The following is a 141970-nucleotide window of genomic DNA, read 5'->3' as shown; positions in this document are numbered from 1 at the left end:
GCATGGCTGACAACATCCTAGGAGGTTGGAGGAGAATGTCATTCTCAGAAAGTCTGGAAGGTTCCATATGATTCTACAAAGGCCCAGAACATTCTAGGACGTTAGTGGAAAACGACTCCACATAAAGAATACCTGAAAGATTTTACTTCAAACCTTCTATTTTCTCGTTTGTCCCGAACAACAAAAACAGCCCCCCGAGCCAGCGCCCCCAAGCCTAGCATGCCAGGCGGTTGCCTGAGGGGCCTGCCCCTAAATCCGGCCCTGCTTGGTGTCCTAGTTCTGTGTGGGGATCCAGAGCAGTCCAGTTTGTTCTTCTGGGTGACTTGCTGAGGGGTGTCTCGGGCATTGTTTGAGTTTCACTGGAAAAAAATCCCAGCTCCAAACAAATGTCTTTTGATAAGAATATTTCTGTGTTTCAGCTGGCTCTGGTTTGGGGCGAGATCGCTCGCTTGTCCCTCTCATCAGGCTGGTACTGTTGCAGCCTGGGAGTGATGTTACCTGGGAGCAGGTGGCCCTTTCATTAGAGTGGCATCCTGGATCCTTTACTGCTGTGCAGGAGAAGGAGGGTTTGCTGTATTGGCTGATGGGGCACCGGAAGCCATATGTATCCTCTGTTCTGCTCTCCCAGCCACTGTTGCTGGAGTTCCTGTGACCACGGGAATAGCTGCTGAAGGCCTGCAGATGTGGCGTGTCATCCCAACTAGTGAAGATGGCTGTTAAGGTTTGCCCCCGGATTTCCTTCCCATGTGGTAGAAAGGATTGAATTATACTGCTTTAGCAGCTGTTTTATCAGAGGCTCTCAGTCGAGTAGTTTCTTTAATGCTTAGAAAGCCTGCAGTTAAGTTCATGCAGTTAAGCTGTAGCCCCAGTCAAGCTCCCTGAGCATTTATTATGAGAGCCTGGTATATATATAACTTAGTTCCCTTGTCCCTGTAACCAGATGCTATAGAGATGCTGGTGCTTTCAAGTTACTGATGCTTCTCTTTTCTGTTGTCTTTGCTTACATCCTCTTGATGCCGTTGGTTTCAGAGGTCACAGAGTTTAAGGCCAGAAGGGACCATCAGACCATCTAGTCTGACTTCCTGTATATAACAGGCCACCAGCATCACCCAACACCCGCACACTAACCCTAGCAACTGAAATGAGACCACCTGCCCCCGCAGGAGACTGGACTGTTCTGTGCCACAGGCAGAGAATTGGAGGGACCAAGGCACGCCAGGCCCAAGGCCCTGCCACGACAGTTAAATGGTTACATGAGAGAGACCCAGTTAATCCTGGCAGCTCTAGGCTCTTGCTAGCTCTGTTTTCACAGATTCTCAGCTTGCCGGGAAGGGGAACATCCTCCATTATGTCATGCAGATAGCCAGGATTGTACAGGTTTGGAACAAAACAACTGAATAACTCTGCTCTGCTTTTGTGAAAAGATCACTGGTATTTCCTAGCCTTGTTCCTCTAGCTTGATAACTTTAGACAGACCAAGCTGGGTGGTAGGAGGAGAGTGAATGTTATTGAAGAGGAACTGAAGGTTGCGAGAGGCTTTTCCACATGACCCTGGTCATGTTTTTTTTTTTTTTTTTCTTTTTCTGGGCATAACCTGTAGACAGGAGCAACACCTAGGAAATAAACTGGTCAGCAAGAGACTCAGGCTGAACAGAACTTGCTGCTGATATATTTGGCATGTAAACAGAACTGCACCACAGCTGACAATAAGCAGCAATCTGGCATCTCCCACTAATATTACAAGCTTAATACAGCTCACTATAAGGAAAGGGTTTTTTTTTTTTTGCAGATATTCAAAGGATTCCCACATTTTCTCCCTTCTTAATTTCATCCCATTAGTTATAATTGCACCCTCACTCCCCAACTCTTTCACACACACCTTTCAAATGCTCATATGTATTTATCATATATTCCCTTCTACTAGTGGCTGAGATGCATCACATTAAAATTCATGCTTAACTTGCCAAGCTCTGTCACCCTGGGTCTCTCGTAACCTCCCTACTTTCTAGGATTTCCCCTAGTATAGTATTACAACAGCTGTGCTTGTTTGCATTTGTCCAGGGTGATTCTGTTTCTTCCCATCCCATATAACTAACCACTCTAGGTCCCTTTGTGTTATTTCTGCCTTCAATGGTGTTTGCAACACCTTCTAATCTGATACAAACTGTGACTTTCATTAAGAGAATTTAGGCCCCATCCACATTCAAATGAGGTTTAAACCAAGGTAAATTGGATCAGATTCAACCACCAGACAGTTTCTCAGCTGGTGTCAAACCATTAAGCTATACCTGCCGGGATGCTGGCCCCATAAGCTCTTTGGGCAGGGACCATGTTCTTGTTCTTTGTATAAATGCATAATGGGGTGTGGTCCAGTGCTTGTGCTCCTAGGTGCTATCACAATACAAATAATAAATTAGTTAATCAATGCTGGCTTGTGCATCGGTAAGGATAGGGTCTAATTACACTTTGTTTTTAACATGAGCGGCTATAGGAATTTGTTTTGACCAGTTACTATATTAGGAATATTTGATCAATTAATTGGAGCTGGAGACTATTTGGAGCTGTAATATCATAGGAATTTCCAGACCAGATCAGATCAATGGGCCATCTGTGGAACTCATTGCCACAGGAAGTCATTCAGGCCAAGAATTTAGCAAGATTCAAAAAGAGATTGGACATTTAGGTGGGTTACCAAGAATATGTAAAGTATCATCATTAATTATGATACAGTTGTGGAAGGGCTTTTAAACCTCCTGCTTCAGGGCTTAAGCCTATTAGAGACCAGGAGAAGGTGCCACTCATGTGTTCCTGGAATACTGGACATTCCATCACATCTGGGAATGGCATGACCCCGCTGCCCTAGCTGGTGTGATGGTACAGTACGGAGGGGACACATTTTCAGGAGTGCCCCACCCTGCCCCGCCAGCTTGACCTTGCATGCACAGCATGGGCAATGTCATGCCACGTGGGGGAATGCCATTTTCAGGAGTGCCCCAGTGAGGTCACGCCAGCAGGGGCGGAGCAGCATGCTCTTCAAAATGGTGTTCCCTGTCCCATACAGGACAATGCCATGTCAGGTTTTGTCCCAGTACTGGATGGGGGACAAACCAGCCAAAAATAGGACCGCCTGGTATGAAACCAGATGGGTGGCCTCCCTAGACCAGCATGATCCCTAATGTAGGGGAAGATTGCCCTGCCTCTGGGAAAGGAGGTAAACAGTGAGGTGGCAAAATTTGCAGATGATACAAAAGTACTCAAAATAGTTAAGTACAAAGCTGACTGTGAAGAGCTACAAAGAGATCTCACAAAGCTGGGTGAATGGGCAACAAATGGCAGATGAAATTCAGTGTTGATAACTGCAAAGTAACGGACACTGGAAAACAATCCCAACTATACATCCAGAGTGATGGGGTCTAAATTATCTGTTACCACTCAAGAAAGAGATCTGGGAGTCATTGTGGAGAGTTCTCTGAAAACATCCACTCAGTGTGCAGCAGCCATCAAAAAAGTGAACGGAATGCTGGGCATCATTAAGAAAGGGATCGATAATAAAACAGAAAATATCATATTGCCTCTATATAAATCCCCGGTACGCCCACATCTTGAATACTGTGTGCAGATGTGGTTGCTCCATCTCAAAAAAGATATTTTGGAATTGGAAAAGGTTCAGAGAAGGGCAACAAAAATGATTAGGGGTATGAAATGGCTGCCATATGAGGAGAGATTAATAAGACTGGGACTTTTCAGCTTGGAAAAGAGACGACTAAGGAGGGATATGAGCAAGGTCTATAAAATCATGACTGAAGTGGAGAAAGTGAATAAGGAAGTGTTTACTTCTTCTCATAACGCAAGAACTAGGGGTCACCCAATTAAATTAATAGGCAGCAGGTTTAAAACAAATAGAAGGAAGTATTTCTTCACACAATGAAAGTCAACCTGTGGAACTTTTTGTCAGAGGATGTTGTGAAGGCCAAGACTATAACAGGGTTTAAAAAAGAACTAGATAAATTCATGGAGGACAGGTCCATCAATGGCTATTAGCCAGGATGGGCAGGGATGGTGTCCCTAGCCTTTTTTTGCCAGAAGCTGGGAATGAGCAACAGGGGATGGATCACTTGACAATTCCCTGTTCTGTTCATTCCCTCTGGGGCACCTGGCATTGGTCACTGTGGGAAGACAGGACACTGGGCTAGATGGACCTTTGATCTGACCCAGTATGGCAGTTCTTATGTCTGCTTACTGCTTCCTTTGTAGCAGCTGGTACTTAGGAGACAGAGCTAGATGGGCCATGGGTCTGATCCAGTCTGGCATTCCCTGTGTTCCTAGTCCAATATCCTGTCTCTGATGGTGGCCAGCCAAATGGTTCAGGTGAAAGTGCAAGGAACCCCCTAATGGGCACTGATAGTTTAACCTTCCCCTACAAGAAGTTCCTTCCTAACCCAGGCAGTTAGTGTTTGGCTATGCCCTGGAACATGAGGGGTTTACCCAGTACAGGTTTTGTCCCCTATCTGATGTAGCCACCTGAACACTGTTTATTGTCGCCAACAACAATAGGTACTGTAGTGAGATTTGTTTAACTCAAAGTTTATTTTTATAATGCCACTTTTTAGCACCTTTTCACTTTGTATTTATAACTTCTTTGGGGCGGGGCTGTCCGTTACTGTGTATTTGTGCAGCACCTAGCACGGTGGGGGCTGACCTGGTTTAAACCACAAGAGAAACATTAAATAATAGAAGGTGAGACGCTCAGCACAGGCATTTGGGTCCGATTCACTGTAATCGGGACAGCAGCAGCACTGCAGTGCAGTTATTTCCTCCCCTCTCCCTCGCCACCTTTTAAAATATTCCGGCAGTTCTTTCTTCCTCCCCGAAACCAAAGAATTTTTCCACACATCTCTGGCAAAACAAAACAATCAAGTGTAATGAACCTATTGCTAATTGCAGTTTGAAGAGACGGTGGGCTGACATTAGTCAAACTGTAATTAACTTAGCACAACTCAACACCTTATGGAAGATTCAGAAAACAATTGTTCATTTCTGTTTGGTTTCCTGTTTTTCAGTTGCAATGTGGTAATCTTGGCCCCAATTCTAATCTCAGTGCCAGTGTAAAGCTGAAGTAACTCTGCCGATTTCAGTATAGTCATGCCAGGTCTCTGTTAGTATAACTGGGCTCAGAATCAGGCGAATGGCTGTCTGCTGGAGCCAGCCTGCAATGCCAGCCCGGCGATGAGAGAGTGAGCTGGGGCAGGTCTAGGACTGGGGCACTTCAGGAACATCAGCTGGTTGTCTACTCCAGCAGTTCTCAAACTTCATTGCACTGCAACCCTCTTCTGACAACAAAAATTACTACACAACCATAGGCGCTGACTTCCCCTCTTTCCCCTGGGTGCTCAACCCCCCTCTGCCCCTGGTGCCGCTCCCACTTCACCCCTTCCATGAGGCCCTGGCCCTGCCTCTTCCCCGCCTCCTCCCCTGAGCGCGCCACATTCCCACTCCTCCCCCTCCCTCCTGGAGCATGCTAATGCCGCCAAACAGCTGTTTGGCGGCAGCCGGGCAGGAAACGCTTGGGAGGTAGGCAGAGGAGCGGGGACGCAGCGTGCTCAGGGGAGGTGGAGGAGGAGGAGGAGATGGGCTGGGGGGATGAGGGGAGCTTGGCTGCCAGTGGGTGCAGAGCACCCACTAATTTTTCCCTATGGGTGCTCCAGCCCCAGAGCACCCATGGAGTCAGCGCCTAAGTACACAACCGCAGGAGGGGGGACCGAAGGCTAAACCCGCACCAGTCCTGCTGCCCTGGGCTGGGCGGGGCAGGGGCGGGGGAAAGCTGAAGCCCTTGCCTGACCCTCACTGCCCCAGGTGGTGGGGCTCGGGCGTCAGCCTCAGCCCCGGGCCCCAGCAAGTCTAATGCCCGCCTGGGCAACTTCATTAAATCAGGGTCGCGACCTCACAGTTTGAGAATCACCGGTCTGCTCCATTCCAGTTCATCACATGTGTGCAGGCCCGCTGAAGGCAATGGGACTGTACCGGTCCCGTGGGCCCTACAGACATAGGAAGGCAAGAGGAGTTGCACAGCTGTCTTGAAGGGAAGAGCCTCGCCTGCAAACCCTGTAGCGCTCATGATGTGCGAGGAGGAGTGAGGCTGAGATCCCAGGGGAATTTGCAGGGCAGGCACTTACAAGGTTACAAGCTGCTTTGTGTAAACTGAGAGATGATAAAGGTGGAAGCCAGTGACGCCATGCTTCCCGAGTCACTGTTCATCACAGAGCTGCCTTTCAAGGGGATGCATTGCGAACGTGTCTAGCATTGGCTGGAGCCCATGTCGCAAGCCATAGCAAGCAAGGAGCCTGTACAGAGTCCAGCCCAGGTGCTCCAGGGAGCTCCCCGGCTGGACAGAGGGAGTCCTCAGGCCTCCGTGCAGATGTGGGACCGGGTGGTATACTACAGGGCAGGGGTCTCCTGTTTTGCTCATGGGTGTGAGAACCCTCGCCCTAACCCAGGCCTCCCCACACTGTGACCCCCTCTGTCTCTTCTCTGTGATCTAGCCCCCTTCCCCCGCTATCAGGACCTTCCTATTCCCTCCCCTGTGGTAGAACAGCCTGGTGGCGTACAGCCCCTGTGTGTGTTGTGTTGACTCTGGCTCTGCCTCTGTTCCAGGAAGGGGCCTGCACCAAGCTGGACGAAGACATCTTGGATATCCCGCTAGACGATCCTGACGCCAATGCAGCAGCAGCCAAAATCCAGGCCAGTTTCCGTGGTCACATGACTAGGAAGAAGATAAAAGGGGGAGAAATAGACCGCAAAAGCAAGGACCCTGAGTGTGCGAGCAGCACCCGTGTAGGGGACCTACGCAACGGAGACTAGACAGCCAGGTGAGCTCCCAACCACGCTGGCCTGCTGTCCCAGGGGCTGGAGCGGCTTGGCCTGCCATCCTCCCCGAAATGGGTACATCAGGAACGCTGACCTACACATGTGTGCTGTGGGGCAGTGACCTTCAGGGCACAGAGCCACCTTGACTCCCAATGGGCCAAATCCTGACATCCTTGTTTGAGCTGATTCCTGGACTTAACAGCCCATTGACTTGACTGGGACTGAAGGGTGCCCAGCACCGAACCCCAGGCAAGCTGCTGTAACCCAGCGGAAAACGTATACAGCTTCCCCGCCCACCACCAGCCTGTTCTCTTTGGGAGCAGCGGCATGGGGGTGATCTCCAAGACAAAATGAAAAATGGGGGTTTCCTGAGCCCTCATACAGCACTTTCCCTCCAGGACCCCAAAGGAGAGGCAGGATCATTATCCCTGTTTCACAGAAGGGGAAACTGAGGCACACAGGGGCAGTGACTTGCCCAAGGTCACCAACCGGGGCTGTTGCAGAGCTGGGAATAGGGCCTAGATGCTCTCCAGACTAGGGATGGAGAAGTCTGTTTGGGTAAGGTCAGCTGGCTGAAGCCTTCACCCCACCCTGAACGTGTATCAAACCTTCCAAAGTTTGAGAAAGTTCAGCAAACTTTCTCTGTACGAGGTTCTGGCTTTGCGCTGCTGCCAGAGCATTGACTGGTCCCGCCCTGGGCACAGAAGGGGTCAGAGAGAGACAGTTTCTATGGAATTTCTGACCTGACTGAAAACAGCAAGTACCAGAAAGTCATGGGTTCTGGGAAATTTCTAGTTCAGGCTTGTAGAGCAGAGAATCCTCTGGTTCGGGACATGTCGGGGGGCTGATCTGAACGGTACCTCCAGACCTGAGACTGTCCCATGCTGATCTCAATATAACAGACGCTAGTGTCTAGCCAATGGGGTCACTGATAGTCGGGCTTGCTGGGGATGACTGCAGCTGGGAGCCTGCCTTGCAGCCTGGGTAGACAGACGAGCGCTTGCTCGGCTTGAGCTAGTGCGCTAAAAATAGCAATGTGGACGTGGCGGCACGGGCTAGCCACCTGCGTCCATGCCTGCCCCACCTCCTGGGTCCACGTGTGGGCGGCTAGACTGTGCCGCCAAGCTGACAGTGTTATTTTTAGCACACAAGGCTGAACGGAGCTAGCTCATGTCTATCTACCCGGGCTGGGAGGGACACTTGTTGTGGCCCCCCACGGGAAGGAATAAGGGGTCTCTAGCGGAGGCTATGGAGCCTGGGTCTCTCTCTCTTGGATAGATTGGAGCCCCTCCTGCTCCAGTCAGATCAGCAGAGCGGGGGCCCTGGTTGAATCCGTGGAGCCTCTGCTGCCCCGTCCCTGGCTGCAGGTGCCCCTGCTTGGCTGGCCTGGCAGAACGTGAACATGGGACAGGAGGTGGGGAACCTGGGGTGGTGGAGGGGGGGAGGGGGAGCCTAGGCAGTATAGGGTTGAGGCTGACAATCCCCATCCCTGACCCACGCAGACAGATTGACACTCCTGGCAGGGCGGAAAAGTTTGACCCTCTCTCTTTTCTGTTGTGCTAGACATCACATCAAAAGCAAGATTTTCTATTTCCCAGGGCCCCCCACTGCTCCCCCACCCCCATTATCTCCCTTTGCCAGGGCTCCTCTTCCCCACATCAGCTTTCCACGCGGAGGGGTTTGGGGGAGCAGCGGGGGATCGAGAGGCAGCACTGGCTGGTGAAGTGAGAACCAGCCAGGCAGCTTGAATAGAAGCATTCTCGCCTCCCCTGGTGCCCCTCTCTCCAAGCAGGATTTGCACAGGCCAGGCTCTGGCTTCCTTCCCACCAGCCGCAAAATGGACCCAGTGACTGGGTGGCTGTGGAGCAGGGAGGTGATCACAGGCCAAGGCCAATGTTCAGGCCATGTTCTCCAAGGCCTCCCGCCCACTGGGGTGTCACCTTGTCCCCCCACGCTCGCGTACCCCTCCCCTCATTGAAAGAGCGAGGGGTGTTTCCTGTGTCTCTGGGAGGGGCCCAAGGTGCTTCTCTGCAGGCTGCCAGGTATTGCTGTGGGCTCCCCAGGCTGCAGGCTGCAGTAGCCGCCTGTCTTCCCTCTGCAGGAGCGTGTGCTGTTTGCTGGCACCATTGCACGGCCAGACCCGGGCGGCACGGCCCCCTCCTCACCAATGGGAAGAAAAGAACAGTTGCTGGGAGAAGGGGTGCAGAATGAGGCAGAGCCAGAGCGACGCCACCAGGCCAAGAGGGGTCGTTAGCTCAGCCCGACCACCACGAGGGGGACACTGAGCGACATCGGGCCAGCCGTGCGCCCCGTTAACAAAATGGCCGGATGGCTGCAGCGCGTGGCCACCCAGATGCCCCCGCCCCGGGCTGTGCAGCCCAATGCCGATGGGACGGGGCTGTGTGTGCAGGGACGTGCCATGTGCAGTGTGCCAGACCAGGCTCTGGGGAGCTCGCTGTCTGCCAGAGGGGCACAGAGACAGCAGGGGGCGTGGGGAAGCCCAGCGGCTGGGGTTCACTCAGTGCTGTTTTCGCCTTTTCCCCTGGCCTGCTGCTTCCCTCTTCTCCTCTATGCTAGGTGGAGAAGGGACTTGAGTGAGGCAGGCTGGACTTTGCAGGCTCCCAGGGCCAGTAGGGTGTCAGGAGGGTTTGAATGAGGAGGGGGGTTCCCTGGCAGAGGGCAGTCATGCCCTGCATGTGGGGGCCCAGAGGAGAGAGTGGGAGATGGACATGAGTGGGGTGCTGAGGCTGCTGTCGCTGGGGCGAGAGTGGGCAGAATGAGAAATGAGATCCCAGCTATGGGCTGTGATGGAGGGGGATGCAGTGGGGGGTTTGGCGGAGGCCTTCCAAGAGGGAGGGAAGTGATGTGGTCTGATTGACTGTCACCTCCTGCGAGCTGCCTTTCATACTACCCCTCCCTTGGCACTCTCGGCGTGCATGGCCTGTGTGTGTCACACGCCTACCAACGGCCAATATAATGGAAAACAACCTACCGTGCTCCCTGTTCCCTAGGCAGTCTGTATCTTACGCCACCAATGCACTTGGCCCGAGGTGACCGTGGAGCTCGCCGAACCCAGCAGACTTACAGCAGGGATGTCTGTGGCTCACTGTATGTCTCCCGTAGGTGTGTTCCTGGCTCTGGTCCCAGACCATCCCCTTGCTGTCCCCTTCTGGCCTGGTTTGTCCTTGCCTGGGCACTTGCCCCAGTTGTGTTATGTCACTCAGACTCGCTGTGGGGACCACAGTGCTTTTGCTGTTTCTAATGTAAAACACTTGCCTGCAGTGGGTGCTGAGGGGAGGCTGCGTTTCAGAGGGGTGGAGGGATCCCTGTACTGTAGCACGTGGTTTTTAAGCATGTGGGGTCTGAAGAGCGATCTAAATGCAAGCTGGGATTGTTGTTGATTCTGCATATGGACTAGGCAAGTTATCCACTTCATGCCCGGCCCTGCAGGGAGACCATGCATCTGCCCCTGGGACCAACCTTGATGGGTATCAGAATTAGGGCAATGAGCCATCCACCTGTTTGGCAGCTGGCTCCCTCTGCCCACTTCCTTCCTCTGCAGAGCACCTGCCACCCCCTCCAGCTCCTCATATGGAGCCTTCCCGCAGCTCTGCCTGCTTGCCTCCTGCCAGTTCTACCCGCCTACACAGCACCGCAGGGGCCAGCTGCTTCTGCCTCAATTCCCAGTCTCCCCCCTGACCTGAGCACTTCTGCTCCCATGTGCATGTGTCTTCTGCTCCCATGTGTCTCCAGCAAATCAGGCTCACCAAACATCATGAAATTGGCTTTAAAATCATAAGATTATGTAAAAATAACAGATTTGGGGTTATTTTTAGTTACCTTCTGCTTTTTGAGCCTTTAGGGTGCACCGGGGTCACCTTTTGAAGCTTTCTCCACAACCATGAGGACGAGAAGCTTCAATTTTCTTTAAGAATGAAGGCTGAAATCATCACGTATCCACCTAACTCCAGGAGCTGGGGCTTTAAGGAAAACAATTATCATGAGACTCGTGACAAAATCATGAGAGTTGGCAACACTGCATTTTACTTCTGTTTAAAGGCTAGTTACTTTCCAGAAGGCTCTTAAACACAACACTCCAGTGACTGAACTGTGGTTCTCGCAGAAGAATATTTAAAACCAAACACCAAGAAAATACTATATTGTAAAGTTGAGAAAAAAACAGAGACTTCTGAGGTATATGAGGGCCACGGCAGGCAGGAAAGGAAAATAAACAGGCAGAGGTGCTCCGGACAGCTCTTCCTTTAGAAAGAAAGTTGGAGGGTCAAATCTTCTAGTCCTTAATCAACTAAAACTTTGATTGTCATCAGTGCCTCCACTCAGAGATATAAACATCACAGTGACTGTGTGATAATATGTGCGGTCAATAACGATACGTCATACTTAAATATCTGAGCCATAGACTATCAGGGTGGGAAGGGACCTCAGGAGGTCATCTAGTCCAACCCCCTGCTCAAAGCAGGACCAATCCCTCATTTTTGCCCCAGATCCCTAAGTGGCCCCCCTCAAGGATTGAGCTCACAACCCTGGGTTTAGCAGGCCAATGCTCAAACCACTGAGCTATCCTGCCCCCTGATATCTTTGAGGACCTGGGCCTTAGAATCCTATTGGGTATAGCATGGGGTAGCATAGCTTCAAAGAGTTTGTGAGCCCACTCTTGGTGCTCTCTGGGTTTGTTCAGCAGGAAGCCCGCCGGGACAGCATTGTGTGTGTAACTAGACCAGGCCAGCTGTGTGTCGTTAGGGTAGCTGGAGCCCATGGTGGCCGTATGATTCCGGCATGTTACACTCGTGTAAAGAGCGAGAAACACAAGCTGGCCTGTTGGCAATGGGATGGCTGAGCAGCTGAGGCTGGCTTGCACGAGCGGGCGTGGAAAGCAGCTTTTCAGCTGACTCACTAGTGTATTTGCACCAGCAACGGTGCAGCGTGCACGGTTACTGACGCTGCCCCCCTCCCGCCCACCGCTGCTGCAGCGAGGCCATTAGCAGAGCCCGCGGAGGCCCTGGCTGTGCCTTTGGGAGCTAGGATCCCTTCAGTGTACGAATGTGTTGAGACAAATTAACTTCACTCTGCACCTGCCAATACATTTTACAGCAGCTTCATTTTGCTGGGACTGGTGCCTTGGGCAAGGCCTGCGTACCCCACCCCCCACACACCCACACACCCACAAAGAAAGTTTCAAAATTTCTAAAACTAGCTGATTGGCTTCCCCTCCCTGAACGGCTCCTCCTGGAGGGATTCAACCCTTAGTGGCTTCCGCTGCCCCCCAAGAGAAACAGTCTAATCAAGGGGGGAGGGATAGCTCAGTGGTTTGAGCATTGGCCTGCTAAACCCAGGGTTGTGAGTTCAATCCTTGAGGGGGCCATTTAGGGATCGGGGGCAAAAATTGGGGATTGGTCCTGTTTGAGCAGGGGGTGGGACTAGATGACCTCCTGAGGTCCCTTCCAACCCTGATATTCTATGAAGGGGTAGGAGCAGTAGCCGGTGACTGATGTGACCAGATCAGGCTACTGGTCACTTAATTCTCCCTTGGGTTTAGAAACTGGGATTATTCATCCCACACTGACTGCAGGGCACTCCGTGCCTACCCAGGCAGGGCCTGATCTTCAGGACCAGCTGCGTCTGGATCTGTTATTCTGGGAACATAACCTCTGCTTGTGCGCGTGGGAATTGGCATCTGGAATAGATGACCACACTCCTGCGAGTGTTGTACGCCGATATGGAGTCTGCAAACAAAATGACTTCTGCGCAGAGCTCTGGCTGGGGTGGTGGGGGCAGGGCTGGCTCCAGGCACCAGCTTTCCAAGCAGGTGCTTGGGGCGGCAATCAGAATGGGGCGGTTGGCCGTGTGCCGCGGCGGCCATTCGGCGGCCGCTCCGCCGCTCTTCCGGGGGTGGCGGCAATTCAGCGGCAACCGCTTGGGGCGCCAAAATTGGTAGAGCCGCCCCTAGGTGGCGACCCCTTTTTTCTGGCTTCTGACAAATGTAAATAATATTTCCCGTAAAAGCACTTTTTTGGTCTCTGGCCCCTGGGCCAAATCTCCTTATTCTGAACTGGGAACACACTCCAGCCCTGAGAGAGAGACAATAAACTTAGCGGCTGTAGGGGGACATAAAATATGAGTCACTTACTAAAATGGCTTTGTCCCTCTTTATTACTTGTGTTACCTGGGAGCCCCAGTCATGGAGCGGGACCCGTTGTGGCAGGTGCCGTACAACCACAGAACAAAAACACAGTCCCTGCCCCAAAGAGCTCGCAGTTCACGTTACGGTGTGTGAGGCAGGAGAAGTTAAACAACGCTATTCAGACCAGCCTCCTGCCGCGTCATGGGATGTGGGACTGTTGCCTTGCAGCAGCTGGGGCTTGCAAAGCAGGGGGGTACACAGCAGGCTTCAGGACTGAGGCCTTGGCATGGACTTTAGAGATGTTAAATGCATCCCGCTTCCAACACACTTTCAGCTGGGGTTCACGCAGTCTCCCAGGGAGCAGAGCCGCGGGGTTTGTGAATTGGTTAGGTGCGCTAGACCAGCCTCCATGTGACACACAGCACAAGCAGATTTCCGTGCCCTGCTAGCAGGTTGGGCTGCAGGTTTCTCTTGGGGTGTCTCACTTTTATTCTCCCCACCTGGCTGTGTTTCTCAGCAGCACCCACGGGGGGCTGGCTGCTCAGTCACAAAGCCAAAGGTTTGCCTAGAGGGGGTTTCCTCATACACTTCCCTGTGGGGCCCTAGTGCAGCCAAGTTACCAAAGCTGTTCGCACCTTCGCAGCCGTACCCCAGGTCACAGCCGGGTTCCTGGCAGCTGGCTGTAGATTCTATCCATGGTACTTACCTGGCCTCTAGTACCCCTGCATCTGGGCACTTCACAATCTTCAGTGCACTGTGCACCAGGGCAGGGCAGTTACCCCATTGCACAGGTGGGAAACCAAGGCACTGAGTGACTGGCCCAGGCCACGCAAGGGCAGAGGGGCTCTGTAGCAGAGCAGAGAATTGATCCCAGCTCTCCCATGGCCTAGGGTAACTAGGCCCTCCTACCCTCAGTGCTGCCCTTTGCAAAGGCCACTCTCCTCTCTGGCTTGCAGGACGCTGGCTTCCTGTCTCATCCTCCCCAGTGTGTCCGATCTGTGTCCCTTGCTTGTGAGAGACAGGCTCATGGTCTGCTGGGGTCCTGCACCCGCTTCATGCTCTGATGCTGGAGGAGGTTTCCTGGCCGGATTCTCCTCTCACGCCAGTGTAAATCGGCAGTAACGTCAGTGCAGCCAGCAGCAAGCTTTGTATGCCCAGGGAGGCCCCCGTACAACCTGGTGCTTGTACACTAGGGCCTGAATCCTGTTGTCACCACTGTAACTCCTGCCGTACTCCAGTGATCAGAGCAGAATCGGGCCCAGCGGGTCTGGTCCGAATGCGAGAAAGGCCGGAGCCGCATTCCCTGCTCTTCCCGGGCTGAGTTAGCGGGGGCAGGGGGTGGAAAGGCAGCGGGTGCTAGTGGGTGTGGGAGGGTTTCTGTCCTGCAGGCTCTTGCCCGCTGCACCTGAAGTCAAACCAAGGAGGAGGCGCAGCTCTACGCCCTAGTTTTGCATTGCAGCAGAGTAGCAGTTCGCATGGAAACCAGTCGTAACTCCCGAGAGGTGGCAGAGGCCCTCGATTGGAATTTAATTTCTCCCTTAGCAACGCCGTCCTAACTGCCTCACATCAGCCCATGCTATTTTTAAAAGCCGGGTTACAGTCTCCTGGCAGGAAAGGTAAATATAATGGAGACAATTAGAGCCGGCTGCAGTGGGCTCAATCTTGCCCTGATTTCCCGGGCTGCAGCCTGCCGCCTTCAGTGAGATCCCGTGAGGGGCGCTGACTCAGACCCGGTGCCGCCTTGGTTTCAGGGTTAGTTTTAGTTTGTAAATGGGGCGGGCCAAATTCTGAGCTGTTCACTGCTGTAACTCCCCGGCTGTCCACGGCCTTGTTGTGGATTTACACCACTGCCCCTGAGATCAGACTCTGGCCCTTGGCGGTGGAGCCGTGTGCCATGGGAGTCCACAAGTGAGCACTGACTCTGGCTACCCCTATACAGATGGGTGGGGGGTGGGAAGTGGGGAGTTCATGGCACACCTAGACAGTGGCAACCAGACTCTGGTACTGATTGTAGGGCATATCACCTTCATAGGCAGGGGTAGTCACTGACTGCCCCTGGATTGCTACACTCTGCTTCACTTTGTTATTATGCCGCTTAGGGAAGCAGGGGCTAATTTTAGGCAAGTGCACCCTGGCTGATAATGTAGAGTTTGCCTCTTCTTGGGTGTGTTTTTTTGCTTCACAACTGAATTAAGCAATGCTAGCTGGTGACTTTGCCATGGTAACGGCCGAGATGGGGAAAGAGCGCAGGGTTGCGAGAGAGAGAGAGTGTGTCTGTGTGTGTGTGTTTGTGTGCAGGGTGATGCGAATGCAGGGCCTTGGGTTGTGTGATAATGAATAAAAGATGAACAACGAAAGGCGAAGCTGCAGCTGGGTATCCTGCTGAACGAGGCAGGTTGTTTCGAAACTGGAGTTGAGCAGCTAAGTCAATGCCCTTCCCCTGCGGCAGGCGGGAGCGTTGTGGAGGGCCTGCCCTGGTGGGCCTGGGCTATGGGAAGTTTGTAGGGTGACAAGGAAGGGGAATTGCTATGCTCATGAGCCAGTCGGTGCGTCAGGATCATGAGTACAGTGCTGGAGTTGCATGTGTGGGGCGCTGGTAATTGCTTATTAAGAACAGTTTTGATCCCTTCACTCCCGGGGGAGCCGGGGATGGCGGCGGAGTTTCTCTTGATTTGTGCTGGTGAGAGAGCAGGCTCATGCCCAGGGCCACAGCGAAGGAGCAGAGAGTGGAGTGGGCAATGCGGAGCTGTGCGGCCCTTGACACTGGGCAGAGGAGTTGTCTGCGGCTTTGGCCAGTGGCAGGAGTAAAAGCTGGCCCCTAAAGAGCCCCCATTCTATAAGTGGGGGAGGCAGGAGCTGAAGGAGGGAACAAATCCTTACCCAGGCCAGCTGCAGCAGGGCAGAGCCAGGCTGGTAGCCCCTTTCAGACTGCACAGAGCCAGGGGACTCACCCGGGAAATCTTTACACTGTTGTCACTCAGCCCAGCCCTGTTCGGAACGTCTGTCCCCACTAACTGCCCTGGTGGGATTTCTGCTCTGTGGGCATGCTCACACCTGCCCCGAGTGCTGCAATAGGCCCTGCATCCCTGCCAGGGGTGTGTAGTACCTGGGACACCGAGAGGATGCTCCAGTCTGAAAGGAATGTGGCAGGGTGGCTCGGCCCCAGAGCATCTCTCCAAGGGCCAGGAAACAAGCATTCCAGGTCATGCAAAGCGTCACGGTTCTGCGAGCTGTTTTTCTTTCGCTGAGGAATGAAGTAGAGAGTGAGTGCGAGCTGGTGAGGACTCCCCCGCCTCGAACATTGGCTGATTAGGGCCCTCACGTGGGCTGTGGCAGACTCGAGGTCAAGTCCCCTTCTGCCCCAATAAACAGGTTATAGACACAACCTCCCTCTCCTGTTGGAGCTGGTCCACTTTGTATAAATCATTAATAGTCATTGCACCAGAGATGGAGCCTGACCAGGCTACAGCATCTCTCTGGGATTCGATGAATAGTTAATTATTTATACAAAGTGGACCAGCTCCGACAGGAGACACTGACTGACTCAAGCGCACGGTGGCTCACCTGGGACGTAGGAGGTTCAAGTCCTTGCACGGCCTACGCATCACCGGCTCTTAGCTATTCTGGGGTGGGCCCCTCTCATCTTGGCCAGAAATGCCATCCTTGGCTTGAGCATCCTCCCCAGGGAAAGTTCTGTCATAACCGCAGGGCCGGCTCCAGGCACCAGCGAACCCAGCAGGTGCCCGGGGCAGCAAATGTAAAAGGGCGGCAGGTCGTTGGACTCTGGGGTGGCAATCCGCCCGCGGCGGAGACGGGGACGCAACTCTTCGTCAGTCGCCAGCAGCAATTCGGTGGCCGCACCATCACTCCGCCTCCGTGTTCGGCGGGCAGGATTCTGCCTCCCCGTTCGGCGGCAAGTTAGGGGTTTTTTTTTTGCCACTTGGGGCGGCAAAAACGCTGGAGCCAGCCCTGCAAAACCACTATGTTTCTGGGAAGGTTTAGCGTTGATGAATCGGCATTTTGCAAACACCCCCCCCCCAAAAAAAAACCAAAACACTTTGGCAATTGGGCTCCCTAACCAATCTAAGTGCCTGACAGCTTGGTGCTCGTTTCTCCAGCTCGTCACAGCAGTGAGGTGCCCGGAGCTGAATGCAGGGTAGCGATCCGGCCACTTCAGAGCACTGTAGATCAGAGGCCTGAGGCCTGAGTCCATAGGCTGGAGCTTCATTCAGCACCTCAGCTGCTGTAAATCAGCACAGCTCCACAGACATTGATGGAGCTGATTTACACCAGCTGAGGATCTGGCCCTGTTCCTGGAAAGCGTCCCATGTCCGTCCCTGCAGCACTGCCAGCAGGTGGTTGTCTGAAAGCTAACAGCACCATGCCACCGAGCAGCTGCCAGCAGCCATCTGGAGCCAGAGTCCCTCTCTGCCCACACAGCCTCAGTGGGAACGACACCCAGTCCACCCTGTGACTCCAGCTCGTGATGGAAAAACAGCGTCACTCAGCCCCTAGAGCACACCTGCTTCCGCCGGCTCAGCCCCTTGGCGCTTGCAGCCCGACCCAGTCTCTCCTCCCAGCGCTGAGGAACACAGGCCTGCCTCTCCCCAACCTCAGCCCCAAACCACAGGGCTCAGCCTGTGGCCCCAACACCTCCCTGGTGCAGCTCCAATCTCTGCTCTCCAGGGATGGTGCTCACCAGGTGCGATAGCTCCACCCAGAACCTCAAAGGGGCTGGGACCTCTTCTAAGACCCAGCGTTAACAGCCGGTCACGTTTGGGTGGCTGTCCCTGGCCACTGTCCCTGGCTGGCGAGCTGGCAGAGGCGGGCTGCCTAGCCACTGCTACTGCAGCCCCTCTGGCTGCTGCCTGCCCTGGCATATGCCCCCACTCAGGACCCGTGTCTCTCGGGCTTATGCTCATGCTGGGTCCCTTGCTGCCTGGCTGGCTGCAGGTCACACGTTGGTCCTGCATTTTCCTGGAGTGACATTCCTACAATGAAAAAAGAACAGGCGGACTTGTGGCACCTTGGAGACGAACAAATGTATTAGAGCATCAGCTTTCGTGAGCTACAGCTCACTTCATGCCTACAATGGTTGCTTCTTGGCCGCCCCATCCCATATAACACCTGCCGGAACAGTATTGCAGGCCTTTTCCTAGGGGCAAGGAATCCAAAGCCTGGTGGGGTTTTTGTTTGGGGTTCTGTCCCTTTTAACTGCGTGTATGTGGGGGGCAGGGAGGGGTAAAGCAACAGAAGGGCAACGGAGGGGGACACCACCGCGCAACCAGCGGGAAACGCAAGGAGAAGCCAGCCCACTCAGTGACTTTATGCAAAACCAAACCCGGGCCCAGCCAGTCTCTAGGGCAAACACTCCCCCCCTCCCCTCAGCGTGTGTTCAAAACCTGTTGCTAGTCTGCTGGGTCCCCGGGGACTTCATTATTCTCTGCCGAATGTCAGCTTTTTAATTTCAGAACAGCTTCGTTGGCGTCGGTGAAGAGACGGCAAACAGGCTGGATGTGCAGCAATTGCCTATAGCAACGGCTCCAGGGGCCGCTGGGTGGCGGTGCTGGGGGTGTGTGTGTGTGTGTTTGCACGCGCTTGTGTGCCTGAGTGTGCAAATGTCACCTGCACGCTGGCCTAGCAAGGTGCAGTTTCTCCCCCCCCCCCCCCCCCGGCCATGACTTCTTTAATAAGGGGCGATTAGCTCCAGCTGTGAGCGGTCACTTAGCAGTGCCATTAAGTAAACTCCTGTAAGGGCCCTGCTGCTGCCCCGGCTGTGGAGGATTTGGGCAGCTTATGCTGTAATAGCCACCTTGGGGGCCTGGCGCTTGTTGCTAACTAATCCAGCTTTTCCTAACCCAGCGAGGAGCTGTTGCCTCACGTGCAGGGTAGAGTTGAGCAGGAGTTGAGCCAGGAGCAGGCCAGCAGTGGAACAGGGGAGCGGGGGAAGTCGCAGAAGCCTTTGGGGAAGGGAAGCGACACAGCCAGGTCCTCGAGAAGGGGGCTAGAACAGCCTCCCCTCCCCTGGTCTGGCAGGCCGGGGGGGGGCGTTAGTGCTGGGAGCCGTCGGACCCATGTGGAGCCCTGGAAATCCCGTGGCTGGGGAAGCCACCTGGCGAGAGGCTGATGGGGGGTAAAGCCTTGCCCTTGAGGCTCACAGGCAGCGTTCCCGCTAATTCGTCCCACCCATGTGTGCAATGAATTTTGTTATGTGTGACACATCACCTTCATCTTGGGGCACATAAAATCCATGGGGTGGGGGTGAGGCTGAGGGGTTTGGAGTGTGGGAGGGGGCTCAGGGCTGGGGCAGAGGGTTGGGGTGTATGGGGGGGTGAGGGCTCCGGGGCAGGGGCGGGGATGAGGGGTGCGGGAGGGGTTCAGGGCTGGCGCAGAAGGTTGGGGTGTATGGGGGGGGTGAGGGCTCCGGCTGGGGGTGCGGGCTCTGGGGTGGGGCTGGGGATGAGGGGTTTAGGGTGCAGGCTGCCCCAGGGCTGTGGCAGGAAGGGAGGACTCCCCCCAGCTCTCTCCCCCGGCAGCAGCACCTGGGCTGGTAGGGAGAGGTGCCTGTGCCCACTGCAGAAGCTCCGGGGCTGGGCCAGGGGAGGGCTCCTCTCCCCCGGCCGTGGCAGGTCTGGGGCCGGGGCTGGGTTGGGGCCAGGGGAGGGTGCCTCTCCCCCGGCCGTGGCAGGTCTGGGGCCGGGGCTGGGCCAGGGGAGGGCTCCTCTCCCCCGGCCGTGGCAGGTCTGGGGCCGGGGCTGGGTTGGGGCCAGGGGAGGGTGCCTCTCCCCCGGCCGTGGCAGGTCTGGGGCCGGGGCTGGGCCAGGGGAGGGCTCCTCTCCCCCGGCCGTGGCAGGTCTGGGGCCGGGGCTGGGTTGGGGCCAGGGGAGGGTGCCTCTCCTTCGGCCACGGCAGGTCCGGGGCTGGGCTGGGGCCAGCAGGGAGAGGCCCCTCTCCCCACAGTGGCAGGTCTCCCCGCCACAGCCCTGAGCGCCTGCGTGGCACTTAATAGGCTGCTGCACGGCCACGCAGCTTAGGGGGAATTTAACTCCCAGGACAGCAGCTGCTGCAGTGGAAGCTCTACCAGCCTTTGCCAGGGTACAGCCCCCATGCCAGGCCAGCTTTGCCCTCCTCTAACCCCTGGCATTCCAGCACAGCCTGGCTGGGCCTCACGGACAGATGGCTCCTTGGGCTGACTACACGCTCGCCCTAAACTCCTTTTGTTGCAAGCAACCACCTCCCTGCCTTGGCCAGGCTCTGCAGAAGGAGTGGAGGCTGGCTGGGGTTTCCTTCCCCCACGGGGGAGGCTGCAGCGCAGTGCCCAGGGCTCACAGTCTGTTTCTACTTGCAGTGGCTGAGACGGGATGGATGGAGCATCCCCTTTGCAGAGAAGACACCGCCCAGCCCCGTTCCTGATTCCCCCCGACTGACACCCATCACCATTCAGAAGAAACATTGTCCCATGGAGCCTGGGCTTGGAGACATGCAACTCTCCGTCCTCCCCAGGAAACCCCTTTGATTTCAGTGTCCCCCTTCACTTCCGCTTAGCCTGGCAATGTGACATCCTGCCTCCTCCCAGAGTATAGACCCCCGCCCCCCCTGCATCTCCCACTCCTCCTTCCCCTACAGCTCCATCACCCCCCAGAGGGTGCACATCCCCACCCTCACCCCCATTCTGCTCTGGCAGAGTCCAGGCTCTCTCAGGGTATGTCTACACAGCAAAGAAAAACCTGGGGCAGCCAACTCGGGCTCATGGGGCTCGGGCTGCGGGGCTGGTTCATTGCTGTGTGGACTTCCGGGCTCGGCCTGCAGCCCAGGCTCTAGGACCCTGTGGGGTGGGAGGGTCCCAGAGCTCGGGCTCTGGAAGTCTACACAGCAATGAAAGAGCCCTGCAGCCCCACGAGCCCGAGTCGGCTGGCCCTGTCGACATAGCCTTAGGGGCAGCCTGTATTTCTGACAGCCCCCCTTGGCGGGCTCCTCCTGCCAGCCCCAATTGGTCACAGAGGTGGACTGCCCAGCCTGTCAGCTGCAGCCTGGCGTCCGCAGAGCACCCTTGCATGCTGCATGACACTTCGTTCTTTGCACTCGCCTTCCTAGGCCAGGTAACGAGCCTGAATTTCCCTCAGCCACCCAGCCCCACTCTTCGCCCCACCGCCAGTCAGGGCTGGGACTCTGGCTTTGAAAAGTCTCAGCTGCTTTTCTAGCATAGAGTTTGGTTTGGTTCGGTTTTTTTAGCCCCCTTTTTAATAGTAACCAGGGCTTCACTTGAATTCCTATTGCCCATATATTCCAGACTGTGTGTGCTATTCCCACCCGGCCCCCCACCAATCATCAGCCCTCTTAGCTCCTCCAAGCTGATCTTGTTTACTACAGAATCCCCTGGAAGCCTGACTGCATGCTGCATACAAAATAGCTTTCTGGTGAAGGGCCACGAAAGAGAGCGATTGCAAAGCAGCATCATATGAAAATAGCCCTCCATGCCCGTTTGCCATGTTCTGGCCGTGCACCCCTCCTGCCCCCAGCTTGCGCGTGCCTCACTCCCTCCCCCTATGCACGCCTCACCAGCCTCAACACGGCTGGAAGGAGCTTGTACCGACGCCCAGTGGTTTTTCTATAGTTCTTTTCGGTTTTGCATGTGATTTCTCCAGCAAAGTTGGAATGTCAATAAAGGAATGTTGCTATGAAGCCTGAGTGCAGAGTAGTCCTTTGCCCGGATGGTGTTTCCATTCTCAGGGAGCTAAAGCATCTCTGCACCCACACCACACTCTGGAGAGCCCAGTTTCATTGCTGAATCTTCTCTCCCCCTGCCTGCAAGCAAGGACCCCTCATCCCATAGCCCCCTACCCGTAGCTGGCTCGTTCTCACTCCCTCTGCAGAGAGAACACCCCCAGTGCCCATAGGGCACCCTTCATCGAGCTGCTGTGGCCTGGCCAGGGGAGTCAGGGCGCAGCCTGAGCAGATGCTCCTGGGGCTTACAGCACACCCTCCCCTTGGCGGGGCACTGCCGGGCAGTCTGTCCCCTGGAAAGGGGCTGGGCCCCTGCTGTTGAGAGGCAGTACACTGTGGGTACTGACCACAGTACTGCGAAGAGAGGATGGTCCGCCTCCCCTCCAGACACAGCCCGGGGGCGCTGGGCACCGCTACCGGCCCTTTGCTCCAAAGCTCTCAAAGCATTTTTCAACTCAGGGCACAGGGGGTGGCTGCGACTCGGGCTTTCCCTGTGGTTCTAGGCCCGTTATTGGGAGCAACTCGGGAGAGTTTCAGGGACGAGCTGTGCCCTTGTGGGGTTAACGGCAGCAGGCCTGGGCCAGGCCTGCGAGCGACTGGCAGGAGGCCCCACCGGGTCGTCCTCGCTGCCCCAGAACGGCTCATTTACTTGGCACATGGGGATGAAAGAAGGAGCAGGACAAAAGGAGGGGGCTCCGTGACACAGCTGGAGTGGGAGTGTTTAAAGAGTTAATGACTCTTGGTCCTCGCTCCCCACTTCCCGCCCCCGCCTGTCTGATTGTCGCCCCTCTCCCCTACGGCTCAGCAAAGCAGGGGCCCTGGACCAGCTGCCGTAGGCAGCACCCCCAATTCCATTGTGAGCCAAAGCTGGGCCGGGCTCTACCAGCATACACAAGGCTCAGTTCGGTCCCCCAGAGCCCCGTGCCTAGAGGGGCCTCCTGCACATTGCCCGGCCCAGTGGAGCCCTCTGGGTGGCAGCAAGGGGTTGCTGTGTGGGGTGTAGCATGCACATCACCCTCCCTACAGCACCACAGCCCCCAGCCATTCCCCGGGGGGAAGAGCTGCAGGGCCCCTCTGGGGTGACGGCTCGCCATGGGGCAGACAGCCATGGGCCGGTGCAGGGCAGTGCCTGGGGGGTAAGAGCTCCGTGGAGCTGCCGCAAGGGGAGGAATGAAGCCAAGTCCCTCGCTGCTCTCCCCCTGCAGCTCGGCTGGCTGCGATCTTTCCCCCACTCCGGTCCCGCTGGCCTCTCTCTGCCCCAGCTGCACCAAGGAGGCAATGAAAGTGCAAAGGTATATGGATTTGCATACTCAGTGGTTATGTAGACATACTGATCGATGCGTCCCAACCCAGGGGAAGTGTACAACAGGGGAAGTGTTTACTAGGCTGTTCGACAGGGGTCCCTGCATGGTCCCCCCATGCAGTAAATGGGAGACAGTAAAAGCCTTGATTATTTTTTTAAAAAGGGTCACGTATCAAAATCCAGCGGAGGTTTCTGAGGGGAACTGGAGCTAGTGCCGCCCCCCCACTCACACAACCATGTTGAGTCTGGACTTGGTGGTGCTGGCAGACTCTGGCCTCGACACCGGCTGCTTCAGGAAGCGGCTCCCGGGGTCGCTGCCGTGTCTCTGCAAGGAGGCGTCTGAGATCCCCGGGGCAGTGGCATCCTCCCTGTAAACAAACAGGAAACGAATCAGCTAGATCTGGCACCATCTGGCTGAGCTACATCAGCATCCATGAACAGGACTGACCCCAGCGAAGGATGTGGCCCTCCCTCCCTTTAACAAAGCTCTCTCCGCACACTGGTGCAGAGTGACATCTTTGTACCGAGGGGCTTGCCAGCCTCCCTATGGGAAACCACAATCACTCCATCAGATCAGTTAGAGACAAAGAAAACCTATGACCCCATCGCCTGTCCCATCCTTCCTGCCAGCCCCACAGAGCAGCATGCTCTCCAGTCTAGCATCAGGCAGAGGGTCCGTGCTTCAGCGGCTGTGTCTCTTGCCCAAAGACAACAAGCCCCAGGGGGCAGGATGGAAATGGTGGGAGTTGTCAGCAAGAGCCTTTCAACTTTGCTCACTGGGTTAAATCTGCCCTGGATCAGCAGTGACCTACGGCCATCCTCACTGGCAGCTGCTCAGCGGCCTATGTGAAATGAGCTGGTGGGTCACTGGCGTCCACATCCCCACAACAGAGACTAGCTTCCATCCGCAGCCTTGGCAGAGAAGCTAAGCACAGACGGAACTCCCCTCTGCGCCCTAGGTCAGGGAGGAAGTGTGTGGGTGGGGGACGGGGAAGTTTGCACTGATGCTGCCTGGGGTGGGCCTGCCTTTGCTCAGGGGTTCTGTAGTGGGGTGGACAAGCAGAGGGTTTTAAGGTAGCCCTGGGAGAGGGCTGGGGCAGGGGAAGAGCTGGGCTGATTGGCAGAGGAGGCGCAGCTGGGGGCCATGCCCCAAACAGACCCAGTGGACCTCATAAAAGCCAGGGAAGCCAGGAGCAGAAGAGAGAGACTCTCTCTCACTTCTGAGAGGGAGGGACCTGGTTGCAGGGACCCAAGCAGAGTACCTAGATTGGAGCAGGGCTGGGGAAGGGCCTGGGGAGCTCCAGCCAGGAAAGCCCCAGCTGTGGCCGAGCATTAGGCCCAACAGGTACTGGGGTTGCAGCCTGAGATTAGGGAGAGGCAGCAGGTCCAAATCCAGCCTTGCCGGTGATGAGTGGCTCACACTGCAGTCTGCCCCAGGGCGTTGGGGCTAGCTGGGGACTGGCAGGAGCCTACGACTAAGGCGAGGTAGGGATAGTGGGTGGGGGGTTCCCCTGGGAGGGTGAGACCCAGAACTGTGGGGTACTGCCAGGGGGCAGCACCCAGTGAAAGGGACACTGGGGTCCTGGGAGGGACATGGGAGCCAGCAGCAAGGCGAGACACCGCCCTGAAGAGGGCGCTCCGGAGGCTGGAACACTAATTCCCTGAGACCACCAGCAGGAGGCGCCGCCGGTGAGTCTGCGCCCGGTTACAGGTTCTAACCTTATATCGTTCCCAGTGACTGTGGACCGGGACTCCTCCTTTCTGTACCAGAACAGATAGATCGCAGCTGCCCCGAGCAGTAAGACCACCAGCAACACTCCTATCACAGCTCCTGCGATCACTCCAGCTTCCCCAGTGCCTATGGGGAACACAAACCCAAGAGGTGGAGGTTGGCTTAGCAGGTAACTCTGGGCTTTCCACCCCCTCTGGCTAGATTTCTGTGATCGGCAGCCAGTAATGAGCCCCAAATTTGGCCCTTAGTGACTTTGAAATAACTGTGGTGTGCAAGAGCCCGAAGGAAGAGCCCGGAAAGGAAAGCTAGAGAAAAGCATTGGGAAAAGACCTAGGGAGGTGGTGGAATCTCCTTCCTTAGAAATTTTTAAGGTCAGGCTTGACAAAGCCCTGGCTGGGATGATTTAATTGGGGATTGCTTTGAGCAGGGGGTTGGACTAGATGACCTCCTGAGGTCCCTTCCAACCCTGATATTCTATGATCCTATGAGACAAAGGAAAACAGAGTGACCGAGTAAGAACAGGGAAAGGACGGCCAGCAGAAAAAGCTAGAGCAGTCAAACATTCCTAACCAACATAGATCTGTCATGGGTGCAAAGGCTGCAGGCTCCTTTGCTTGGTCATAACACAATTAAATCGACTCTCTGTGATGCCCTTGTTTTTTCCAACCCCACCCCCAGACGTTCTTGTTAAACCCTGGATTTGTGCTAGAAATGGCCCACCTTGATTATCCTACACATTGTAAGGAGAGTGGTCACTTTAGATAAGCTGTTACCAGCAGGAGCGTGGGGTGGGGGGGAGGTATTTTTTCATGCTTTTTATGTATAAAAAGATCTTCTACACTTTCCACAGTATGCATCCGATGAAGTGAGCTGTAGATCACGAAAGCTCATGCTCAAATAAATTGGTTAGTCTCTAAGGTGCCACAAGTCCTCCTTTTCTTTTTTTGGTGCTCTGGAGTTTGTTCTGTCTCCTCTCAGCCAGGCCTGTTCACACCTATCCCAGCACACCACTTTTTAAAGAGGGCGGTGCAGGAACCTTCACACCCTTACTCAGTAGAAGGACCAGCACCAACTGCTCTCCCCTGGATCAGTAGGCCCATGAGTCAGTTCCAGCCACATTCTTCTATCCACAGATAAGCTATTACCAGCAGGACAGTGGGGTGGGAGGAGGTTTTGTTTCATGATCTCTGTGTGTATATAATGTCTGCTGCAGTTTCCACGGTATGCATCCGATGAAGTGAGCTGTAGCTCACGAAAGCTCATGCTCAAATAAATTGGTTAGTCTCTAAGGTGCCACAAGTCCTCCTTTTCTTTTTGCGAATACAGACTAACACGGCTGTTACTCTGAAACCAGAGAGGGAAACTGAGGCAGTGACTTGCCTGAGGTCACAGAGTGAATCAGAGTCAGGATTAGAACTTGAGGCCTCCCAACTCTGCATTATCCCTCCAGCCCTTTATCATCAGACATTTCTAGAAGATGAGCCAGGCCTGGGGTCTCCCTGGGAGAGCTCTCTGCGTTTCAACAGAGCAGATTTGTTTTGATGGAAGATAGTCTCAGAAATTGGACACAGAGAAACCCTTTCAGATCACTTCAGGCCGGGCTAGGAGCATTCCCTGTTGGAGCATTTTCTAAGGCTCTGCCCTTTTAAAGGTCCCCATGAAGGCACTCCCACCCCTCCTATGGGAGAGACTTCCCCAGTCACACACTGCTCTCTCTCGCTCAGGGGACTGCCTCGCTAAAATCGTCTTTCCTTCATTTCATCCCTCCCTCCTGGCGCACCATAATGCATCTCCAGCCGAGGCATTTACACCCTTCCCACATGCAGATGGCTCTCACCCTGTCCCTTTAGGCCTCGCTCGGTCAGGCTGTGAAGCCAGCTAAGAGGGAAGCTGTCACAGATGCAAGCACTAATTAACACAGGGAGCCAGACTTGAGCGGGATCCATGTGCCAAATGGGACCTGACTCGTGGAGGCCGGTGTTAAAAGCAACACCTGGGATACGGTCCTTAGCAGTGAGCAGGTTCACCGGGGGTGGGGGGGGGGATTCTTAGCCCAGCAGAGGCCAAGGCCCTAGCAATCACCAAGGGAGAAGATTTCCTTGAACACTAACTCCAGAGCCAGAATATGGGATCTGCTTGGGAATTTGTCATCAAACATGGTTTGTCATTGCAAAAGGCAGGTTTGTTGAAACCAAAACTTCTCATGACAATGGATAGGTCAAAACTCAACTCCCAAGAGAGCTCTAAACCAGGCACAGCAGGGATTTGAACCTGGGTCTCCTACATAGCAGGCAAAGGCCCCAAACACCGTGCTGTTGGCTATTTAGGAAGGCAGTGCTTTCTCTGTTTCACAAGCATGTTGCACGCTCAGGTGTGTTCTGGAATGAAAGCGACTGTTGGAACCTCCACGTTTTTCACAAAGCGGCATTCGAGTTTCCTGACCAGCCCTCAGGCATTCCTGACCGGGCCCTGGATGAATCTCTAAAGATCTACGCCCAGATCCTCAGCTGGTGTCAGTCACTCTCCTGGCCAGTGGGTTGAAATCTGGGTCTAGCCTCCCACTAGACTGCTTGAAAACCTCAGCTCAGGGCTCCCTGCAACAGGAAAGAGGAAGAAGAGGAAATGCAAAGGAGCCCTCAAGAGAAGCACCAAAAACTCCTCACTGTGAATCCTACTGACTGAAGATGGGTGAGCATGGTGGCCCTAGGCTGTGGACAGACTCTAGGCCTCAGCATAAAGCAGCTGCAGCTTCCCCCAGGGTGGGTAGGAGCGAACTCTCAGCCAGAGCGACAAAAAAGCCTCAGCCCTAGGAATTCAGAGAGCAGCCGGCACGTCAGCCACTAGATGGTAGCAAAGCCCCATGGTGAGGGGCTGAGTGAGAAGAACCAGCTCCCATTCCCCGAGCCTTGTGTCAGGACCCAGGCGTTGCAATCGACAGGGCACACAGGTCCCGCTCCTTTGGGAAGAGGGAGCAATAAATGCCCCCCCCCCCCGATTCCCCAACCTCCTGCGCCACCTCCAGGAGGGAATGGGACAATGCGAGCAGCCCCACACCCCAACACTGAACCATCAGCAAGAAAGCATCTCGATGCTGACGGTCCCAACAGTTGCTGCGCATCCCAGATGTTCCCTTTGGGGGCACTGCAGCTGGGAAGTCCTCCAATCCCCGCCCCACCTGCCCATCAATCCAGTTTCTGGGCTGCACCTGGGATGGAGTTGGCCTGTCTCTCTCCTGGGGAGGGGCACAGAACAGCTATTCATGCCTTCACCGGATCCACAGAGAAAACAGTGACAGGCGAGGACAAGCCCCACCTTACCGTGGCTGTGGGCAGCACAAGTGCTAGGAATAACCGTGGCAATTTCTGCCGATTCTCCAGTGTTGCAGCTACAGCCCTCAATGGTGCCGGCTAGATAGCACGCAGTAGAGAGGGGTAGCTGGGGAGGTGTCAGGACAGTGGCATAAAAGCCAAGGGGAGGGAGAGGTGGCACTTGCAGGGGACCTTGAGGACAGTAAGTTTCAGTGGAGAGAAGAGGGCAGAAGGAGAGGAGGACAAGGCAGAGTTGTAAATAGCCCACGGGAGGGTCTTGTAGGAGAAGCCAATGCATGGAACCCAGGCCTCGTTAGCGGGGGATGGCTCATTTGTGGCTGTGCGCTGAGATCTGGGCTCAGAAATAGGGACACCCCAGGAGCAGATTGGATCGTTTACCTTCATTGAATCAACCAACACTATGTGATATTAATAGGTTGCCATGGTGAAAAGCTGCCTCGGAAATCTAACAGCTTGGAAAAAAAAAAACTTTGCCCATAGCAACAAAGAGAAACTTAGAAACGGAGTCCATCCTCGGAAGTTTGCCCGTCTTTCCATCGGGGAGTGGGGTTTGTCTCCACGTGGAATTGTTGGTGGGTGGAGCCCAGCCCCCAAAGCCCACTGCCATCCTGAGGACTACACAGATTTCAGAACCTGCATGGAAATCAGTGGCCTCTTCCCTGCTTCCAAGTGCACCCTTTCCACCACAGCAGCATGGCTTTGGCGGGGACCGTGCTCTCTCCCTGCAGGGGGGACTGTAGGCTTTCAGCTACTTCCCTGCACATCCAAGCTGCTCCGTTTTCTCACTAGCTCCTTGCAGGACTGTAAAGATTGTGCTGGTCCCATGTGACCTCTGCCCTTGCAATCATTGCTGTCTGTCAGCGCGCCAGTCTCCTGGCATAGCAGGGAGGCACCAGCAGGCATATTTCAGAGGAGGGGTTGGGCCATGTGGGCAGAAGGCAGCACTCCCGGTGGGCAGAATAGGGTGCACAGACACAACGAGGGTGGACATCTCACCTGCCACATTGACTGTCACTTGGCAACTGACATGGCCAAACTGGTTGGAGGCCACGCACTGGTAGGTCCCTGAGAATGCCAGCGAGAGGTTCGTCAGCTGCAGCTTCCCGGTTTGGTCATCTGTAAGGAGAAAAGCAGCAGGACCATCGTTAATGCCAGAGGCACCTGGAGGAACTCCCCTGTGCTGGCAGAGGGAGTGGGCGTGGGGTAGAGAGAGCATAGCAGCCGCCAACTCAGCACTGGGCTGTGGCAGCCTTTCCAAAGGGTGAATGAACTGGACTGTGAGATGAGCTCTACCCCGCACAAGGAGAGACAGGGAGTAGCCAACCGTGAGTGCATGGGTATGACTGTGGTCAGCAGCAGGGACTGACGCTGGGACTTTCAGCTCCCAAGGCCGCTGTCAGGTGAGCTAGAGGAGAACTCCACTTGCTGCGAGCAAGTAGCAGGCTGTTTTCCTCTCTAGAGTCAGCCACTAGAGGGAGACATGGGCACATGTGCTAGGCCAGTGTAGTTCACACAATTGCATGTGTGCCTAGCACCCTGTGCGGCAAGGCAGCTTTGCAACCCGATTCCCTACCATGTCATAAACAGTCCATATTGGCCACTGGGACCCTCTGAGTGATTGATTGGGAAGGGCTTCTGAACGGCCGAGTTTGCAGTCAGCCCTTCTCTGTGTGGGGGTCGGGGAAGGTTTGTGCTCAAGCTCTGGAGATGACTTGGCAGAAGCAGCCTGTGATGCTTGCAGACCAGGTGCCAGTTCATGCCAAGGCTCACTGAACACTGACAAATGCACAGCTGGAAACCAGCCTGGCTCACTTGTGAGTTAGCATTGTTACAACAGATGTTAGAGTTATAATGTGTTCAGTGTTGGGACTTTATGACATGCTTGTGAGTTGCTGCATGCATTGATCACCTTATAACATCTGTATCCCAGACGGTAAACTTATATTGAGTGTTTGCATTGTTAAGCTGTGTACCTCACCAACCAGGAAAGAAGCATTAATTAATGAAAAATTAATGGTCCTGCACCAAGAAGGCCCAGATGAGCCATTGTGAAACACTGAAGAACAAAGACTTTGTTTCAGAGTGATAGCCGTGTTAGCCTATATCAGCAAAAAACAATAAGGAGTCCTTGCGGCACCTTAGACTAACATTTATTTGGGCATAAGCTTTCGTGGGCTAAAACCCACTTCATCAGATGCATGGAGTGGAAAATACAGAGGCAGGTATAAATACACAGCATATGAAAAGATGGGAGTTGCCTTACCAAGTGGAGGGGTCAGTGCTAATGAGCCAATTCAATTAAAGTGGAAGTGGGCTATTCTCAACAGTTGACAAGAAGGGGTGAATACCAAGGGAGGGAAAAAAATAACTTTTGTAGGGCCACCTTGATTACATTGGCCTCATTAGCACATTTCAAACAGTTGACAAGAAGGTGTGAGTATCAGCAGAGGGAAATTGGTTTTTGTAGTGACCCATCCACTCCCAGTCTCTATTCAGGCCTAATTCGATGGTGTCCAGTTTGCAAATTAATTCCAGTTCTGCAGTTTCTCGCTGGAGTCTGTTTTTTGAAGTTTTTTTTTTTGTTGAAGAATGGCCACTTTTAATTGCCAGTGTTGTTGAGTGTCCAGGGAGATTGAAGTGTTCTTCTGCTGGTTTTTGAATGTTATAATTCTTAATGTCTGACTCCAACGAGAAACTGCAGAACTGTCATACGTGGCTTAGAGGGCCAGTAAGTCTGGCCACCCCTGCTCTACAGTAAGGCTGTTTTAGAGCTTGAGGAGCTCACACTTGATACTTGGTTGGTGAAGTCTAAGGGTAGAACACCCTGCTTCTTAACAGTCTGCCCTGAGGCTGGCACACATGGTTGTGAGTCACTCTAGACACAGCCAATGTGAATCGCTCCACCCAGTGCTCATCCATGGTTGTGGAACTGGGCCCTGGATTTGCTCCTCCCTGTATCTCCTACAAGCTCATGCTCATAGATCAAGACAGATAGCCGGAGGCTGTCTTCAACAGGCCATGTGCCTTCTATGCCCCAGGGCTTAACTGCCTTAGAGTGAGTCTGCAAAGAGACCGGCCCTTGAAATAAACATTGTCATTTCAGTCACTAAGTGCATTAACGGGCAAGATGCTGGTTTCCTGCCCTGAGTCCAGAGGAGAGACAGCCCCAGAACGGAGACTGCAAGACATCAAGGGGAGAGATACGGGAAGGTGAGACTCCTTAACCCCAGAAAGGGAACAGTCGGCTCCACTTCCACTGAGAACTTCACCAGCAACTCTCCCCCAGCTGCTGCCCCAGCATCTGATGGAGGATTCAGGCCTCTGATCAGACTCTGTTGAAAAGGACTCAAAGGGGCCTTTGAAGAGGAGGTTTTGCTTCTAGGCTGTGTCCTTTGGGGTTTTTCTTTAAGATCTATTTTAAAGATCTAGTCTGGTTCAAACTCGCTGGAAGAAATCCTGGTGAAGAGCAAAACCACTGCTCTGAAACTGAGGAGCAACTCCTCTCCAGCTTCTGTCTGGGACGTTAAAATATATTCAAACAAACAAGGACATGGTATTTGCCTCCGAAACTGATCCACAGGTGCAACCTACTGGTAGCAAAGGAAACGCCAAATGGCACTGAAAAATGAGTTTATACAGCTAAGATTAAGGGTCTGATCCTGCAAACTCAGACTCAAATAAGTAGTCTCTACTCCGGTCAGTGCTTTCATTTAAATCAACGAGACTGCGTGTCGGGACTGTGCCGGTTGCAATGTATTTACGTGCAGTATATTATTCAGCCACCAGATGTCGCTGTGTGGGGTACAGAGTTCCAGAGTGTGCGGTTCTGGGTGAACACGGCAGACAAAGCTGGACCTTGAGCTGTGTGACTCTCTGATTGGGTCTGTAGTTTACAGCTGTTTTCTTTAATAAATGGAGTACCTTCTGATTAATGGGGTCTGTGACTCCATATGTCAGGATGCATGTGAGGACTGGGCCCTGACCTTTTTTTTTCCTAATTTCTAAAATATTCCCTTTTGAGCCAGAGAATTACTTGAGACTCACAGCTGGTTATTCCAGACAGCATCTGGCCACAAGAGCCTCTGGAATTCATACAATCACAGGAGGTCAACATTAAATCTGATACCTGGATTTTAAGAGGGACTGGTTATTCCCCAAATCACAACAGAGTGTACCTCCATGCTTCAGATATAAACTTATCTGACAGGGGAGGAAAGAAGCTTCCCCAACCCTGGATAGCTTTGTACAATGGGTCAGATCCTTTTTTCACCTTCCTCCAAAGCATCAGACCTAGGTCACTGCTAGAGCTGGGATACTGGATGGGATGGACCACTGTCTAGTTGGCAGCCGGTGTCAAGTGGAGTGCCCCAGGGGGTCGGTCCTGGGGCCGGTTTTGTTCAATATCTTCATAAATGATCTGGAGGATGGTGTGGATTGCACTCTCAGCAAGGTGGGTAGAAAGTTGGCTAGATTGTCGGGCTCAACGGGTAGTGATCAATGGCTCCATGTCTAGTTGGCAGCCAGTATCAAGTGGAGTGCCCCAAGGGTCGGTCCTGGGGCCGGTTTTGTTCAATATCTTCATAAATGATCTGGAGGATGGTGTGGATTGCACTCTCAGCAAATTTGCGGATGATACTAAACTGGGAGGAGTGGTAGATACGCTGGAGGGCAGGGATAGGATACAGAGGGACCTAGACAAATTGGAGGATTGGGCCAAAAGAAATCTGATGAGGTTCAATAAGGATAAGTGCAGGATCCTGCACTTAGGACGGAAGAACCCAATGCACAGCTACAGACTAGGGACTGAATGGCTAGGCAGCAGTTCTGCGGAAAAGGACCTAGGGGTGACAGTGGACGAGAAGCTGGATATGAGTCAGCAGTGTGCCCTTGTTGCCAAGAAGGCCAATGGCATTTTGGGATGTATAAGTAGGGGCATAGCGAGCAGATCGAGGGACGTGATTGTCCCCCTCTATTCGACATTGGTGAGGCCTCATCTGGAGTACTGTGTCCAGTTTTGGGCCCCACACTACAAGAAGGATGTGGTTAATTGGAGAGAGTCCAGCGAAGGGCAACAAAAATGATTAAGGGTCTGGAACACATGACTTATGAGGAGAGGCTGAGGGAACTGGGATTGTTTAGTCTGCGGAAGAGAAGAATGAGGGGGGATTTGATAGCTGCTTTCAACTACCTGAAAGGTGGATCCAAAGAGGATGGATCTAGACTAGTTTCAGTGGTAGCAGAGGACAGGACAAGGAGTAATGGTCTCAAGTTGCAGTGGGGGAGGTTTAGATTGGATATTAGGAAAAACTTTTTCACTAGGAGGGTGGTGAAACACTGGAATGCGTTACCTAGGGAGGTGGTGGAATCTCCTTCCTTAGAGGTTTTTAAGGTCAGGCTTGACAAAGCCCTGGCTGGGATGATTTAATTGGGGATGGGTCCTGCTTTTGAGCAGGGGGTTGGACGAGATGACCTCCTGAGGTCCCTTCCAACCCTGATATTCTATGATTCTCTGATATGTTGGTGTCTGGATTCCTTCAATTCTGTTTCTATCAGATCACTCAGAATCCGTCAGTGGCGGCTTTACACATCTCTGCACAGGAGGTCTATAAGGGATGGCACTCTCCACCTACTTTGCACCATATTGGCCAATGGCAATGAGGTCTTGGAGTCCACCCGTGACCAGGTGTAAGTTGGGGCAGGCACCCCCTCCACGGAGCTGCAGGTCAGCGTGGCATCACCCCCAATCCGGGTATATTCTGTCCCTTTACAAACAGGGGTGGATGGAGGCACTGAATGGGAAATGAGAAGAGAAAACATTGGATTTCTGTACTAGAAACATGCACTATCATTGTGTAGCACGGCACCTGGCTGTCTTCCCTGCCACTGCGGTCAGCCGGCACCCGCTCACTGCTGACATTCCTGTGTCACTACCTTGTTTAACTGAGTCTCATCTGTTTGTTCTCCTGCTCCCCACATCCACCGACCCCTCCCCTCTTCTTCTCCTTCCACCCACTCATCTCCCTGCCATCCGTCTAGCTCTCTGCAGAGTGCCACGCAAAGGCCAGTGAATGGGAAGCTATTGTAATAATTGCTCTTCTCTGCCACTTCCCACCCAGAGATCCCAAAGCACTTTCCAAGAAGGTCCAGGTCATTACCCCTTTGTACAGATGGGAACACTGACTCATGCGATACAAGGGGACCCGCAATATCCCAGCCCCAGCTCCAAGGCCAGACAGACAGGATCCTAGCTGCTCTCGGGCCTGGCCCAAGATCCCCCTTCCGTGGCGGGCCATGGAATCGCAGTACCCAGACTCACTCAGCACGGTGAAGTGGATGAGCCCCGAGCCACTGCCGTAGAAGTCCGGAGGGTTGTTCACCTCGCAGATGTATGTGCCGTTGTCCGAGGGGCGGACGTTAGCTAGCTGAAGGGTCGCATCCCCCATGGTGGGGGGGTTGTGCAGGAAGCTGAGCCGTTTGGCCTGGGAGCCGGGCTTGTACAGCTTGTCATTCGTGAAGTAGAGGATCTGCAGGGAGAGGAGACCGTTTGCTGGGGTCCCCTCACAGACAGGGGTTTGTCCAGTACCGACACGGTGAATGAAGGCGGATCGGACGAGGGAGGCACCGGAGTGTCACGCAGCGCCAAGAGCAAACCTGCCCTCCGGCTGGCTCTGCATTGTCATTGCAAAGCATGGGGCTTGGGAGAGCAGGTTATGGCAAAAACTTCAGAGACTCCAGCAGCCAGCCGTGGGTCGGGGCTCAGGGCTCGTGCAAGGGGGAGACGAGGGGTTTGAGAGATTCACCAGGAGACAGAAACACAAAAGAGGGAGGGGCTGATAGTACACAATATGGGACGTGAAGTCAAAGGGGATACAGACCAGCTTGTCCCAGGCGCTCAAGCCCCGGCAGTGAGAAGCCAGGCAGGTACCCCGACAGAGCAGCTGTCTCAGCTCTTTCCAAAGCCCTTACAGAATTTAACACAGAAAGAGCGAGAGAGAGGGCGGACACCACATGCACACAGAAAGGCTGCGAAATGGCCTGAGGACTTACCCAGAATGTACAGTCTGACACGAAACCGGGAGGAGAGGTAGATACGCTGTGGGGCAGGGATAGGATACAGAGGGACCTAGACAAATTGGAGGATTGGGCCAAAAGAAATCTGATGAGGTTCAACAAGGACAAGTGCAGAGTCCTGCACTTAGGACGGAGAATCCCATGCACTGCTACAGACTAGGGACCGAATGGCTAGGCAGCAGTTCTGCGGAAAAGGACCTAGGGGTGACAGTGGACGAGAAGCTGGATATGAGTCAGCAGTGTGCCCTTGTTGCCAAGAAGGCCAATGGCATTTTGGGATGTATAAGTAGGGGCGTTGCCAGCAGATCGAGGGACGTGATCGTTCCCCTCTATTCGACATTGGTGAGGCCTCATCTGGAGTACTGTGTCCAGTTTTGGGCCCCACACTTCAAGAAGGGTGTGGAAAAATTGGAAAGAGTCCAGCGGAGGGCAACAAAAATGATTAGGGGTCTGGAACACATGATTTCTGAGGAGAGGCTGAGGGAACTGGGATTGTTTAGCCTGCAGAAGAGAAGAATGAGGGGGGATTTGATAGCTGCTTTCAACTACCTGAAAGGGGGTTCCAAAGAGGATGGATCTAGACTGTTCTCAGTGGTAGCAGATGACAGAACGAGGAGTAATGGTCTCAAGTTGCAGTGGGGGAGGTTTAGGTTGGATATTAGGAAAAACTTTTTCACTAAGAGGGTGGTGAAACACTGGAATGCGTTACCTAGGGAGGTGGTAGAATCTCCTTCCTTAGAGGTTTTTAAGGTCAGGCTTGACAAAGCCCTGGCTGGGATGATTTAACTGGGAATTGGTCCTGCTTCAAGCAGGGGGTTGGACTAGATGACCTCCTGAGGTCCCTTCCAACCCTGATAGTCTGTGATTCTATGGGACAACACACAGTCCCACCCGGCGTATCCCAGGGGAACGCACAGGCTCAGCCAGAAAGCCTGCGGCAGGGCTAGCAATAGAGCCCAGATCTCTTGCACCCAGCCCACGGCTTTAACCACAAGCCCATCCTTCCCCCTCGATGGATGAGAACATCCCATTGGCTGTTCCCACTGGCTGTCAGAAACAACAGTTGTATCTGCAGTGACACTCATGATTGTACATGCCTCTGAGCTTCTCATTCAATTGCCTCCACGGGTCCTTCCCCAGCCTCCCAGTTGACCCTGGTCCCATCCCTGCTCTTGGATACGAGGCCTCACTGGTAGCAGACATACATCACTTGGATCTGAGGGCCCCTCTGGGCTGGCTGCTCCCCCCACATTCTGCAGTAATGTTAGAGCCACTCAAAAACCTCCAATTTAATTTCTACCAAAAGTTGGGAATGAAATGGATTCGGCTGGCACTGCTTCGGAAGCAGGAGTGAGCGCCCCTTGCGTTGGTTCAAATTCTTTTTGTTGCTGCTGGAACCATTAAAAATTTGGACCAGCCTGAGCCGCTTTCAGGAAACATTTAGACAAAACGTCATTTTTTGACTCAAAAAATATTGGTTGGGAAAAAAGCAACAGCCAGCGCTTAGGTAGAGTGTGTCCTTCACAGATCTCAAAGTGCTGGACAAAGGAAGGCAGCAGCATTAGCCCCATTTTACAGATGGGGAAACTAAGGCACAGGGAGGGCAGTGACTTGCCCAAGGCACCCAGGGTACTAATGGCAAAGCTGAGAGCTGAGTCCAGGTCTCCCGAGTCCCACTCCAGTGCCCTGTCCACTAGGCCAGGGGTGGCCAACCTGGGGCTCCGGAGCCACGTGCGGCTCTTCAGAAGTTAACGGGCGGCTCTTTGTCTAGGCACCGATTCCGGGGCTGGAGCGACAGGTGCCAACTTTCCAATGTGCCGGGGGGTGCTCACGGCTCAACCCCTGGCTCTGCCACAGGCCCAGCCCCCACTCCATCCCTTCCCGCCCCCTTGCCTGAGCCTGCCATGCCCTCGCTCCTCCCCCTGCCTCCCAGAGCCTCCTGCACGCCACAAAACAGCTGATCGGGAGGTGCGGGGAGGGAGGGGGCTGCCTGTGGGCAGGAGACGCCGGGAGCGGGGTGGGGGAGCTGCTGACATGTTACTGTGGCTTTTTGGCAACACACATTGGTAAACTCTGGCTCCTTCTCTGGCTCAGGTTGGCCACCCCTGCACCGGGCCCCCTGCTCTAACGACGAGCCCATCAGCCTTTAGGGGCTTTCCCTTGGCCTCACTCTTGTTCCCTGGTGGTGATTTGCCCCTCAGCCTGGGCTGACAACTTGCAGCCCCGCTTTCTGCATCAGCTCCTCATCCAGGCCTCAAGAGGCTTGAACGACCCCCCCCCGCAGGCTTTCCCTGGGCCGGAAGCAGCCACATTTTGAAGAAAGCCCCCCCCCCCCCAAGCTCCTCCCCTTGGCACCCTGGTCCTCCCCTCACCGGCTCGCCCTGCCCGGGCGCTGCAGAGCCTGGCGCAAACCTCCACTCCAGAATGAAGGTTTTGTCAACCGAGGTTTTATAGTGGCAGGGAAGTTCCACGCTGGCCCCGCGTTCCTGCATCACCGGGTCCTGTGGTACCGTCACCTCCACGCGCGGCCCAGCACCTGTGCAGGAGAGCGAATGAGGCCTTCAGCTCTGTCGCTGCCTCTTCCCCACGGCAGCATCCTGCTCTCCGGCCCCCGCAGCTGCAGCCTCCCTGCCCGCCAGGCCATGCGAAACGCTGAGGCTTCAGTAGGGTTGCCAACTCTCCCAGACTGGCTGGCAGTCTCCCGGAGACGGCCTCGATCTCCTGGGGACTATTAAAAGCAATCTGGGAGATTTTAAAGGGCCAAAAGTCGGGTTGGGGGTGCAGCGGGGGTAAGGCAGGCTCCAAGCCCGCACTGGCTCTGCGCAGCTCCCGGAAGCGATCGGCATGTCCGGCTCCTAGGCCCAGGGCTCTCTGCACACTTCCCCCACCCCGAGCACCGACTCCACAGCTCCCATTGGCTGTAAACCACAGCCAATGGGAGCTGCGGGGGTGGTGCCTGCAGGCAGGGGCAGTGCGTGGAGAGCCCCTAGTCCCCCCTGGACCTAGGAGCCGGACATGCTGATTGCTTCCAGGAGCCAACCAAGATCAGCGCCGCGTGGCCAAAGCCTGCATCCTGAACCCTCTCCTGCACCCCAACCCCGGCCCCACCCCCCAGCCCAGAGCCCTCAACCCAACCCCCTGCCCCAGCCCTGAGCCTCCTCCCACACTCCAAACCCCTTGGTCCCACCCCCAGCCCAGAGCTCACACCCCCTCCTGCATCCCAACCCCCTGCCCCAGCCCTGAGCCCCCTCCCACACTCCGAACCCCTTGGTCCCACTCCCCCAGCCCAGAGCTCGCACCCCCTCCTGCATCCCAACCCCCTGCCCCAGCCCTGAGCCCCCTCCCACACTCCAAACCCCTTGGTCCCACCCCCCAGCCCAGAGCTCACACCCTCTCCTGCATCCCAACCCCCTGCCCCAGCCCTGAGCCCCCTCCCACACTCCAAACCCCTTGGTCCCACTCCCCCAGCCCAGAGCTCACACCCCCTCCTGCATCCCAACCCCCTGCCCCAGCCCTGAGCCCCCTCCCACACTCCGAACCCCTTGGTCCCACTCCCCCAGCCCAGAGCTCACACCCCCTCCTGCATCCCAACCCCAGCCTGATGAAAGTGAGTGAGGGTGGTGGAGAGCAAGTGACAGAGGGAGGGGGAATGGAGTGAGTGGGGGCGCGGCCTGGGAGAAAGGGTGGGGCGGGGAGGCCAGGGTGTTTGGGTTTGTGCGATGAGACAGTTGGCAACCCTATGGGGCTACGATCGGCTTCCTTGCTCGCCTGTCTCACCCTGCCCTCCTCTGCAAGCCCCTCCATTGCCTGCCCCTCTTCCACCACCACCCCAGACACAAGCCTCTCATCCTAACCCCCAAAGCCCTCCAGGATACAGCACCCCCCCCACCCCCTTCTGCGCTGTCACACTGTCATAACACTGACCCCTGGCTTTGCTCCTCCAAGCACGGCAGCCTTGGACGACCACGTCCCCCACATCGACCTTGGGAGAGCGTGTGGGGCAGGGATCATCTCTTCCTGTGTTTGTACAGCGCCCAGCACAAGGAGCCCAAGTCCTGGCTGAGGACTTTGGGTACTATGTTTGTACCAATACACACCGTGACTCCGAACAGAAACGAGGGATCAGTAACAACATGTCAGGTTCATCTTTTACTGCCCAGACACTGGTTTTTCCTTCCTTTCATTTTCCACTTTGTTGAACTTTCAGGCAAGTGTTAAATGGACCCTTAGCAGGGGATGGGTGTGGTGGGTGGACAGGAAAGATACCCCAGACCAAAGGGAGCTCATGGAGTGACAGGGTGCTCTCAGCTCCTGTGTGTCTGTCAGTCTGTTTCTCATCCTGCAGTTTCTCCTTCCAGATGCCTGCTAAGGACCTGATCTAACTTCTGTTACAGTCAATTGAAAGAGTCATGCTGATTTCTGTGGGCTTTGGATCAGGCCCTAAGGGAAGAGAGGCTGGAAAGGATTGTGGAGAGATGTGGCCTTCGGTGTCTATCACAAGAGTCACTAGGGAGGGACTCTGCACAAACAGGGGTGGAGGTGACTTCCAGGGGTGAAATGACGGTCAGTCTCCACCCTGTGCTCCTTGTGGGGTTGGAGACCATTTCCCCAAATCTCCAGCCATCTCAGAGACAATGCCCAACATGAGCCCACAAAACAGCTTTTAGTAGCCAAGAGGATATTTACAAAGCAGGAGTGGTGTCAGGGTTCCCTCCCCAATCTGAACTCTGGGGTACAGATGTGGGGACCCGCATGAAAGACTGCCTCATTTTATATTCCACCAGTTTAAATTAAAATATTCCCCAAGGCGCAAATTCCTTTCCTTGTCCTTGGATGGTATCGCTGCCACCACCAAAGTGATTTAAACAAACATTCAGGGAGGGGCCACTTGGAGCCCTATCCCCCCAAAATATCCCCCCAAGCCCCTTCACCCCCTTTCCTGGGGAGGCTTGAGAATAACATACTAACCAATTGGTTGCAATGTGAGCACAGACCAAACTCCTAGTTTTTAGGACACTGAAAATCAATCAGGTTTTTAAAAGAAGAATTTTATTTAAAAAAAAAAGTAAAAGAATCACATCTGCAAAATCAGGATGAAAGGTAACTTTACGGGGTAGATAAAAAGATTTAAAACACAGAGGATTCCCCTCTGACTCTGCTTCCAAGTTACAAAACAGGAATTAAGTGACCTCTTAGCATAGGGAAAATTCACAAGCTAAAACAAAAGATAATCTAACACATTTCCTTGCCTTACTTACAATTTTTGTAATTTTAGATGCTCATTTCAGGTATGTTTGTAGGAGATGTTTTTCCTGCCTGGACCCTCTCTCTGTCCAAGAGGGAACAAACAAACAAAGAGAGCACAAACAAAACCTCCCCCCATCCCTAGATTTGAAAATATCTTCTTTTCCCATTGGTCCTTCTGGTCAGGTGCCAACTAGGTTAATTGAACTGATTAACCCCTTACAGGTAAGGGGATTCTGTACCTCTGGCCAGGAGAGATTGTATGTTACTGCATACATAAGGATTGTTACCCTTCCCTTTATATTTATGACAAGTAGGGAACCCAGACCCCCGACCAGCCCTAATGATCCACACTTGTGTGTCATGCCCAAGAAACTTGACTATCAAGAACATTATTTAGCAAATTGTGAAAGATGTGAAGTGAGTTTAGGAATCTCTGTGGAGTGTGGGAAGAATTCTAGAGAGACTGCACCATGGCAGGTGTGAACTGGGTGCCTGGGACAGCCCTCACTGAAAATGCCAAGGTCAGGGCAGGCTGTAAAAGGGAGAGAAGATTCTCCCAAAACTAGTAGTTAACCTGAAGTTAGATTTACCGACCATTCACAAACTGTGCTCCTGATCACCACACTGGTTTTTAGGAAGCTGAAAAAAAAAAATCACACAGCCCCCTTTATTGCATTCCAGTTCTCTGGCTCCCAATCTGCACCTAGGTTCAGTTCAATGAGAAGTTATTTAAAAGCTTTGTTCACTATACAACATGTTCTTCTGAACCCCAAAGAGCCAACCACCTTGCCAGGCCAATATTAGTTTGGATCTTACCCAAAATACCATGTTGCCAGCCAATCCTTTAATGTCTAGTACTAAAGTTTATTATAAAGAAAACAGAAAGAACAAGAAGAGAGTTATTAAATGGTAAAGCAATCAGATACATACGGAGACTTCAAAGTCCATATATGAGGTTTTTAGCAGTATTGGTTGGTTGCTGGCTTGAAAGTCCCTCTGGACAACATCCGCAGCTTGGATGGGTCATTCAGTCTTTTGTTCAGAGCTTCAGTTTGTAGAAAAGTCACTCCAGAGGTAAGAAGCAGGAATGAAGACAAAATAGAGAAGATGCAGCTGCCCTTTATATTCCTTTTGCCATCTGGCTTGTACTTCCTGTGTCCCAAACACAAGCTTCACAGCACATGAGCATGGAACAGCCTTCGAGTTCTCTGCCCACAGGCAAGCCCCTACATGTCTTGCTGACTCTTATGGAAAGGAGCCAGCGGATACACCTTGGGCTCATTGTACCACTGATGACCGTTGATGGGCCATCGAACAGGCTAGGCAGTGCAGATGCCAATCTGTCTGGGGGTGTCACCCAGAAACACAGCACAAGTTTGGAAATACAGATAAACCCTACATATCTCTAAATCACAATACAAAGGTGACACAAACATATAAACAAGATTATCCTACTTGGCAAATTATAACATTGTCACAGGTACCTCGCACGGCATATCAGGTCTGATTCCTTGCAATTTTATAATGTTGGTATCAACAATATCATGAAGTGTCCCACATATTCCATACAGTGTCACAGCAGGTGAATGGGCAGCATGGCGGCTCGTGCAATTCAATGTTGGCAAATGTAAAGTAGTGGGAGTACTCCTACTGGCTGAAAATAACTGTAAGCTCTCAGGAAAAAGACCCATGTGTCACCTGGGTGCATTCAAACAAATTGCATTTGAATACAGCCAACTCAAAGTTCTACATCTAGAAAGAGGGAATGCAGGCCACACCTAAAGAATGGGAATCCGTCTCCTGGAAAGCAGGGACTCAGAAGAGGATGTAGGGGTCATAGTGGACAAGCAAGCCAGCATGAGCTCCTGGTGTGAACCAAAATGGCTCAAGGGCTGGAGCAAATGCCTTAGAGTGGGAGACTTTAAAAGAGCTGAATCCGTTTAGCTTATCGAAAAGATTGAGAGGCGACTTGATTATGTAGCACTCACAAGGGAATGTCAGGGTTCAGTTACCTGTGCCCTGCCCCTTTAGTTTGGAGAACACAGTCGTGCCATCAGGATTATTGTTGTTGTGTCCCAAAGAGACTGAGCTGGTATGAGGCTTATGCTGGCTGCAGACTGAGCTGGTGTGAGGCTTGTGCTGGCTGCACTAGATATTTCAAGTTTAAGAAAAGCTCAGTTTTAAACCCATGATCCCTGGATGGGAGTGTGACACTTGGTGAGCACAGGCGGGAAAGACTGAACTGCAGTGAGCTGACCAGAGAGGCAGCTATCTAGAGCCATTGCGGGCTGTTCCAGGAAAAGCTGCCAGAAGGTAATGCCAATAGAAAAGTGATTTTGCATAAAGAAAGTTTTCTCTGGAAGTAAGAGGGGGAAGATTTAATTGTTTGCCAGCACTATGACTGGCTGGGAGAGAATTAAAGTACATTCTTAGGAAGGGAGGAGGAAAAGATGAGCATTTAAGAGAAGTTTGTGACTCTCTGGGCATTTCTGGGACAGGTCACAGTAAAAATGCATCAAAAAGCCATTTGGTTTTAACCAAACATACAACAAGCCACCAATACAGTGAAGAGCAGGGGGAGTTGGAAGACCAGGGATTGTCTGCATGACTGGCATTAAGAGATCTGATTTTACAACTAATTGCTACAGCAAGAAGAGAGCAGATTGAAGTTCCTGAAGTAGAAACAGTTCAGAAATAGCATACTGCAAAATGAAAGGAGCTTGAAACACGTCAGGAAAGAATGAAGGAAATTACAACCCAAACCCCTGTGAACATGCAGAAGATTGGAAGTCAAATAGAGGAAAATAGAAAGGAGCATAAACTGTGGCAGCCAAGTGTTAAAGTATCATTAGGCAGGAGGCCAAAAAGGAATGTGAAGAGCAACTTAGCAAAAGGCACAAAAACTAACAGCAAAAAAATGTTTTAAGTACATCAGAAGTGGGAAGTGAGGCCACTGGACAATCGAGGTGCTAATAAGGAGCACTTAAGGAAGAAAAGGCCGCTGTGGAGAAGCTAAATGAATTCTTTGCATCGGTCTTCACTGAACAGGATGTGAGGGAGATTTCCATATCTGAGCCATTCTTGTTAGGAGACAAATAAGAACACAATATAAGAACATAAGAATGGCCATACTGGGTCAGAACAAAGGTCCATCCAGCCCAGTATCCTGTCACCGACAGTGGCCAATGCCAGGTGCCCCAGAGGGAGTGAACCTAACAGGTAATGATCAAGTGATCTCTCTCCTACCATCCATCTCCACCCTCTGACAAACAGAGGCTAGGGACGCCATTCCTTACCCATCCTGGCTAATAGCCATTAATGGACTTAATCTCCATGAATTTATCCAGTTCTCTTTTAAACCCTGTTATAGACCTAGCCTTCACAACCTCCTCAGGCAAGGAGTTCCACAGGTTGACTGTGCGCTGAGTGAAGAAGAACTTCCTTTTATTTGTTTTAAACCTGCTGCCCATTAATTTCATTTGGTGGCCCCTAGTTATTATATTATGGGAACAAGTAAATAACTTTTCCTTATTCACTTTCTCCACACCACTCATGATTTTATAGACCTCTATCAATCAAAGGAGCTATCCCAGATTGAGTTATCAATAGAGGAAGTTTTGGAACAAATTGATAAATTACACTATAATAAGTCACCAGCACCAGATGGTATTCACCCAAGAGTTCTGAAGGAACTCAAACATGAAATTACAGAACTACTAACTGTGGTATGTAATCTAGTCCTTAAATCAGCTGCTGTACCAGATGACTGGAAGACAGCTAAATGTGATGCCAATTTTTAAAAAAGGCTCCATAGGTGATCCTGGCAATTACTGGCCAGTAAACCTAACTTCAGGACCAGGCAAATTGGTTGAAATTATAGTAAAGACAATTATCAGACACATAGATGGACATGATTGTTGGTGAAGAGTCAACATGGCTTTTGTAAAGGGAAATCCTGCCTCACCCATCTATTTGAATTCTGTGAGGGGATCAACAAATGTAGACAAGGGTGATCCAGTGGATATAGTGTACTTGGATTTTCAGAAAGCCTTTGACAAGGTCCCTCATCAAATGCTCTTAAGCAAAGTAAGCTGTCATGGGATAAGAGGGAAGGTCCTCTCATGGATCAGTAATTGGTTAGGAAACAAACGGTAGGAATAAATGTTTTCAGTTGAGAGAGATAAATTGAAGGGTCCCCAGGGACCAGTGCTATTCAACATAATTCATAAATGATCTAGAAAAAGTGAGGTGGCAAAGTTTGCAGAGGATACAAAATTATTCAAGATAGTTAAGTTCAAAGCTGACTGTGAGGCGTTAAAAATGGATCTTACAAAATTGATTGACTGAGCAACAAAATGGCAGATGAAATTCTATGTGGATAAATGCAAAGAAAAGTACATTGGAAGACATTCACAACTATACATATAAAATGATGGGGTCTAAATTAGCTATTACCACTCAAGAAAGAGATCTTGGAGTCATTGTGGATCATTCTCTGAAAACATTGGCTCAATGTACAGTGGCAGTCAAAAAAAAACCTAACAGAATGCTAGGAACCACTAGTAAAGGGACAGATAATAAGACAGTAAATATCTTAACGCTACTATGTAAATTCTTGGTATGCCCACACCTTGAGTACTGCTTGCAGTTCTGGTCATCCCATCTCATAAAGATATATCAGGATTGGAAAAGGTAAAGAAAAAGGGCAACAAAATTAATTAAGGGTACGGAACAATTTACATCTGAGGAAAGATTAAGAAGACTGGGACTGTTCAGTTTGGAAAAAAGACAACTAAGGGGGAATATGGTAGAGGTCTATCAAATCATGACTGGTGTGGAGAAAGTGAATAGGGAAGTGGTGTTCACCACGTCACATAATACAAGAACCAGGGGTAACCTGATCGAATTAATAGGCAGCAAGTTTACAACAAATGAAAGGAAGTACTTCTTCACCCAACACACAGTCAACCAGTGGATCATTGCATGGGGATCTTGTAAAGGCCAAAAGTGGCTTCAAAAAAGAATTAGCTAAGTTCATGGAGGATAGATCCATCAATGGTTATTAGCCAAGATGGTCAGGAATGCAATCCCTAGCCTCTGACTGCCAGAAGCTGGGAGTGGACAACCTGGCATGGATCACTCAATAATTGCCCAGTTCTGTTCATTCCCTCTGACGCACCTGGCATTGGCCACTGTCAGAAGACAGGGTACTAGGCTAGATGGACCATTGGTCTGACCCAGTATGGCCGTTCTTATGTATTGGATGGAAGATAATCTCCCAGTGACCCATTTTAGGAAGCTTGAAGAGTTACTAGAAATAAAAGATGAGCTTGATCTTAGAGCTTGCTATGGAACTGAAATCCCTTACAAGTCCAGTTCCAATTAAGCAAAGATGACGACATCTTGACTATTGCTGTGCTGGTCAGTCCACGAAAACTGGAGAACTGATCACTGGTAACATTGTTATTGAGGAGATAGTCAAACACCACTGCTGCAATTCATCTGAAGCACCAGCACCTAGTCTCATTACCAATCCTTCACAGTTTACAGCGATAATAACCCATTAACCTATGTCTTCACTTCTGCCTGACTGAATGCCAGAGCACACCAGTGGGTTGCAGAATAAGCTGACTAACTTCAAAATCAAATACCATTCAGGGAAATCTAACGTAGAGGCAAATGCTCTATCCAGAACGCCCCCAGGAAAACAATATGATGGGCTGCACAGAAGAAACAACTAATGTCATTAATGCTCATTACAGCCCTTGGATGTACAAAGAGATGGCAAGGTAGCTTGGTTAGCAGCTATTACTGCCAATTCTTTGGCTGTAGGAGACTTCTCCATGGGCATTAAATCCACCCTCCAGTCTATTCCATGAGAAGACATTTTGGCGGCTCAGAAAGACGACCCAGTGATTGCTAAAATTCTCCATTGTAAGTCCAGAGAGAACAAGAGAACGCAGGAGGATGTGGCAAGGTCTTTGCTTTGAGGTGTGAGTGATATTGGTTGCATTTTGATACTTTATCCGAAACCGAGTTACAAAATCAACTGGTATTATCTGAAAAATACAAAAGGCAGATATAGGGAGAACTGCCTGGAGAGATGGGACACTCAGGAGCAGAGCGGTAATAAGTCTCACAAGAGATGGGTTTTACTGGCCACCGACTAAGGAGGAAATCAAACGTTATAGCACTAGATCTGTACCTATTTTGTTAGCTGACACGTCAGGCCGACATTATATTTATGAGGGGGAAATGTATCACTCACAGTGGAATAATGGTTTGAATTGACCTGTGCCCTGTCTCTCTAAGGTCTGGAGCCCTACTGAAGAGAGAAAGAGCAGTCGAGAAGCGAGGGCTGGTCCCAGAGAGGTTGTGGTGTCCCGGGGAAATTGAGCTGGCTTGTGCAGGCTGCCTGGTTTTGGAGTTTGGTTTTTATATTAAGTTTAATAAAACATCAGTTTTAAAACCATTACAGTGTAATTGTTACAGTGTACAGAGAAAACAGCAGGTACTAAATGGCTCTTTAATGCAGCAGAGAAAGGCAGAACAAGAGACAATGGCTAAACGCTGAAGCCCGACAAATTCAAATTAAGATCCAAACTTTTAACAGTGCAGGTGATTTACCATTGCTACAAACTCCCCAGGGAAGGGGAGGATTCTCGGTCTCTTGCTGTCTTCTCATCCAGATTGGCGCCTTCTGGAAGATGCTTTAGCCAAACACCAGTTCTTGGTCTCCATACAGGGGTAAATGGGTGACAGATAATGGCCTGTGCCATGCAGGAGGCCAGGCTAAATGATCTAATGATGCCGTCGTCTGCCCTTAACACTTGTGACTCACTGTGGTGAGCACAATGAGAACCTCCATTCACATGTGGTCAGAAAAGCATGAAGAGTGCTGTAAAACAATACTGAGATCATGCTGCCATTTTCAGCAGCACCCCTGCCCACTGCACCTAGTTTTGGTCACCCCATCTCCAGAAGGAGACAGCTGACATGGAGGAGGTGCTCAGATGCATGACAAGAATCTTGTTCCATCCTCTGAGGCCGCTGGCTCTGGACACTGCTAGAGACAGCATACTGGACTAGATGGGCTGGGAGTCTGGTCTGGGGGCGCAATCTCAGTGCTGCTGTTTTGATCATGTTTTATATTAACTAGCTTTTGGACTTTTCAACTCATCACATTGTTGATTTTTGGCATACGGAGGCTCCCATACATCCCATGCTAGGTCTGTGTCATGTAGCAAATACTCGTCGATTGCAAACATGTATCAAGAGCTTCACCACCACATTTACCAGTATTTCTGCAAAAAGGAAAGGAAGGTGAGGCACATCTGCAGCGCCTGTGAGCCAGGTCCAGCACCATGGAATGACGGTGGCGCATGGACTGAAAGTCAAAGGGGGATGGAGAATGGATGTCCAGCAGGGCAGAAAGGGAGTGATGAGGGAACATGCTTGGACCAACTCATCAATAACTTTAAGCCCTGGGATGCTGTGACGTTCCCCTCTGGTGTTATCTGGACCGGTGATCTGCTAGGTCACTCCAATCCTTGACTCTGGGAGCCAGCCTTACCCTGCTCTTCTGGGAGAACCCCCACTCCTGGGCTGGTCACGCGCAGCCTCTGGCATGTAAGCTGCTCCCAGCTACTTGCAAGCGAATGACACTAGCCAATATCTCCGGTCCCAGACACAACCCTAGGAACCTCCATCTTGCAGTGTCCAGTTATGCCTGCTGGACGCTGCCAGCTTACATGAGTTCATCAATTTAACAAAGAAATTGATATGTACCAGGCTTGTTATCCCAAGGGGAGACTCTGACATACTTCAAACCAAATGCACTGCTTCAGGTAGAATAAACAAAACAGTTTTATTAACTACAAAGATGGACTTATAATCACTTAAAATCTAAGCACAAGAAGTCAGATTTGGTCAAATGAAACAAAGCAAAACGCATTCTATGCTGATCTTAACAGTTTCAGCGCCCTTACAAACTTAGATGCTTCTCAACACACGCTGGCTGGTTGCCCTTCAGCTAGGCTCTCCCCTTTGATCAGTGCTTCAGTCGCTGGGTGGTGGTGTCTGTAGATGGAGGTGGAAGAGAGAGGAAGAGCATGGCAAACATCTCTCCCTTTTATCATGTTCTTTCTTCCCTCTTGGCTTTACCCCACCCTCTTCAGAGTTAGGTGAGTTAGTCCCAAACTGACCAAAGGAAGGGGGGTGCCTCACTCGAACAGATCCTTTTGTTGCTGCCTACGCCAGCGACATTTGTTCCTGTGAGGCTGGCCTGGGTTTGTCCCATACATGCCCTGATGAGGTGTGAACTGCCTCTCTGCTCTTGGAGAGCTTTTGCCTGGGCTTATTTTAAGCCACGAGGATACATTTTCAGCCTCATAACTAGATACAGTAATGTTATAGGTTATAATTTCATGTAACAACAACGCTCAGTGCATCGTGAGCCTTCCAAGGACACCCAACATGACAAACTTTGCATTGGATATCAGACAATCATTTTATAAGGATGAACATGGGGGTGTAGACTGTTCCCATGAGGTACAGAACGTCACAGATGCTGCACATATTGGGGTACATGAGCCAGCTGCTTCCCACGCTCCTGGGCTTCGCTTCCTTCCCCCATCATCTCTTTCAATCTGAGCCTGATTTCCCGGTGCCCGCACTTCACACGCAGCTCCTGCTCAGTCCCTGCCCCAAAAGCTCGCAATCTAATTGAAGACAAGGTGCAATGAGGTGTGTTGCAAATATCCCTTCTTTCCCCCAAATCACCCCCCCACACTCACTGCTGCAGTCTCACCCTCCCTCACCTGCACACACACACTACCCCACTCCTCACCAAATCACTCTCCCCACCCGGGCACACCCGCACGCACTCCTGCTTCCCTGGCACAATCCTCCCCACATCTCGCTGGTGCCTTCCTGCTCTCACCCCACAGCCACAGGCCTGGTAGGACCCTTCCTGCTTTCCCAAGTCTGCGCCGCCCTGCTTGCTCTGTGGTTTGGGTGACTTGGGTGTTGCTGGCCCATAAGGGCTTGGCAGCTGGAAGGCAGCCAACTCCAGGCACCTCCAACGTGGGGATTGTAAAAGACTCCAGGACTATGAGGGCTTGGAAGGTCCTAGCTCAGGCCAGCTAGGCCCCGGCTGATCTGGGCTGTTGGATTCCCAGATTTTCAGCCTTCTCACAAAGGGTGGAAGATGCACAATCTGTAACTGTACATGACAAGTTCCTGAAACGAGGATGTAGAGTGAGCTACAGAGCGTTTCCCAGCATGTGACCGAATGTGAAGAAGTCCCTGCTCTGGCTGGATATGGCGGGACATACAGGGTTAGCTGTGGGTTGCTATAGTCAGCGTAACTAGGGCACAAGGCAGGTGTCCCAGGGAAGCACTAGGGTTGCCAGCCCTGCAAGCCTTCCCGTTAAGACAGGAGGAGGAAGCTGCGGGACTGTGCTGAGGATTTCCGCATTCTGCCCCAGTGCCGAGGCTTCCAGAGACACCAGCCAGGCTCAGCAGCCCTACTCTACTGCCTGCTCTGGGCAAGCGGGAACAAACAGAGCTGAAACCCAGCCCCACGAACAGCCCCAACTGAGATCCCTGCAAGAGGAGTCCCTGCCTGAGCTAAATGCACCCTGGGGCAGCACCCACGCCCATGAAAAGCCAATGGCCACAAGCCATTGATTCCTCACCAAAGAGTGCGGAGAAGGTCAAAGCCAAGCAGCAGAGTGAAGGGCTGGGGAGCCGGGTCCTGGCCATGTCGCCTTTCTGCTCAGAGCTGAAATGGTCCAGTGAGCATGACAGCTCTTTATCTTAGACCTCAGCTAAAGCAAACAAGTGGTGTGAAGCTCTGACTCACGCAAGAGGCGGCCACCGCTAATCGCAAGCTGTGCCACACTGACCACGCTCTTGTGGGCCCGCCTCAGCAACGCCTTCAGCTCCCCGACTGCCCCGTGGCACAGCCCAGGGACCCCTCGGCACTGACAGGGGGTTTCTGGGGAAGGGGCAGTGCGCGTGTGGAGGGAAGGGGGAAGCAGGAGTCCCAGAGGAAGGCCCTGGCTCGAAGGACGGGACCCCTTCTTCCCATACAGCATCGAGGGCCCAAGGGAGAATGGCCATTGGAAGACTGGGGTCGTTCTGAAAAGGGAAAGCTGGTTCCTACAGCCAGGAAAGAACTGTGCTGGGCTGGTTAATAATTAACAGTGCTCCAAAAACCGTGCCTGCCGCTTCCACCCAAACCCCACCAGCGCAAACAGCGCTGCCCAGATAAGCCAGGAAACGGAGGGCTGGGAACAGAGTTACTAAATAATACATGCTCGGCTGGGCGGTAACATGCAGCTTTCCAGACAGAGCTCGGCTCCTACTCAGCGGCGTGCGGAGGAGCGGGGGTGACCTCCAAGGGGCTGGCCCGGCCCGCAAGCAGCTGAATGATCCTGAATGGGATCCCTGGGTGCTTCCGGGCCTGGCCTGGCTCCTTCTCAGGCTCAGGTTGACCATCCCCGGCTTCGATTCTCCAGGTTCTGTGGCGTCCATAATTTGGTTCAAGCTGTTCCTCCTTTCCTGCCAGCCCCTTATCTCTGAACTTTTCTTTCTTTGGTTCAGACAACACTGGTTTGGGGATGAAGCAGGATAGACTGCAGTTCATGTGCCTTGGGCGTCTGACCTGGCGGGGGGAGCAGTGTTGTTCACATGGGCGATGCTGGCAGCTACCAGTGCAAAGTTTGCATACAGCTTTGTTTGCCTACAAAGAGAGCCAGCGAGAGGAGGTGGCAAAGATCCTGAGCGCTTCCTGTTTACCGCTTGCCCCGCCTCCCAGAATCACAGCTAGCTCGGCCCTATTTTAAATACAAAACCAGGAACACTTTTAATGATCACTTATGAAAAATATTACATTTTGAAATTGTACAGAAAAATAATCGTTCAGTGCCTCCCCATCGCACCCAACAGAAGGGTCTGATGGACATCTAGAAACAGCCAGCATGAGATGGATTAGAGGGTCCAGGCTGGAAGAGTGGTTAGTATCTACAGGAATAAATTATGTTATCAAAAAATAAAGCAAATACACAAGATTTAAGAAGTCCATTGAATAAATCAAAATAATAATTGCACAGTATGATTTCAAATGCTGAAGGCGTCCTTAGAAATCAGTCGTTAGGATATTAGGCTATAAGGTTATTCTAGAGTGTTACACGCAGGTTAATAGCACATGCTCACAACCATCTCCTGAAGGGAAGCCGCAGAGGCCCCGTTACCCAGGGCAGGGCCGGGCCTCGGGTTCAGGAGCCTGGGGGATCTTTACAAAGTGCAGCTCCACTGAGAGTCCCAGCGGAGGAGAACAGACCCCAGGGGAGACTCCGGCCTGCCTCCCAACACCAGGAACAGGCAGCTCTGGAGGACTCAGAGAGCAGGCGATGGGATGGGGCGGGATCCCTTGGCCTAGGCAGAACAAGTCTATGGTGTCAGTCCGGGCAAGCAGAGCCCGACACCTACCAGCCACCAGGCTGCAGCTACAAGCCCGGGGAGACCCAGAATGAGGGCAGGTCTTCACAGCAAGACTGGAGGGCAAAGCCCTTGAGTCCACACAGCCCTCCCTCAAGGCCCTGCACCTCCACCGGCTGGTGACAGGGAAGGGGCTCTCTCTCCCCCCCGACCCCATAGCTCAAGGGGACTCTCCACTAGGTCACCTCTCCCCCAGCAACTCGGTTCAGCCCCATGGCTGCTGCTCCAAGCAAGGCGCAGGCCGATCGCCACTCTCTGTGCCCCTCATGGATGCCATTCGCCAGCCACGGGTAAACTCCCTCCAAGCACTACCAAAGTGGCACCATGTGGGGTCGCACGCGGGAGGTCCCTGTCCAGCCACAAGGGCAGAAGAAGCAGCTTAAATCCCACAGACACCATTGGCCACGCAGTCCCATCTCCCCCCAGCTAGCAAGTGGATCTTTCAAGCCCTGTGGTTACGGCTCCCTCAGGCTGGAAATAACCCAGCCTATACTGGGGTCAGCTCAGCCTTGCCCTGCCCTGTGCCAGCCCGAGGGAAGGGCAGCTCTATGTCTACAGGTTCCAGTTCTACCTGACGCTGAAATCCCTGGGATGGGTTCAGACCGTCTGATCTCAGCAGGGCTTTTCCTACAACAGTGGTTTTCAACCTGCGGTCCGCGGCCCGCTGGGGGCCCACAGACTATCGCGAAAGGTGACGATGAAAACAAGGTTCCGGACCCCAGACAAGGCATTCTGTTTTTCTGACCAACCAAAAGTATGTGAATACCCACACCTACAGGTCAAACCCCGGACGTGCTGTTGTTACCACGCAAGCCCAGGGCCTTTTGCAGTCTAAGACTTCTATGGGAGGAGTCTGTGGACATAGGTGCTGGAGCTACGGGGGTGAGGGGGGATGCCGCACCCCCTGGCTTGAAGTGGTTTCCACCATTTACAGGGCTACACTTTGGTTCAGTGGCTCTCAGCCCCCCGCACTGTACAAATTGTTCCAACATCTATATCCGCAGAACACCGTTTGAATTTCCAAAGGGGCCCGCGCCTCCATCCAAAATTTGTTCGGGGTCGGCAGCTGAAAAAAGGTTGAAAACCCCTGTCCTACAAGAAGCGGCAGGGGCTGAAGTCCACGGCAGGAACTAGAAACACCAAAAGCAGCGGCATTCCTTCAACAAACAGTCTGCTGGCCAGCAGCCTCCCCACACGGAGGGGACCCGGGCTGGCTCCTAGCTCTCAGGGGAGTGGGCCGGGGCCGGAAGGCGTTTGGAAGGATAACCCCGGGAGCTGGCAGGGTGCGTATCTGAGGAAGCCTGTCCCTGGGAAGCTCCCGCAGTCTGCGCGTGATGCCGTGCGCACGGCTCCCCCTCACATGCTCAGCCCTGATGTCCAGGAGCTTGGAGGTGGCTTGGTCGCTATGTTTCCAGTCTGCTTTGCTTGGGATTAATAGCCATTTCCCCAGCCACTCCAGCAAACAGAGGGCACCCAAGCTGCTGGACGCTTACACCAGGGACCCTGCTTGGCTCTGGGCAGGTACCATGACGGGCACCGCACCCATTCTGGTCAGGGTAGAGGTGGTCAGCCCTTGAGGGACAGTGGGCTCCTGCCGGGGGGCCTGCGGCTGTGCCCCATTCGTCCTGTGCAGAGTGTTCCTATTGCTTGGCACAGTGCTGGGGTAATGGCTGCCATTCATTCCTGGTGGGAAATAGAGGGGCAGGCTCTGGCTGGACAAGCTGGGAGTGGGCGTTAGGGTTCTGCTCCTCGGGTGGCTACAGGGAGGTTTGTAGCCCACTGTGCTGCCGGCGGCGGTGGTGATGGAGGCTGTGTCTGAAGCGGGCTTGGACGGGTACAGTTTGTGGTCCCGGGTCGTGTGCACGGACGACAAGGTACCATTTTTGGAGACAATGTCAGAACCGGAACTTTTAGCCCAAGAAGGGGTCTTTGGAGCAACAGCATCTTCCCTGAAAAGGAAAGCAGAGACGGAGTCAGTGCCGGGAGCCAGTGACGGCGGGCAGGGTCTCTGTGTTGTCACACTCCCTGCTGGCCTCACTCCTAGCCATGGAAGGAGCCGAGCATTACTGGAAACTCGACCTGAGACTTAAAGTACCAACATGCCTCCCAGAAAATGCTCCAATTGGGCCATTCCACCAAGGGGGGACGTATAAGCAGATGACAAATGACTGGCAAGCATTGGGTCCAGTGATCCTGAGCACAGGCTGCCTGTAGACTGGACTGCTGGGGGTTTGGACTCTGAATATTTGGTTCTGATAACAAATTACATTAAAAACATCAAAGGGACATTAAAATTGCAAAGTCAAAGCACTCAAAGTTGGGAAATGTTCGACTGAAAGCTGCCCGTGCAACCTAAAAGTTAACCTTGAGATCCATGGCACAGACCTCTACCACCCCGGCTCACAGAGCAATCGGTAGCAGTAGTTGGCTGTTATCCTCCATAGAGCAAGCACCAGAGTGTGATGAAAGAGACTTTGCCAGCAGGTTTCCCAGCTATTTTCTGGCAGCAGAGGAACGTAGAGACTCAGGACTCGTGGGTTCAATTCCAAGCTCTGGAGGGAGTATTTCCTAGTGGTTATAGACCCAGCTACCCCCACCCTGTCTTTCCCCCTGTCCCACTGTTGCCCCACATTGTCTCCTGAATCCCTCTGCTTCCTCCGCACTCTGGGCTCTTGCCCCTCTTTTCCTCATGGCTCCTCCAACCTTCCTCTCCCCATATCCTGCCCCTGCCTCCTCCCAGCATTCCAATCAAGCTGGTTCCTCCCTTTCCTTCTTGGTGCCTGGGTGCCAGTGAGGGAGGATGGGACTGATTGCACAGGGAGACAGGCAGTCTGCTCTCTGCTCCTGTGCCCAGACTGCTGCAGGCCCTGGCAGCAAGAAGGAGCAATTGCAAAGAAAACCTTGCTCAGCCCCTGCAGCCCCAGGATGGAACATGCGAGTCACACTGTGCACATAGGACGGTGTATGTGAAATGTGCTCACACGTGGGAACTGTGAGGGGATGGCTCCCCCCCTGCAGGCTCCTCCCCTCCTGGGGCTAAGTCTCCCTTCCAAGGATCTAGGTCACTTCAAGCATCAATGCTCAGTGCAGATGGAATCTTCAGTGACATTAGCTGGTAAACTAAGAACTTTACTAAGCATTGTGTGAATTGAGATTTTTCAAAGGCTCCTCAGTTGGCCAAATTTGGGTAAATGTTCATAGGAATAGCAAAACGCACATCCTTGACACCAGAGTGACCCCTAAGCCAAATTTCAGACCCCTGCGCTAAAGCATGGAGGCACGGGAGCTTTTCAACTGAAAGGCTGTATGAATTTTTTTTAACATGGCCAAAACAATGTATTTTTCCCAAATCTCATTCTCAGAAATGGCTGAATTATTTTGGTTGGAACACAATTCAGTCTGAGGCAAACACCTGTCCTGGGAAAATTTCAGCCCACATGATTTAAGTTTCCCATAGTTACATGCAACTGAAAACAGGGTCTTATAATGGAAAGTGTCAGGTAACCTTAACTACAGGCAGTGCTACTAGCGGTATTCATAGATTCCAAGGCCAGAAGGGACCTTTGTGATCATCTAGTCTGACCTCCTGGATAGCACCAGCCAGATAATTTCCTAGAGCAGAGTTCATAGAGAAACATCCCATCTTGATTTAAACATTGTCAGTGATGGAGACTCCACCACGAACCTTAGTAAATTGTTCCAATGGTTAATTACCCTCATGGTTAAAAATTTACATTTCATTTCCAATCTGAAATTTGTCTAGCTTCTTTGCTAGACAGAAGAGCCCGTTATTAAATATTCGTTCCCTTTGTAGGTACTTATAGACTGTAATCAAGTCACCCCTTAATCATCTTTGTTAGGCTAAATAGATTGAGCTCCTGGAGTCTATCACTATAAGGCATCCTTTAATCATTCTTTTGGCTCTTCTCTGAGCCCTCTCCAATGTATCAATATCTTTCTTGACCTGTGGACACCAGAATTGGACACAGGATTCAAAAATAAATAAATCTGGGTTTTAAAAAAAAATGTCGTCTGTTTAACCTTTAGGTGTCTGTTTTCAAGCTTTTCTCCTCACTCCAGAGGGCTAGAAACGTTTTTTACATGAAAGCTGAGAGTCTCACAATAACTGCATGACTCTGGGAGCTGGGACTTTATTACAAACACCAAATAGCACAGGGCTCCTGAGAGTTGGCAACTCTATAATAGCATCCCCAGCCTCAAAGCAAATGGTGGTTTTGTGCCCGTGATGCCTTTCCGGCAGTTAACACTCATCTTCCCTTCCAGCAGGCGGGTCTGCGTATGCAGCTCTGTGACCCGCTGTCAAGGGGCCACGGAGGGACTGTGTTTGGGACGTTTCACATGGGCTTTGCCAAGCAATGCGGGGATTCTCACTTGATCTCGTTGGCCATTTCCTCCTGCGGGTCTTTCTTTTTCTTTCGATAGACGAACATTTGGAGAACAAACAAGATAATTAAGCCGACTCCAATGAGAGACCCCACCACGGCTCCAGCAATCACGGCTGCACTGACCGCTACAGAGAACCAGAGAGAGAGAGAGAGCGTGAGCGTAGAGAGAGGAATGCCAGGGCCAGAGCAATGCAGCACCCAAGCCAGCATGAGAGGGGCCAGCCTGGCCGGCTGCTGCACAGCAAAGCTGGGCTTCTCCCACTTGTCTCGAAATGGGGCAAGGGGAAGTGGTGGGAACAGCCCATTGCTTCAGGAGTGGGGCCGTCCCACAGCATAGAAGTCCCCTTCTTTGATGTCCTCCAGGATCCTACTGGCCTTTGCTGCCATCTGAGCAGGGTGTGCTAGTGGAAACACTCAGCCAGTGTTCATTAAAGTTACGATTTGGTCACGGATTCCGTGACTTTACTGGACCCCTGTGACTTCTACGCTTCAGGAGGAGGCGGCGGGACTGTGCGCCCCTGCCCTGCAACTGGGGCTGGCTGGAACCAGGACCCTGCAGCCCCAGCCCCGCGGCTTCCGCCAGTGGCTGCAGCCGGGCTGTGCGCCCCAGCCCTGCAGTGTCCCAGGCTTGGCGGGACTGCAGCCAGGACCATGCGCCCCAGCCCTGCGGCTTTCACCAGGGAATGCAGCGTGTGGCTTCCAAGGGCCATTGCCTCCCCGCCACCGCGGCCGTGCACCCCTGTCCCGCAGCTGGGCCAGCTCTGCCCACCGCTGCAGCCACTGAAGTCAAGGCTATGCCGGGCTCAGTCTGTCAGTCCCCCGCTCCATGGGACTCCATTCCTCCCCCCTATCGAGCCCTGCCCCCGGTTATTTGTAGTAAAGTAAAGGACAAGTCATGGCCTCCATGAATTTTTATTACCCATGAACTGTTTGTGATTTTTACTAAAAATAACCGTTAAAAAGATCTTAGCCTTATTAATAATTCCCCAATCTTGTGCATGGTTCACACACTCCAGGTCTGCAGCAACATCTCCCAGCTCACAAGTACATCACATCCCTTTTGAGCAGGCTGGCATCCCTCAGCCGTTCCCAGGCTCCTCCCCTCCTGGAGCTAACTCTCCCTTCCAAGGATCTAGATCACTTCAAGCATTAATGACAGGTCTAATGGCCACGTCTCCTCCCCACCGAGGCTCCAGGAGTGCAGAGCCTGTGCTCAGGGAGCATACTCACGTGAATTCACCTCCAGGGTGACGTTGCACTTGGAGCTGCCGGCCACATTTGCTGCCGTACAGACGTACATCCCAGACATCTCCTTGGAGAGATTGGTTAGCATCAGGGTCCCTCTTGTGAGGTCTGCAAAATTCAGAAGAAAGAACAAGAGATCCAGAGAGTCTAAATCACTGCTCAATGACATTTCATCCCACCTGCCAATGGCGTGCAAGGGGCGCAGATGTATTAAAGCTATCAGCTGGGAGGCCGGCATCTCTAAGGGGGCAGAGTTAAGGTTGTGATCATAGAATCATAGAATATCAGGGTTGGAAGGGACCTCAGGAGGTCATCTAGTCCAACCCCTGCTCAAAGCAGGACCAATCCTCAACTAAATCATCCCAGCCAGGGCCTTAGCCTGACCTTAAAAACCTCTAAGGAAGGAGATTCCACCACCTCCCTAGGTAACGCATTCCAGTGCTTCACCACCCTCCTAGTGAAAAAGTTTTTCCTTATATCCAACCTAAACCTCCCCCACAGCAACTTGAGACCATTACTCCTTGTTCTGTCATCTGCTACCACTGAGAACAGTCTAGATCCATCCTCTTTGGAACCCCCCTTCAGGTAGTAGAAAGCAGCTATCAAATCCCCCTCACTCTTCTTTTCTGCAGAGTAAACAATCCCAGTTCCCTCAGCCTCTCCTCATAAGTCATGTGCCCCAGCCCCCTAATCATTTTTGTTGCCCTCCGCTGGACGCTTTCCAATTTTTCCACATCTTTCTTGTAGTGTGGGGCCCAAAACCGGACACAGTACTGCAGATGAGGCCTCACCAATGTCGAATAGAGGGGAACGATCACGTCCCTCGATCTGCTGGCAGTGCCCCTACTTATACACTCCAAAATGCCATTGGCCTTCTTGGCAACAAGGGCACACTGCTGACTCAATCCAGCTTCTCGTCCACTGTCACCCCTAGGTCCTTTTCTGCAGAACTGCTGCCTAGCCATTCGGTCCCTAGTCTGTAGCGGTGCATTGGGTTCTTCCGTCCTAAGTGCAGGACTCTGCACTTGTCCTTGTTGAACCTCATCAGATTTCTTTTGGCCCAATCCTCCAATTTGTCTAGGTCCCTCTGTATCCTAGCCCTACCCTCCAGCGTATCTACCTCTCCTCCCAGTTTAGTGTCATCTGCAAACTTGCAGAGGGTGCAATCCACACGATCCTCCAGATCATTTATGAAGATATTGAACAAAACCGGCCCCAGGACCGACCCTTGGGGCACTCCACTTGATACCGGCTGCCAACTAGACATGGAGCCATTGATCACTCCCCGTTGAGCCCGACGATCCAGCCCTGATCTAGTGATGTGGTGTGCAGTAGCTGTGGCGGTGGCGGGGCATGCGTGTGGGTGAAGGAGGAAAGGGGATGGACTGTTCAGTGGCTTAACATTACAGTGCTTTGCTTTTGTGGGTCTGTGACAGGTATGGGGCATCCTTCGCTGCTTCACACTGAAGCGGTGTGTGTAAATGTACTATATCGGCGCTTAGCCATTTTCATAAAGCGTCATTATTGAACAGCGCAATCAAATAAACGCCCCATTTGCCCAGCACTCTGGTTCACGGACCAAAACAACCCCCGTTTATTAGGGCAGGGCACAATAGTTAAAGCTAAATACCTCTGCCCCTGCTTCGAGAGCCCGGCTCCTAACAGAGCAGAGAGGACCACGCTGCTGCATCGCGAAGGAGTGCTTTGGCAACGAGGTGCTGTTTGAAGGTTCATCCCAGGGCTGTTGCATCTCTGATGACTGCAGTATTCCCTGACCCGGAGCTCAGGGCATGAGAAAGAGGCCACCTGTACCACAGCGAGAGGTGTAGGTGCTTCTATGTGAACTGAGGCTCGTGGGGACGGAGCTTGTGGCAGGAAATGTCAGAAATTTAATCCCCCTTCGAAAGGGCAGAGCGCCCTTCCTGGTGCAGAAGGGATGTTTAGCCACTTTATCCACAGGTGCAGGAGCTTGCAGCCCTGCTAGCAGACCAGTGAAAGCGTCCAGCGTCCCACACTGCTGGGTTTCTTTTAAGAGAGATGTTCTCTAAACCATGCAGACGCTGCGGGGCGGGGGTCGGTGGGTGGGATGTTTTCCACGAATCCTGCCCATTGCCAGCTTGGCCTAAGAGGAGACAGCGCTTGCAGAGCCCGTGTCGCCTTTCCGTCCCTACGGCGGCACCCAAAGCGGCACCCGCGTTTCCGACAGAGCCCGTCTGACACACTACGTATCGGTGTAAGCCTCGGGGCAGCCTCGGAACCCTGCACTGGGGACCACAGGCTCGGGGGGCTGGCCCTCCCCAGAGCTTTGGAAAGGAGCTGCAAGATGGCAGCGATCGTCTGCCGCTGGAAACAGGCCACAGCAGCAAGTGCCAGCCTGGCGGACAGCCATTCACACAGAACAAACCTTCCAGCATGTGGCTGCACCCAGGGCACTCCTCAGCTTCCCATCTGCTCCAGTACAGAGCACGATCGGGAGAGGCAACATCCCCAGTCAGTAACCAGAGCCAGCTGCCAAGGCAAGACCCTCCCTGCCAGCACCAAGGGAGACCGAACCAGGGCCCTTCGCTCTACAGTTTGCTTCCTCTGTCTGACACAGCCCAAGCCTGTTGGCCTTTAGCACTTGCAATCAAGCCTATTTATTCTGCCAGGCTTTTCGGGGGAAGACGGGAGGGGCAGAAAGGAGGTATCAGTCTGGGGTGGGGAGTAATACTCCGTGGCATAGTGATTTCTCAGGGGGTGAATTACTCGATTAATGGAAAGGCACACTAATACATTTCTGTTGGCCTCCTTAGGTTTGCTTTGTATTAAGTTTATTGTACACATCTGGCAGCTGCAGGGTTTATTTAGATTTCTGCGTGTGCCTTAAGCCGCACACTGCGGTAGCCAGATGGGTTTGGCACCACGGTTAAACTCAGACTCTAGCCAGGGCCACGAGATCGGAGCCCCACCAGCAGCCTCCAGGTGTCCAGGTCTCGCCACGTCCACACCGCAATTAAAGGACGGAGACGCACCGGAGCTAGCTTTGATCTCGCTAGCTAGGGAAGCATAAAGCACAGGTGGCCATGTGGGCTCTCCAAGCCCCCCCGAGACCTGGGTATGTACTCGAGCGGCTAGCCCATGCTGCCGCAGTCACCCTGGATCAAAGCTAGACTGGGTCCATCTACGCTGACTGCAGTGAAGACAGGCTCCTAAGATCTCTCTGGCTAATCTCAGTGCCGTGCGGAGTTGTGCAGTCAGAAACCTAGGGGAGTCTGAGCAGCGCCAACCGTCCTGGGGCCCACAAAGGCAGACCGTGCCGCACTCCCCCACGTCGAAGCCTCAGGGAGCAGCAAAGGCCCGGCTTGTGGTGACTAGCCCGAGGCACAAAGGCCGCGCCGTGGGACACCCCCTCGCTTTACACTGCACTCAGCACGTTATTAAGCTACGCTGACGCCAGCGACACTGTTTCCATAGGAACTGATGTATTTCAAAGAGGAGAAGAGGAAGGGGTCTGAGTGGGAGGGGGGACAAGAAAGGACCCACATAAAACCAGCTGCACAATCACCACAGGCGATGCTGGCAGCGAGAGACTACACCCGCGTCCCCGCCTCACACCTGTGCTGGCTCTGCCGACTGTAGGGGCTATGGGACACAGGGCCCGAAGGGTGCGGCTACAACGCAAATTCAGGTGCGACTGTCACGTGGTCGGCACACCTGTGTCCGCGTGAATCTAGCGAGTGCAAGTAACCAGAGCGGCGTGGACCCTGCACCAGGCTAGCGACCCGAGCAGATCCACAGAGGGGGTTTATATGGGGGCAGATTGCCCACGCTGAAGCCTGTGCCATCGAACCAGCACTACCCGTGGTTATTGGTGCTAGATTACAGCTGGCACGGCTGTGCCAACCCACGTGACGATCACAAGCCCCTGCGCAGGGCAGATGGACCCGGAGTGACTTGAAAATTTCACGCCTTCCCCACCCCCCTGGCAATATCCCCTCCCCTCGTCACACTTCGCCAGTTAAAAAGCTGTGCCCGTGTCTCCTCTGTTCGTACAGCACCTAGCGCCACAGGCTCTGATCCTAACGGAGGCCCCGAGGACTGCGGTAGTAATGAATAAGGCTAGTGATGCTGTGGTGACGGGGTGCAGACCCTGATGGGAAGCAGGATACGTTTTCTGGCTGACGACCTGCTGGATGAGTTACCCAGGGCTGTACCTAATCACCCACGAGTCTCTGGGAGCCATCCGAGCCGTTCAGCTGTTTTTCCCGAGAGGCTAGGAATAGAGGAAACATTCCGCAGCCGGGCCTTGGAGTCAGGAGCCCAGTTCATCCCAGGCACAATCCCACCGACTCCAGGGGAGTTATGCTAGCGATGCATTTGGCTCCAGATGTTCGTTCCCTCTGCACCAACCTGGTAGCCTGATGGCTTGTGCTAAGAATTGGCACTTGTAACGCCCCTGCAAAGCAGTCTGTGTCGTCTGTACGGCCCACTGAGCCTCCACTGCTGTTTGCAGACATGTGAGGAGGGGAAGATCCCGACAAGCAACCCACCCTCTTAGCATGGCGTAGAGCCCAGCCGGGGGCAGGCACAAGAGATGTAGTGGCAGTGAATACTGAAGCTCAGGGAAGTGTCCTAGGACAGGCCCCATCTACAGGGTTATTGCCTGGAGGGCTGAGATGCTACAAGTCAGGAGGTAGTAAAGGAAAAGGAAAGCCAAGAAACAGCTAACGTGCCGTGGCTGTAAAGCGGGACACTAGTAAAAACAAACAGAGCAGGTTTTAGGGAGCCAGGGCTCCATGTGAAGCAGCAATGAAGGAACGAGTGTATTTCAAGACGGCTGTGAAATGTCAGAAGTTCTGTTGTCAACTGGAATGACACTCATCCCGGAGGTCAGCCAAAGCGCTCCCAACCCTCTCTTCCATGGTAACAAGAGAAGCATAATTAGTGTCACTTTGGCCAAGCGGTTAGTGCAAGGCTGATGGTGGGGGGACAGCCAGAGACAATGAGCCCGCACTGACGCTTGCGTGGGGTTGTGACGAATTATGTTATCTGCCAGAATTGTTACTGTGCTAAAAACTAAGTAGAGACACAAGGTGGGTGGGGTCATTTTTTTACTGGACCAACTTCTGTTGGTGAGAGACACACTTGGTCCAAGAAAAGCTATGACCTCACCCACCTGGTCTCTGTAATATCCTGGGACTGACACACCTACAACCACCATGTAGGGCAGTGATTCTTCAAGAACCTGGCTGGGAGTCAGGACTCCTGGGGTCCATTCACAGCTTTGCCATCTACTGTGAGACCCTGGGGTGTCCTTTCACCTCTCGGAGGTTCAGCAACTTCCCTATGAAAAGGGGAGAATCCCTGCCCCACTTCACAGAGGTATTAGCTTAACGGCTATGGAAATGCTTGGAGATCCTTCGGTGTAACGAGCTATTGAGTGCACGTTGTATTCTCCTCCCAGGCTGACTCAGGAGTCACACCCGTACGTACCTGTACGTTTCCATGAGCATATTAAAATAATTTGTTAGAGAGGCCCAAGCTAACCCTCCCAATCCAACAACCCCAAACCTTTCCTAGCGGGGGTTGGGAATACTAAACATCCAAGGCTGACTCTGATCTCTGCTCTAGAGCCAATCAAGAACTGAGATCAGAGAAAGGCAGAGAAGTCCAGGAAGCCGCTGCATGCGGAGAACCAAGCATGGCAACGGTATGCAACCGCCTGACAAGCGACCAAGGATGTGCTGCACGCCAGGTGGGTGAGCGCGCGCCACCAGGGGAGGGCACGTTGCTGTGAGAACCTGCCCTTTTACATTTCCTGACTTCTTCCCTTTATAAAACAGTCATCCAGTATTTAATTAAACACAAGAGCTGACATCAGGAGCAGGGGGGGACAATGCGAATTAGAAGGAACGACAATGACTAATAGAACTCCACTCCCGAAGAGGTCCAGCTTGTGTAAATCCCCAGGCAGTGGAAGAGGAATGCCCGCTACGCTATGCTGTGTGCTTGACAGAAATCTAACTAGTTCAAATGCTAAATTCACTCATCTGACGTCTCTTCCCCCCGAAAGCCCCACTCGGTGTTGGGAGGATCAGTATCACTGCAGCGTCAACTTAGATCAGAGGCCCATCATGCTAGGTGTGGGATACATCGTCGAGCTTGCAATCTACATAGACAGGACAAAGGGTGGGGGAAAGGAAGGGTTGGGAGCTGAGGCCAGAGACATTCAATGACTTGCCCACAGCCACTCAGGGCGTCGGTGACAGAGCTGGGAATTCAACCCAGATCTCCCTCCTCCCAGTCCCTGACTTAATCACAATGCCGCCCTTCCCCTCTGTTATACAGTCACTACCCTTCTGAATCAGGGTCCCTGTAAGGAACACACGTGACTTCCGACAAGTCAGAGAGAGAAGGGAGGATCAGATCAAAAAAGGGAGTTTGAAAGATTCCATCTGTTACTGAGTGAGGACTCCCTGACCTTTTCTCCACCCCTCTGCAGCTCTGGATGTGGCAGCTCGTGAAGTTCCCAAGCAAATCCCCTGACTGCGTGTGCTCAGAACAGTCACTTCCTGGGCTGCCGTTTTCCGTGCTCGGGCTCTGCCCAAATGGGGATTTTTTTAGCTTGAGAATTCAGCCCAGTGAGGTCCAGAGCTGGGAGGGAAGTCAGAGTGAACACAGCATTCTCCCCAAGTGGTGGGGACGCCGAGAGATGCACATTCCCCCACGTGACTGGCCCAGCTGGGTAGGAATGGAGCCAGGTGCACACACACAGTAGAACACACCCGTTAGTTTAATGCTGCAATGCTACCCCCCGTGCCTGGTACACGTGTGCAGCTGTTTGATAGCACGGAACGCCTAGTCCATGGACCTGCTCCAAGCTGGCCACAAGCCAGGCAAATGCCACAGGGAAGCCAGCGCCTGGTGATAATGATCCTCCTCCCCTTCTCCCACATTGCCCCAGCCTCTCAGACCCCTTGGTGAGAGCATCAGGGTTTCCTGCCTGCACCCCGGCAGTGCCACGATCCTGGTGCACTCAGGGTGGGGATTCCTACCTTGGGCTGGTGCGAAGAAGACCTGGGTGTTGGGGGCAGTGCGCTGCCAGCTGTACTTGGGGCTGGGCTTGCTGAAGGATGACTTGCAGCTCATGGTGACGTTGCCCCCAAGGTAGGGTTTCCCCTGGATCTGGCACGTTGGGGGCGATGGAGGAACTGGGGAGAGCAGGAGGAGAAGACGGGTTAGTGCCTTCCGAATGTGGACATCATTACAGGGCCAATTTCCAGCTGTAACTTGCAAAATGAAACAGCGCCATCTATTGGCCACAGGCAGCACGAACAAATCCGTACTGACAGGTTTCAGAGCAGCAGCCGTGTCAGTCTGTATTCGCAAAAAGAAAAGGAGGACTTCTGGCACCTTAGAGACTAACCAATTCATTTGAGCATGAGCTTTCGTGAGCTACAGCTCACTTCATTGGATGCTCAAATAAACTGGTTAGTCTCTAAGGTGCCACAAGTCCTCCTTTTCTGTCGGTAATAGCTTATCTAAAGCGATCACTCTCCTTACAATGTGTGTGATAATCAAGGTGGGCCATTTCCAGCACAAATCCAGGGTTTAACAGGAACGTCTAATCCAGAGCAGTCACGTAAGCTTGACGCCTGTGCCCCCAGGCCCCACTATCCTAGCCCTGGCTCTGCTGTCACCGTCTGTTATTGTGAACAACCCAGAAAAGCACTCTGGCTCCAGAGGGATCTGCAATGCCCAGGAATTCGTTCATTTCCCTAAAGCACCAATGCAAGCAAACAGCACAGCATCCGCGGTATCCCATGTTCCAATGGCAGGTTTACTGCAGTGAAACCAACCTCTTATCTGGTCAGGTGAGAGGTGCCTCACTGTGCCAGGCCAAAGGGCAGCAACAGCCAGATCCTGCGAGCTGTCCACAGACAACAGCAGGGGATGGAGTGGTGCTGAGGTTCTGTTTAAATGTTTATTTCTGAACTGTCAAGACTTCCCACACATTCAATATTGCTACAGTTCAAGATTTATGCCGGGCCCTAGTGCCACACGGTGCAACAAGCCACTCAGGTAACTAGAATGAGAGACATGCTTCTAAATCTCCTAGGCTGTTTGGAAAGTCTCAGTTACAACATCAGAACACAGGCATTGCCAGACCGGATCAGACCCAAGGTCTAGTTAGCCCAGTATCCTGTCTCTGACAGTGGCAGAGGGTGGTGTAAGAACCTCACAGCATGATGCTGTGTTGTGATCTGCCCCCACATTAGGTCTCATCCGGATCACTAGCAGTCAGAGACTAGCCCAAGACCTGAAGCAGGAGGTTTAATACCTTCCCAAAAAACTTTTTGGCATTAACTATGGTAACCCTGGGTATTCTAGGTGTCCACATAAATGGCCAATCCCTCTTTGATTCTTGTTCAATTCTTGGTGTCAATGCCATGCTGGGGCAGCAAGTTCCAATGGCTAACTATGCACTGAGTGAAAAAGTATTTGCTTTTATTGGTTTTGAATTTGCCGCCTTTAAATTACAGTTACTGTCCATTTGTTTGTGTAGAACAGAAGCTCCCAATGTACCTTCTCTAGACTATTCATTATTCAATGCACTTTCTGTGTCCCTCCCTTATTCATCTCCCTTTTAACATAACAATCCCAAACTTTAGATTTTCTTTATAGATTCTCTGTAAGGTGTAGGAATAGCTTACATTTCTCCCTCAAATTTAGTACCATTAAATTTAATTGGACTTCATGTTACCCCTTCCCCTAAGCTTGGTTTGTGTCTCTGAGATGTCTCACAATCCTTTATGGTCCTGAACAACCCAAATAACTTTGTCTCATCTGCAAATTTTGCTACCTTACTGCTCCCCCGCACCTTCGCTTTCTGGATCATCAGTAATCGATTCGGGACATATCACCCTGAGGCACTTGCTCTTTACCTTCAGTCATGAGGTTTTATGTTAGTGCATCGGGCTATGGGGTGTGATCATGACAAGAGACCCTGTCCAATTCTCCTTTTTACATTGCACTCATCACCGTGGTAACCGACTGTCTTAGGGCTCCGGACCACAACTCTCCATTTCTAGACAATTAAACTCAAGTCTGTTTCAGGAGTAGTTTTTAATCTTTCATCTCTCCCCCCCACCCCCCACAGCAGCCAGCCAAGACGCCCACTGCAGGAGGTGCTGTCACTGACTGCCCAGCATGGAGCTGCACGTCCCATTTGGGGCCACCCTGGTGCCTTGCATCAGCCCCCACAGCCTCAAAAGGGCACATCTGGGGCTAGGAGGGAGAGCGCGAGGACCCAGAACTTACCCAGAACGGTGAGGTTGATGAGTCCAATATTTTTTCCGTTGATGGCATCTTCGTCCAGAATGTTGACCGTGCACATGTATTCGCCAGAATCCATTTCCTGGGTGTTGTTAATGGCAATGGAAATATTGAAGAAAGGCATAGGGTGCACAAAGCCAGTCCGGTTCTTCAGGTATGTCTCCTGCACTTTCACCGTCCCGTCCATGTACGTCAGTATCTGAAAAGGGAGAGAGGAGAATACAATGCACCTGGGAGTCCTGCAGCCGTCAGGGGGCAAAGGAGTGGTGCAAGGGAGTTGCTTCGGCTTCAAGAGGCTCATCTCCAGATTGCATCCAAACCGCTAATCACCTGGGCCAGCGGGCGTGAAGAGGCAGCTTCACGGCAGTCAATCCTCATGATCAATCCCTCTGTGGATTAGGGCTTGGGAAGCACACAAAACACAAGGGAAGCAAAAGAGAGCAACAAGCATGACCCATGGAGGTGAGGGTAAGGAATGGTGGAGGGACTAAGGGAGCTAGGACAGAGGAGACTCTGGGACGGGGCTGATGAGGGCACCAAATACTTTCCAGGGATCAGCATCGCTGAGAGAGGGCAGGACAAAGAGTAAACACGGGGAAGCCAAGACTATGCAGCGTGCAGCTGAACATCCCAACGCTCCCCAGAGTGCTGCGCTCCCAAGGTTCCAGTGAAATAGAACAGGAGAGGGAGAGAGAAGTGGGCCAGGGAGAAAACGCCCGGTGCTCAGATGGCTTCTGGAAACAGGAGCGGTGCAGAGATTTCGGGAGGCTGTTCCAGAGAGTGGCAGGAGCTGCAGGGAAGAAGACTCCCGCACCAGTCGGGGGAAGCCCAGGGCTAGGTCAGGGGAGGGAGTGAGGCAGGGAGTGAGTGAGAAGATCTAGTAGGTCACCTGGGCTTTAAATCAAGGAGGGGCTGGATCTCGCCATGACCGTGCAGTGCCACCGAGGATGGGGTCACACGTCTTTCACACGACAGAAAGTGGGCACAGCAGAAGCATTTTGCACATGCTGCCCAATGGAGAGCTGGTAGGTGGGAAGGCCAGTGAAAGGAGCTCCTGGGAGAGGAAAGCCAGCAGGAGGACACAACAGAGGTGGGGCTGAGGCGGACGCCCAGAGGCGATGGTAGACAGTGGAGTAAATTTAACAGCCATGACAAGCACAGCAAAAGCACAGACTCCCCAAAGGAGGCGCCGGCGGCCGAGCCACCATCGCTGCAGGGCCGCGAGCAAGCACGGCTGGTGAGCAGCGTGGCAGAGTCACACCTCTAACAAAGGTCACGCGAGGCCTGAGCTTAGGTGGGGGCAGAAGGAAAATGAGAGTAGAGAGAAGCTGGGGGACAAAGCAGTTTCTGCTGGACTTCAAAGGGCTCAGATCCATGGTGGCCGGGATCCGGAGAGTCCAGAGCTACCAAAGCCACTCACGGGACCGAGCCATTTCAACCAAACCCTCCCGCTGGACGAGCGAGAGCTCTCCTCTCTCAGCGCATGGGAAGGAGTCACGATCCAGGCTCAGCAGTTCATCAGCTCCTGCAGCCTGTTCCCCACCTGACGCTGTAACAGTCTGGCACCTCACAGCGATGACGCTGGGTTGCTGTGGGGGTGGCAGGACCATCACAGGGACGGGGGAGCCTGATGGGCTCTTGAATCCAAACAAAAGCAGAATAGCTGCCTAGACACTGGCACCATAACGTCACGGCTCTTCCTCCAACAGTCCCGGGGTGAGGATGCTGCTCTGGACCGATGTGTGACTCACCTGTGCACGTACCATTGGGTCAGCACATATTTAACCAGCCAGAACACTAATATTTGACTATTGTTGTCCACAAGTCAAGCTACACGACAATGTGTGGCAAGTTCTGTTCTCGGGGCTGGTGACTTAGCCATGAAATGTGCTGTGGGGTTGGTGCCGAACCAAGATTTCATTAAAAAAAGGGCAGCCATCAAACTTTGGAAGCATCCGTATATTTCTTGGCTTAGGGGACCTTCCTAGCTTCTGAGCTGGTTTACTTTTCCAGCTCCTGGTTCATAAAGACCCAGTGCTGCTTTATCAGTGTCATAACTGCTGTTCTCATGAGTTTTTCGTGAAACACGGCGGGTCTGACACCATCCCTCCCCCTCGTTATGGAAGAAACCCACGTGAGGATAGGGGGCAAACTGGAAAAAAAAGTGGTAAAACTCTGCCAAGCTCCACCCACTTTATTCAATATCAGCCCCCACTGAGTCACTGCTGATGATCGAGTCCTCACAAATGAGCTCCCAAGATAGTGATGATCTCTGACCCTTCCTCTCCTTTCCTACATGAGGAATGAAGTAGTTAACAATGGTGACCATTAAATCTCCATCGCTGGGCACGGAGTTAACCCTTCACTGGGAACAAGGGGACAATTCACATCTCTACAAGCGATCGCCCTTGGTTCTCTGCGGACTCAGGTAGACATCTCTGCATCAGTCACACTGGTGACACATCAGAGGCAAAGAGCATCCCCTGTCTCTCAGCCATGCTTTCTTTACTTAGTACAGACAAGACATATGTTAAAAGAACATTTCAGTTGCAAAGTCAAGAGCCCAGGAGTTGGGAAATGCCAGAACGAAGGCAGCCCATGCACAATGGGGCAACCCTTCAGATTCTGAACATGCACCAGGAATCCACAGATTGCAAAATTCAGAGACGTCAGTGGGACAAACCTGGTGACACAGATCACAGCAGCTCTCCGGCTGCCAGGGGCTGTGCCCAACGTATTGCGACTAACGTATTGCCTCCGCTCTAGGACTGGCACAGCCCGGCTACCTGGCAGTTCTGGGAGTGAGGGAGGTTGACTCTCTAGAGGGCGAACCCTTGGACAACACCAGGAACCCTCAGCACACCGTCAATGTTGCAATGGAATCAGCGGGCCGGCTCCTCCCTTGGTGCAAGCCAGCGTCGTGACAGGGACCGCGGCAGAGCGATGTCTGTTTGTGCAGGCAGAGTCACCCCCAGCAGGTAGCAAAGGGTGGGCAGGGAGGAGCAGCATGGCCTGAGGGCAGGAGACCGGAGACAGGAGGGTGGCCTGCATGCAGCACAGGAGAGGAGGACGAGACAGCCTCAGAGCCTAGAGCAGCTTTTAGTCAGGCAGGTACCCATGACAACTGGGGGGTGAGGGAAGGGAGCACTTTGAAAGGGCAGTGGCAGAGCAGGTCTGGTACAGCACAGGGAGGTCCCTTCCCTGTGCTCTCCCGGCCCCTTAGTGCACACACTAGCCTGGCCCAGCTCCAGCTGTCCCTGCACAGAACCCTTCCTATGGGCTCCTCTCACTTCTCACAGGCCTGGTGAGGCTGTAATGGGTCCCTCCCATCCCTCTCCGGCCCCAGGAATCTCTGCCCCCCCGGCTCCTCCTGGCGACGTAATACACTACTGTCTGTGTCAGCGATCTGGTGAGCTTGTTCTACACCGCTCCCCGTGGAGATTCCCCCAACAGACACTCCTTTGTGCTTGAAGTCAGAACAAGCAGATGGAAATAAAAGCTAGTCAAGTAACAAACTGGCTCTGTCGAAACCGGGCGGTGCAACACCAGGAGTCGGCAGCACTTGAAAAATGCCACACGCCCCCCCACCCTCACACACACGCTTTCCTCGGCATTTGGAAAGCCCTGCTCACACCAATGTGTTGCAATGCCTGGGACAAGGCCTTTTGTCTCACTGAACAGGCTTCTCCTCCACAATGATTTATCCCCAGGGTGTAGGGGAGGCCCAGGTATTGCAGATGCACCCAGGACATCTTTTGGGATGACGGGAGCCCTGTTTTCTAGGACTGGGCAAGGAAAAGTACAAGGGTTTCATCAGAAACATGCGTGAACCTGGGTCGCGTTTACCTGGGAGGAGCCAGAGCGGTTCCGTGAGCAAATCTCACCGTTCTTGCACGGACATTTTGGAAAAGTTTCTGAATGGGAGGAGCTGGTGCCTCCAGAATCCACATTGTCCAGTCCTGGAATTGAACCCAGGACAGGAAGCTGGAAGACCCCAAGTTTTATCCCCACCTCTGCTGCCGACAGCCTTCTACAGAACTTGGCAAATATTTCCTTGCCTCCCACAGCCCCAGTGACATACGTGCCCACCTCCGTTTTACAGACAGGGTCCCAGACTCAGGGGCGCGGGAATAATTTGTATAGTGGGGGGTGCTGAGAGCCACTAAACCAAACTGTAAACCACGTCTATGATGGAAACCCCTTCAAGCCAGGGGGTGCAGCAGCTTCCCCTGCACTCCTACTTCCAGCGCCTATTCCCAGGCCGAATGACCTGTCTAAGATGAGCAGAGCGGGTGTAGCCGTGTCAGTCCCGGGATCTTAGAGAGACGAGGCGGGGGAGGTAACATCTTCTATTGGGGAGAGAGACGGTTTTAAGCTCCACAGAGCTCCGCTCCAGATCGGGGAGCATCACAGCTAAATACCAGGTGGAACAAATTTATTTAGCTGTGACGCTGAGAGTACCTGTCCCAGCCCCGAAGAAGAGCTCTGTGTGGCTCTAAAGCTCATCTCTCTCCCCCACAGAAGTCGGTCCAATAAAAGATATTCCCTCCCCCACCTCGTCAGTCTAAGTTGACACAGAGACAAGAGGAGAAGCCAGGCCCGTGTCTAAGCTCCTAGGCCACTTTCCAGGCAAACACCGAGCTTCCCCGAGGGCTTGTGGGCACCAGAGCACGCAGCTAGGCAGGGCTCCATGACCTATGCCACAGCAGCTATCGAGAGAGCCCACACTGGACGCACTCATTCACTGTCACACTTGCCCCCCAACGAGGTGTGGGTCACCATCACTGACTGCAGCTCCCTTAGCTCCCAGCTCCCCCTCCCAACCGAACAGGAGCACGGAGGAGCCAAGGGAGGGGAGCTGGTAGCTGAAGTGCAGCCAGCAGCTGACACTCTCACCCTGTGGTCACCAGTGAAGCATCTCCTCTCGCTGTGAGGCTCCTCGCCAAGCCCCCAGAGCGCCCCAGTCAGGCACAGCCGGAGCCCTGGGCTCCCCTGGGTGGTGTCCGCCTCTCTGGCCCCCATGCCTTTTACCTGCAAACGATTGGCTCCAGGTCTCTCAAGGACCCACGAGACATAGGGACTCTTCTGAGAGGTGCTCGTGTACCAGATCGGCAACACCACCCTCTGCCCTTGGATCGTAGAGATAGAGGCTTGTCCCACTCTGACTTCCAGTAGCGCCGAAGAGAGACCTGCAGAGAGAGAGAGAAATTCAGTACTAAGGGTGCATCCTGACTCCCAGGAACCAGCCCTACTACATCCAAAACTGAGCATCAAACCCCAGAGCCCCCGGGCACCCACTGAGATCCCAGGATCTTGCGGTGCACCAGGCGCAAGAGAAGGGGACGCTCCACAGCTGACATCACTGACCACTCAGAACGACGTGAAAGAGATACCGTAAATGATACCTCGCACTGCAATAGCACGGGTAATCTGAGGCTCTCAAAGCACAGTACTGACCCTAGGTAGCCATCACCGGGGTGCCATGCTTAAGGGCTGCACTGAGTTTGTGCAGTATGACTCCTTTGTCAGGCTTGAAAACAAGCGTTAAGGGGACGTGGGTGGCATGTAGGGTCATGTGTCCCCCCAGATTTGCTGCTTGGCTTGGACTGAGCATGTTCACATGGACTGAGCATGCTCAGTAACACTGCTGAAGCGGGCTGCCCTCACTCCGCTCCCCCACTATTGGGGGACACAGGTCGTCTCCTACCCTCCCGGCACTTCCTCTCAGGGTAACGATTTCGTTGTCTGGAAAGTTACGAGCAAATCCGTGCAGGAGTCTACGACCTGCACCTGAAATTTCAGAGCTGGAGCCCAGCATTATTTTGCGCCTCACTAATTTACACACAGATTTTGTTTTTAAACACATGAAACTGTGGACGGGTGACTCCTCTGAACAATAAACCCCAAACCTAGTTTATGCATGGACTAGTTTTATAAAAACCATCAGAAACAAGGAAGCCGTGAGCATCGGTCATGATCTATCTTGTGTGTACCCATCACTGTAGTAGGTGAGTGCCTCACAGTCATCAGTGTATTTACCCTCCAATCGGCCCTGTGAGGCAGGACAGTGCTGCTGTCCTCATTGTACAGATGGCGAACAGAAGAATGAAGAGGCGAAGGGTCTGTTTACATCGATCACATTTATAACATGGAAACAGAATGAAGTCCAAACCAGGGATATAACAATAAAACAAGCAATTTAAAACAAGCAATTTCACAAAGCTGAAAACAATTATGCGCCAGATCCACTGAGGGAAGAATTTAATCAGAGACACATGAATGATAATTGGGAATTGTTTAAGAACACTTTACTAGAAGCCCCAAAAGCCACAATCAAGGAAGGAGGCCATATTAGTTTAAAAACTGAGCTGGTTGAGAGGGAGAAGTGAAGGCAGCTATAAAAATAAAATATATAATAAACAGAAGCAAGGGGAAGTCAACGGTAATTAATATAAATCAGAAGCTAGGAATTGTAGAAAATTGATAAGGGAAGCAAAGGACACAAGGAGAAATCTATGGTCAGCAGAGTTATGGATGATATGAAGGAGTTTAAGTATATTAGGAACAAAAATAATCCTGCCAACAATATTTGTCCATTGCTAGATGGAAATGGCAAAATTATAAATAATAATTCAGAGAAGACAGAATTGTTCAATAAATATTTTTGTTCTGTATTTTGGGAAAACACAGATGCTGTAGTCATATCATATAACAAAACTCTTTTCATTCCACTGGAATCTCTGGAGGAAGTTAAACAAAAGCTAGTAAAGTTAGACATTTTAAAATCAGCAGGTCCAGATAACTTGCATGCAAGAGTTTTCAAAGAGCTGGCTGAGTAGTTGATTGGACTATGAATGTTGATTTTCAACAAATCTTAGAGCACTGCGGAAATTCCATAAAACTGAAAGAAGGCTAATGTTGTGCCGTTATTTAAAAAGGGGAAACAGGATGACACAGGTAATTATAACTGATCAATTTGACATCAATCCCAGGCAAGATAATGGAACATCTGACATGGGACTTAATTAATAAAGAATTAAAGGAGAGTAATATAATTAAAGCAAATCAATATGAATTTATGAAAAATAGATCCTGTCAGATTAACTTGATATCTTTTTTTTTGGCTGAGATTACAAATTTGGCTGATAAAGGTAACAATGCTGAGGTAATATACTTCGATTTCTGCAAGGTGTTTGACTTGGTACTGCATGACATTTTGATTAAAAAGCTAGAATGATATCAAATTAACACAGTACACATTAAAGGTGTTAAAAACTACCTAACTGGCAGACCTCAAAATGGAACTGTAAACAGGGAATCATCATAGAATCATAGAATATCAGGGTTGGAAGGGACCTCAGGAGGTCATCTAGTCCAACCCCCTGCTCAAAAGCAGGACCCACCCCCAATTAAATCATCCCAGCCAGGGCTTTGTCAAGCCTGACCTTAAAAACTTCTAAGGAAGGAGATTCCACCACCTCCCTAGGCAACACATTCCAGTGTTTCACCACCCTCCTAGTGAAAAAGATTTTCCTAATATCCAACCTAAACCTCCCCCACTGCAACTTGAGACCATTACTCCTTGTCCTGTCCTCTTCCACCACTGAGAATAGTCTACAACCATCCTCTTTGGAACCCCCTTTCAGGTAGTTGAAAGCAGCTATCAAATCCCCCCTCATTCTTCTCTTCCGCAGACTAAACAATCCAAGTTCCCTCAGCCTCTCCTCATAAGTCATGTGTTCTAGACCCCTAATCATTTTTGTTGCCCTTCGCTGGACTCTCTCCAATTTATCCACATCCTTCTTGTAGTGTGGGGCCCAAAACTGGACACAGTACTCCAGATGAGACCTCACCAATGTCGAATAGAGGGGGACGATCACGTCCCTCGATCTGCTCGCTATGCCCCTACTTATACATCCCAAAATGCCATTGGCCTTCTCGGCAACAAGGGCACACTGCTGACTCATATCCAGCTTCTCGTCCACTGTCACCCCTAGGTCCTTTTCCGCAGAACTGCTGCCTAGCCATTCGGTCCTTAGTCTGTAGCTGTGCATTGGGTTCTTCTGTCCTAAGTGCATAAAGCAGGTGTATTTCTAGTGGGGTCCAACAGGGGGTGCCCAAAGCTATTTAAAATTTATCAGCGACCTGGAAGAAAACAAAATATTAATTGATAAAGTTGGCAGATGACATAAAAATTGGCAGAGTGGTACATACTGAAGAGGACAGGTCACTGATACAGAGCAATCTGGATCTCTTAGTGAGCCAGGCACAAGCAAACAATTTGTGTTTGAATACAGCTAAATGTAAATGTATATATCTAGGAACAAATGCTCTAGGCCATACTTGCAGGATGGGGGACTCTGTCTCGGGAAGCGGTGAGTCTGAGAAAGATTTTGGGGTGTTGGTGGGTAATCAGCTGAACGTGAGCTCCCAGTGCGAAGCTGCAGCCAAAGACCTAATGCGCCCCTGGGATGCATAAACAGGGGAGTCTCGAGTAGGAGAGGAGAGATTATTTTACCTCTGAATTTGGCAGTGGTACAACCATGGCTGGAATCCTGTGTCCAGTTCTGGTGTCCACAGTTCAAGAAGGATGGGGTAGGATCTGAGTTACTACAGAAAATTCTTCCCTGGGTGTCTGGCTGGTGAATCTTGCCCATAGGCTCAGGGTTCAGTGGATCGCCATATTTGGGGTCGGGAAGGAATTTTCCTCCAGGGCAGATTGGCAGAGGCCCTGGGGGTTTTTCGCCTTCCTCTGCAACATGGGGGATTCTCTGCTCCTTGAAGTCTTTAAACCATGATTTGAGGACTTCAATAGCTCAGACATAGGTGAGAGGTTTTTCACAGGAGTGGGTGGGTGAGATTCTGTGGCCTGCGTTGGGCAGGAGGTCAGACTAGATGATCAAAATTGTCCCTTCTGACCTTAATATCTATGAATCTAGGCTGGTGATAAATTGGAGAGGGTTCAGAGAAGAGCCATGAGAATGATACAGGATTAGAAAATCTGCCTTAGAGTGATACGCTCAAAGAGCTCAATCTGTTTATCTTAACAAAGAGAAGGTGAAGGGGTGACTTGATCACAATCTGTACCTGTATGGGGAACAAATATTTAATAATAGGCTCTTCGGTCTCGCAGGGAAAGGTCTAACACAATCCGGTGGCTGGGACTTGAAGCTAGACAAATTCAGACAGGAAATAAGGTGTGCATTTTGACAGTGAGAGTCATTAACCATTGGAACAACTCACCAAGGGTTGTGGTGGATTCTCCATCACTGACAATGTTTAAATCCAGACTGGATGGTTTTCTAAAAGCTCTGCTCCGGGAATTATTATGGGGCAGGTCTCTGGCAGGTGCTATGCACGGGGTCAGACAAGATGGTCACAGTGGTCCCTTCTGGCCTTGGCATCTATCCCCACTGCAGCAGGGAGCTTGTCTCCCGTGCGGGTAGAGGTACACGCACTTCCTCTGCTCGAGTGCGCTGAAAAATAGCAGCCTGGGCTAGCTGCCCGAGTAGAATCCCGCCCAACCCCAAGGGCACGTACTCGGGAGGCCAGCCTCAGCCCGAGCTCGAGCAGAGCTGGCGTGTGTGCATCCACCCGAGCTGGCAATTCCAGCTCCCAGCTGCAGCGTAGGGAGTTTATGGCACAACAGGGAACTGAACCCATGTCTCCAGAGTCCCAGGCAAGTGCACTAACCACTGGACCATCCTGCCTCTAATCTGATGTTTTTATTCTGATCACAGCATCTCATGAATAAAAATGCCTTAAAAGATGCTTTCTATGAACTCTGGGTACATAACGTTCTTGATGCCCAAGCTCCTGTCAAAGGGTTTCTACGTTAGCTGTGCCAAACAGGCACTCCTGCACTGTCTCCAACTTCACAGCAACAAGATTCCACAGCAAGATGGGAGAGTCGCAGGACACTGAGCTCAGCAGCAGTTGGGTCCCTGCTCCCAAGGTATTGAAGAGCAATGCAAGCAGGGAGCTTCCCCTGGAGTGCTGCTTCATAATCCAGCAGGGCTCCCCCTCCCACACCTCCTAGGAAAGCTGCAGAGATGTATTTGAAGCTGCCTGGTGCAGTTACAGGCAGAAGTTCAAGGGCTGAGCTGGCACAGGAGATGGGTGGGGCAGGGAAGTTGGCAGGGAGCAAGCTGGTGTTTTCATACCAGCTTAGCTGGAGCAACAGCAGAACAAATCAGGCACTCAAGTGGATGCCAACACTGTTTAAACTATCTGACCTTTAAAGTACTGTATCATTATTGGGCTTCAGAGTTAACAGCCCTTTTGAGATGAACAGGGGGATTCAGCTCTCTTTACAGCTCTGACTGTACCAACCTGTATGGGATTTGCAGGGCGAGAACAGGCTATAGGACGGAAGAGTTTGGAGGAGGCACTAGGAAGTCAGTCTGTGTGCACATGGCCTGAATGCTAGCAGCAGCCCCTCTGTAAATAGTTCTCTTAGTAAAGAGCCACTTGAGTCTGACAATCTGGAGCCCTCTCGCGTTACGACTTAGCATGCAGTACATGCAACAGTGACAATGCTAGATAACGTCAAACTAAGGTTCCCCTCACAACCACAAGGGCTGGAAACCCTGGTTATCTTTAGATGAAAGCTTAGCTTCTCCAGAATCTAAACAAGTCTTGGGGGGCTGCATCGTTGCCGGTCCGGAGGGTTCAAAAGTCATGAGTGTGGCTCCTCCCAAATCAAGAGATTGGTTTAAAAATACATGCGATTTTCGGAGTCCTTAGGGGGCGCTTGTGTCACATTTCAACCTTTTCTCTACAACTGTGAGACCAACTTATTTTTAATTGAAAGCAGAAGATTCTCACCTAATCTCCTGACTCCAGAAGGCAAAGTTTTAAGAAAAAATAACTGCAGTGAGACCAGAGAGAAAACAGAGAGTCGGCAACACTGGATCCGGCTGAACACCTCCCTAGAGTTGGGCGGGGTTTGGCATCCCTGATCCATAGCATTTGTATTCTTCTGTCACAGCTGAGGAGGGGAAACTCCCAAGACAGTGAAAGTGAAACGGTTTGCAGGACAGTTTGTGTTTTTTGGATGAGGGCTGTGGCCAATGGACCCGTCCTTCTGTAAAGACACTGGAAACATTTCTGTTTGTACTCTCACTGCAGATAGGCACTGGCTGCTTCAGCTCTTCTGGCTTCTTAATGTTTTAATTGTAGTGGCTCTCACGGAAACATTTCAAATAGAAACTAATGGCTCCTGATAGTGACGAGCCCGATTCTAACTGTTCCGATTTGTATACAGCAGCTACAGGGTGATGCATCAGCCGAGATCTGACTGGCTGAGATTATGCTGCATCTTTCTGACATTCCAATACCACGAACATGCCAAAGAGAGAGGCGACTTGCCCACAAGGGAAGGGGAATCATCATAAAGCCCTTGGACTTTGCCCCCTGCCATTTCCGTTGACTAAATTCCATAAATAACCTGACTGCAATGTTTGTTAGCATCAGAAATACAATCTATTAGCAGGAGACCTTGTATAGAGGGGCTAGTGACCAGAAACAAGTTGTCCGATGAATTTTAATGCACCAGCTCCCTTGGGATTTATTTAGAAATGTTGATCATGTGTGTTTACATTTGTGCCAGCAATGATGAAGCTGGATGAGTGGATTCTTGGGGCTGTGTCTCTGCAATCAACTAGGGCTCTTCCGTCCACAACATACATGCAGGCAGGGCTGCCAGCTAGATGCAATAGATTTCCGAGCTATAGGCTCTTCAGGGCAGGGGATGGCATTTTGTACAGCATCAAGTACAGCACTTGGGCTCAGGGGAAAATAGTCACTGTGTTTGTGACTGAAAATTGGTATTTTACAGTCAGTCCTACACACTTCTGGCTGCCTTCTGCTGTATGTCAATTGCGCTGCAGGGGGCAGAGGAAGCCGATTTCGTTCCTGCCCATCCTCTTGGCACCTGGCAAGGTGGTTTGCCTAATGTCACGTGCTCCAGTTGGATGTGTGTAAACACTGGAATTTATAGGGGCCATAAAAATTCCATGTGATGAAATGGAAAAGATTGGAACTGTTTAATTTAGAGATTAAGCGAACATCAGAGATACATACAAAAAAAAAAGTGACAGCTGATAGAAAACTGGCACCCTTATGTAGCCCCCGATACAATGCAAACGCAAGAGAACAGTCACTGAAAATGAAAGGCAACATTCAAACCTGATCAAAAATACCTTTAACACGGTGTATAATTAGCTGGCGAAACTCCCTGACCACAGAATATCAGAAAGGCAGCTCATATGCAGAACCATATCTATCTATATCTAAGAACATCCATAGTTATAAACTGACAGGACAAAAGTTACATGGGATATAAAGCCTCATGGTTCAAGGCACAACCCACCACCAGTGGCCTGGAGTCAGAAACATCCCATATGGGCAGGTTATCCCATAACTGTCCACCAGGGAGCTCATGCACTTGCCTCTGAAGCAGCTAGTCCTGGCCACTGACCGACAGGATTATGGGATAGATAGACCCTGGAATGAAGCCTCCAGGCGTCTTTGGAAGCCCCGTTTCAACGGGGCCAACTGAGCAGACTGGTTAGCTGGCCAGCATGCAATGGGCCAAATGGCATTGACAGTTTGCAAACAGTGCTCTCACCTAGCTCCACGAGCAAGTCTCCAGGGATTGACCCCTCTCTAATCCCTTCTGCTGCTCGCTCAATATTTGCCGCTTTTCCAAGAGAAATATTCGTACCCAAAGTCAGCAGGTCCCATTAGTTACCAGCCACTGCAAGGCCCTGATTTTGCAGGGTAATTTGGCATGTACTTAAGCACCCTGCAGAACTGGGGCCTCGAACACGTATGGGTTACACATCAAACAATGCATGTGGTTGGAACGCCGGTCCGGACCAGAGGCGCACAGATCTGGAACAGCCACATTCAGTGCTAGTCTCCTTCCCACTTAGCTAATGGCTGAGCCATTTCCCCCGATAAATTCAGCAAAACCAAATTTGCTTCCAGACTGGATCTGATCATCGCAACAAGAGCGATGACGGCTCCTCCCTCTTGGGGCTCCCGCACCCCAGAACAGCACAAGGGTCTTTGCTACATGTTTGTGCTCCTCAGGAGCGCCGAAGGATGTGCCATCTGTCTTCAGAAGGGAAGGATTTCCGGGCTCTCGAGGTCGAGCATTCGGTAAGAGGATGCAAGACAATGGGAGTAAGACATTTCCCTGCACACAGGAACAGCTCTGACATCAGGACCAGCCATTTCCACAGGACCCCGCCAAAAAACAAAGCCCTGGAAATGCTCACGACAACAACAGGAAGTTGCACTCATGGCCTGTTTGATAAAGCATCTAGATTTGTTTGAGTCTCGTTCCCATCTACTGGCATCCCGCAGGCTCCTCCGGCTGGTTGTTCCTGCCTTACCCTGGCCTTTTCCTCCTGCTGATAAGAATGCGAAGAGTCCTGGCCAGCTGGTTTCAAACCCCCTCAGTTCTTCTGCACACGCTCCTGCTACTCATGGCTGGGGACTAGGTGGGGTGACCTCTGAAATGAGTACAAGGCTATTCACAGCAGGGGACCAAAGGTTTGATGACAGCACCCCATCAGAGGGGACTAACAGAAGAGCCAGCTCCAGGACCATTCATATGACTGTCCACTTTAGCATGCACCTAATGGCCTCTTTCCTCGGAGGGAGGGACTAGGTGACATTGGGCAGCATGTCAGAAGACGACCCAGCCGACGTAGTCTTCATTCTGGGCTGCAGAGGGGAGCTTGGGTACATGTGCACGAGGACTCTGCATCACAGAACTTACAATGCTCTTCACAAGAGAAACGCGGGGTAAGACGCACGCCCTGAACTGACAGAGAATGGAGCAGCTCAGTGCCCAGCTCAGCCAGATTTCCCTCCTCCAGACAGCGGACAGCCAGAGAGAAAAGCTGGAGAACAGGCAGAGTAACATTGCATTGAGGCAATCAGAAGATTAAACACCTCCTGCAGAAGAGTTCTTAAAGGGGAAAGTGGGCCAGGGAGGGGGATTACGAGGTCTAAACATGGCCCCTCAATATGGTGACTGGAGTGGGCAAAAATACCCCTGAATTTTCGGTTTGCTACGTTGTAGCCATGTCGGTCCCCGGATATTAGAGACAAGGCGGGTGAGGTAACGTCTTTCATTGGAGCAACTTCTGTTGATGCGAGAGACACGCTTTCGAGCTACACGGAGCTTGCCTCCAGATCTCAAGAAGAGCTCTGTGTGACTGGAAAGCATCTCTCCCCCAAACAGAAGTTGCTCCAATAAACGATATTACCTCACCCACCTTCTCTCACACCAATTTTCTGGCTGTTACAAGAGCAACCTAATCGTGTGAAAAATTGGTTGAGTGGCAGAAGAAGGTCTAGAAATAAACATTCCTTGAGCCCCAGCTTGACCGCCTTGGCTTGAGCCCCTTTTCAGTTATTAGTTGTCCACATGCCTAGACATGCCCGACCCAGGCAGCGGGGCCCACTCTCCTTGATGGCATATTAGTGCCTCTACCACAACCCTATGAACCTGGGAGACTGTAGATGGCACGTCAAGGCACAGACACCTTCTCAAATGGCAGGAAATAAGTTCTTCCAAAGGTTCTTCCTGTCTAAGGCTCCCAAACTTGCCCCGGTCCCAGCACCGAGTTATACGGGACCAGTCTAGCGAGACCATAATAGGACTGGGTGAAATCTCTCCACTCGCTCTGCTGCCATTTGTCAGGTGTTAAATTTCACTTCAGTGTTTCAGGCCGCAGCCCAGCCAGACCCATTGTTTGGACAGAGGCTTCCAAATGATCTGTGCCGATAACAGAGATCTAGCAGGGGACCCGACTCCACTTGCAGGGTTTCCAACGTGGGGACAAGTCATAAATAGTCATTTTGTAGTTTTAATCCTCCCCGCTCCGTCCTCCAAGGTGCTGCCCGTCAGAACAGCGGCAATTAGTAGCCTCCTAAAATTAGCTTAATCTGATCTCCAGTGCAAGTGCTAGAGATCTCTCGGTGCGAGGCTCAATCTCTCTCTCTCATTAGATCTCATGGCCTGGAATAGAAACATTGCCCAGAGAGGCTCAGGCGTACACTGGTCTGTGATCTGTGTCATACCTATGCAGAGGATGTGAATCGGGCCCTCTAGGGCCAATTTCTCAGCATGTTCAGGCTTTCCATCTCATTGGATTGTTATTTTCTAGAGTCACTTATTACTATGCAGCTCCGAGAGGCCCCAGCTGAGCTCGGGGTCCATAAGAGACTGTGTCCCTGCCCCGCAGAGCTGACAGTCCAAGGGTGGGAGAAAATGGACTGTGCAGCCAAGGTGCATGGAGATTAAGTGACTTGTTAAGGTCACACAGGCAGAGCAGAGAATTGAACGGGGGTCTCCTCAATCCCAGTCTGGCCTTAACCATGCAGGCCCGCCTTCCTCTCTGGAGTTTATTAAAATGCACCCAGTTTCCCCTTGTTAGTCTCCCTCCAGTTGGGGTTATTTATGGAGGGCTCCGTTACTGAGACCCCTCGCCCCCCATTTTAACGCTGCAAACAGACAGCTGGTTTCCAGGGAGAACGCCCACAGCAAAAGGCAGCTTGTCCCTGCCACGTTCACGGCTGCAGCAAACACAGGCCATGCTCACCGGATTAGGCATGGGTGACGACACAACCAAGAAGCAAAGCACTGGGGAATATTAATGGGATGGAAGTGCATCCTTGAGTCACACTCGGAACTTAAAGGCATCCCAGGGAGAACGCTGCTGCCCCCCAAGCCCCCATCACTGATGAGAGCTGCTTTAATTGCTGGAGTTACAACCCAGGAGATTATTTTCCAACACTGCAGAAGGAGGATCAGCTGGAAAGTAATCTACTAGAGAGGTCAACAGTGCACTGTTGGAAGGGGAGAGGCAAAGAGCTACAGCCGGAGAGATACTTGCCTTTGCTTCCTCTAGCATCTGAGAGAGGCTGGGTCACTCAGTCACATCTAAAATGTTTCTGGGCCGCGCTGCCAGATCCAAACAGGCTCTCCCTGGGGCTGATCTCGAGCTGAGCATACCAGGAACCCCTTGTTAGAATCCAATCCCTGCCCTGCCCTTCTGCCCGCTTCCAAACAAGAGTTAAAACAGGCTGACCCTGTCTGATCCGCCGTGACAGCGAGCAGCTGGCTTTCTAGCAACAGCCCATGTGCTGTCTCTGCACTGGGTTTCCAATACGTTTCCAAAGCCCATTCCCATTTACATAAAGGGCTCTAATAAGGGCATTGATTACCTGCCACCACTATGGATCAGTTATGTGACTGCTCTGGCAGGTCAGGTCACGGCACCAAGCCATAAATTAATAGCTCCATTATTTCATGCATCCTAGCGTGCCCTAGGAACGGCATTCACTCTTCCATTGGCTGTGACATCTGCACATTAGCATGTGCTCCCGGCTCCTCGCCCATTATCTGCTTGTACCCACCTCTGCACCCTCAGAGAGGAGGAGGGGGAGGTGATGATGGACGAGGAAGGAGGACTATGGTGGATGACCATGATCCAGCTGTGCAGCAAGTCAGGACCTGTTCCATCTGCTACATCTGTCCATCTTGCTTCTTCAGTGCAGCTTTCAGTCTGGCCTTGCTATGCTGGGGCGAGCTCTGCATGTAGGTCCAGGGACGTGGTCTTGCGCATCCGAAAGTTCGGCAGCCACTGCTCATCATCCCAGACCTTCATGACGGCGCGATCCCACCGGTCAGTGCTTGTTTCTCGAGCCCAGAACAAGCATTCCACCACCTGCAGCTGCTCTGTGACAGCCACCAACAACTTGAGTCGGTTCTCGCTATGTCCCACAGCAATCTGTCTCCAAGGAACCGTCATGTCCCCGACTGATTCGCTTCTTCTCATAGCTCTGCAAATGCTTCAAGATCATGCGCCCTGTGCTTGCAATGCTCATAACAGTGCAGAGCTGGGCAGGCTCCAGGTGTCTGTCAGAGATGATGGACAGCAATGGGGGGGCACGTGGGTTCGTGGGGTTTTGAAAAAAAAAATGGAGCGAGAATGATTGATGCAGATGACATTACGTGATGGAGACAGTTGCAAACTGTTAAGCTGGTCCCTTGCTCCCAGTCACCCCTGCGTGACCTGTTTCAGCCCCATCATGCATTGCCAACACTTCTCAAAAGACAATGTGCTGGATGATGTTGAGTTGCACACTGGGATACCTACCCATGGTGCACCATACTTCGCATCGGTACAAGCACGCCTGGTGAGTTCGCACACCGCTGACACAAGAAGCCAAGTATGCATGCGCACAAGTGATGTATTAACTGTGGCGGCTGTATGCCCACGTAACTTGAGTTGACGTAATTTTGTAGCGTAGGCATGGCCTAGGAGTCTGGTGGGAGAGGGCCTTCTGTGGCCTAGTGTCCGTTGCTTGAGAAGAGGTTTAAGTTAAATGGGGAAAAGCTTCTCTCCTACTGGACTGAGGGTTGGGTTAGCCTGGGATCACTAGACCAGTCCAATGGGGCAGGCTCTCCCATATAGACAAGTTCTCAGTCACTGCCAGGGCGCTAGGGGTGAACAGAGTGAAATTTCCCCTTGTGCAGAGGGCCACTTCCAGTCCTATGCATCCCTCAGGTCCCTCTTACGAGGCCTGGGGCAGGCCCTCTCCACTGCTGCAGTTTCACCCAGAGCCAATACCTAGGCATGTGGTGTCTAGCAATTTCATCACAGTCTCTTGTTCTAAGTGCAGCTACCAGGCTCCAGGTTTGCACAGTCTGGGCATAACCATTAGTCTTCATAAAACCTCTGGGGCTTAGAGTAATTTCAAGCATGATATTTTATGACACATGAATGGAGAAATGGTAGCAATAAATCTAGCTCATCCTAAAGTCTAAGAAACCTAAACTGGATGTGCATGCATCACCCTCCATATCTCAGCCGGTCCTATTAAAGATAGCCAGGGACAGTGACCATCAACACAGGGCTCCTTTACCCAGAGAACCCCAGACAAGGGGACTGCCAAGAGAGCAGCACAGAGAGCTGGGAGGAGGGTGTATGGCAAAGAGGGCCCTCCCAGAGGGCAGTGGGGAGGTGGCTCCCCTGGGGGGTTACTATCTGCATGCATTGACAGCGGGGCTCTGTCTGACATAACACAGAGGTAGATGATACAAGTGTAACACCAGTAGACCCCGGGCGGGATCGAACCTGGGACCTCTGGAGCTCAATGCAGAAGCCTCTACTGCATGAGCTAAAAGCCACGTGACACTTAGCTACGGCTATAGAGCAGACTCATTCATTTCGAAGTGGTCTCGATGCCACCGTACGGGACAGAGCACCACAACCAGGAGGTATAGGAGTTACACAAGGCCCAGGAACACCGCCAGCATCTGCCAGCCGCTCCAGCTCCACCGGCTAGAAATGGCAGCTTTGGTGAAAGACGGTCAGATTGTGGGCTATTCGAGTGATGTCCCTCAGTCAGTCAGGGCTCTGAGCAGGGCTTTGCTGTTTTGTCAGAAAGAGGCATCCCAGAGGTCAGAGCGCAAGGCGGACAGCCACTCCAAGCTCTCGTCACTGGGGAGCTCTTCACCCCCACGGACAACGGGGGGGCCTGCAGCACACGGCCTTTCACCAAAGGGCAGATTGCTCCATGCAGAGAAGAGAGACCCAATCCAGGATGGGCCTTGGGAGGAGGGCTCGCTCCAGTCCGCGGTGGGCAAACTTTTTGGCCCAAGGGCCACATCGGGGTTCCAAACAGTATGGAGGGCCAGGTAAGAGGCTGTGCCTCCCCAGACAGCCTGGCCCCCGCCCCCTGGACTGCCCCCCTCAGAACTCCCAACCCATCCAACCCCTCCTGCTCCTTGTCCCCTGACCGCCCCCTCCCAGGACCCCCCACCCCTAACAATCCCTCTCCCAGACCCCACCCCCTATCCAACCACCCCGCTCCCTGACTGCCCCAACCCCTGTCCACACCCCCATCCCTAACTGCCCCCCAGGACTCCATCCCCTACCCAACCCCCGCTGCTTCCCGCCCCCTGACTGCCCCGCCCCATCCAACTGCTCCCTGTCCCCTGACTGCCCCCTGGAACTCCCTGCCCCTAATCCAACCCCCCTCCACCCCCTTACCATGCTGCTTAGAGCAGCACGTCTGGCAGCCGCGCTGCCCGGCAGGAGCCAGCCACGCTATCGGGCAGGAGCTCACAGCCCCGCCGCCCAGAGCGCTGGCGGCATGGCGAGCTCAGGCTGCGGGGTAGGGGAGACAGCAGGGGAGGGGCCGGGGGCTAGCCTCCTTGGCCGGGAGCTCAAGGGCCGGGCAGAACAGTCCCGCGGGCCAGATGTGGCCTGTGGGCCGTAATTTGCCCACCTCTGTTCTAGTCCCTGGTCGTCTGGGAAAGGGTGACAGGGAAATGGAGGAAGGGCTCTTCCCCCACAGAGAGAGGAGACTTCACTTTCAGTGCCCCAGAGAACAACGTATCGTTCTAATCGCAGCTAAGTCAAACCAGACTTGGCTCGGGCAGCCAAAATGAGGGAACATCAGCCCCTCTGCCCAGCTCTGGCCACGTCAGGGCAGCTCTTGACCCAAAGCGAAGAGCACGGTTACGGGTTTTGTGTGGTTGGATGTTTAAAGGAAATTCAGCACTGCGCCAGGCAGGAGAGATCATTCAGCCACAGTAACCTGGGTTTTTAGCCCACTCAATGAAATAGAAGGGGCGTGGCTTTGTTCTGTTGCTTTTCCCCGTTATTGGCTTGCAGAGCACATGCCAAAGGCACCAGTTAGCCTAGGTCTTCACGACAAAAAAGCAGCGTTTGTAGACTCCGCCACCAAGCTCAATGTAAACCCTGTAGAGACACGGCATTGTCAGTGTAACAAGTCCAAGTAAGCCCCTAGGGAGGGGGCTAGCATTGATCTGGGCTAACTATAACTAGCTGACACAAGCTACTGAGCTCAGTTCAGCAGTAACCAGGTAAAATGTAAGGGCTTGTGAGGTCCGACTTGATGATCCAATGGTCCCTTCTTCCCTTAAGCTCTATGAACTAAATTTGATGACAACGTAAACACACAGCCTGGCTTGCAGACACAGCCACTATTCCAAGAGAGTGGGTGGGGTTAAAACGTTTGGGGGAAAATGCAGTAAAGTTGCACAATGGAACCTGTTTCTCTGGCCCTGCAATTTCACCAGGGCATCCCGGTGCTCCACGACACAGAAAGAAACTGGTGATTCCACAGAGCGGGGATCACAACTCACTAAACCCAGCATCAAGGAGCTGATAACAGTGCCGTAAGCGCCGACTGTCCCTCCAAATAAGCGTACAACATCCGGCGATGACTTCGGAATTTACTGCAAAGTTCTTCATATTTCACAGGACATAAACATGAGCACATGTGCTTGGATATTTTTAGACTTCTTAAGATATCTGTTTTTCCCCAGACACAAGTAACATTTCCTGACCATTCCTTGCAGCTCCTAGGCAGGAAGTACCTGCTGCTGGGCGATAACTTAGTTTCTCAGGAAGACAATAGATTCCAAGATTTCTACAAGGCAATTTGAACAATGTAAAGGGAATCGTCTCCACCTAAACAGACCGAGCTGCATGTTGAATTCAAGGTTCAACACAATTCCAGTCCACGCGGCTCTCATTAACTATGGTTCCCCTGGGGAAAGCTGCGGGTTTCACCCTCTCCATGTATGGCTGAGAGAAATTAGCCTAACATCACTGGGCACGTTAGGGTGAACGACTCATAGCCTAAGAATAGCTAACTCCATTGTAAGAACATAAGAACTTAAGAAATCCCAGCAAGAGGAAAAGGCCACTAGGCTAACAAGGCGGGCTCTTTACAATTGCGTGGGCAGGCAAGTGTCTGAAGCTAGCCTTCAGCGGGTGTTTGGCAAGGAAGCGATCCGCTGTCAGCTTCACGATGGACCCAGGTTGATGGTATTCTTAGTAAATGGCCATTCCTGGCACCTCCTGTGCTGGCAGTTTGCCAAGAGTCACAGTGGGGCTAGAATATAATGGCTGGGATCACGGAGGTATCTCTCATCATGTTGCTTACCAGAGCCAGTTATGCTCCTGGCTGACATCGAAACCCAGCCACTGCCTCCCTGCTAGAGTGATAATTCACCACTGGAGTCTCCATATCACTCACTCTCGCACCGGAGATTAATCATCTCCGAACAGAGGCTTTGTAAATAAACCGGCGAGCGAGCTCAGCTGCTCCACAGTAGGCAGCCTGGGAAGTGAGGTTTTTCCCATTATTGTTCCCAGCCCTTTTATTTATTTACTCCCTCAGGAAAAGAAGGGAAGCAGCTCCCAGTTTGCTGGCCGGATTTCAAGTTAAATACTGAAACTCCCCAGCAGCGTGGGGCTAACATACCAGATGCCTTTACATGGAGAGAGAAACTACTGACTCCTGAAGCAGTTCCCTGAGGAGGATGGAGAATCCCCTCCCTGCACACAAGCAGCCCGCACTGCCTGGAGGCGAGCATCTCCTGGCCACAGGGACCACTCCAAACGCCCCTGCCCTAGGAGAGGGGGATTGACTGTCTGAAAGTCACATCCCCTACAGGGAAGCAGCAAGGTTCAACCTTCCCTGCGAACAGGAGCCCCAGCAGTGCTCGCTCTCCACAGAACAGCTCGGATGAAAGCAAACCACAGGGCAAGTTCATTCCCTTAAGCTGCCACCATTTGAGTTTCACAGAGTTTAATGGCAGAAGGGACCAACAAACCATCTAGTCTAATGGCCCAGGCCATTACATTTCACCCAGTTACCCCGGCATTGACCCAATAACTTCAGTTAGACCAAAGCACTACGGTTCCCAGGCAGAGAACCAATGTGCCACCGATGCCTGCGGCCCCTGCAATGGCGAGGAACTGATCAGGTGAGACATAAATCTTAGGAAAAACTTCCTAATGGTAAGCAGAGTAGGACAATTAACAGGCGCCTAGGGAGGTTGTTGGAGGTTTTCAAAAGGAGGCTGGAGCCATCTGTCTTGGATGGTTCAGACACAACAAATCCTGCAGCTTGGCAGAGGGTTAGACTAGATGACCCTTCTAACCCTGTGGTTCTATAATTTTAGGCTCAGATGAGCCCAGCAAGTGATCCCAGTCCCATGCTGAAGACGAAGGTGAAAAACACAAATGTCCCTGCCAATCTGACCTGGGAGGGAAAGTCCTTCATGACCCCAAATCTGGTAACCAATTTGACCCTGAGCATGCGCGCAAGATACCAGCCAGGCATTTAAGGCAGGATTCTCCGTATCACCCCATCCCTTTCCCATCTCCAGCTGTGGCCATCTCTGATGTTTCAACATAGGAGTCTCCATATGTATCATTCACCAGGGAGAGAACTCAAAGGAGGATAACATAAGGATGGCCATACTGGGTCAGACCTATAGTCCATCTAGCCCAGTATTCTGTCTTCTGATCGTGACCAATGCCAGGTGACCCAGAGGGAATGAACAGAACAGAGCAATTATTGAGTGATCCATCTCCTGTCGTCCAGTCCCAGGTTTCTGGCAGTTAGAGGCTTACGGACACCTAGAGCCTGAGGTTGTGTCCCTGACCCTCTTGGCTAATAGCCATTATCGACCTATCCTCCATGAACTCATCTAATGCTTTTTTGAACCCAGTTATACCTTCGGCCTTCACAACATCCTCTGGCAAGGAGTTCCACAGATTGACTGTGCTTCTTTTTGTTTGTTTTAAACCTGCTGCCTATTAATTTCATTGGGTGACCCTTGGTTCTCATGTTATGTGAAGAGGGTCACATCATTCAAGGAAATTCACCATCTGAAAACAGATGCTTTGTAACTAAACTGGCAATCGGGCTAATGACAGAATTTGGGTTTGCTTGTTTTAAGTTCTCACCAACACACTGGGTTTGGAATACTCTTCCTACTTGCCAGTGAGAACAAGCATGGTCAGATGTTCTTTGGATGCACAAGCTGAAGGGGCAGAACAGTCCTCCAGTCTTACACAAGCAGGTTTCAGTCACTCACTTCCAAAGCAGCTATGCTGAAAGACACAGAGGTGACCATGAACATGCTGGACGTCAGCTTAGCAAAGCCATATGTGGAAATGGAAGCCAATCTGATTTTGGGATGCACAACCAGAGCTGTCATGTTATGGGTGGGGGATGAGAGAGCGTCTCCCTTCAGCCTACAGATCACAGTATTCAGAGACCCAGCGCCTTGCTTGGTCATCCCTGCTGTGTGGCCAGCAGCCCTAACTGATGTGATGTGTCTGGCAGGGTAGGAGCAAAGACAGGAGAGGATTCCCTGCAAATCTAGATCCCAGGGAAACAGGAGACCCTGTTCCCACAAGTGGTCTAACCACGGGCTTGGAGAATCCTCCTGTGGATGGGGTGGAAAGAGATGTTGCTTTTCAGGCTTCTTCCAGCATGGTGTGTAGAACAGTCCTGCTCAGGCCCTCATGGGACAGGCTAGATGGGACTGGAAAGTTCTTTCCCATCTCTAATTTCTCGTCCAGATGCCCAAGGTCAAAGCTTGAGTCTCCAGCTCTTTGATTCCCAGTTTCCTGCTCTTACCACACTTATTGGAACTAAAACTCGGTGAATAACTGGCAGAAAACACACACTGAACGCATTCTCCTCCTGCTTGAGAAATGTTGGCAAAAGAGTGACAATTCCTTGGATTCACTTGGCTGTTTGATGAGCACTTGACGGTCTGTAACAAACTCTAATGAACTCAATACATCACCAAGCCAACGCTAGGACAGTTCGCAGATATGGACAGTTTGGGCGATGCCATTGGGATGGTGGCTTTCCCTAGAGTTGCACTGAATCTCCAAGTTGGAATACAAAGCCGTTGCCAAAGTAACCTGACTCTCTTCAACAGACTCACTCCTTGCACCTTCAGTAGTTCTGCGGCCAAGGATCCTACACCCCAGCAACACCCTGGAACAGCGCAACAAGGAGCCAAGGGGCTCTCTTTACACTGCGCACCTTCTCCCTTTGCCGGGCATAGCAAGAGCCCTGCCCCTCCCCCCAAGAACTCTCGCAGGAGCGCACCCAGATAGGCCCAGCCTGACGACTCGTCATGTGGAATAAGGGGCAGAAACAAAAAGGGAGCTCCCTACACAAGAGGAACCAGGCCAAGGCAAGCGGGGTGGAGATCACTGCTTCTGCAGAGGGGAGACCCTTGCCCGAGGGCAGGGGCTTCTGCACATCTTCACGGCTCCACCCACTAGCCCATGCAGTGATACTGGCGGGTGCTGCCCGGTGGAGCCCTCCCTGCGATGCTGACAGCGTTCCTACTACTAGAGAGGATTTCCCCGCTGGCCCAAGGGTTACGGTGCAGGAGCTGGAGACCCAGCCATGCCGCTGCAGAAGCAGCCAGGGTCGCATACCACACCTTCTCCTGAATGCATAAAGGCATCACTAGGGTGGAAGAAACCCCCAGTCTCCAGGCTGACAGGCAGGGGCGTATGGTGCTCAGGCAGGTGCATGGGGAGCAGGGGAGGAAAGGTACAGGTCACTCCCTGCAGCGTGACTCCGCACAAGACACGCACTCAAGGTGCGAGGACCCTGTGCGTTCACTGCCAATGGCAGTATTCTGTGGAGCGGGCAGTGCCCTGGCCCCATCCTCCCCCACAAGCCACCTTGGTGCGGCACGAGCTGTGAAGAGCAGAACAAGGAGCGTGGCAACAAGTCCCCGCACTGGGGTGGAAGGATTACAGCAGCTGGCCCTCGTTGTTTACAAGATCCCCACCCAGAGCGGAGCTAAAATTTCAGGCAAAGTTCTTTCCGGGGGAAACATGCAGATTCAGCAACGTCAAAATGTTTTGAATTCGTGTCGATTTCACCAAATGGTTTGAGTAAAAAACAACCTAACTCACTTCTGAAAGACCAGAAACATTTCATTTGGTCATTTTCTAAATGTTCCATTTTTTCGTTTCCAAAGGAGTGGGTGTGTCACTTAATTTTATTTTAAAAAGGTTTAAAATAGGGTTGAAGCGGAAACAAAACATTTTGAGTTTTTAAAAGCAAATGTGTTGTTCGGTCTGAAACGATTTGTTTTCAGCTTTTCAATTTGCCAAAAAAATTAAAAAATGAATGGTTTTGGTTCACCCGCAAATGACTTATGACAACTATATTTTGAATATGGGGGGGGGGAGGATGGATAGCTCAGTGGTTTGAGCATTGGCCTGCTAAACCCAGGGTTATTGAGTTCAATCCTTGAGGGGGCCATTTAGGGATCTGGGGCAAAAATTGGGGATTGGTCCTGCTTTGAGCAGATGGTTGGACTAGATGACCTCCTGAGGTCCCTTCCAACCCTGATATTCTATGATAATGGCCGGCAAACTGAAAAATAAACTACCACTACTCCAAATGCTTCTTAACACCCTCAGGCAAAGATCTGCCGTCAACGCCAACATGACACAAAGGGTCTATCTACACTGGAATACAAAATCCAGGGCCTCAAGTCTCAGAGCCCGGCACAATTGACTCAGGTTCATGGGACTTGGGTTGTGGGCTAACAGCCGCAGTTGGGCTTCGTTTGGGCTTCGGCTGGAACCCGGGCTCTGAGACCCACTCCTCACACAGAATTTCACAGCCTGGGCTCCAATCCGGACGTCTACACGGCTATTCCCAGCCCTGCAGCCTGAGCCCCACGAGCCTGAATAAGCTGACCCAGGCCAGACATGGATCTTTTATTGCACTGTTGATGTACCCAAAGTCTCAGAGGATGAAGGAGAGGCAAAGCTGCCCTGGCCATGTGGTCACCATGCAGAACACCAGCTCCTGTTTGTTTTCCCATACTGGCGATAGTCTCTTGTGAGTCCTGTAAACCGCTGTGCCAGTGTCTGACACTAGCTCCAACAGGCAGCTGACTTGCCCCAAACTCCCTAGAAGCCTGCCAATACTCCCCAGTGAAATGCTCTTTATCTAAACGAACGAACGCAGAATGGGTCACTGCAGCACCTGGACCAGATGCACCCTCATCCAGAAGCAACTCGGAACTGTCATAAGAAACCCAGCTGGAACATGCAACCCTTACAGTCCTAAGTGACTGAGTCATTGATCTTCCAGGACACTGCATTCCTGGGTGCTATTCACCAGGCTTGCTTGAAACACTGGAATCATTAACGCCTTTGGAGATCTACCTTCAACAGAAGCACATTGTCAGGCAGAGTCTCACCTAGGAAGTTCCAGCACACCCTACGATCCTACTGTAGCCTTGTGCTGCTTTCCATAGAATAACCTTGCCCCCTCCTGAACCATTCTGAAGGAGTCCTGGGGTTCTAGATCTATCAAAGGCTGCTGGGCTCAGGCCCAACAGCCCTGGTTTTCAGTGGTTTTGAGTAGGAGGGTGAAGGGGGAAAAACACAACTTTTAAAAATTAACTGTTTTAAAAAATTTAAAATAAATTTTAAAAATATAAATCTGATACAACCTAGCTACTATCTGGTGGGTGCAAAACTGGTTGGAAAAACCATCACCAGAGAGTAATCATCAGTGGTTCACAGTCACGCTAGAAGGACATATTGAGTGGGGTCCCGCAGGGGTCAGGTCTGGGCCCAGTTCTGTTCAACATCTTCATCAATTATTTAGATAATGGCATAGAGAGTACACTTAGAAAGTATGCAGATGATACCAAGCTGGGAGGACTTGCAAGTGATTTGTAGGATAGGATTAAAATTCAAAATGATCTTGACAAACTGGAGAAATGGTCTGAAGTAAATAGGGTGAAATTCAATAAGGACAATTGCAAAGTATTCCACTTAGGAAGGAACAATCAGTTGCACATGTACAAAATGGGAAATCCTAGGAAGAAGTACTATGGAAAGGGATCTGGGGGTCAGAGTGGATCACAAGCTAAATATGAGTCAACAGTGTAATGTAGTTGCAAAAAAAAGCAATCTTTGTTCTGGAATGTATTAGCAGGAGTGTTGTAAGACTCCACGCTGATTAGGTCTCAGCTAGAGTATCGTGTCCAGTTCTGAGGGCCACATTTCAGGAAAGATATGGACAAATTGGAGAAAGTCCAGAGAAGAGCAACAAAAAGGATTAAAGGTCTAGAAAACGTGACCTATGAGGGAAGTTTGAAAAAAAATTGAGTTTGTTTAGTGTGGAGAAAAGAAAACTCAGAGAAAACATAACAGTTTAAGTACACAAAAGAGGAGGGAGAAAAATTGTTCTCCTTAACCTCTGAGGATAGGACAGGAAGCAATGGGCTTAAACTGCAGCAAGGGCAGTTTAGGTTGGACATTAGGAAAAACTTCCTGTCAGGGTGGTTAAGCATTGGAATAAATTGCCCAGGGCGGTTGTGGAATCCCCATTGTTGGAGATGTTTAAGAGCAGGTTAGACAAACACCTATCAGGGATGGTCTAGATAATACTTAATCCTGCCTTGAGTGAAGGGGACTGGACTAGATGACCTCTCAAGGTCCCTTTCGGTCCTACGATTCTATCTTTATATACGTGTCACTAGTTCTTTACTTTTTTCCCGTTTGAGAGTCAAACTGCGAACTTGGATGGTTTGTACTTGTTGCTTTAATTAGTATCCTAATTCCTAGCAGAATATAGAATTTTTCCCCCTAAAGTTTCACACTTAAAATGCTTAACTTTACCAAAACACCCCACGCCACCCAATGTCCAGGGCCTTGTTCATTTCCTTACTGAGAGACCTCCACAAACCCAAAACAAGAAGGAGAACAAAGAGCCCACGCTGTATTTGCAACCAGCATCACTTTCCAACTGATTGATCTTCCATGAGCCAAAACACCTGAAATGCTTTCACCAGGCTATACTCCTCCATCAGGGTTTGCAGTTCAAAGTCAATAGGATTTGTGCTCCTAAGTCACTGAGAATATATCTACACTGCAAAGAACTCCGTCAGTGCCGAGGCTCAGAGCCTGGGTCAACTGACTTGGGCTAGCAGGGCATGGTCTGCAGGTCTAAGATTAGCAGTATAGACATTCCCCTTTGGGCTGGAGTCTGGGCTCTGAAACCCAGTGATGGTGGAGGATCTCAGTGCCTAGGCTCCAACCAAGTGGGAATGTCTACACTGATATTTTAGGCACCACAGCCTGGCCCCGCAAACCCAAGTCAATTGACCTGGGCTCTGAGGCTTGGTGCCAAGGGTTTTTCTTTGCAGTATAGACATACTCTTAGGCACTTTTGAGATATCCCTACCCTTAGGTGCCTAAATATGAGTTTAGGACTTCAGGCTCCTACTTTTGGAAACTTTGGCCTCTATAAAAAAGTTTCACTACATTAACACAGTTATTGCGGAGTCTAGATCACTTTTCATTGTTAGCACTGGAGCAATGTTGTTTTGAAGTTACAAAGATTTCATGCCACTAAAAATACAATTTTGACCAATACTTATGCACATGCTAAATTTTAAGCACATGAGATTAATTCTAGTGATGTCAAGAGGACTATTCATGTAAGTAAAGGAACGCAGCTGGTTAAATGTTTGTGGGCTCACGGCCTTCATCTTTAATATTTTGTTTTTACCTGTAGCAGTTATGTAAAATTCAAAGACAACACCATATTAGGAGAGACTTTGAAAAGCAACATTTAGTTCTTTATACATTTAATCTAAAGCTGCAAGTTTTCACATTAGTTTTACAAAGCCTCAACTTCTTTTAAACCAAGGAATCTTTTTAGAAATTGAGTGACTTCAATGGTTGATGTAAGTTGCATCCAGTGAGCATCTGGGGCTTTACCTGGAGGCCGCAGGAGCTGCAAGTGCTCCTTGAGAATCTGAACATCTGTGTGCATTTGTACAGTGTTTACCCAAGGGCGGCTGCAAATCAGGATTGTGCTTCTGGTCACTTTGGCTCCAAATAATATTCAACTGTAGACCTGAAACGTTGTGCTCCCCGCCCTTGCTCCCAAACCTGGTCGCAGGGTTGCAAACCCCAAGCACCCAAAAAATCAAGAGTCAACTCCTTCCCCCCCCCCCCCGGGCAAAAAGAATCAGAAGATTTTGGCTTAACAAAGATTTCTTCTTCTTCTTCTTTTTTTTTTTTAAGATAAACTACTTTTGATTTTTCCTCTGGTGCTTGAAAAGTCAAGATTCACATTTCCCAGCTCTCTGCCCACAGGAAGGCTCCAAACTTTCATTTAAAAAAAGAAAAAAGAAAAGAAAAAAAAGCTAAAATTCTCATGCATTCAGGGGACTCCAGGAGTGGGGGCTTTGAAATAAAATATCAAATCTTGCGAGGCGCACAACAAACACTGAAAACACTGAAAACACAATAAACACTCCCACAGGCCACGCGGATTTTTTTGTTTTTTAAACCAGACAGGCAGTTTGTTTTGCAAATGGTCTAAGTTCCACACTTGCTTAGCAAAGCCATAGATGGCAGCAAGGGCTATTTGGCAAGAGGGGATTTCAGTTAATTCCTTCATTCCATTGCCTTCTATTGCCTGAAACAAATGGAATTAGATTTTTCTTGCAGTTGCTGTGAGCCAAGAACAACTCTTAAGTAGGCACTGAGGAGGGGGAACAGTTCAGCAACCAAGCTCAGAAATGTTCTTACAGTCTGGACATTGAAATGTAGATATGAGTTGGCCTACATAGCCACATCTCACACATGATTTATTGATTACAACTCATCATGTGATGATAGGCCATCACCTGGGGTTATTAAAACTGCCATGTTTAGAAGCTTCTTGCTGGAATGAGATATGACAGGGTTGTTAAGTCCCACATGACAGCTGGCAAAACAGTAGGATAAAACTAGAGGTTGAGGAGGGAGGAGGGGGAAATGCTGGTGAAATATTCACTAGTTTTTGCTAACTTCTTTGCATGCCACAAAACTTCCAGGATGCATGGCTTTTTCCACTTGTCAGTTTGCACAATCTGATCTTAGGAGCTAGAAGAATGCTGTTTCCATGGGACCAGCCAAACATACCTGAGATTTTTTTTTAATTTTAAATGAAATGGCAATAAAAATGGGTTGTGTAAGCTTGGAAGACTTGGGGGAAGGTGGTCAGATACTTTGGGAGCATATTCTATTTCTTGCCTTTTGGAAACAATACCATAGATCACAACTTGTCACTCAGTTCATACCAAATTTTGATACAGACATTGGAAAACAATACTCCAGTATATATGGCTAAATACCTGTGCATTCTAAGTGCCCACCCAGACCACCTGCTACACCCTGCCTTCTCTTGCATTTTAGCTACGTTTCTAGGATACCACGATGGTCCTTGTTGTTTTGTGAGCGCTGCTTAGTGATGGGCATCCGTCACCCAGGACCACTGCTCTTAGCAGTCAGCTTTCTGCATCATGCCTGCTGGGGTACAGGCTCATGTGCCAACTGTGTGGATCCCCACCACAAACAATCGCAGGGGAGCAATCGCAGGGGAGCACTAGAGAGAACGGGGAAAGAGCTCCACAAACAGGTTCTCCCCCATCTCTCTTGGCAGTGTGGGAAGCCATTCACTGAAATAAACTGGAAGGGTCAGTTTCAGGAGCTCCCCACATTCCAGGCTGTGTTTAAGGTTCCAAAGAGCCAGCCGTATTCTAGCCAGCACTATCTCCGCCTGACACAGAGGAATCTCCGGATGGATCTGACTAGGGCCCTTCTACATGTATTATCAGCAGTTCCATGGCACCTCACCCTCTTGAAGAATGTACAGCAAAGAGACACAGAATCCTGGGGAGTTTGCACAGAAAATACCCAAGAGAGAGAAACTCAATTAGCAAGGGGCTTTTTAACGAACACCACCAGGACCTTTGTCTCCTGGGACTCAGCCTCTTTTCCCATCTCACCAGAGTGCTGGCTGACTTTTCTAGGACAGCGTACAAGGCTGGCCATCCTCTCCTGTGAGCTGCTGTTGAGGATCCTCCCGAAAGAGACTGAGCCCAACCCTATACTTGACACTTGCCATGTTGGCTGGGGAGTGATTTTTTAAAAAAAACAACATTTCTACACCAGCAAAAGCCCTAACATAGCCTCAGATATACCAGTAAAAGAGTGTTTTCGCTGGCCTAGATTCTTTCGTTCTGGGAGCTGGCACAAGCTATCCTGGCAAAAGCACCCTTGCCAGTATAATCTGTGTCTACACTAGGAGGGTTGCCAGGAGAGTTGTACCTTTTCTACAAAAGTCGAGGTCTAAGTGAGCCTCCCTGAGGCAGGTGCAGCTAGTTCTACTCATGGAGATAAAGGGAGGTGGGAGTAACCCTCTAGCCAGAGCGCTTTAGAGCCCAGACAGAGGACTGAGGATGTGGGCTGAGCAGTCCTGAGGCAGGAACCAGCCTGGGGCGAAGGCTTAGGCTGGACCTTGTGACTCTCTCTCTTTGTTAGTAGCGCACCACTCCTGCCTGGGCTTGGACTCCCCACAAGGTGCAGGCTGGCATGGTAACCCCTGGCAACCAACAGCACAGGTAAGACAAAGCAATGCGAACAAAGTGCTAAAAGCAAAGGCCTATGTTAACGCGACGCTACGGCTGCATGTGTGGACAACTGAGGCCGTTCCGGTTCTCAGGGGAACTCGCTACATCACCCATACTGGGGTTAGGGACCCCAAGCAGTAACTCTGTCGTTAAGGATAGAAAGACAAATTACCAGTCTAACGCCGATTCGAAAACACCCACTCGCCCCAGCCCTAATGCAAGAGCATCACGCCAGCTGGGAACTGGTCCTGCACCAATGCTTCGGTTGGTTTTTAATTAAGGTTCTTGGAAAAGCAGTTTCTGAATTACAGGACTTAGAAAAAACCGGTGGCACGTCCCCCACCCACTTCCTGAGCATCCCATCGGAACTCACAGAGACTGGCCTACAGACTTCTGCACAACTGAGATACCAGGGTGACTGGCAGACTGGACACACGCAGGCAGAGAGAAAACCCACCACATGCATCAGCTCAACCTTTCGCAGTCCGTAGCTGTTGAAGTTATTTCTCCACTGACAAGCTCTGTGGTTATTGTCTGTTACGCAGTTTCCAAGGGCCTTAGTCCTTTTCTGGAGAGCTTACACAGGTCGCAGATACGGGGCAGAGGAAGAAAGAGCCTGCGTTCTCAGGGCTGAGGGCTATTTGTACTGGGTATGGCTAAGCGCGTTTTGGAGCCCGTGGGAGCGAAGCTCCCAGCCCTGGCTGACTGATTTGGGCTAGTGGGGTGCTCGCCAGTGCTCTAAAAAGAGCTGCATAGACAGCGCTATGAAGGTGCAGCTTGGGTAGGTGACCGGATGTCCCGATTTTATAGGGACAGTCCCCATATTCAGGGCTGTGTCTTATACAGGTGCCCATTACCCCCGCTCCCCATCCCGATTTTCCACTCTTGCTATCCATCCATTAGGGATTTTGCTATGGCTAATGACTTTACATGGAAGGCAGTCAGATACTGCGGTGATGGGCAGCAGCATAAAAAGTTAAGGTAGATTAGATCGATAGGTAGATAGCCAGACAAACAACAGCAACACCATCTTCCCTTCAGCACTGATTTAGTTGGGGATTGGTCCTGCTTTGAGCAGGGGGTTGGACTAGATGACCTCCTGAGGTCCCTTCCAACCCTGAGATTCTAGGATTCTGTGATCTCGTATTGCTTGTTAAACGGAGGTCACCTTTTCCGAACATGCCAGGTGAGAGGCCTTGAATGCCACTCAGCAGCGTTAAAGCTGGTTTGCTGGCTTGTGGTATCTAGCCATGATTCTTCTGGGCTGTGAACATGCCTTAAGCTTGGACACGTCCCGTGTCTTACTGGTGCCTAGAATACCCAAAGTAGGGTGATCTTTGGGGACCTAAAGACGATAGGCTTTTGGGGGCAGGGATTCTCTAGTACCATGCTGGTGCAGCTCCTAGTGCAGGTGGGCCCTAACTTGGCTAGGGAATCTGGGCACCCGGCAGTATAAACACAATCACGAACACAGATCATGTGCAAAATACGAGACAGATGCCACAGGGCAAATACCAGAGCACTGGTGGGGCATTAATTCACTATTAGCCCTTCCACATTGCAGCACCTAACGCCCTGCTACATCCCACCAGCCTGTGGATGGGGCCTTGTGAATACTGAACAGTCTTCCACCGATGAGATCCACTAATCCTCATTAGGTTGGATTTACACGGGGAAGGGGAGGGCTTGGACACTTATTTTTAGATTCCAGCGGAAAGACCCAATGAACCAAGAAATGCACCAATCCCCTTTACAGCATCAGACTCTGCTGGTTAACACAGCCTTCTTCAGCTCCATGGGACTCAAGGCAGGCATCACACACAAGACTGCAGATCCTTTTCTTTCGTGCCTAGGACCAACAGCAGTTAGCAAGAGGGTACGCTGGAGAGGTGCCCCCACCTGTTAAACTCCAGCTAATTCCTATTTGCTTTCTGGAGCACGTTTAGTGTTTTGTTCTGATGAGAGGGGGCTATTTAGATGAGCTAAAGCAGGGACACTGCTTACGCGTACTGTGCAACAGAGCAACAAGGAGCATTCAGGTACAAGGCAGCTCCTCCACAAGGTCAGGTTTTGGGGCCTCACAGCCTAGACTCCCTGCAAAGAGCCAATTCTCCAACAGACCCAGCTGCTGCTGCACATCCAGAAGATGGTGGTAAAAGCGCTGCACTTGAGGCTGCCCGAATGGTCTGTGAGGCACAATTTAATTATAAAGGATTTAAACACAAGCTTGAAGCTACTGGGAACAAACTGAAAGCCAAGACCAGAGCAAGCAGGGTTGTGGAGGCCAAGTCCTGGTAAGAGAGAAGGTTTAGGGGATCCCTGAGGTTCTGGGAGCACATTGTCTTGCTGGATGGTATTTACCTGGATTCAATAGGACCCACAATGCGATGAGACACGGGGGACAAGGGGGTCTGGTCTGATCGGCAGTATTACTGAAGCCAGACAGGGGCTAGGAAGGGAAATAGGATTGTGTGTGCAGGAGAAGGAGTTAGTGTTTATCTGACCTGTGCTACACTAGTCAAATACTGGGGACTCTACAAACCCCTTTTCAATGCCCACAAAAGATACGGGCGGGGAGCACAGCCTTTGCTCTCCTGCCATTCTCACCCTGGGCATACTCGCACATCAGGAAGAAGCTAACCTCTTTAGGAACCAACAGATGCCTCAGGGAGCTATTCCAGAATTGCAGTCAAAATCCCCAACTAATTTCCTTTAGATGCAATGTTCTACTTCAAACCCTCCCCCACCCCACCCCAATCTAGAGGTGGCTGCATTCAATGATGAGGAAGAGGTTCATATAGCCATCTATAATCTCTATACAGTACACACACACACACACACAAACACCAGTGGCTCTTGCTGCTGGATTAGGAAAGGACTAAAACACGTCATCATTGAGAAGATTAAACTGGGGAATATTTGTGATGAAAACACCTAGCTTCCATTTGTGCAAGCCCTGCTCTGAGCCGGTCTCCCTTTCATGTTGCTCGCAGACCACCAAAGGGTTGGTTCTCTCTCTATTTCTCCCACTGGTGGATATTTTGGACGCAGTACTGTACAGCAGTCTCTCTCTCTCTTCACCAGGAGTCTCTCTCTTTTGGAAGTTTCTCCCAGCAGGGAGTCCAAGATGGCAGGTCAGGAGGAGGCTACAGAACGCAAGCAGGGTGCAGAATAGCACACGCAGCTTGATCATTTGGTTTGACAGCCTTTTGGACCAAGTGTAGCAGAGTAGTCTGATGGCACCCCTCAGTCTGGTTGGTCTTACCTCTGCTTATAGAGCCATTTACATTTACACAAGCAATGTTACGTCGCCTCGCTTATAGGGACATCCTATCACGGTGCATATCTGGTAGGGATAGCAAGCATGTAAATATTTTAGGATGTAGCAGTTGAATTGTAGGTCCGGTCAGGACCAGGCCAAGGGCAACACTCCTGTCTGTAGCACCCTGGCTGTGGGACTCCATACCAGGAGTGGTCTGTTTGAGTCTGACTGTGGCTACATGCAGGATCCAGAGCAGCCCCACCGCTACTCCAGATGGCCTGTCCCAAATTTATCACTGCCACTGTAACCCTTTCACTTGCTCAAAACTCTGCCATGCTCTGAAGCGAAGATTTACTAGCTGTGTCTTAACCAGAGAACGAACTTTTTGCAACGTTAAGACTGCAGAGTTAAAGTCCCCCAAAGCCAGCAAATTTGAGTTTGCATGTGCAACCTTCACTCCTTTTTGGAAGCAAGCATTACACTGTGGGGTGAGTCTACACTGCAAACAGAGGTGTGACTGCATCAGGTGTAGACAGACCCGCGCCAGCTTGAATAACGCTAGCAGTGAAGCCATAGCAGCACGGGCTGTACGAGGCCGTCCCGGACCCTGGGTATGTACTTGAGTGACTAGTTCACGCGGTCACAGCTTCACTGCTATTGTTATTCAAGCTACTTAGACCAAAGCTAGCGTGGGTTTAGCGACATTTGCTGCAGTCACCCCTCGTAGTGTCGACGTACAGAGCGCGGGTGAGCACGGGCAGTTAAATCCAAACGAATAGAAAAGAGTTGATCTAGGTGTATCACCTGGCAATATATTTTTGACATATCAGGCTTGATTTTCATTACACCGTGGCCCTTTATCTTTAGAGTATAAAGGCCTTAGACATTTTATATTACGTTACCTTTTCTATTAGGCTCTGTATTGATTTTGTCCTAAAGCATGACCCAGAAATCTCTTTCTGATGCTAGAGATAGATCAGTGAATCCGAAACGTTTTATAACCCAGAGAGTTCACTGTGGCATTAGCTAACATTTTTGGAATAAGCACTGCATAGCATCATGGAGCTATTTAGTGAGCTAGTTTGTATTTCCCCTGGGATATAACTTCAAGTTGTCCCAAGATAGCCAGCACAGAGACTCAGAGGCGCTTTTTCCAATAAGTATTGTAGAACTGCTCCTTTCTAATCATGTGAGAATGTCATGGGCTAAACTTATACTCGCACGTAGCTTACTTGAAATGGAAAAAAAGAAAAAAAGATATTCACAACTCAATCTAAACAGACCAGTGGGCAGTCACCAGCTGGGAGATATGAACAACACCCTCACCCACAGCACAATCCCAGTCCCTTCCCTCGGAAGTCTCTTACTGATTTACAGACAAAGGATTCCAGACAAAATCAAGCCACTGGGACCGAATTGCCAAAGACCATTCCAACTTACTAACCAGCTGGGTGCGATAAAGAACACCCTTACTAGGTAGCTGTTGCCACAACCACTTCCCCGCCACCTTCATATTTGAGTTGGGTGGGAATTTTCCATCAAAATATGTGCTCAGTGGAAAATGTGGTTTCCATAAGTCAAGACTTTCTGCCTGAAAAAGTTGATTTTGCGGAAAATGTTGATGTTCCACCAGGAAAATCAAAACAACGTATTTCATGCGGGGTCAGGTCATCCTGAATTGAAACAGCGGGGTTTGTTCAATCAAATCAAAATGTTTAGTTTCAGCCCAGCGTTAATCTGCGTTCACCTGAGCTACTGCAGTGCCATCTCCCACGATGCCTCATGGTTGCCTTTCTGGCTGAGTTGCAGAGATGCATCGTGGGAGTCTTTTGACCAGAGTACATCATGGGAGATGTAGTCTGGTTGGTGAGCCTGGCCATAGGCAAGAATGGGGGAAATGAAGCACCCCAAATACAATCCCACAAGGTGCCCTGGTGGCTCAGGCAGACAGCTTAATGGTGAATCGAGCCAAAGGGGAAAAACAAAACATTTGAACACTCCCAAATCAAAACTTTTCAGAATTTTTTGTTCCACGAAAGATTTCGATACTTCAGCTTTTCATTCCAATTTGGGACAGAAACAAATATTGAAGTTTCCTCTGGGATGGAAATTCCAAATTTTGATCTGCTCTGCTTTATAGTCCCCTTCGATCACCAGGGTCACAGACAAGGTCTACATTAGCCCCTCATGCGATGGAGCTTTGGGAGGGCCTTTCTTCCTGAACACAGGACTACTGATTTGTCCCATACGCTGCAAAAATGGCATTTGTCCGAAATAGAAACATTTTCAGTGAATCGTATGAAGAAAGCACGACACAGAGGTGTTAAGAGATTTCTTGTTCAACTGCAAACCTTTCTCCTTTCAGATGTACCCTTCTGATGTTTGGATTTCACTGCATTTCACTTTTGAGTGCTCATCTGAGTGACTTTCATACATTATTTACCATTGCACTGAGAAATAACATCCACCCCACCAAGTACCAACACCCTCACTCAACTCCACTGAGAATTTTTTGGGGTCACTCCTTGCCTTTATCAGCCTAGGGGCCTGGGAGAAGAGCAGTGAACAGGTGCCCCAGTGGCGCAATTGGTTAGCGCGCAGCACTTATAGGGCAGTGCTGAGAGGAGCGATGCTGAGGTTGTGAGTTCAAGCCTCACCTGGAGCACTGGTTTTCATTAACCAAATGGCTTCACCCCCCTCACTTGGCAATGTAGAATTCCAGCCCAGGGGAAGCAAAAGTGGATGGGAACCTGGGAGACAGTGACCATGAGATGGTCAAGTTCAGGATCCTGACACAAGGAAGAAAGGAGAGCAGCAGAATACGGACCCTGGACTTCAGAAAAGCAGACTTTGACTCCCTCAGGGAACTGATGGGCAGGATCCCCTGGGAGAATAACATGAGGGGGAAAGGAGTCCAGGAGAACTGGTTGTATTTTAAAGAATCCTTATTGAGGTTACAGGGACAAACCATCCTGATGTGTCGAAAGAATAGTAAATATGGCAGGCGACCAGCTTGGCTTAACAGTGAAATCCTTGCGGATCTTAACCACAAAAAAGAAGCTTACAAGAAGTGGAAGATTGGACAAATGACCAGGGAGGAGTATAAAAATATTGCTCGGGCATGTAGGAATGAAATCAGGAAGGCTAAATTACACCTGGAATTGCAGCTAGCGAGGGATGTTAAGAGTAACAAGAAGGGTTTCTTGAGGTATGTTGGCAATAAGAAGAAAGCCAAGGAAAGTGTGGGCCCCTTACTAAATGAGGGAGGCAACCTAGTGACAGAGGATGTGGAAAAAGCTAACGTACTCAATGCTTTTTTTGCCTCTGTCTTCACGAACAAGGTCAGCTCCCAGACTACTGCACTGGGCAGCAGAGCATGGGGAAGAGGTGACCAGCCCTCTGTGAAGGAAGAAGTGGTTTGGGACTATTTAGAAAAACTGGACGTGCACAAGTCCATGGGGCCGGATGCGTTGCATCCAAGAGTGCTAAAGAAATTGGCGGATGTGATTGCAGAGCCATTGGCCATTATGTTTGAAAACTCATGGCTATCGAAGGAAGTCCGGGAAGACTGGAAAAAGGCTAATGTAGTGCCCATCTTTAAAAAAGGGAAGAAGCAGGATCCTGGGAACTACAGGCCGGTCAGCCTCACCTCAGTCCCCGGAAAAATCATGGAGCATGTCCTCAAGAAATCAATTTTGAAGCACTTAGACGAGAGGAAAGTGATCAGGAACAGTCAACATGGATTCACCAAGGGCAAGTCATGCCTGACTAATCTAATTGCCTTCTATGATGAGATAACTGGTTCTGTGGATGAAGGAAAAGCAGTGGACCTGTTATTCCTCGACTTTAGCAAAGCTTTTGACACGGTCTCCCACAGTATTCTTGTCAGCAAGTTAAGGAAGTATGGGCTGGATGAATGCACTACAAGGTGGGTAGAAAGTTGGCTAGATTGTCGGGCTCAACGGGTAGTGATCAATGGCTCCATGTCTAGTTGGCAGCCGGTATCAAGTGGAGTGCCCCAAGGGTCGGTCCTGGGGCCGGTTTTGTTCAATATCTTCATTAATGATCTGCAGGATGGTGTGGATTCACCCTCAGCAAGTTTGCAGATGACACTAAACTGGGAGGAGTGGTAGATATGCTGGAGGGTAGGGATAGGATACAAAGGGACCTAGACAAATTGGAGGATTGGGCCAAAAGAAATCTGATGAGGTTCAACAAGGACAAGTGCAGAGTCTTGCACTTAGGATGGAAGAATCCAATGCACCGCTACAGACTAGGGACCGAATGGCTCGGCAGCAGTTCTGCAGAGAAGGACCTAGGGGTGACAGTGGACGAGAAGCTGGATATGAGTCAACAGTGTGCCCTTGTTGCCAAGAAGGCCAATGGCATTTTGGGTTGCATAAGTAGGGGCATTGCCAGCAGATCAAGGGACGTGATTGTTCCCCTCTATTCGACATTGGTGAGGCCTCATCTGGAGTACTGTGTCCAGTTTTGGGCCCCACACTACAAGAAGGATGTGGAGAAATTGGAGAGAGTCCAGCGAAGGGCAACAAAAATGATTAGGGGACTGGAACACATGACTTATGAGGAGAGGCTGAGGGAACCTGGGGATGGGTCCTGCTTTTGAGCAGGGGGTTGGACTAGATGACCTCCTGAGGTCCCTTCCAACCCTGATATTCTATGATTCTATGAACTGGGATTGTTTAGTCTGCAGAAGAGAAGAATGAGGGGGGATTTGATAGCTGCTTTTAACTACCTGAAAGGTGGATCCAAAGAGGATGGATCTAGACGATTCTCAGTGATAACAGATGACAGGACAAGGAGTAATGGTCTCAAGTTGCAGTGGGGGAGGTTTAGGTTGGATATTAGGAAAAACTTTTTCACTAGGAGGATGGTGAAACACTGGAATGCGTTACCTAGGGAGGTGGTGGAATCCCCTTCCTTAGAAGTTTTTAAGGTCAGGCTTGACAAAGCCCTGGCTGGGATGAATTAGTTGGGATTGGTCCTGCTCTGGGCAGGGGGTTGGACTAGATGGCCCCCAGAGGTCCCTTCCAACTCTGTTATTCTATGATTCTATGACACCGAGGAGGGGGGAGGACTCAAAAATGCCCCCTTTAATTATTCCCTCCTCTTCAGAGTGCAGGTCAGAATCTACAATCCTTTCTCCCCCACCAGCCCCTGTGCCAGGATCCCTCAAGCAGAGCTTGGCGTCCTGCGGATCCTTGATGCCTGGGGAGGGAGAGAGTCCACAACCGATATGACATAAAGCATGCACTTGAGTGCAGACTCAGGGACCACCAGGCCAGCTAGCAGAGCGTTCGTACAGCCCAGGCCCTGGGTGTCTGAGTATGGGCAGCCACAAGGCTGGGGTGATCACACCTCGGATCAATACAAGGTGAAAGTGTACCTTTGGGGCGTGGATGAAGGAAGAATGAGAGTGCTGGGGCTAGACAGTCTCCTATGCAGGTTGTGAAATGAGCCCCTAACCCGAGACTCTCAGCACCGTGTGTTGGTCTGTAACCGGGACATGTGGCCAAGATTTAGGTATTTTCTACAGCACACACTCAGCACAGTCAGACATTAATTCCTCCGGCGGAGCCAGCAGTTTCTCTGCTTGGGGGGGCCACAACTAGTCAGTGCATTCATCATATCCCAGACTCGCGAACGCCGTTGACTTGTGCCACCGCCCTTCCTCTGCAGCTCAGCCCCTTGCTCCAGGGTATCTTCCGATTATCCCAGTTTGGCATCATGCTTTCAAACTTATTCCATATGCTCCCTGGCCTGGTCAAAGTACAGGGTTGCTACTGGCTCAGTTAAAAATTTGGCCTCAGGCCACTAAGCTGCAGGCCTGAGTCTCCCTGTGGATCAGTTCCCTGGCTCAGCCACAGGTGGCTGGGGGGAGGGGAGAGGGCCGGAGAGGCAGCAGCCATCCACTCAGCTTGTCCCTTTAGGGTATGTCTACACTGCAGTTAGACACCCACAGCTGACTCAGGCTTGCGGGGCCGTTTCATTACAATGTAGACCTGTGGGCTCAGGCTGGCACCCAGGCTCTAAGGCCCTGCGAGGTGGGAGGGCCCCAGAGCTCGGATGGCAGCCTGAGCGGGGAAATCTGCATTGCAATGAAACAGCCGGGCAACCCAAGCCCCGCAAGCCCGCGTCAGCTGTAGGCAGACCCTCAATGCTGCAGGCGTGCGTAGATGAGAGCACAGCACCGAGAGCCCGTGCTCCGCTCTGAAGAGAAGTTTCACCTCTCACCTAACGGTTTCGGTGACTCAAAGCGATTAACTAGAACGTAGTTTTATGGGCGTGGGCTGCGGAAATGCATTCGGAGGGAGATCAATTTGAATAATACAATTTGCAGTACTAATTCAGGGGCGATTTCACACACTTGGTGATGGACAGTCTGTCTTTGCTAACGTGCACTCAAGTCTTGTCGACACTAAGCAGCACAGTTAAGCCAACATAACCCCTGGTATAGACAGAATTCTTCCACCTCCCCAAGAAGGGATCGCTAGGTCGAAGGATGACCTACGCCGGGGGGAGAACCCATCCCGTTGGTGCAGGTAGCGTCTACACTGCAGCACTTCTAGTGTCGACAAGCCCTCAGACTAAGAGCTCTAACAGACGCCAAACTGCATTTAAAACCAGCGGCTCTGGTGCGTTAGCAGGCAGAAGTCAGCAGCAGCAGTGATCTGTTCATGGGCGCTCTCTTGGCTGGAACAGCGTTACATGGAGTGCGAAGAAAAGAAGCCAAATTGCAGTCGGGACCCACCAATGCTAGAGACCCCGCAGAATAGGCGAGAGGAATTGCCCTAGCGCACATCCACCCCGTGGTCCGTCTAGCCCAGTATCCTGTCTCCGGCAGTGGCCGGCCCCAGCTGCTTCAGAGGAAGGTGTCAAACCCCTGGAAAGGACAGTTACACAGTAACCCACCTACAGGGGAAGGGTCTTTCTAACCCAGCCAGCAGTTAGTCGTTGGCTCGTGCTGTGAGTCAGGAGGGCTGAGATCTCCCATTTCTGTGCTCGGATGAGGAACTGGGGATTTTTATGATGTCCGGCCTTTGGGCTCATGGTGTGCAGCGACAGTGCACATAGGCACAGCAACTCCAGCAGAAGGAAGCTGGACCAGGATCCCATTACCGACCTGTCCCCGCAGCACCAGGGCCATGCACAGGGAAGCTCCGCGTGGCCAGTTTTCAGGTCCTTGTATGTGGCATTTGCACTCTTTGAACGGATCCGTATCAACACATTAGAGCTCAATGGGTGCAACAGAACGGGGTAATCGAGCCAACACTCATCGCTTTCTGCCACGTTGTGTGTGTCTCGGATGAGGGAAAGCTGAAAGAACAAGCACCCTTCTAGCATTCCCTCCTGTCTTGCAGCTTGTTGCCTCTGTGGGGAGGGATAGCTCAGTGGTTTGAGCATTGGCCTGCTAAACCAAGGGTTGTGAGTTCAATCCTTGAGGGGCCCTTTTAGGGATCTGGGGCAAAAATTGGGGGTTGGTCCTGCTTTGAGCAGGGGGTGGGACTAGATGACCTCCTGAGGTCCCTTCCCACCCTGATAGTCTATGATTCTATTGTACCCTAAGAAGTCACTTTCCCATCCTAGCTTCGTGCACTGGGAAGATGGCATCACCCTGCTAACGCTTGGCTCCAGGAGCTCGCTGCATGCTCTCCGCCGGTCCAACCAGAAGCGCTGGGAACAGAGGAGCTGCTGCTGCTCTGGGCAGTTTGTCTGGCTGCTGCTTCATAACTCACCTGCTTTGCATGGGAAATTCTTTGCTACCTGCATTTCTCTCTTAAAGTTTTGTTTTGTCAGTGAATATTTATAGGTCTGATTTAAAAGGAGTTTAGCAGAAATCTTCCCAGTGACTTATTCACTCTAGATCAGAGCAAGTAAATTGCCTAAATCTGAGGATGAGGCCATGTCCCTTTAAGAGTAGCTGAGTTTAGCCACACCTGCTGTGCTGGATGAACTGACCCCTCCACCCCTTCCCGCCCCCTGCAACCCCAACCCCCATCCAGTCCTGATCAGCTGGGTGATTTCTTTAAAAGGGCTTGAACTCAGGGTGGAAACCTGGAGAGTGGGCAGGCAGTTGTCAAAGGCCCTGTGCTAGGCTCTGCAGGAGGCTGAGGGGACTCCAGGGAAGGAACCTGGGAGCCAGGGCTGTATTCCAGAGCCAGAGCCAGAGCCTGAAAGATAACCCAGAAAGGAGTGGAAAGAGCCCATGTGGGGAGAAAGTACTTGGTGTTTGTTTGGACTTGTGACCGTGAGAGGGGATTGAACTCAGAGTGGCTGGAACCTGGGAACTGAGCTGTGTGAATCTCCAGGACAGACAAAACCTGGGTGAGAGAAAACTGAGGCAGGGAGTGCCTGCAGTGCCACACTCGGCCAGCAGGGGGCACTGTATCATAGACTGCCATCTAGACCCATCCCCTGCTCAAAGCAGGACCGATCCCCAACTAAATCATCCCAGCCAAGGCTTGGTCAAGCCGGGCCTTAAAAATCTCTAAGGATGGAGATTCCACCCCCTCCCTAGGGAACCCATTCCAGGGCTTCACAACCCTTCTAGTGAAAAAGGTTTTCCTAATATCCAACCTAAATCTCCCCCACTGCAACTTGAGACCATTGCTCCTTGTTCTGTCATCTGCTACCACTGGGAACAGCCGAGCTCCATCCTCTTTGGAACCCCCCTTCAGGCAGTTGAAGGCTGCTATCAAATCCCCCCCTCACTCTTCTCTTCCGCAGACTAAATAACCCCAGTTCCCTCAGCCTCTCCTTATAAGTCTCTGTAGAGCAGGCATGCCCCATGACAGGCACATTCAATGTATTAGACCCCAAAAAACGTATATTCATCTAATATCATGGCAAATGCAAGTCAGGAAATACAAAGGGAAGGTTCTGGCAAGTCTGCCCATCTTGTATCTTCATGGGCCACATTTCACAGCATTAACCTGCACATTGACACTTACAGGAGGAATAAAAAACATGCACAGGAGAACGGAGGAAAAGTGGAAAGGCTGCACTTCCTGACTTGGCAAGAATAACCACGGCAACCACAGGAGGAGCGTGCAGGTCTCCATTTTAAAATCCTCGTTACATGAAGGAACGAGAGAAAGCTAAGGGGCTCTTTCAGTCCGGATCAGTGCTGTCTCGTTTTCTGCAGTGACGCCTGGCTCCCCGTGCACAGGCTGGAGTCCGCAAATGTTTCAGCATAGGAAAATCCCTAAGTTGAAATCTCTCTCTGCCATGTTACTCTAGTTAGGACACTCGTTCGCAGCTCCAGTGGTAAGCTACAAGTTGCATCAACCTTTCAGACAGTTATTTTTATGACGATAGTCCCTGGAAGCCTGGTCCAACGCACCGTACAGCCACATGGCGAAAGATCGCCCTGTGCCACAGAACTGACCGTTTCAATGGACCAAACGAAGGGTGAAAGGAAGGATTATCATCCCCACTGTACACAGGAGGGACTGAGGCCAGAGAGATAAAGTGACTTATCCAAGTGCACATGGAGTCTGTGGCTAGGGCGGGAACTGAAACTATACCTCTTGACTTCCAATCAGTGCCAGGGAGGCCACCCTTCCCCACCAGCAGATAACAGCTGATCAAGAGTCCAAAACAGGCTAGTTCAGGGCTCAGCTCTATTTGCTCTCGAGAAGTGAGCAGCTGCTCTGGCATTTGACAAACAGCCGGCTCCCAGGGCAGATGAAAAAGTACAGAATATGGAAAAGACCGCCATGATGGGTCCAACGCCAACCAGTGCCTAGGCAACACCCCCACACAGCCGCAGGATAAAAGCCATGGAGCCTAACATGCAATCCCAGCTCAGTGCTCCCAGAGAAGGGGACAGTACGGCCACGCCCCTGCCAGCATACCCCAGGGAAACTCTCTCCCAGCTCCAGGTTTGGAGATCAGTTCTTCACTGATTACAAGGCAGAAGTGACCATTGTAATAATCTCGTCTGGCCTCCTGCCTAACACAGGCCAGAGACCTGTCCCACAAGGATTCCTAGAACAGAGCTTTGAGAAAAGCATCCAGTTTGATTTAAACATGGTCAGCGATGGAGAGTCTGTCCACTGTTTGTCCACAAGCACTTTTGCCCACTTGCCCAGGGTTCATCACCTAACCCCAGCCACACCCCAAGGCGCTGCTGGGGTTTGTCCATTTATTCTTCATGCCTATTTAGGGGATTCTGCCAGTCACAAGATGGGAGGGGTTTGACCATATGTGCTAGAAGGGAAGTTCTCCGAACCGTGGCTCTGTTTCAGGAAGGGATACCAGGAAGATAAAGGAGTGTCTGTATGTTTAAGCAGCTTTTTCTAGTGCTCCAGGGACTGACCTGAGCAGCCATGCTGCGCATTCCAAGGAAACGTCATTCTTATCTGACTGCACTGTTTCTCGGTCTCGCGCCACACAGTTCCCCTGGTCACCGATCACTTCTTGCTCCGGTAGTGCCTATGGCAATCCCCACTACTAACATCTTCATTTATCTCCCAGACTACAGCAAGCATGGAAGGGACAGATTTGCCCATTTCCCAACAGCCTCTGCCTTGAGCCAGTACTCAGTGGGGCTCGGTAACCGCATTCACAGGCTGCCCAATCAGGGCCTGCATGCTATAAACTCTCTTTTAAAATGGGAATTAACCAGCTGTCGCTGAAGGTTGTGGAAATAAACTTTCCTGTGGGAATCAGAGGCAGAGCTGTAGGAGTCTGCCAGTAGCAGGAAGGACCGGTTTGAAGACCGGCACGAACTCCCCTCGTCCATCTCAGCAGATCATTAAATCTGAAGCCTGACGACAACAATTTGAAATGTCACCACCAACTTTTGCACCGCTGGTCATTTTAGTCGAGCTGCCCAGTTATTCTTGGACTGCAGGCAGAGTAGGAGTGCCATGATTTCCACCACCACAGCTCTGGTCCACAAGGAACAGCAAAGACGTCTTAAGACCTCTGCAGAACCTGCTGAGATTGTCCAGTGGAGGAAAACACACCCTGGGTACAACCAAGATTACTCGCTTCCCCAGGGGGGATGCAGGATATTTAAAGCCGCTAATCAGATGGACAACATTCCTATCTCCAGGGGCCAGAGCAGCTGCCACTCATCTGAGAGCCCCACACCCTGATAAGGGTGGGAGACAGACTGAACACCCTTCCCACTGCAGAGCTCACAGAGCTCAGGAAATGACCACAGCGTAATTGTCTCATGCATAATTGTCTCCTCAGCAAACCGGAGGCAGAAAATTCATTTCTGCAGCATGCCACACTCGGAGCTGAGCAGGAAGTTGGACCCAGACGCGTTTGCTAGGAGTCTGCAAGGTGCCATCCTTAACGGCTTGTTGCAAAGACACAGTGGCATTGGTAACCCACCCGGCTCATTGGTACGGCCCGAAAGGAGCGGAGATTGTGCACCTTTTCACCATCACAACCCCCCTGCTCCTCTCCATCAGCACCGATCGCCCAGGTTCTGGGGCAGAAATCACCTGCGAACCAGTGGACGGGAGCAGAAACAGCCAGGGCGCCCAACGCTCGGTGTTTTCTCCTGTGCCCGCAGAAAAGGGTGGCCATCCCCGGAGCCGGCTCCAGACACCAGCGCTCCAAGCAGGTGCTTGGGCCGGCGGTTCGCAAGGGGCGGCAGCGTTTCCGCCGTGGCGGCAATTCGGCGGCAGCTTCTCCGTTCCGCCGGCCGTGGTGGCAGGTTTTTTTCACTGCTTGGGGCGGCAAAACCTGTAGAGCCGGCCCTGGCCATTCCTATCCAGGTTTGGGACACTGCAGAACCCTGCATTTCATGCTGCAATCGGCCTCCCCCTCCCAGGGCAGTTGGGCTCCACACCAGCTCTCTTCCCAGGAGAGGAGGGCCAGTCCAGTGGTTAGGGCACTAGCCCTCAACTTGGGAGACCCGGGTTCAAATCCCTGCCCTGCTCTTGGGCAAGTCACTTAGCGTCTCTGTGCCCCAGAGTAATGGTTCTTCCCTGCCTCACTGGGATGTGCAAAGATAAACAAAGTAAAGATTGGGAGGTGAGGGGGATCGTGTAAGTACGTGATACATCAAGACTGCCTTTGGATTTTGCTAGTGAGATTCCTCCATCCTCATTCATCTCTAACCACTAGGTGTATTCCTTTGACTAGAGGATGGCTAGCAACATTTGCAATCTCTGCCGGTCCTGTATTATTCCTGTGCTGACATCAGTGCTTCTCAGTGGAGGTTTCCAAACAAACCGGCGCAGGCCTAGGGAGAGGACAGCACCTCACCCGGTTCATAGCATCGAGGATGGCTGGAGTCAGTCTGGCCCAGCAAGCACTCAGACTGACTGCAGAGAAGATGCCTGGCGGAGAGGAGATAGCATCTCCACTGCCTCACACATCGATGGCCTTAAAAATTATGAATCTATGAAAATGCACTTTAATGCATCCCTTGGTGAATTGCAAAGATGTTCCTAACCTCTCCACCTTGTCTGGCTCTGGAATTGTTCTCTGAGCTCTCAGGGTCACTGGCGTTTGCTACAGACTTAAAGGATTTGAAACAGTTAGGTGGTGAATATCTTAATCAGATCAAAAAATTAATTTACTACAGGCATGCATATGCCTAAACATGGCGAGTGAGTGAGCCAGCCCTACCAGAAACACAGGCTGGAGCAAGAATATTTATCTGTACATTACTCAGCACAAACCTAAACTGGAGCTGGTGACGAAAACTGTACCCCTCCCCCATCACACCCACCCACCCCCCACTGCCTGTTTCATCAAGGCACAAGGGAGAAGTCTGCTGTTGCCAAGACTGTCAGTAAACGGCCCATTTCAAATCTGATCTCTATCCTCAGACACTCGACTATTCCAAGTACCCTGTAACTGCTCACAGACTCCTCACTAACTCAATGGGAGTTTGTGCCTACTAAAGCCGACCGACATGCAACAGAATTCTGTTTGTGGGGTTTGCGTCCTTTTGGCTTCAAATGTGGCTCTACTAAAGAAAGTGACTAAAAAAGGCATCATGAGATTCCATAGCTGTGACTCAGTGATCTTGGTATCAAATCTGTCACATTTACAAGTAAAGGCATTATTTTATTCCAACTACCAGCCCCGCAAACTTCCCTGGAATAGGTGTTATGCTGGTGTGTCTCCTTCTGATGCTTCATCCCGAGAAACAGAGGTTCTTCAATTCACAGCATGCCTAACACTGGTGGAATCTCTTCAGTGGGTTTGCACAGGTGTAACTAGGCTGTAGGGCTGGACCAGTCACAAGTGTGCACTGAAATAACGAAAGAGCTGTTATTTCAATGCAAATCTGCATGGGGACAGCTGCTTGAATCTTAGCAAAATCAAATTAGGACACCTGCCAGAGTGTCCGCACCAAAATCAAGAGGAGTGAATTAAAGCGGCGTTTGCTATTTCACTGCAAGTTCAGGTGTAGCTCAGCACTTACTAAATCCATGGTATGGCCACACCTTGAATAGCGTGTGCAGTTCTGGTCGCCGCATCTCTAAAAAGACACGTTAAAATTGGAAAAGGGGCAGAGAAGGGCAACAAAGATGATTAAGGGTATGGGACAGCTTCCATACGGGGCGAGATTAATAAGACCGGGACTGTCCATCTTAGAAAAGAGACTACTAAGCGGGGATATGATAGCAGTCTATAAAATCACGAATGGTGTGGGGAAAGTGAAAGTGCTTTTCAACCCTTCAGATAACACAGGTAGCAGGGGACACTCAATGAAATTCAGAGGCAGCAGGTTTAAAACAAACAAAAGGAAGTATTTCTTCACACAAAGCGCAGTCAACCTGCGGAACTTGTTGCCAAGGAATGTTGTGAAGGCCAAAAGTATAACCGGGTTCAACAGATAAATTCATTGAGGATAGGTCCATCAATGGCTATTAGCCAAGATAGTCAGGGATACAACCCCATGCTCTGAGTGTCCCTATACCTCTGATTGCCAGATGTGGGGAGTGGACAGCAGGGGATCATAGAATCGTAGAATATCAGGGTTGGAAGGGACCTCAGGAGGTCATCGAGTCCAACCCCCTGCTCAAAGCAGGACCAATCCCCAACTAAATCATCCCAGCCAGGGCTTTGTCAAGCCTGACCTTAAAAACCACCACCTCCCTAGGTAACCCGTTCCAGTGCTTCACCACCCTCCTCGTGAAATAGTGTTTCCTAACATCCAACCAAACCTCCCCCACTGCAACTTGAGACCATTACTCCTCATTCTGTCATCTGAATACTTACAGTGTTTCATTGTGTGGGATGGATCACTCAGTCATTGCCCTGTTCTGTTCATTCACCATGAAGCAGTCACAGTTTATTAGACCCTGCAGAACTCTGCAGCTACACAGCTTGATGGTAGCTTGACCAGAGACTGCCCTCGGAGAAGCCATCGTGCAGAGTAACAGTCGGCTAATAAGAAGAAGGAGCTCATGGGATTGTCACAATCATCAGCTGGGCCCTCTGTCTGAAAGCAGCAGGCTGAGACAAGCAGATTTCCATCCTTACTCTGTGTCTCTCTGTGTGTGATACCCAGAACTTCTGAGGGCCAAAGGGAGCGGCCTCCCCCAAGTGGAAAGGAAAAAGCTCCTGTATTCCAAGTGGTCTTTTCCAGGGTTAAGGGCATTCACGTTTTAATCATGGAGCATACTTCCCAGCTGCCTGCGACAGCTCTCACCTAGCGCCTCCAAACTTAGCGCCCCCGAATGGCTGCCCTATGCTCTCGGAACGCTCTGGATGAACATTTGATCACACAGAAATCAGCAGCTGACAACACGGAATGTGCGACTCTAACTCTGACCCCCGTACACACCCCACTGTATGGCCTTAATTACCTGATGCTCTCTTATGCCTTAAAATGCCCAGTCTGACCACGTCACATCACAGGCGCCGCCCTTCCAATGTGCCGGAGAGTACTTGATCTCCGGCTCTGCCCCTACTCCATCCCTTCCTCCATGGGCCCGCCCTGCCTCTTCCCTCCCCCGCTCCACCCCTGCCCCGCCTCATTCCTCCCCCTGCCCCGAGCATGCTGTGCCCTTGCCCCTCCTCTTACCCCTCCGCCCAAGCACCTCCTGCATCCCACGAAACAACTGATCGCTGCAGGCAGAAGGCGTGGGGAGGGAGGGGGAGGCGCTGATCGGCAGGGCCTGCTGGTGAGCAGGAGGCACTGGGGGGGGGGGGGAGAGCGGATGGGGTGCTGCTGGTGGGTGCTCCAGCCCCGGGGTACACACAGGGTTGGCGCCTGTGCATCACACAACTTTAGATACGCACAAGAGCGGCATCTCACAGTACTATCGGGCGGCTGTAGGTCGCTAAAGAGTAGTCCCAAACAGAATTCACGGACTGCTCCGATCATCTTGTCTGACCCACTTACGTAACATGCTACAGTGTCATTATAAGACAGTAGAGTAATAGCGTGTAGTGTGATGTGTTGACCCACATAAGGGTTAATTCTGAATCATGAACTCTAAATAGTGACAGCTTTCAGAGGAGCAGCCGTGTTAGTCTGTATCCGTAAAAAGAAAAGGAGGACGTGTGGCACCTTAGAGACTAACCAATTTCACGGAACAATTAGCCCAAACCCTGCAATTCTCACTTCAGCAAGATTTGCAAGGACTTTGAAGGGGTTTTGCCTCGGAATGGCTGGCAGGATTAGCCCACTGTAAATACACTGTTGCTGTTTAAGTTGATTATAGATTTTGCACTTGGGAAGCCACAATTACATCATCTTAGAGAAAAGTTAGCTTTCATTTGACTTATGAAGGAAGAGCTATGTCTCTTTCAGATCGATCCTGGACACACATGCTCAGGAAATTAGAGAAACCGTTTGAATGAAGCACATTCGAGAAGGTTAACGGCTACTGTCACTCAGGGATAGGACACCTGAGGAAGGAGTATGGGGGAAGCTGTCCAGAGGCCTACACTCTGCATTGTCCGAGGTGATGAAAGGCAAGTTGTTCAAAGCTGTCCGCCTGGGACAGAACATGGTCTCCAGCCCTTGCTGACTAAAACAGACTGTTTAAGCTTGCTGAAGTGTTTCAACTGGTTTAAGTTACAAGAACTGTGGTAAGGGGTCTGCAAGGCTCCGGGTACAGTCACAGGTTGGCATGGCAACGAGCTGAAAGAGTCTAGAAACGGGAGGAACTGTTAGAATAGAAATCACCAGAATGTGCTGTGACTGGACATGAATTAGGCACCACTGAACAGCAAGGCAGGGGACGGATGGCGGGCTGGCGATGGATGGATGGAAGGAGTGAGCTTTCCCATCATGGCTACCACGGTGAGCCTGAGACCAGAGAGGCAGCTAAAAGCAACAACCTTAAACAGCCCGACGACGGTACAGGTTTGCCAGGTCTCAGAGCGGCTGAGCCAACCGTGGGCTGGGCCCTGTGCTTCTCTGCAGCAGCGAGGCTGCAAGGGAGGTCAGCACCAGAGACAGAAGCTGCCTTTTCTCTGGGCTGTTCTTTTCTCTCCCCTTTTGCGTGTTTCTCTGGTTTTGTCTTAAAGAAAACGGGATCGGATTGAAAGTACAAGAACAGCAAGAACACCAGCTGCCGCCCAGCTAACGGCATCTCTTCCCCAAAAGTACCATTCTAATTCTGACAACAGGCTGCCAAACAGGGTTTCTTCCTACAAGAGACTCTGCTGCCACAGGGAAAGGGAATAAGCGGTCCTGTTAAGTGATAACCTGGTGTAATACTTTACATTTCAGAAGCTCTAACTGCTTTTCCTTCTGTGTGTTTAATAAAAGGTTACGACGACTTTTCACGGTAGTTGTTACAGCCAGAGCTGCCACTGATAATACGATATGAAACCCCCAAATCACACAGAGCTATGGAGCATTGGAACAGCGAACGGCACTTTTATTAACACCTTATCCCTTGCCGGGCCCTGTGTCACCGCACCACACAAAACTCTCAGCAGAAACTAGTGAAACTTTGAGAAACACCCTTTAGAGGCACTCTACAGTACTGCCCAGAGATGTGTCTGTGTGGGGAGGTGGAGGGAAACAGGTTTAACAAAGAGCTGTTTTCTTGTATGGTGCACCTAGCACACCGGGACTCAGATCCTTGCTGGGCCCTCTGGACGCTATAAGAGCACGAGTGCATATATTTTATAGCTACCCTCAGTGCACATGTCCCCACCCGGCATGAGACTCCCAGGATGGCGTTAAAACGGGACGTGTGTTTATGAACAGATTGCCGCACTCATGGCCCAGCCCCTGGCCGACTTCCATGGTGATGGTGGAGTCACCACATTCCAGCTGCTGACGATATGTGCACTGAGCAATGGTCTCATGGCAGCCATGGGACTGTCCCAGATCCCAAGGCTGGAAGGGACCATTGCGATCAGAGCCTGACCTCTGGCAGAGACCTGCCTGACAATCATTCCCTTTGAACGAGAACAGATCTTTAAATAAAGCAGCCAGTCCTGTTCACGACCATTGTTAAATCAGGACTGGAAGTTATTCTAAAAGCTCTGCTCCAGTTCCAAAGGAACTGCCTGGGGGCAGGTTTCTGGCCTGTGCTATCCAGGAGCTCAGGCTAGATGACACAGAGGTCCCTTCTGGCCTTGGAACCTATGACTGCCCCGTGGCGGCCATGCGACGCTGGCTCAGTGCACGTGGCTGAGCTCAGCCTGGGTACAGCCGAGGAGCGGGGTTGGTTTTCACAAGGGATTCAAATTCAAAATCAAGTTGTGATTTGACCCGGTCTGCACTCGCGTGTTCCCTTCGCAGGAACTTTTGCACTGCAGCGGCACGAATACCCCAGTGAGGGAGATTTTAACTCATGTGCCCGAGTATTCCCAGAACTGATTACGCAACTGTGAAATTCCTGGGTCACACTGTGCTGTTCGCAATCCCGGCCAGCCAGTCAGGGAGCAACAGGGACTCCAGGCGAGGCCCTTACCAGCAGTGTGAATGATCTGGGCTATTATAACACAATCCCGTCCATCTGCAAAGCATGAATTATTCACTCACGCAGTCTAACGTGCTGTGTTTATTGGGGCTGCTCAGTGCTTGAGCAGAACGAACCCCGCAGCTGCCAGTAGCATGCCAGGCTGCACCGTAACTCGGTGCTCTGTGGGTGCTCCAGCAGCTAGGCCTTGTAGGGACTAGCCCTGGCGGCCCCAGTAACCACTCAGACACACGGCGAAGGGAAAGGTTTCCCTACGGCTGGCAGGAAAGGGGAAAGCAGCAGACACGCTGGGTACAGAGGTGTAGACAGTCACAGTTCAAAGTGAACCACAGCGGTTCCCGTTCGGGCCCTGGGGCCGTCCCATCAAGAGTCAGGGCTTTTCTGGCCCAGTGCCGGGGGTGCCCCCTTTAGCCCAGTCTCTATTCAAGCAAATTTTGCAGGTTCCCAGGCGAGGCTCATTTCCTGTCTCTCACTGGAGCCCCTGGGCATTGGCTCCCAGCCCAGCTGCTGCTGCTCCCCCATAAGTGGCACTCAGACCTTCACCCAGCTGTGATGTCCGGCAGCTCCACATATGGCTCCGCGCACAGTTCCTGCCCTTCCACTCAGCCCAAGGCTTCTCTCCAGCTCCTGGCTCGCCGTGCAGCCACAACTTCCCCACAAAGCCTGACTGGCCTCTCCCTGGTTCCTGGCCTTTCCCCTACCTAGCTAGGATGAAGGGGTTGCGCCGTGGGAGAGAGGGGCTCTGATGGGAGCTGTAGAGCCCTGCTTAACAGATCCATCGTCGCTTCTTAGAGCGACACGAGCGTGGAAGCAGTTCGCGCCACACGCAATAGCCACGCAAGTCAGCTTCCAATTGGCTAATCAGCTAACGTGACACAAAGCTCTACGGCCTTGTCTTATGGAAATTTACAGGTGTGCGGGTGAGAGGCGTTGGCGAACGCATTCTAACTAACACCTCCTAAAAGCCTAGTAACCTCGAGCACTGGGCGAAACTGGTTGAATTGAGATTTCAGTTCAACCAGCGAGGGGCCCTGCTCGAGTCTGCACGAACGCTTTGGAAGGCGTCAGCCAGCACCCTCCAGCCACACACCTTCGAACCCGAGCCAAGCCAACTGCTAGGACTGCGTCACTGCTCTCATCTCACCTGACGAACGCCCGTGTCCCCCCGTCTGGAGCAGGCAGCTCGTGCCATCACTCCAATACTCCATAACGCCGCCCCCCGAGAGCGGCCTAACCACCCAGCACGGCCTCTCTGCCGTGCAACGTTCACAGCCCACCTGACCCCCTGCTCAGCTGCCACGCAGCAGGCTGGGTTAGATGTCAGCACACAGTGGCCCTGAGCTGCTGCTCTCCCTCTCTAGCATGAGGTCACGGTCTCAGGGCGTCCCCAGCCCAGCGTCACTGTGCTCCAATTAATATGCAGCAGCGTCTCCCCCGCCCTCGTGAGAGTGCTCCGTGCACACGGGTGACCTACAGCACCAGGTTCTCTAAGCCGCCCGCCTCCACAGACCGGCATGGGCACCTCGCGCTTCCAAATTCAAGCTTCCGTAGGTGCCTTAATCCCCTTAGGGCGCTTACACACACACCTGGAACCTTCCCGAAGAACCGGGACGGCTAATCCCGCTTCAGTCCTCCTACGACCCAGACCAAGTGCGGGGTGCAACTGCTGCAGTCTCTCTACTCCCCAGGCAAGCTGGGAAGTGCAATGCTACAGTTACCCAGCAATGGGCCACAAGCAGCCCTCCCTTCCTGCTCTGCCTCAGCCCCCCTGAGACACCACCCGTCACAGTCAGCTCATTGCCGGCCTCACCTGTGCTTTATGTTTAACTCCTGCCGCCTTTCACCGCCCCCTCCCCACAGCTAACTGCAGGTGCCATTACGACCGGCGCCGCTTGGAGGCGGAGAGCTTGTCTCCCTATAAGGCTGCCTTGAAGAGCCAAGAAATCTGTACGAGTGTTCGACGATATCTGTGCATGCCCAGATCAGATGTTTAGAACTTGGCTACTTCCAGTCCAGCGTCCTGGAGTCTTAGCAAATATGGTCTACTCTGCAGAGGCTCGTGACATTTAGCCGTCTGATTTACCCTCCTACCACAGGGTGCTCTATTCACCACTACAGCGCCTCCTTCTGGCCAGGTTTAGGGATTAGCTCTGCCAGGCTGAACCACTTCCTGCAGTTGCACTCTGTCACCCTCAGTCTCGTTCTCTCGGGACTCAGTTGCTCCCGCTTTGGGGCTTGGCCCTCTGGCCTGGTCACTGTAGTCCTCTCCTTCCGGGGTGTCAAGTCTTTCAGGACCCACTGTCCCAGGCAGGTTTTCCTTGCCCTGCCCCTTAATCGCCCTGCATTCCAGTGGCTGGAAGGGGAACCCAGTCCTTTTCTAGCCCAGGGACCCTACAACAAGCAGTCAAGGTCTGCACAGTCCTGACCCTTACTGCTGTATCCCTGGGCTAACTCCCACCTTGCCTTCGTTCACCCTGAGTGTCCCTGCAGCCTCTCTCTCTCTGCAGCCCCCTTCGGCTTTCTGCTACTGGGCTTTCTACAGGCCCCTCCTGTCCCTGGGCAGCTGAGCCTCCTCTTTAATTAGTCCTCATTGCTCCCTGGCTCCTCCTCCAGGTGCAGCCGAGGCGGTTAATTGGCCCACCTGGCCCCCTTACCCCCTTCAGGCCTTGTGTGGGGCAGACACCCATCCCGCCCCCCCCCCAAAAAAAACCCCATAGGGTCACAATTATCAACGGACATTTCAATATCTATTGAAAATCACAAATAAGCGTTACGAGGAAGAGGCTGTGCCGTCCGATTCTCAAAGCTCTCCCCCCGCCTTTACAAAACACCTGCCTTGTGGTTGCAGAACAGCTCGTAGTGAGACAAGGCGGAAGGAAAACTCACGAATGCAGCTGGGCTGCGAGCTCGCTGGGGCAGGGAGCAGCTTTTCGTTCGGTTTGTACAGCGCCTAGTGCCTGACCTGTGCCTGGCTCTCCAAGGCGTTACCGCACTACAAGGCGGTCAAGAATCGTTGAGCACTTGGAGATCTGCTTACAGAAAGTATTAGAATCGTTATTAAATAATAATGTGATGAAGGTGGTCACTTGGCAACATCCAGCTCTCTATTTTTAACATGTTTATTCAGAGTCTGGAAGGGCACGGAGGAGAGCGCATAATAATGAAGTCCACACCCAACGCTCCACTGGGGTACCAGTGCAGGACAGGAAGAACACCGAGGGACCTAGACAGGTTAGAAATTTGGGGAGGCACCAGAGAAATTCCAGATAGAGTCAGTCGAGCTAACATATTGGAGGAGAAAATCAGCCAGGACAGATATTCAGGGGAAGGGAGAAGTTAACAACTAAACTGGAGGAGGCTGGTGTGTAGGGTGTGAACAGCAAGTGAAGAGGGAGCAGGGAAGGGCTGGACCGTGCTCAGCAGCGTGCCCTTAGGATCACCGATCTTCTGACAGTGGAACACATCCTAGGACAGAAGCAGGGGGATTCCAGAGGAAGGCAGGACATGCCCGATCTCCTCCGACTCGAGGCTCCTGATCAAAAGCATGGTGGCTTTAAAAAACTACGTCTGTGTTTACTTTAAAGCAGTGCAACAAAGCTGCACACAAGAACAAACTACGGTTAAGCGAGCACACAGTGTCCAGGACTGCTACCCACTCCATCCTCTGGCACCTGCCTGTTGTCCTTTCAATAAGAGACGTGTTCTTCCTCCTTCCATCAGAATCCCCACTTTGGTTTTTGATCTTTTCATAGAATCATAGAATATCAGGGTGGGAAGGGACCTCAGGAGGTCATCTAGTCCAACCCCCTGCTCAAAGCAGGACCAATCCCCAATTTTTGCCCCAGACCCCTAAATGGCCCCCTCAAGGATTGAACTCACAACCCTGGGTTTAGCAGGCCAAAGCTCAAACCACTGAGCTCCCCCCCCGCCCCCCGCCCACACACACACACACACACACACACACACACACACACACACACACTCTCTCTTTTAATTAAGGCCTTGTGACGAAATTGCTTCCCATAAACACAGGGCCAGTCTATACTACGCCACTGCCCGACAACAGGGGTGTCAATTACAGAGCACACCGAAATGTGGCACTCGAACCGCCCCACGTGGATGCTGCTGGCACAAACCGAAAGGTACCCAGGGCTGCGTTAATGCGACCTCTCTCAGCTTCATGCAAACTGGGGCCCTTTTAGTCCGCACCACGTGGGGCAGTTAGATTGTAACACGCTAGCGCACTCTACAATCCACACCCCCATAGTCTGTACCGCGGCTCAGAATAATAAGTAAATTCTTATAGATGGTGACCAGGAGCAACCCTGCCCCAGAAGGGTGAATCACACCTTACAGCCAAGGGAAATCACAGAGGGTATTTGCAGAGAGACTTTAGCCCTGTGTAGCAAACATCCCTATGCCTCTGCTGGTAACTTGCGATGCTGGGCTATTTCAGTAACATCGCATCTGACTCCTGATGCGATGTTACTGAAATAACATCCTGAAGAGTCTCCTGTATCAGCCGCCTGACCTTCCTTGGTAAATTGCCCTCCTGACCCCCACATCAAGAGTGGGCTGCTCACAGCTCACCTCCAGACAGTAATACCCTATGCCCCAGGGGGAGAGGAATTTTGTGTGATATAACAAGGTATCCAGAGATGAAATAAAATACAAGACAACGTAGGGTAGGTATCTGGGAAACCCAGCAGGAAATCAATGACCCTTCACTGCTCGACATTAAACAATAGCCAAAGCTCTGGAGACCAAACCTCAGAGAGCAGTCCTGCACTGGGCAGGAACTGGAGTGTCCCATTGCTTTTCTGGGAGGACGCTTGCGGGTAGGGCTGGGGAAAGGCAGCCTCCCACCTCCAAAGAGCCAGAATCACCCGCTTGTTTCTCAGTCAGGTTGGGGATGCTGAAGTACCAGTGACATGATGGCAAGAGCCTGCACTCAGGGACTGCTCCGAGGCCTCTGACCCAGAGCACGTCCCCACATTGCTGCTCTGGATTGATCACCCCCTCCCCCGGCAGGGGGTGGCCTCGCTAGACGGGGGGAGCCCAGGAAAGAGTTTGATGCATCTGAGAAAAGCCGAGCCCTGGCCCTGCAGCCATGGATCTTTGGCGTTGCTGATGCATTTACGTAGCACATGACAACAGCTGGTGAGACCCAGACCCAGGTCCCCAGGCAGCCGGGTTGCCCTGCGGGGCTTGCAGGAACAGGCTGTTCGCTGGCGAAGGTTGGGCTGAGATGCAGAAGGCCTGATTTGTGACGTGACGTACATGGGGTACCCCCTGGCTTGCCCGACCAGAGCTTGGCCCTGCCCAATATGATTTCCGTTCCCGGGATCTGATCCAACTGCTCACATGCTGAGCTTTGGGGAGAGGGCACAGCACGTCACCCAGCCGAACTCGCCTGGTTGAGGGAGAATGAAAACTCATCCCTGCCGTAATTCCAGGGGAGAGGGCAGGAACCGCTGAGCCACTGGGGCCCCTTCCGGCTCAGAGGGCTCTAGGACTGACGCAGGAAGGCAGACAGTACAAAACATTAACTATCAAACCCATCGGAAACCTGCTTCACCCTGCTGCTGGAAACCACCACAGCCAGACGCAGATTTAGTGGGCAAATATAAGCAGCAACCACCACCGCCGGCAGAGCTAATTCTTTCACCACCTGCGTGGTCTTTGCGCTGATGTGCTCAGGAGCAGCACGGTTTTTATTCACATGTATGGGCTCTAAGCACCTGGCCAGCTAAGGGAAACTCCTGCCTCGGCCCCATCCGCCAGATGGAAAATGCTTTCTCTTTAAAGAACAGTTGCCCCCTGAATTTCTGATTTACACAGAGGCACCCAAATGCACGTGCCCCTCAGCCCCACTGTCCCCTGCCCTCTGACCCCAGCATTTCTCATTACTTTGGCGGAGGGAAGCAGGTACACCGGATTAATGATTTCTTTGTGGGAGACAGCTGCCAAGCAGGTCACATGCTGTTCCCCAGCTGCGTGTTGTGCCTTTCTGAGCACGGGGGTTTTAGCAGAGGTTTTGTCGTTAAGGATATTAGAGTCGCTAAAAACTCATTCCAGCATCCAGAATAAATCCAGGGGGGATTGCAGAGCTAGCCAGCCGGGTACCTCAACCGCAGCTACTGCGGGCATCTTGCTGGGCTCCAGAGCAATGCTGGGGAAAACGGCTCTCCCTGAAAGCAGGAACAGGTGCTGCCCGGACACTGCTTCTCGCCTGACACAGTAAGATGACATTAGCCTCGCATTAGCCTCAGTTGACCACCCTGATCTCACTTTGTTTTTCCTTGTGACCATATGGACACTTTATCCTTCACAAGAAGGAAGCAGACTGCAAGTCCCCAAACTGCCTCCGTGTTAAAGGGGCCAGGTCAGCTGCTGAAGATTGTTCTCTCCCTCTTTCTCTCTATTTCAAAGAGGGACAGTCTTGTCGAGTGACAGTGAGCTACTTGTCAAGAGATTCTCCCTTGCCTTTCAGGGGTGCCTTGTCTCACAATAGCCAAGGTTTTCCCCAAGCTCCAGCTCCTGGAGTCAGGGGATGATGAAAGACTCTTGGTTTTTGTTTTCAACAAAGTGTAAGTTTTTAGCCATCCTGGTTTCACAGAAAAGCCAGGAACAATGCCCTGAGAGGGATCTAGCAGCTCCAGAACCAGAAGGTTGCCATCCCCTCCTGTTGTTTGCACCTGTGTATGGCGGGTTCCCAACGCTACCCGGGCAGAATGCTGATGCTCAGGAGTAGCTTTGCATGCTGGAAAGGGCCCCACAAGGGCAGGGCAGGATTTTTTTCCTTTCTCCATGGACCCCTAGGGGCCAACCCTTCTCCCAGCAAAGGCAACAGGAATTTTGCCAAAGACTTCAAAAAGAGCAGGCCTAGTTCCAAGACCTATCTGCTCAAAAAGCAATGCAAAAAACTCCAGCTACCCTGAGACTGACCAGGCCCTGGGTCCCCTCACCAGAGTCACAGCCTTCTCTGCTCCTATGGCTCATGTGCCCCAACTCTCCCGAGTTTCCTCCACTCCCCCAGCCTGCCTCTCCTTCCCATCTCACCCTCCTCATCTTTCTGGTGGGCTGCCCACCATGCTTGGGTGGAAGAGGAATTTGGGGGGCAGGCAGTTCCCAGGACTGCAGCCCCACTCTGCTGAGCCCAGCTCCTCCCAGCCTCACTGAGGGTGAACCTCACAGGGCGTTCCATGGATGTAGGTTCAGAAACGCTTTGCATCCCCACCAATTCCATGGGGAGTCCCCAGCCCGTCATCTCAGTCTGCGGTGGTGGTGACAGTCCCTCTGGCCGAGGAGGCAGGAGGGAATCCTAGAGACACTCACTCTACTGGCTACAGCGTCACGTTTCCAGACCGGCGCAGGGCACGAAACAGCGACAAGCAAAGAACTCCCAGGCTGCCGCTCACACGCTCCCCCACCAAGGTTTGCGCATCTAACAAAAACCAACCGAAACCTTGTACTGATCTCACGCTCCCCTCAGAGCTCCTGCCACAGTCACATCTGCAAAGAATCCCTCACCTCCGCTACTGCCTCGGATATGCTGGAAAAACATCTTATGAAATCCAGGCCAAGAGAGACTTGAATGGAACGTTAGCCACTCAAAAGCCAGGAAACACTGTATTCAATATTCCAATTGTTGGCCCCTTTGTGACCCAAGCGGCTAATTGAAGTTCAGGGCCCCGAACGTTCCCATTGGTAGGAGACACTGAAAGAGTCTGGTATTCTCTTTTACGCAAGCTCGTTTATTTACAAGGAACGTACAAAGTCCTGGGCCTCCGAATGCAGAAGGAACCAGGAACAAGAGGACCCGTTTCTTAGCGCCAGCCCCAAGGCTCTTGAGCCAACACCAAAGCCAAGAGCTCTCTAGCTTGTTCCAGAGCTGCACTGTGCTCCCAGGCTCCTGCTCGGCTTTCTTGCCTCTCCCTCTCCCTGTGTTCTTGTCACTTCTCTTTTGTCTGTTCTCCTGGGCACACAATACCCAGCCCAACTCTCTGCCCACCCGAAGCTAGTTTCTGGGCAGGCTTTGAAGGTTTGTTTTAGGTGTGGCCCCTTACCTGCCTTCCAACAACTCTCTTCAGTGGTCTCATTCACACATCAGTTTGAATGAGGTTTTCACTCAACCCATAACAAGGTTTCATCCAGCTTTTACCAGTCATCAGCCGTAATTCTGCCCCTTGTGAGCATGCACGTACAGTACAGCTCACATACTACTTCTCATACAATTTTGCATACGACTGTAGATAACACGTCGTGTGTCCAGCTCCAGGATATTGTATCGCAGTAGTGGGTAGAAGTTCCCCCGACAGAGCACAGTGCCCCATTGTGCTAGGGGCTGTACAAACACAGTGAGACGATCTCTGCTCCAAAGAGCTTGCAGTCTGAATGAGTTTAATGATAACACAGGCCTTGCCTGCGCTGTACTGATGAGGCACTGGTAGAAATAGACCCAATCACTAACTAGGATGCACATCTGGCTATTTAAATATGATGAAGAACTATTAAACCTCTCAGGGCAGGAGGAATAGCCCTGGAATCTAGCTGTACTATTTCACCCCCTTCATTCTGGAGATTCCCACTCCTTTCTAGCCAACCTCTCCTTTCTGCGAAATACCTCCCGCGGGTCCCCTCTCTCCTGCCATCAGCCCTGCCCCTCACGTCTCAGGGTTCAGAGGAGGCCTGGAAAGATGGACTTACTCCATCCATGGGCTAGCTTTTTAGACACAACAAATCCTGCACCTTGGCAGGGGGATAGGTTCGATGACCCTTCTGGTTCTCTCTCTGCAGAGGGGCAGAGGACTTGTTACTCTCTCCCAGGAGAGGGGACAACAATGGACTCTCCCCTTCCCTGTGCCTGACCATGGCTGTAAGTGCTGGGCAGGAAGGAGAGTAGCAGAGCTAACCGTCCAGCCCCTAGCCGCACACTCTGCTGAGGGCCTGGGGAGAACCAGGGTTGATTCACATCCGGCCTCGGGAGCTGTATGTCCCAGACAAGTCACTGACCTTGCTGACATCCCAGCCCATCTGCTGGTTTAAAGCCCTCTTCCTGGCATTGGCACTGCTGGGAAGGGGTCGGAGTTTCAGTTTCACAGCGTCAGCAACAGGGGTCACTGCAAACACAGCCAAACCAGTGGAGCAGCAGCAGCCCTGGCACCCCACAGCCTCAGCAACTCTCCCCATTTCATCAGGAGCCTCGCCACATCTGGCCTTTTCCTTGGAGCCCCAGCTCCTGGAGTCAGGGGATTAGGGGAGACTCTTGGCTTTCCTTAATCAAACAGGAATATCATGGTTGCAGAGAAAAGTTTCAAGTGTGAATGACCCTAAAGGCTTCAACACAGAGACAATCAGCGCTCAAGGGTTATTTCTGAAGCCTTGTGATTTTGAGGAGCTTACTCAATGTCTGAACCCTTGGGGCTAGTGATGCCGCCCATAGGGGACGTCTGGCAGCTCTTTGCAGGGGTTATTTGCTTATGCCCATATAAACTAATACAGCTTTAAAAAGTTCACAGTGTGAATTATGTCCGAGGTGCAGCAGAGCACACTTTGGACTGCTGACTTCAGCGAAGTCAAGGCAGTCAGAACACCACGCGTGCCCGGCCCTTGCTCCCTGGTGCGACTTGTACTCCAGACCCAGAGAGGTAGGGCTTGTTGCCAGGGGAGTTATTCCTGACGACGTCCCTGTGTGGACGCTCTCCTTCTGGAATAAGAGGGTCCACACAGAATGCTGCTTTAAATGCATGCACTACCTCCGTCTGAATTAACTTCCCTGGGTGGGCAAACCCTACCAATCAAGCATCTGCCTGGCCCATGGGAAACCTTTAGCGAAGGCTGGACAGACAGACAGCAGACAGGTACCTTCTCTGCACCGCGAGCAGACAGCACAGAGATCGGACACCTGGGTTTTTAAAGCCAGGCTGATGCCCTTCTAGCCCCGTTTCCTTCATGGATTCGGCGTGTCCCCTTTTCGTTGGGCTACTGGGCCCTACAGCAGCATGTGGCGACCCTGCCAGGGGACCGGGCTGGGCACTGGCGTGCTAAATAGACCTGGCCGAGGTGGAGCAGGGGAAGAGCCATCACCCCCATTTCACAGATGGGGCCCAGAGAGTCACCCCAGATTTTCACAAGTGCTCAGCACCCAGGAGCTCCTATGCCATTTCTCTCTGCAGGGTGTCTCCCCCTCGTCCCGGAGGGAAGGGGGGCCTGACAGGAAGACAGGTCTGCCTGTAGAGGACAGGAGATTCCCAGCTATGGCACCTTTTCCCCACTCAGAGGCTGTTGCTGGGAGCCCCAGATACTCTCTCCCAGGCACCAACTTCATGTGCAGTACCCAGGTCAGATTCACCTACAGCCAGGGGGAGGAGAAATCCCCATTCCACTCCACCTTGCCTCAAACCCTTCCTTCCCAGCCATGGTTCTTCAGGCCCCTGGCCTCCACGCTGCCTGAGCGGAGCCTCTGTGTGCAAGACCTTTCTGCCCTCCCTTGGAGGGCCTGGAACCAGCCAGAACAGGGTAACCCCAGCGGGGGCAGCGAGGTCAGTAGAGGCAGGAATGCCTCTGGAGTGGCAGCCCTAAGGCTTCAGCTGGGGGCTGCCTGCAGGCAAAGCCCTGCTGAGGTCCCTCTCTCGGACCAGCTGCGGCGCTGGTACCATCTTGGATGGCCAACTCCAATCCCTGCTGGATTCAGCCAGGCCTAGTCCAACCAAAATAACAGAACCCACGGATACAGATTGACCCAATATTAGGGCATGGCGATACGGGGCACCCCTGGCCTGAACTGCATGCAGTGAAGACAGATGGGGAATCCCCACCGCTATATTACTGGCCTCTACCCGCGAGAGGCAAATGGCCCAAGTTTTCAAGTGACCAGAGATTCTGGGAGCCCAATTTTACACCTTAACTGCACTTGATTTTCCAGAAGTGCTGAGCACCTCTGCTCTGCTCATCAGGCCCCTTTCAGGGGTTTCGAGTTGGAGCCCCCCAATCACTGAACGCTTTGGAAAATACAGGTCTATACAAACGATGCACAGCTTGGTCTCCTTCCTGCCCAGGCACTCACCCCAGGGGCCTCCCCTGCCCGCAGTGTGCGTTTGCTTTGCTGGGATTGGACTGGACTGCGGCGTTTTTTACAGCAGTTAACGCGGGCTAGATTCTGTTCAGTCTCTCTCTGCTGGGTTTATTTTCCTTAAAAGTCAGAATTACAGACGTGATGAGAACTCCAGGCATCTGTCAGCCCCTGGGGGGTGCACGGTACCTTGTTGGCCAGCAAGTGTTGCCCCCCCAGCCCCCAAGAACCAGTCCACATGGGATGTAGTGCTGCAGCTACAGAGCCTGGCTCTTTAAATAAAGCTGGAGAGGCTCCTTCTTTCAGCTCTGGAGGTCCCTGGTTCAGTCCCCAGTGTCGGCCATCGTGGCAGCTGTCACACTTCTCAGTGTGCCAGGAAAGCGTCTCAGGGCCAGGGCCGGGGCCAGTTCTGTCACACAGCACAGAGCGAAGCTCCGGCCATCGCTCTAGGACACACTTACAAGAGGAGAGACTGCACGTAATGCCACAGGAGAAGCTAGAATTGAGACCCAGGTCGCCAAAAACCTCAGCCTCCTGCATTCCTTGTGCCCTGGGGTCCTATCCACAGAGATCAGCTGATAACCACATATACTGACAGCAAGTAGCTGTCCATGGCCCCAGGTGTTTCAATAGGACAGAGCTCCTAGTCCCTGTGCACAAACACAAATTCATCCAGGGGCACAGTGGCCTGTGAGGCCCTCTAGGGTCAAACAGGGAGGGAGAGAATGGGGCTCTAGGGAGCAACCTCCCCAGCCTACTCCCTCTCCCATCCCCTGCCAGCTCCTTGCTGCCTGGCCCAGTGCTGAGAACGGAGGAGTCACTCTCCCTGCCCTCAGTACCACAGCAGCCTCCAGGGGCACGAGGTGCCATCGCAGGGCAAACCCCGCTCAGGGTCTGGGTGTGTGGCAGGGTTTGCAGCTGGCCTGGGGTGAGCATGCGGGGGAAGTCAAACAGAGCCCAGGCAGCCACTGGCATTTCAGACAACCTCCTCCCTCACAGATGGCATCCAGGCCCCCAGCACTGAGGACACCTGTCTGGCACAAGCTGCGACATGCCCAGAGGAAAGGCACATGCTCTCCAGCTCATGCTATGGCCGCTGTAGGGCATCAGCAGGATTGGGAGGGCACAGAGGGTAGATGCCACCAGCCAATGGAAATGGGCATTTGCAGGGCAGGCAGGAAATGAGAAGGACGTGTAAACCCAAAACACAGCATAGCATCAGGCTCTGGCCACGGCCCCTGGCATCACACGCTACTGACGATGCTCCGGTAAATATGGAGAATCTCAGGAGCCCAGGGCAAAGCGCTCCGCCTCCACAGAGCCAGAAACAGCCTTAAAGACAAAGTGCATGATCTACCAAGTTAAACAGAATTAAATAAAAGCCAAGGGAGAGGTGAGCTATTGGGGTACTAGTTTCGTTACAGCCTGACGATATTGACTCCTGCTTTACAGGGTCTGGGTTTGAGTGGCCAGTGCAGTAGTGATCAATGCCCTTCAGCGTTTGGCCGGGTCAGTTACCAGTATCCATAAGAGGAACTGCACTGATGCATGTGTGTGGATTATATAACGTATCACACTAGGCGTATCATTTAGTTGCAAGTGAAACTAGGATTAGTTAACAAACCAGCTCTGACCCCATCTGGCTGAACGGTAGGAGCAAGCCTCCTCCAAGATTTTAAACGGGGACATCATGCTTTGGATTTCTGGTCCTGAGACCAGTCGGGATATTTCAAGGTAACAAAAGCCTCACCATAAAACTGGAAAGGTCACAGAAAAGAGACTTCCGACATTTTGCAGTGCTTCCTAATTCCGGAGTGCACTCCCCCAATCAGATTTCCACCCTATAAGCTATTAAACATTTGGGAATTAAAGGATGAAGACGGATTTCTTTTGATGACCTCGCTCTATAGGATTAAGATGATTACGCGATGTGAAACCGAGACAGAAATTAAACCAAGAGACAAGCGCTCTCCTAGAAGCACCGGTATTAGCATGATGGACCCTTGCTCAGGAGCGAGCATCACAGGAGACCCAAGTGGGGGAAAATCCTAAAAAAACGGACTTTGAGGGAGGCCAAAGTGATGTTTTCTGGAATGGACCCCGTTATTAGCCTTTAAGAAGAGGAATATGCACTAACAGGAACCTCCCTTCCCTGACTCAGGGGCGTAGAAAGTTTGGCTGTTTGTGGGCAGTGACTATTTATAAATGAAGATATGAGGAGCTCGCCTTAGGAGCAGTGCATGTTGAGAAAGTCCCCCACTGCATTTCTCACGACCCTGGGGCAGAAGGAGCATTATACTCAAGAGAGTAAAATTCATGAAAAATGTGACTTCTCTACTCTAGATAGAAGTTGGCTGACTTGCGTTAACTCTTGCTGCGCCAAACGGAAGAAAGAGACAATTAGTTTGACACAAAGTTTAATTCTGTTGTTGCGTTTTCCTTGTATTTCCAGAACAAGGAAATTGGTGAAGCACTGGGACGATTTCATCTGGAATCTAGGCTCTCAGGCAGGCCAGCTTCAGAAGTGATGCCCGTTTCCCTTACTCCATTTTTGCGTTGGTCCCTCCCCCTTTGCAGATGGATGAATTCACAATCTTTCTCTATTCCAGGGAATTTGAAAGAAAAATGAAAACATTTCTACAGACCAGGCTTTTGAATCAGCATTCGCAAGTCTACAGGAATGTGGTGATGAGGTTCTCAAACAATAAAGAACTGTCCCTTGTTACGATGGCACCTAGCGCCCCAGCCAGGGATGGGGGCGGAGCGGGGAATGACTTTATGCTAGGCATTCATTGTACAAGGAGCTGGTTTAGCTCAATATTTTTACATTGGGGTGGAATTTAGGCTCCAGTTAAGCATAGATACGCTGCAGATATAATGCAATGCCTAGCCCCCATCCCAGGCCTTGCAAGTACTACAACCAGTGTCAATCTGGTTTCCAGGTAACTGACTTCAATTTGCAAACAAGACCATGAAGAGAGGGGCTCTTGGAAGAAACAGCAGCCTCTGGTGAGGGTCTGGGTGTCCCTGGGATCTGCCTGCATGTACATTAGAGATGACTGAAAAGAGCTTTTTAGAGTCATTTAGAGAGACTTATATTTGAAGCTGAAAACCCATTACATCGATGATGCACCTGCCAGCTTCTGTCCTTAGTGCAGTGCTAGCTGCAGGAAGGGTCCAGAAACAGTGCCACAAGGAAATAACTCCAAACAGGTTTCAGAGTAACAGCCGTGTTAGTCGGTATCCCCAAAAAGAACAGGAGGACTTGTGGCACCTTAGAGACTAACAAATTTATTTGAGCATAAGCTTTCATGAGCTACAGCTCACTTCATCAGATGCATTCAGTGGAAAATACAGTGGGGAGATTTTTTATACACAGAGAACATGAAACAATGGGTGTTACCATACACAGTGTAAGGAGAGTGATCAGGTAAGGTGAGCTATTACCAGCGGGGGGGGGGGAGGGCGGGGAACCTTTTGTAGTGATAATCAAGGTGGGCCATTGCCTGCAGTTAACAGGAATGTCTGAGGAGCAGTGGGGGGTGGGAAATAAACATGGGGAAATAGTTTTACTTTGTGTAATGACACATCCACGCCAGTCTCTATTCAAGCCTAAATTAATTGTATCCAGTTTGCAAATTAATTCCAATTGAGCAGTCTCTCGTCGGAGTCTGTTTTTGAAGTTTCATCTCGTGCGGGTCTTGCCCCTTTGCTAGAAAGTACGGATCAGGCTTCGCCAGGGAGAAAACTCATTGAAATTTTAGACCCCCAAGCTACGGAGGGCTCTGGCTATGGAGTCTGCCTTGTCACAACCATCCCCCTCCCTGTCCCCCCCTCCCGCCCCCCCCCGGGTTAAACCTCGGAACTTTACACGCTCTTTGCGCAATGGCTCTGGACGTGCCTCAGAGCGTTACAACAGGATCATGGAAATTAGAACTGGAAATAGACAGTCACTCCCATTCCCCAGGGCCCAGTGCAGGACTGTTCCTTACAGCACAATCTTGTTAACATCCTAAGCTACTGCCACGACCTTTGGGGGAGGGGGGACTCCACAGCCTGGTGCAGCTGGCTCTTAGGAGGAGTTTCCTGATTCTCTTGTTCAATTCTCCTGTGTTGCAACAATGTATCGAACCAGGCAGTCCCTTCCGGAGAGCAGAACCCCCCCTCCAGCACCAGAGAGGCTCCGAAAGGTCCTTCCTGCGATAGCTAAAGTAGGGTAGCTCAGCATCAGTTACCACGGGCCAGTCACATGGCGTTAAACCTCGTGGGAGGGTTACACTGCATACCCACCCCAGCCTCAGAAGGCTGGCTCCTGTTTTACAGTCAGATCATTGCAATGGTCCAGACCGTTACTGGAAAGATTATGGCAACCAATCATCAGCCTGGGTCCAGGACATAGCCTGCCTCCTGGCCCCTGCAACACTGGAGAGCTGGTGTGACAGGCCTGGTGTCGAGGGCCAGGGGTGAAGGAAAGAAGCCAGCAGGAGGTAGGGCTGCCTGAGAACTCACCTCTTTACACTAGCGAGATAGAAACCCCACTCCAGTACACGCACAGATTTCACCAACCGTGCCAAATGAAGGAAAGTGACAGACTTCACGTTTCCCAAGCGAGCCCACACGGAATAAGATTGCCAATGCTGTGATCATCACAGATGTGAGCGCGGTTAATTCACAATTAGCTTCAAAACTTTTCAGTTACTAAAAAGTAACTTCCTTTCCCAGCTCTCGGTGATTTCAGCAATTCCAGGGTGGGAATCTGTAGGGTAGCATTTTTAATGGGCTTAGCGCTGTCACGGACTCTATAAGTTATATCGTCACAAATCATTTATAAAGGCCCAGACACACTTACACAGTGCCCTACAAACAGATTAACCACATGCTACGTCCTGCAGATTGCCATCTAAATTAGATCAAGCCAAACCAAGACAAGAGAACATTTGAGGCAAGGGAGGGTTGTGGGAACCACAAATGGTAAAAGGCAAAGCAAAGTAAAAAGCGGCACAGCAGAAATGGCGTCTATCACTGCAGCCTCCACCTGCTCTCCAAGCGGCCTGGTCTACACTATACGGTTAGGTCCACACAAGGCAGTGTAAGTCAACCGAGCTGTGCATGTGTCTACACCAGGGGTGGGCAAACTTTTTGGCCTGAGGGCCACATCAGGTTTCCGAAATTGTACGGAGGGCTAGTTAGGGGAGGCTGTGCCTCCCCAAACAGCCAGGCATGGCCTGGCCCCCACCCCCATCCGACACCCCCCCCCCCCCCGCTTCTTGGCCCCCGAGACCCCTGCCCCATCCAACCCTCCTGTTCCCTGACGGCCTCCCCGGGACCCCTGCCCCGTCCATCCCTCCCTGTCCCTGACTGCCCCCCGGACCGCCCGCCCCTCTCCTTCCTGCCTCTCCACCCCCCAGGACCCCTGCCCCCATTCAACCCCCGTTCCCCGCCCCGACCACCACCCTGAACTCCCCTGCCCTCTATCCAACCCCCGCCCCCTGACCGCGCTGCCTGGAGCACTGGGGGCTGGGGTTACTACAGCCGCGTCGCCCGGATGGAGCCAGCCACGCACCGCGCATCACAGAGCACCGGGCCAGGCCGCGGCCCTGCAGCTGCGCTGCCCGGCAAGAGCTCGCAGCCCCGCCGCCCGGAGCATTGTGCCAGCAGCACCGTGAGCTGAGGCTGCGGGGGAGGGGCCGGGGGTGAGCCTCCCGGGCCAGGAGCTCAGGGGCTGGGCAGGAGGGTCCCGCAGGCCGGAGGTGGCCCGCGAGCCGTAGTTTGCCCACCTCTGGTCTTCACTTACATTTGGCTCCCACAGACATAAGTGCCCTGGTACGCTGACTTAATAACATCAGCGCCCAGAGCAGCGGAGAGTCACGGTCAATGTAGTTTGGTCAACAGGGATAGTGTAGACACTGCCTTACTGACACTGGCTGTTACTGGCCTCCACGAGCTGTCCCACAATGCCCCGCAGTGACCACACCGGTCACAGTTGTGAACTCCACTGCCCTCCCCATTGAAGCCCTGAGTATTTTTGAAATCTTTGGTTGCCTAGTGTGGTAAGCACCTGGCACTTCTCCATTGTTGAGTGTAACCGCCCAGCTGACCATGCCAGCTAGACGCTGCAGACGCGCTCCTGCCTGGAGCGGACAGAAGATACTGCATCTCCTGGGCCAGTGGGGAGAAGAGGCTGTGCAAAAAGAGCTCTGACCCAGCCACAGAAACATGGACATCAACGAGCAGATTGCTTGGTGGGAGGCAGGAGAACGGCTACAACAGGGGCCCGCAGCAGCACTGCGGGAGACCCAAGGAGCTGCAGCAGGCGTACCAGAAGGCCAGGGAGGCCAACAAGCGATGTGGTGCTAAAAGAGGAGGAGGAAGAGGACTTGGGGGTCACATGTTCCAGGAGATTCTGCAAGCCAATGCTGCATCGGGGAAGGAGCACAGGGCCTGGAGGATCACCACTGCGGACAGCCTGGAGAAGGACGGAGTGGAGAGGAGAAAGGTGCAGGTAAAGGAGAGGAATGTGCAGGAGGAGGTGCTTGTGCAAACTGAGATGCTGTAGACTCTGGCAGACGTGCAGATTCAACAATCCCATGCTCGCGTCCACCTGCAGCCCATTGAGAATTCAATATCGGGACCTCCCTATACCTCCCTGCCCCCAACATCCCAGGTGGCAGCAGGGGTCAGTGCATTACCCTTGCCAATCCACCTTGGGAGACATTAAAGACATTCACAGCATCACATACACTGACCTGTGAAAGCCATGGTTGGTTTATATGTACCTGAAATGGAAATGAGTGTTCTTTCCCCTTCAAAAGTTCTGTTCCCTTAATTGATTAAGTTTTGTATTTTTTTTTTTAATTTCCTGGTTCATGTTACGGAATAAAATTATATTTTTGGAACAAAATTAACCTTTATTAGTTCACAACATTTGCTGTCTGGTGCTGAGCAGGTCTGACACTCACCAATTTCCTGTTACTTCACTTTGTCACAGAACCCATAACATCATCCACAGACATTATTTATAAGTGCATTGACAATGTTACAGTCCTACGTACATTGCACTCACTACAAGATTCATACCGGGCTGAAAATGAGCAGGGCCAGGCAGAGCACCCTTCAGCAACACACACTCCTCTGGCACACTATTAAAAATGTCTTTCAAAGCCTCCCTGAACCATATAGCTTCATGTTGAGCTCTTCTAATAGCCCTGGTATCTGGCTGTTCACATTCAGCAAACAGCCACTCCACCGCCACCCTTTTCCCCTGTAGCTTCACAGATATTATGCAGAACACAACTGGCAGCTATAACCATTGGGATATTTTTCTCACTGAAGGCCAATCTTGTAAGCAAACAACGCTAGCAACATGGGCAGCCAGTGACACAGCTGTCGGGGGAGGCTAGCCTCTGGCCCCTCCCGTTCTGCCCACCCTTCCCTTTTGACCCCCTCCCCCGCAGTAGCACCCCCACCGCAACCCCAGCAGCAGCGGCCAGCCCAGGAGTGCCGTTGGGCGGCCAGCCCAGGAGTGCCGTGCAGTTGTGCCCCCAGCCCCGGTGCTCTGGGAGGCCGGGCGGTGCAGCCGCAGTGCCCACAGTGCTCCGGGCAGCCAGGCCATCCCCAGCCCCAGTGTTCCAGGGGGCCCGGCCCCAGCCCCAGCCGCCTTAAGTCCCTGCGGGAGTGGGAGGCAAGCCAGCCAGGGGAGAGCACTGGGATGTGCAGGAGGAGGCAAAGCAAGGCTACACTAGGCTGTTTGGGGAGGCACAGCCTCCCCCTGCCTACGATACCTGCCGCCCACGGTCAGCAACCCTTCAGATACTCAAAGGCACATTTGACTGTCATTCTGCACCTGCTGAACCTGTATGTGAATTGTTCCTTGGTGCTGTCGAAGTGACCGGTGTACGGCTTCGTGAACCAGGGGATCAAGAGACAGGCTGGCTTTCCCACGATCGCTATTAGCATTTCAACATTCCCAAAGGCAATTCACCGATCAGGAAAGAACGTCCCTGCTTGCAGGTTTCTGAACCGTCCTGCGTCTTAAAGAGGCGAGCATCATGCCTGACCAGCTCACACGGACGTCAGTAAAGCAGACTGCATCGGTGCAAGCGCTCCTGGTGAGGACGTGCACCACCAACACCAGGCGTCCAGTGTGCACATGCACCAGCCATGTAATAACTGCAGCGGCTGTACGCGGATGTAGCTTAGGTCGACATACGTTTGCAGTGCAGACAAGGTCTCTGTCTGCCTGTCCTTGCCAGCAAGAAGATATATCCAGGGGCACACACTGCACGTCTGCTGTGGGCTGCCCAGGCAGACTAGGGGCTTGTCTACGCTTAACACACAACAGCAGCAGAGCCGCGGTGCTGCAGCACTTCAGTGTATGCTTCCTACGCCGACGGACGGGGGCCTCCCGTCACCATCCATAGCACTGTCTACACAGGGACTGAGGGCGGCATCACTACGCCGTGCAGGGGGGTGGCTTTTTCATACCGCCGGCGGACGCGGTTACACCAGTGCAATTTGCTCGTGTTGAACGAGCCTAGAATGCAGCTCATTCTTCCACATCTCACCCGCTGTTTGAGACAGCGGCCGACGCAGATTGATTTGGAAGACCTAGGCTGCTTTAGCAGTCAAACCCAGAAAAGCATTTTGATAACTCCATGACTGGACCTCAGAGATACACCAGGTACAGAGCACACCGAACCCCACGCTAAATCAGACAGGACTTAACAGGCTTGATGCAGGAAACTCTGGGCGAACTTTTGTGGCGTGGGTTAGGCAGGAGATCAGACCAGATCCTAACAGTGCTTGGAATCAATCTCTCATTCAGGGAGGGTCTCTAGGACTACGACAGTTAAGGTTCCCTAATGGGTCTCATTCAAACCCTGTTTTCAGTTGCTTGTAACTTTCCAAAACATTCTCCTTTCTGGTTGATATTTCTGGGGCTCGGTCTCTTTCCATAAAGGTGACTTTCCGTTTGGAAAGTTTGAACAAACCCAGTTCAGGGAACAAACAGGGACAACGCACACTCACCGCACTACAAACAATGGAGACTTAAATAGAAAAGTTTGACCCACAGCTGGGAGTAGAAAGCTCAACTTGGCCAGGGCGACAGCCTGTGCAGAGAAACACTGTGGCGTGTTTGATGAAAGCTCGGCTCAACTGGACTCAGGTAGGGGTCCAAAGCCAGTGTACTTCTTGTGTGCAGCGCACAGGGGTAGAGTGTTTAACCCTTTCCAGGGCGGCGGGTGGTAAAGGCAGGCTATGCTGTGCACACAAGTGATGCTCAGTAAGGAAGCGGCTTGGCTACCCAGCCCTTCCCTTACCCCCTGTATTTTGGGTCCTCTGGCCCAGGCAAGGCGAACATCCACAGCTACCCTTAGACCAGGTGTTGAAAACGCCAGGGACACCCACTGTCCTGCTTCAAGGCAGGACCCAACCCGCGGGCAGCCTGGGGGCAGGGAGGCGCTGCCCCTGGGGATCCATTATCCCACCCCTGGCGCCCTCACGGGTTTTTGCCCTGCGGCTGAAGCGCCCGGGGCTGGCCCCGCTCCGAGCCATGAGACGAGAGGGCGCCCAGGCTGGCCCGGAGCTGCAGTGTCCGGGGATGGCTCCCCCAGGCGCAGACCCCTCTCCCCCGCCGCAGCAGGGCCAGGCGGACCTGCCCAGGGGGTCCGGGGCCCTCCGCGGCCGGCTCTGAGCCGGCAGCCTGGGGAAGCGCCTCCAGCTGCCCGGGGGCTGGAAACTTGCGAAATGGGTCGGGTCTGCCCGGGCCGATTGCGGGGCTCCCGGTGGGGAGCGGTCACCCCAGCCCGGAGCCAGCCCGTGCCTGGCGGGGGGAAGCGCCAAGGCACCCCGCGGAGGCGCGGAGCCCCCCGATCTGGGGGGCCGGGGGCTGAGCCACGCCCGCGCCTCGCACCTGCTGGGACGCCGCGCTCGAGGCTCCCCTCCCGGGACCGCTCCTGTCCCTGCCCCGGGGCAGAGTCCGGCCGCCCAGCCGCTCGCGATCCCCACCCCTCGGGCTGCCGGCGATCCCCACCCCTCGGGCTGCCCTGCCCGGCCCGGCCCGGCCCGGCCCGGCTCACTCACCCAGCAGCGCGGCCAGCCCCAGGGCCAGCGGCAGCGGCTCCATCCCGCCGGCTCCCAGCACGGGCGGCTGCAGCGCCGCGCTCATCCCGCCGCGGAGCAGAGCAGAGCCGAGCCGAGCCGAGCGCGGCAGGTGCCGGCGCGCAGCCCGGGGCGGGAGGAGGAGTCGGGGGCGGGGCCCGCTGCCCAGGTGGGGCGGCTCCAGCAGGTGGGGGGAGCGGTGGGGGCGGGGCAAGCCGATCAGGTCGGGGGGGGGCGGCTCCCCAGGCGGGGGAGGGGCTGGTCCTGTGTCCCGGGAGAGCCCGTGGGAGGGGGGAAGCGCTGAGCCCGGCGCTGGGGGGGGGGGGGTCCCCGCTCTGGCACTGCCCAGCCAGCAGCGCCCGGGAGCCGGAGCCTGCTCGATCGTCTCCTGGTTTTGCCCCCCCCCTCCCCGCCATCAGACACAAGGCTGAGAGGAGGCTCCGGGCGGGGACTCAGATCGAGCCGGGCTCTAGTCCTCTAGCCCCAGCTGCAAAACGCAGAGAACAACTTTCCCTTCCCTCTCCCCTTCCGGGGGGCGGGCGGGGGAGCTCTTCAGGGCAAGGGGGGGTCTCAGCGTGGGTGCAGGGCTTGGCACCCTGCCTCCCTGCTCAGCCCGAAGCACTGCTGGCATCCCCACATTATACACCTGGTCCTAATAATGTACCTGCTGCAGGATGCTGGCTGGGAGGTAAGCCCTCACCCCCAGCCACACTATCTCAGGGGCTTGGCTCCCCCGTCCTGGCTGATAGCTGCCCTTCTAGGAAAACCCTGCCCCACACAATACAAACCCAGAGAGACAGGGGAGGGGTATAGCAGGTGAGCTGAGGGGCTGGGCCTGGCAGGCCTGAACTTTGTGACTTACAGGAGTGGGAGGGGTGGGTGTGAAACATTAACTCCCCTCCTCCCACCACAACGTCCCTTCTCTTTCACCCACACCAGCTGCCCCTATCCTTTCCCCAGCCCAAACGTTCAAGCCTCTCCCTGTTCCTATCTGGAGAAGAACAAGTCACTCACCACGAGCTGGCCTAGACCCTGGTCCTGTCACAAACACCCTGTGAGATCCTATTGTAGGATCAGAGTCAATAGTCAGTAGCCTTCAGGTGCTGGCAGCTGAAGGGTTCTTGAGCCTTCTGCCACTGGACCAGGCCGTGGGGGCAGCTCAGCTGGAACAGCATGTGCCATTCTGGGCACCCGCGTTCAAGAAAGAGGACTCCAAAGAAGGGCTGCAAGGATGCTCAGGGGAACTGAGAGATCGTGTTGAGGGGTGTTTCAGGGAAGATGGGATCCTGGTTCCACTGAAGCCAGCCAGCTCTGCAACAGATTAAAAGGGAGGTTTTGCCCCAAAGTTCAAGCTAGGAAAGGGAACTGTTAATAAGTGTCACTCCTAGTTCACATTTTATGATTTTGGTTTGTAGTG

The 141970-nt window shown here is 52.1% G+C and overlaps 3 protein-coding genes and 1 non-coding gene across 5 annotated transcripts in view; 2 read left to right on the top strand and 2 right to left on the bottom strand.

Moving 5' to 3' along the window:
• The window catches only part of LOC140901653 (sperm surface protein Sp17-like), a 63478-nt gene extending 41790 nt beyond the window's left edge, over positions 1-21688 (top strand). For both annotated transcript variants that reach the window (XM_073320875.1, XM_073320874.1), the window contains exons 5-6: positions 6652-6866; positions 20355-21688. In XM_073320875.1, coding sequence (XP_073176976.1) covers positions 6652-6858 — 207 coding nt within the window. In that variant the 3' untranslated portion in view covers positions 6859-6866; positions 20355-21688. The remainder of the gene's footprint in view (positions 1-6651; positions 6867-20354) is intronic.
• A 1571-nt stretch (positions 21689-23259) lies between these two features.
• On the bottom strand, positions 23260-37657 carry VSIG2 (V-set and immunoglobulin domain containing 2). The gene is made up of 7 exons (XM_073320597.1): positions 37538-37657; positions 34411-34618; positions 33725-33883; positions 29091-29210; positions 26586-26597; positions 24753-24879; positions 23260-23401 (listed from the first exon to the last, which is right to left on the bottom strand). Exons 1-7 carry the CDS (start codon positions 37655-37657, stop codon positions 23260-23262), a joined length of 888 nt encoding a protein of 295 aa, XP_073176698.1.
• A 13599-nt stretch (positions 37658-51256) lies between these two features.
• Positions 51257-140674, bottom strand: ESAM (endothelial cell adhesion molecule). Its single transcript, XM_073321112.1, has 7 exons — positions 140536-140674; positions 71915-72072; positions 66869-67082; positions 64603-64758; positions 57554-57676; positions 56310-56448; positions 51257-53866 (listed from the first exon to the last, which is right to left on the bottom strand). The coding sequence occupies exons 1-7, from the start codon at positions 140618-140620 to the stop codon at positions 53407-53409; spliced, it is 1335 nt and encodes a 444-aa protein (XP_073177213.1). The 5' UTR covers positions 140621-140674; the 3' UTR covers positions 51257-53406.
• TRNAI-UAU (transfer RNA isoleucine (anticodon UAU)) lies at positions 104053-104146 on the top strand. Its single transcript has 2 exons — positions 104053-104090; positions 104111-104146. It is a non-coding gene; the product is annotated as a tRNA-Ile (tRNA).
• Positions 140675-141970: the final 1296 nt, after the last annotated feature.

The sequence above is a fragment of the Lepidochelys kempii genome, chromosome 22 (assembly GCF_965140265.1).
Source record: "Lepidochelys kempii isolate rLepKem1 chromosome 22, rLepKem1.hap2, whole genome shotgun sequence".
Lineage (NCBI taxonomy): Eukaryota > Metazoa > Chordata > Testudines > Cheloniidae > Lepidochelys > Lepidochelys kempii.
This window is presented reverse-complemented; position numbering and strand designations above follow the sequence as displayed.

What these genes read in the sequence shown, in the direction of transcription:
- ESAM (XM_073321112.1), bottom strand. Translation starts at nt 140,620, where the DNA reads ATGAGCGCGGCGCTGCAGCCGCCCGTGCTGGGAGCCGGCGGGATGGAG. An exon ending in GGGGCTGGCCGCGCTGCTGG is followed by an intron (nt 72,073 to 140,535) that starts GTGAGTGAGCCG and finishes CTCTCTCTGCAG; the next exon opens with GTCTCTCTTCGGCGCTACTG. An exon ending in CTGGAGCCAATCGTTTGCAG is followed by an intron (nt 67,083 to 71,914) that starts GTAAAAGGCATG and finishes CTCCCTTTTCAG; the next exon opens with ATACTGACGTACATGGACGG.
- VSIG2 (XM_073320597.1), bottom strand. Translation starts at nt 37,657, where the DNA reads ATGCAGGAACGCGGGGCCAGCGTGGAACTTCCCTGCCACTATAAAACC. An exon ending in CGCCCGGGCAGGGCGAGCCG is followed by an intron (nt 34,619 to 37,537) that starts GTGAGGGGAGGA and finishes CTCTCCCTGCAG; the next exon opens with ATCCTCTACTTCACGAATGA. An exon ending in GTCACTGGGAACGATATAAG is followed by an intron (nt 23,402 to 24,752) that starts GTTAGAACCTGT and finishes GTTTGTTTACAG; the next exon opens with GGAGGATGCCACTGCCCCGG.